At 38.9% G+C, this 144,179-nt stretch overlaps 4 protein-coding genes across 4 annotated transcripts in view; 3 read left to right on the forward strand and 1 right to left on the reverse strand.

Annotated features, from left to right (window-relative positions):
• Positions 1 to 25,932: 25,932 nt before the first annotated feature.
• On the forward strand, positions 25,933 to 26,810 carry LOC128473160 (claudin-22-like). Its single transcript, XM_053455244.1, has one exon. It carries the CDS (start codon positions 25,947 to 25,949, stop codon positions 26,604 to 26,606), a length of 660 nt encoding a protein of 219 aa, XP_053311219.1. The 5' UTR covers positions 25,933 to 25,946; the 3' UTR covers positions 26,607 to 26,810.
• A 6,286-nt stretch (positions 26,811 to 33,096) lies between these two features.
• LOC128480734 (claudin-22-like) lies at positions 33,097 to 33,765 on the forward strand. The gene has a single exon (XM_053458315.1). It carries the CDS (start codon positions 33,097 to 33,099, stop codon positions 33,763 to 33,765), a length of 669 nt encoding a protein of 222 aa, XP_053314290.1.
• Positions 33,766 to 43,134: 9,369 nt separating this feature from the next.
• WWC2 (WW and C2 domain containing 2) lies at positions 43,135 to 113,151 on the reverse strand. The gene is made up of 23 exons (XM_053459503.1): positions 112,822 to 113,151; positions 89,966 to 90,075; positions 78,655 to 78,858; positions 77,762 to 77,838; positions 76,861 to 76,940; positions 73,012 to 73,141; positions 71,600 to 71,746; positions 67,583 to 67,656; positions 65,606 to 65,848; positions 64,338 to 64,427; positions 61,885 to 62,471; positions 58,421 to 58,544; positions 58,219 to 58,290; positions 58,049 to 58,132; positions 56,119 to 56,311; positions 54,063 to 54,221; positions 53,157 to 53,284; positions 52,507 to 52,699; positions 52,009 to 52,173; positions 45,839 to 45,931; positions 44,914 to 45,156; positions 44,491 to 44,618; positions 43,135 to 43,885 (listed from the first exon to the last, which is right to left on the reverse strand). Exons 1-23 carry the CDS (start codon positions 112,947 to 112,949, stop codon positions 43,819 to 43,821), a joined length of 3,519 nt encoding a protein of 1,172 aa, XP_053315478.1. The 5' UTR covers positions 112,950 to 113,151; the 3' UTR covers positions 43,135 to 43,818.
• Positions 113,152 to 140,406: 27,255 nt separating this feature from the next.
• DCTD (dCMP deaminase) overlaps positions 140,407 to 144,179 on the forward strand; it is a 12,266-nt gene continuing 8,493 nt past the window's right edge. Inside the window, exons 1-3 of the mRNA XM_053455255.1 lie at positions 140,407 to 140,542; positions 141,999 to 142,110; positions 142,436 to 142,571. Of these exons, the coding sequence (XP_053311230.1) occupies positions 140,514 to 140,542; positions 141,999 to 142,110; positions 142,436 to 142,571 (277 nt within the window). The 5' untranslated portion in view covers positions 140,407 to 140,513. The remainder of the gene's footprint in view (positions 140,543 to 141,998; positions 142,111 to 142,435; positions 142,572 to 144,179) is intronic.

The following is a 144,179-nucleotide window of genomic DNA, read 5'->3' on the forward strand; positions in this document are numbered from 1 at the left end:
ATCTACGATCCCCCCCCGGTACTTACCTTTAAACAGTCCTGCGGCGAGTCTCCCTGCTCTGCCACGGTGCCGGCTTGTAATGCTGAGCGCCGGAAATTGACGTCACTTCCGGCGCTCTGCATTACAAGCCGGCACCGGGACCGAACAGGGAGACTCGCCGCAGAGGAGAGAGAGAGAGGGGCGCCGAGCGGGTAAGCGAAAACCACTCGGTGCCCCTCTCTCTCTCCTCCGCTTCAAAAAAAAAAACAAAAAAAAGCGCTTGGGGCGGCAAAGTGCCGCCCCTTCTAAAGTGCCGCCTGGGGCAATTGCCCCAGTCTGCCCCATTATAGGGCCGGCCCTGGGTGGAGAGATCCCAGCTCGCAAGCTTACAATCTCAATACATTTTATAAAGAAATAGGTCCAACAAGAAAGTATTCAGAGGTTGGGCAGACTAGATAGGCTGAATGCTCCTTATCTGCCGTCACTTTCTATGTCATAGGGGTAATATATGTTGTGTTAAACAAGAGGCAATTAGTTCCTTAGTTATTGCTGCTATAATAAGAACGCCTTCTTCTTCTGAGGGTCCTATAAAAAGTCTCAGCACAACGGTGATCAATGAAGACTAACCCAACACCATACCCCCAATGTTTCAGGTGTCCAAATCAGGACACGTTATTTGGGATTTTGGTTATAGGTGACATAATCTATCGAGACACCTTGTGCAGCTCACACAAAATACACAGCAAGGTGGACACATGCCAGCTCTCAAAATCTCAATCAGTGTCAAAAGTGGGGCTGTTTGGTAGGACAGTGTCGGCAACTCTCCCAAGAAAAACAGGAAATAATGCTGATCATAATTATGGGGACTTCACACTACAGTAATGCTAATAAATCATTGCAAAAGTGCCACGCTGAATTGGTCTGTTAATCATTTTTTAGTCCCCTCTCTCTAAGCATTGACTACCACAGTGATAAACCATTTTATGGGAGGCTAAATAGCTGGTCCAACGAAGTTAACTTAATTCCCAGGTTTAATGCCTTTCCACGTGGCATAGAAGAGTGAATTAAGGTTGAGAAATATGTACTCAAAGAGACCAGGAGCTCCAACAATCTGTTTTATGCCCTAGTGCTTGCTTATACATGGAGATAAGATAATGTTTAATAAGACATATTATATATATATATATATATACAGTATACTGTACATACAGATGTATGATTTCAAATGGCATTGCAATTCAGAAGGTTCTGCGGTTTTCAGCCTATTGTTTATATTTATATACACCTAAATACCTATTTGCTTTGTTTTAGTCGATCAACAGAAGGTTGTAGTTACAGATTGCAGTGAACTATGTTCCAATTGCTAGAATTAAGCATTGCTCACAAGCTTCTGTACAGCTTGACAGCTGCTGTCAGTTGTAACATCATCCTGAAGCACCTACTTAAAATTTGACAGACATCATTCAGTACGCAGCAATTTAACTCGAGGACAGGGTGTGCTCCTGTTTTCAACGTGCAGTGTAAATGATCCCAGCTGCTAATGCAGACCAGTCCAAGAACATAAGTTCAAAGTAAGATGTAATAAAGGTTTACATATTATGCTAATATTTCAAAGTAAATCAACATTGTAAAAAACACATTGCTACATTAGTGCAACAAAGTGAGAAAAAAATAGGCAGAAATAAGAATGAACAAAGGAAGAAGCTGGTCCAGGGCCGGGCTGGTCCAAAATTCTTGGAGTGCAGCTTGGCCATGTCACGCAATGTTACATGACTCTGCGGTACTAGCATGGCTACTTGCCTAGTGTGTGCGAGCAGCTTTAAAGGAAGGCTCCAAACAAAATCAGAAATGAGAGCGTAGATATGTTTTCGCGTGAGTGTGTTTTGTGTGTGTAATAGTGCGTTGGAGTGAGGGTATGTGTGAGAGTGGTATTCTAGAGTGAGCCTGTGTTCTAGTACACATGCTAGTTCCTGGAGGGAGCTGTCAAGGGGCCAAGTGGCCCACTCAGCCGTTTCTGCCCCCTGGGCTAGAAGTTGCCAGTCCTTTCTTGAGCTGGTCTCTTGTCAGGTGGACATATGCCACAAAACATGCTCCCAAGGCAACTTGCGGTCTTGAAAATGTTAACTTTAATGTTGGCAGATGCTTTAATATTGTTCTTACCATTCACTGCACCCTTATTCAAACACTACATACCCACGTGCACTACTCACATAACACAAACATTATGTGCACTCACTTTACACATCTGAAAAATAATATTTAAACAAGATCTCTATATGTTACATTTCTCCATATGCCCGATCCCACTAATGTGTGGCATTTCCTAATAAATACAGGTTTTACAGCCCTATTGGTCCTCACCGATCCTATTGCAGTTTTTAAAGGTGTTTTTTATCCCCTCCTCCTATAATGACCTAAAAAATTTACGGAACACTGCTTTCAAATAAATATCACATTCAACAGTCAGTTAAAACATTAATTATGTTAACCTTCTCTTCTTGGACATGTAGATGTTGCGTGCTGGCTCATAAATATAGGCTCTTTGTGCAAACAGTTCATGGTTTCATGTGTCAGTTAACCTCCAGATACTATCATTTTTTTACATTTTCAGACTAGTTAACCTTTAAATTTTTGTATTCTCGTGAAAAAGTAATATATACAGTATTCTGGGACAAACAGATATAATTTGGTTTTATGCAGGTGCAAGTGTAAAGAAAGCAGGCTTCCCTACTAAATGCTGCTCAGTGTCATACTGAAGTCCTAGGAATTACTATAACATCTCCTGCCTTCACTAGAATATCTTTGTAAACTGCAGATGACTTGGGAGTTAGGGTTTCATTCCTTTAATCACCATTATACAGAATCAACCTAATGTTTCCTCGTTTGAGAATGACGCAAAAGATGTTAGGGATTGAAATCAGAAACAAAAAATGGGGGTATTACCAGGGCCATAGGAAGGGTGAGGTGAGAGAGGCATCTCGGGCGGAGCTGCGAAGGGCCGCACAGCCACCCGATCAGCACCTGTAGCCTCCAGGACTGGTTGGGGAGATCATGGATTTATTTGAGCAGTGAGAGACAGAATAATGCATTTCAAATACGTTATAAATTGGTTTGCATTTTACTCAATGAAATAAGTATTTGACCCCTTTGTAAAACATGACTTAGTACCTGATAGCAAAACCCTTGTTGGCAATCGCAAAGATCAGACGTTTCTTGTAGAAACCACCTGGTTTGCACACATCTCAGGAGGGATTTTGTTCCACTCCTCATTGCAGATCCTCTCCAATTCATTAAGGTTTTGAGGCTGACGTTTGGCAACTTGAACCTTCAGCTCCGTCCACAGATTTTCTATGGGATTGAGGTCTGGATACTGGCTAGGCCACTCCAGGACCTTCTTGTGCTTCTTCTTGAGCCACTCCTTTGTTGCCTTGGCCGTGTGTTTTGGGTCATTGTCATGCTGGAATACCCATCCATGACCCATTTTCAATTCCCTGGCTGAGGGAATGAGTTTCTCGCCCAAGTTTTGATGGTACATTGCCCCAGCCATCATCCCTTTCATGTGGTGAAGTTGTCCTGTCCCCTTACCAGAAAAACACCCCTAAAGCATAATGTTTCCATCTTCATGTTTGATGATGGGGATGGTGTTCTTGGGGTCAAAGGCAGCATTCCTCCTCCTCCAAACATGGCGAGTTGATCCCAAATAGTTTGAATTTGGTCTCATCTGACCGCAAAACTTTCACCCAGTTTTCCTCTGAATCATTCAGATGTTCATTGGTAAACTTTCTTGAGCAGGGGGACTTTGCGGGTGCTGCAGGATTTCAGTCCTTTGTGGGTAGATGCTTTTGTGGATAGCTGAGATCATGGGCCTGTTAGGGAGATCCCCTTATCACCACTGCTGGCCCAGGTTACTTTACAATCAATGGAAGTCTACGATGTTGCAGCTCAGATGTCTATGGCACCTCTCATGTGGCCACCTTCCAGCGCTCTACAGCTGAGCACTGCAAGGAAGGTACTTGGTTACAATGGGTGGTAGTCCTGGGCTGACCTTACCAACTTCCTAAAAGTGACCAAAGCCGTCCCTGCCTCTAGCAATACCCCAACACAAGTGTCTCTGAAATGACAGTGCCTGGTAGACTGAAACACACCCCATAGAGGAAATGCCCATGGAACAAACCACTCCAGGGAGGGGGAAATATATTATTCTTTTTAGTATCATTCCTAGAAATGTATCTGCCTCTGCTCATGATCTAATATCCAGGGATCAGTTTTTTAGAAAATGATTTTATTGTAGTTCTAATAGCTGTTGATGTAAATCAGTCATTTGCTGTTAGACTAAAGAATATTGCAGTTTTAATGATACTTACAAATAAAAAATGGCCTAACTGTTAATATTCTATTTCCTTGGGGTACAGTTTTCCTTGGCATTTTACAGAATTACCTTTTTTTTCTATACCACTTACAAACCATGTTACCTAGCTTTAAAATGAGCAGCCAATCAGGGAATAGGAGGTGAATGGTATCCTGGTATATTTCAACTGTCAACAGCAAGAACAAGAAATGTAAGTTCATATCTTTGATTATACAATATACTATATCATATGTAGTGTTAACAGCACGTGGGGAGTTCTATGTCTTCCTGATTAATGGCATGTTTGTATTGCTTTTAGATCTATATGATTTTAAATTTACAAAGGGCCCACAAGGACACAAGTTTAGTGGTGGAGGCACAAGTACAGTCTGCTAAGGTATTGTATGTAGCACAGGAAGTGTGTAACAACTTCCTGCTTGGACTCACTGTAGAATTAAACAACAATATTCACCAAGAGATCACAGGAAATGAAAGGAAATTAAATGCCACAACAGTGCTTTTGGTGGACTCAGATGTGATGTTACAGTTGGAAAATATGGTGCTGAATAACTAAGAACTAGAGCTATAAATAATAATATTAAGAGTGGTAGTTTTTTTAGTTTCTGATTCAGTTTTTGTAAACATCAAATGTGACTGATGACTTTACTTGGATGCCGGCAAAGACCATAGCTGTCCATTTTGCACACTGATCAGAGAGTGCTGGAAAATGCAGTCGCCTGGCCACAGTTTGCCCCAACTGTCTCTGAGGAGGGGGATGGGGCTGGGCTGGGCTCGGCTCACCGCTTTTTGGGTTATCGCTTCCCTGTGAGGAAGGGAAAGCTTTTTCCTCTGGCCTTAAGGTTGGGATGAGTCCCATGGTCAAGCTGTCTCACACCATGCTAGCCTTTGGGCTACCCCCTGTCTCAGATGACAGTTTCAGTCGTACTTCCCGTTTCGGAGAGGGACCATGAAGATCCAGCCCTCCTGCAGGCTTTTTGGCTGAGAAAGAGAATAAAGGGGTTGAATATCCCTTTGGGGAGTGTGACCCCAAAGGCTGCCGGATCTGGTGTCTGCCTTTTTCAACTTGTTTTTCTTCACAGCGGAGCACTTTGGGGCTTCAAAGAAGTTATCCCCTGGGCTCCCTTAATTTAAGGAATTTGAGCCACTAACGTCAAAGGCGTTTTAACTTCCTGTAGACAGATTCCTCATGAGTTTTTCATTCCCGTTAATTTACCCCCGCCTTGTTGTTGTTTATTGGTTTAAGCAGCCTTTATAAGGGACAGTGACGAGAAGAGATATTTCAGGATAGGAAATTAATTAGATGACGCTGTAATTTTCAAAACAATTACATTGATGGACAAACCAAAGACACAAGTAGTTTTATTACATTAATTTACTTATAATAGTAGGTGGTGGCGACAGTTCCCCTTTATCAGTTGTGGTTTTTAATGCGTGCCTTGTTATTCTGTGTTTGAGACCTGCATCATCTTTTTTATTAGAGAATACATGATTACACGCTGTGGGATCTTTTTTTAAGAGGGCGTTACTGCCATGTCTTTAGTTTTCTGTTAGATGCATTTGAGATTTGCTCTTTAATCAGTTGCAGACCTTTCTACATTAAGAGAGTTTAACCCTTTCAGTTCCCTATGGACTTACCGTTACGTCCCAAAAACGCAATCCTATGGACGTACCCTGCCGCTACAAGGGAGACCAGGCTCCCCCTGACAGCAGAAGCCGGCTTTCTGCTGTCCGATCTCACGTAACAGCTTCCGACACTACAGCCGGAAAACTGTTACATTTTTAATTGCCGATCACACTGATGTCACCCGGAAGGTCATCGGAGGACAGGATGTCCTTCTTCCGATGAGGCACAGATGCTGTAATCTGGGGACTTGCATAGAGACCACAGTGTGATTGGTGCAGGGGGATCGCAGAGAGGAGAGTGAGAAACCATGTTTCTCACCCTCCTCCCATGCTGAAACACAAAACGAAGAAAAAAAAAAGGATTAGTGATTAAAGAAAAAAAATCACTAAAATAATACAATAAATTATAATAAAAAAAACAATTAAGTGACATCACTGGCATTAATACCATGTTCAAGAGGTCCCCAAAAGGACCTCTAACCATTTCTTTTTTTAAAATATATAAAAAAAGAAAAAATACAAAAAATAAAATTAAAAAATTAAAATATATATAAAAAAAGATAAAAATAATAAAAAAGAACAAAACCCTACATCCCATTGCCCTAACACAATATCTACCCAGTATACCCGTCCTGCCCCCATTCACAACCACCAAACCCGTTAAGCCATAAGCATAAAAAGTCTACCAATAATGTACACCTTATAGTATGTTCCCTATAAGTGCTGGGAAAGTATGGAAAATCTATATAAATTAGGTATTTCTGAAATCAGGAGACCTGAATGGTCTGTCAACCATTCTCCTCTCTCACCTATTTTGTACATTTCTATATTTTAGATGGATGGCAACATGATTCACTTTAAACCTTATGGGCCGGGCTGTTTTTTTCTTTGTACCCTTATTGACCAAGGCTGTTGCTTGTTTTGCTTGTGTTTAGCTGTAATTTTCATCCCTCCCATTTAGTGTACCCACACAAGTTAAATATTAGGTTTTCTTTTCAGAAGAAGGGCTTTTTTTCAGCTAACATTTCTTTATCATATAATATCCTATATGGTGAAAAATTGAAAAAGTAATTCTTTCTCACTTTAAGTTGAAAAATCTTTTACTTATCTACAAAAGCTAATGAAAAAAACTGCTTAATAGATTGTACTATTTGTCCTAAGTTTAGAAATACCCAATTTTTTTTGTTTGTTTTTTTTGCAAGTTATGGGCAATACGTGCAAGTAGCGTTTTGCTATTTGAAACCAAATTTTTCAAAATCAGGTCATTCTGCACCATGTGCTATTTGGGACATCTTTAGAGCCAGCTAATTATATTCACCCCATCAAACCATATATGTTTGAAAACTAGACGCCCCAATGTATTTCAAATGCTGGTATTTTTACCCTTTTGCCAACGTTTGTGCAGGTATTTAAAAAAAAAAAATGTTCACACAAATTGTACTTCAGGTATGAATATATAGCTCCTGGTATACATCACTATCAAACAACAGTGATGGGCTACAAGACCACATTTGGGAGGTGTCCTTCTTTTATTTTGACATCTGGTCAGTCTGCGCATATGCCCTATTTGGGATATCTTTGAACCCGGCCAATTCAATTTACCCCATCAAACCATTCCTTTTTTTCAAAGTAGGCACCCCATGTTAGTATTTTAACTCTTTCCATGCCAGGATTTTGGGAAAAATTACACTGGTAATTTTAGCACTCGCTCATAAAAACAAACTTCATTTTTTTCTTAATTGGCATAGGCCAGAATACATCATTGGCTGCAGAGCCCTCCTTATTCAGCTCCCCCTTAGGAAGCTGCGTGGGCCACTTGGCCATTTGTGTGACAAAAGGTGACTAATATATGCCTTATTTTCCTGCCCTGATTATAACTCACCTTCTGACACTTCAACCCTTACAAGTCTAATGCCATATGGGTACTGTACCTTAGCAAATAGGGAACATAACTGAATTGAGCAGAACTTCATGCAAATTTTAATAACAAGAACTCACAAGGGTTTCTCCCAGAGTATACACTCTAAACGTTACATTTAGGATATAAGTTTGTTTTCTAAAATCTATACTGATAATAGTAAGAGTTGCACTATCTTTATTTTTACATGGATACCAATGCTTACTTCATTTACCTCTATATTTCAATTCACATTTTCATTTAGGTAACTTATACTCTTCAGCGAGATACTCTTTTTAATTATTTTAGCAACCTCTTATTTTAAACGGTAACCTTGCATTTTTCTTGACAACCCTAAATTAAATAAGTAAAAAGTTACATTATAAATCCTTGAATTGAGTAATACTTTGTGCTGTCTTGCAGAGTTTCTCAGACCTATCTTTATTAATGCCAGTAGACCTTTTGTCCTAACCTCTAGAACTGCTTGCAACCATAGAATCCCAAAATCAGCCACTGTATCTGTACAACATGGGCTTGAAGGAGAGACCTAGATAGTTTTGAAATCTTGCAATCCATTATACATCAGTTAGCCAATGAAGGTATTATCTTTACCAAATCTGTTAATCATTCAGTCAGAGGCTTTGAAAAATGAAAGTCAAAGGAGGAACAGATTTCATTAGCATTACCGTAAAGAATCAGCTAAGTGCAGTTTTTGAGCAGGGAAAGTCATGATGATGATGACTAAATATGATATTTTATTTTTTTTTATTTTTTTTTTCATAGGGTTTATTTGAGTTTATGTTTATTGTAGATTACTCTTTTGATACATATAGCCTCATACTACATTATTATATTTAACTGTGTAGACTTTGGCCATATGTATTCGAAAGGCTACTGGTTGTAATTTGGCAACCTTTTTTTCAATTAACTTACATCATTAAAAATAATGCAACAAGATATTATAAAAGGGTATATCAGATGGTGTTCATGCACCTGTGAAGAAAGAATGGGTATTGTTGTTTAAATAAACTCAGTTGTTTGATAAGTCTCATGAAATGTGTTCTTAAATAGGGAGCATTGTTTAATTCATTATGAATGAGCTCACTTTGACATAAAAACTAAGAACTAATTAGTTTCACAATGTCTATTGGGTATGTAGAGTAATACTTTATTTGTCTTTGGTTCTTGTTCACTTTCATTAAAGGCTATTTCTGTACCACTTATTAGCATCACTTGCTTCATAGAATATAATTCACGATTATTTGTGCATAAGGAAGTAATCACACCCCACTGATCTGCCTAGACTGTAATACCTGAATCTACTTAAATATGTGTATGTGCATATACATCGTGGTTAAGGTCTTGAGACACGTATAGTGTACTTCTCAAGGTCAACCTTTAGGATGGTCTTACAACAAACATACTTTTAAGTCATTTACTCCTTTCCCCACAACCCTCTACAAGACCAAGGAGCATTAATGTACCCGATCAGGGGATAGATTCCACACACACACAGGGCAAGAGGTTTTTAGAACAATATTTCTTTCTGACAAATCCATGTGGATTAAGGTTAATTATTTGTATTTTACTTTGGCCATAGAGAGCAATAAAGGTCAGAAAATATTTTTGAGGGACCTGTTATTTTTGGATGTGCTGGTTATCCAGACAGCATTGAGTAGGAAGGGCTCTATCAAAGTGTCTCGTCAGTTACATTTGTGATATAGTCTACGTTTTTGTGAATATAGTAAATTAAGTTTCTTTTTTAATAGGTTTTATTCAAGTTTATGTTAATTGTACATTTTTGTTTTGTCATCTAGGGTTACCACCATTACTTCTCCTTACTGTCTAAGTACATGTATTTAAGGATTTATCTTCGGTATCTGTTTGGATTGTGATTTTAAACACATCCACACATACTTATACAGCCACAGATACTAGAGGACTAGATCACCACACAAGTGGCAATCATGAAAAATGGGAGACACATAGAAACATAGAACACTGGCCCATTGATCATTTGCTCACCGCGCCCAATGGCCGGAAATCCTAGGATTTGCTTAAAAAATGTGTCAACAAGGGATAGGCATATAAATTAGGCAATCCAGATTTGTGGGTGTCACAGGATTGTAGTCATAGAGGAAGCCAAAGAGTCAGTATGCCAGTAATCCAATGGGAACAAGCACTAACTTGTTGGTTCCAGTTATTGGAACTCATAGCTAGCATCTGTCTACGCATAGACCTGATGCTTCAGACAGAATGTACACGTGTATGAGAAATAGCAGGTGCACGGCAGGGTTTTTTTTACTTACTAAAAAGATAACCATTCAGAACAGTGATTATTTTAATGCAGATCTGCAGTATAACATTTTCAAATTTGGCCCTGGATAAGGGTATAGCTTGACAACAAAGGGTATAGGCCAACTGACAATGATCACTTGTAAATAAAACAAATAAATACATTATGACACTTAAATAGATTCTATTCTATAAACAGTATCAAACTACTGTATATTAATATTTAACATTTTTATGTTTTGTCCATGAATGTGATAATGCAACTGTTGTGAATGTATAAATATACTTTCCTTTACATTGGATTTGAAGACTTGATGGAGTGTTCTTCACTAATTCATAGATAACATCACAATAAAATGCACGTCAGTGATAAAGCATTCTGAAATTTGTCTCAGTATGGACCATAGGTCGCTGAATTCCTTGTGCCAGCGCCAGTTCGCTTACATCAATACCATTCTTAAAAATAACAGAGATTCCTGGAAGAAAAAGGAGAATTCGTAAGTACAACTTACTCTACTAACGGTCTAGTGTGTGATGTGAATGTACTGGAAACTATCAGCTGGTCCAGCCAGGGCCAACCGCAGCTAAACTCTTTTATAAATATCAATTTGATTTATAGATTATAGTGATGTATTTAGTTCTGTCTACCTTTGCTTTTTAACAAAAAAGGAAATTCCTGCCGTTTTATATTGCTAGTATCGGATGAAAAAATAGTCTTAAAAATACAGTGCTGTACATTTGTATGTGTTTTAACTCTGTTGTCGCTGTCCAATCTACATGACAAATACCCTGACTCCTTATTATACTGATAAGTATACTAACCTATGTCAACAACACTGTACGTTATACTCAGGGGAAAATAATTAATTAGTTAGATTTCAATTATTCCGTAAGTATGGAAAAATTATAAAATATTAATTTCAAAGGACCTTTTTTTTCAGGACAAAATGTGAAAAATTTAAATCATCTATTCCTTCAGAATTCAGGAAAGGCAGCAAGAAAAAGAGAGTTGACCCCACCACTGTCGAGATGGACAAGGTGGTACACAGCATTCCACAACGATATAGCAAGTATCACAGTGAATTACAATATAGGAGACGTCACAGCAGCTCTATAAAATATGACCATGGGACGCTAAATAATGGAGGCCACTTGAAATTCTGCTGTTGTGCCACAGAACAAAGCACGGGGGAAGCAGTTCATATTTTAATGGAGAAGTTTGCAGCTTTGAAGAGCCACGATCAAGACACAACCAATGGCCTGTAAAAACGAAAATGTCCTGCAAAAATGGCCCAGCTGTATGTGAACGACTGTGTAATATATTAAAATAATTGTATTGTACATAATAAGGATTTGTTTCCCATAAAGATATTTATACACTGTCTTCCAGGGCAGTAAGGCTCAGGAACAACATATTTCCAGAAAACTTTGACTTTTATTTAAAGGTGAAAACAATGACCCTGCGCAGCTTGCACTTAGCTTCAGGTCCTGAGGCCCTCTCCTGCTCAGAGCAGGTATTTCCCTCCTGCTTCTAGCCTTGATGGCTGCGAATGATCACGGAGTAGGCCTCGGCCTCGAGTAGCTAATGCTACTCGAGTGGTGTGACTTTCCTACTGCCAGCAGGGTACTGATGTCCTCCTTCCTGATGTGGCTTCCTAATTGCTGGTTCAACGCTGAGGGTGGATTCGGCTACGGAAAGGAGGTGACTAGCCATGAGGGGTGGAGTTTCCTCCTCTGACCATATATAACCTTCGCTGTCACCTGGCTATACTATGCTGGCCAAGGCTGACCTCTTGGGTTGGAGGAGCTTTAGTACTCCTCCAACCTAAGTACCAGTGTGCTTGCCTTAAGTGTATGTATAAATGGAAAACTTTGTTGGTGAGCCCTAAATGACAATGGCATGCCCCCCAACTGTCCCGTTTTAGGCGGGACAGTCCTGATTTTTGGTCTCTGTCGTGCTGTCCCGCCTATCCGTTCCTCTGTCCTGCTTTGCGTAGTGAAGAGGGAGCAGTAAAGTGAAAGACCTCACGCTCCCACCACAAGATGCAGGATATAGGATGGAGGCTGGAGGAAGAAGGAAGAAGGATGGAGGAAGAGGTAAGAGATAAGAGATGGGGAGAAAGGGGTGTAAGGGCAGTGTATATATGTGTTTGTAAGCTTTTGTATGTGTATGGGCTGGTGTGTGTAAGAGCAGTATAGGTATTTGTTAGCTGGTGTGTAAGGGCAGTGTACATGTATATGTGTGCGTAAGGGCAGTGTACATGTATATGTGTGTGTGTGTAAGGGCAGTGTACGTGTATATGTGTGTGTAAGGGCAGTGTACATGTGTATGTGTGTGTAAGGGCAGTGTACGTGTATATGTGTGTATAAGGGTACTGTACGTGTATATTTGTGTGTAAGGGCAGTGTACATGTGTATGTGTATGTAAGGGCAGTGTACGTGTATATGTGTGTGTAAGGGCACTGTACGTGTATATGTGTGTGTAAGGGCAGTGTATGTGTATATGTGTGTGTGTAAGGGCAGTGTATGTGTATATGTGTGTTTATGGGCAGGTGTGTGTAAGGGCAATGTATATGTGTGTGTAAAGGCAATGTGTGTGTATGTGTGTTTATTGGCAGGTGTGTGTAAGGGCAGTGTATATGTGTGTGTAAAGGCAGTGTATGTGTATATGTGTGTTTATGGGCAGGTGTGTGTAAAGGCAGTGTGTAAGGGTCCTGGGAGGGAGGCTAACATTAGCCTATTTTGGCTTAAAAAAATTTCTGCTGCTGTGGACTACTCTTCCAATGATGCTCAGCAAGCATTATGGTGGATACCTGGCTGGCTGAGAATCAGCTTTACTGTTGCTGCACTTCCCATGATGCTCAGCCAGCATCATGGAAGTATTTATGTCTGGCTGAGCCTCATGGGAATTTAATTCAATGTGTTGGTTACTTTTAATATGCATCACTGTGCTGACAAAAACAAAGCGTGTTTTAAGTGGCGATGCGAGCGCGACATTGTAAAGTGCGATTGCTTGTATCGGAGTTCCGCAAGATTTAAAAAAAAAAAAAAGTGTCCCTCTTTCACATTTTGAAATGTTGGGAGGTATGCAATGGCTACAAATTGCTTTTTGACATATCTTCTCAAATCATTTGTGACTCGGTCAGCAGCACTGAGTGCATTCAATGGTTTAAATTAAGGTATTGTATTTCTATTGTTAATGGAACAGTATGTTCCCTACAGTGATTAATAATGTTTTTCTGTTGTTCTTTTTAAAGTACTTTGCATTCCACCCTAGCACTGTCACACACATCAGCAGAAAATAGCATAAACTGTAAATTAACTATTATGGTTCATACACTGTTTAACCAATTTGTGCTTCTGCACGTCCTATACCAACCTTAAAGAACTTGTCCTTAATGTCAATTAAGACACCCATGGAATGTCCCCAATTACACATTACAAAGTGAACATGCATCACAGAGATTATTCACATTTAGCACACTGTCCGCATACAGTAGCATGTCTTGCATCTACCTGTGATCCATATTTCTTTACCTGAGAATATTTGGGGGTGTTTTAGTGTTAGTATATTGGGTGAAATTAGGAACTGGGTGGTGTAGAAGGATTAACAAAATATAAAATAAAAATTACTCCCAAATAGTTTTATATTTGTAGCGCTGTAGTTTTAGTCAAGGGTTTAGACTTGGTAGATGGTTTACAGCAATTCATGTTAGGTAATAAAAGAAAAAAAAATGTCAGGCTGGCTGACTGTAGCTGTTGGAGGTACTCTTGTAATCTTGTTTAATCATTTTGCCTTCCTATCTTCCCAAGAAAGGAGGCACACTAGGCCTGGGCCTATTGATCCTGAGTAGGTTCCTACAAATTTGTTGGACTCTGATATCCTACCATTTACAGCAAGTCCTATCATCACCATCAGCGTGTCCTCCTCTGGGACCATCTATTGAAAGCAATCTCTGAAAGAGTCTGAAAACTGAAATATTCATGTTCCACCTTTGGCCCCATAGCTTCCCCAAAACACAACCAACCTGTGCGTGTGGAGGATTGCTGTTCTCTGGGGATGTTGCTGAACACATAGGATTGGATTCAGTAGTGAAACAAAAAATGCTGACCTTCCCCAGTTACTGTGGGACCTCCAAGCTCCCCCTACATGCACACACACCAACATACTTACACATATACACATACACCAACTTTCTTAGATACCTGCACAGCGATCAGACACACAATAACATACTAATATACTCACACATATTTACTTACACAAACATACACCAACACATATTAACACATACCTACCTTTGTGGGCTCAGAAGGGAGATGTATCCAGAAATCAGATTCAGTCAACATGCTAGGACTGAGGGGGTGTTGCCCACCGTCTGAGTGTTATGCCTGGCAAGAAGAGAGGGGTTTGGGGCCGCTGGTGATGAGAGCCTCCTAGACATGGTCTCCCTGCAGTTGGGGTCTCCGTTACACCAGTGATTGGATTGGTGGTAAAATGAAGATTGACAAAAAGACTGTACCCTTTTCAAAAGTATACAGTGTGTACAAGGGGTTGTGCATGTTTAATATGTTCTCTGTTATTTCCAAAATAGAATAAAATCCTATGCATATGAGGTGGATTTCAAATCAATAAATCATCAAACAAAATAAATAAAAATATATATTGGGGCATTTTTCAGCTGTTCTAGTTTTTATCTATAAAAAATGTTTTCCCCATTTTATTCAGACTAAATAATGGCTTACATATACTAACATTGCATCACAATATATACAGTATAAATATATAAAATGTGTGAGCATAAAGTACATTACAATTAGGCACATTTTGACTGAACAAACAGGTAGCAAAGTAATGTCTAAAAATCTCTAATGTCTATTTGCACAAAATAGTCCTGATCATGTAATTTGTATACACAATAGAATATCATTACATTTCTTTGCTGACGCACAAGACAGCATTTGTAAAGAGCAATTCTTCTATCCAAATGGATTATAAGTATTTTGAATCCATTGTAGTTCATCCCTAAGGTGGTTGGACAATGCTATGCTTCCAACATGGTGAGAACAGTTTGGGAAACACCCTGTTCAAATTCAATCATTGAATGTGCCCCAAATGCACAAAGCAAGGTCCATAAAGACATGGTTGGATGATTTGATGTGGAAGAACTTGCCAACACAGATCCCTGACCTCAACCCCATTAAACACCTTTGTCATGATTTCAAAAATAAAGCCAAAAGGGAGAAGATTACACCTTATGATTCAATATCCTGTAGAACCACCTTTAGCAGCAATAACTTGAGGTAATCGTTTTCTTTAAACACTTATCAGTCTCTCAAATCATTGTGGAGGAATTTTGGCCCACTCTTCTTTACAAAGTCGCTTCAGTTTCTTGAAGTTTGTGGGCATTTGTTGTACAGCTCTCTTAAGGTTCCGCCACAGCATTTCAATCGGCTTGAGTCTGGACTTGACTGGGGCATTGCAACACCTTGATTCTTTTCTTATTTAGCCATTCTGTTGTAGATTTGCTGGTGTGCTTGGGATCATGATCCTATTTGGCCAAGCTTTAGCTATTGGACAGATGACCTCTCATTTGGTGTACAGAGGAGTTCATGGTTGATCCAATGTCACCGCTCCACCACCATGCTTGACAGTTGCTATGAGGTGTTTGTGCTGATATACTTTGGTTTTCACCAAATATGGCTCAGGTACAGGTAAACATTACTTTTACACATCTGGTAAGCTATTTAAAATGAAACACGTAACCCTTTGGCAACAAAAGAACACCGTTGGTTACTTTAAACCCTTGTGTTCCGCAAAACTCATCACTCCACACTTGTTTTGTACTCAGAATTGGAAGGGATATGCTTCTAATATTCTAAATTAGCTGAAATTCTTTGTGGATTCACGCACACCCTATGTACTGTGATAAATTGAAAGTTGGTGATTATCCATAGGCATTGTGTTGTGTGTGAAGAACACAAAGGCTGTACTGTTTTTCTTTGTTAATATGTTATTTAAGAGTTACTTTTCCATGCAGCTCACAATAGAAGCATCGACTTTCATTGCAATTATACCTGACAACAGTAAGACATGTGAAATCTCAATCATGCATAAAATATCCATTTGATAAATATATTTAAAAAAACTTTTGAATACAGTCAACTAGTAACTGGAACACCTTGTTCTGAGATCATTCCCAGGATCCCTGGGAAATTAAGGAATTAAAAACAGAATATATATATATATCTATAGATATATATCTATATATCTATAGATATATATCTATAGATATATATAGATATATATCTATAGATATATATCTATATCTATATATATATATATATATATATCTATATATATATAGATATATATATATATATCTATCTATATATATATAGATATATATATATATATATATATAGATATATATATATCTATATATATATATATATATATATATATATTGCAAAGGTCAAATAATTTAAGTGGCATAGATTTAATAAATAACTATTTTTAAAAATGGCTTTTTTTTGGTGCAGCTAAGTAATAAAAAAAAAGTATTTGGAATTTTTTCCTAACGCTATATAAATATAGCTCTTTTTTCAAATATTATTGAGCTCCCACAGTATTTTTTAAAAATGTTGATGTCTTCTTGTTTTGCTTAGTTTTAGTTCCTGATCTATTTTAAAACACATTAAACAATGATATTTTATCACATATAAAGTTCTCAACCATTTTCTATAATAACCTTAAACTTATGTTTTCTAACAGTATAATATATTGTTTTTTCTGTGCTTGTGTCAGTTAAATGGGTTTAATACCGGTTCTCATGAAAACGATGACTTGACATTATTTAAAGATACACGTAACAGTCACCCGCATTCAAGCAGGGATTTCAGCTATAACATACTGGTAGCAGAAATCACCAGTTGGAAAGGAGTCAGTTCCAGCCTATGTGACCCTGAGAATCTGCCCTTCACCTTGAGACTCTGATATTAGAACAAAAAAATCCCAGAGACTGAGAGTCAACACACAAAAGTTCCCAGGAACCGGGTGTTCCCCTCCCCCAACACCACCAGTTCAATGCTCTAAGCAAAGCCCTACTGTTTGTGGTGGGGTGACTCTTTTTGCACCTCTCTCGTTTAACAAGAATGAGTTAAGTTGCTGATGGCTGAGCAATATGTTTGAAATGCTATTCAAAATCACTTAAATATTTTTCAAAATCACTGTGCGTTTCATTTCATTTCAATCAACCCATAAAGGCTAGGGAACATCCCTGAAATGATTCACCTGAAATACATTTTCAGCTGGCTGCCTCTTCATAAAATCTTAAGTGTTAAGCTTTTCAACTGACGTAACAGCAAATAGAACCAGATTAATGTTTATCAGACAAATAGAAGTCTCCAACATATTTGTTTCACACAAAAACAATTGACAAACCTTAGACGATTCTTTAAGTCTTGACATTTTAGGTTATGTAACTCTATACAGACATTAAAGAATGGATCATACTTATATCATATGCTGGATACTTATTTCATATATTTTTACGTACCATTACAAAAGTTATCGTGGGTAAAGGTAATAGAAAACCCTTCCACTAAAATTAAGGGGGTAGTAGAAGCATTATTAAACACTCATCTACAGACACCAGACATGCCAGAAGGCTTGTTTTTACCTCAGAAATCTCATGGTGCTGCCACAACCACAAGGGGTTCTGGGTAGGCGCATGCAAATAAGGTTAACAATTATCGCCTTTTACCTCTCTATCCACTTTATACGTGGATCCCTTGAAAGTAATTGCCCGCTGTACAGGACAGCCTTTAGACAAAACTCGGGAAGAGGTACACTAGCCAGATCACCACTCATGGACAGCTGTTTTATCCTTAATGGGACTCGTCAGCATGAGGTTGGGATACCGGCTTAATACTTGAGGCTCGGGGTAACCAAGAAATACCAATTACATAAGTTATGGTGGGTAAAGGTGATGGAAAACCCTTCCACTAAAATTTAGGGGTATGTAGAAGCATTATTAAACACTCATCTACAGACACCAGACAATCCCTTGTGGTTGTGGCAGCACCATGAGATTTCTGAGGGAACAACAAGCCTTCTGGCTTGTCTGGTGTCTGTAGATGAGTGTTTAATAATACTTCTACAAAAACACAATAAAGATCAGTTTGGCCCCCCGCGTGCCACTCATATGTTCTAGAATTATGATATTCTGGTTATGCTGTGTAATTTCCATTTTAGTTTTGGCACAATCCTGGAGTGTTCATCTTTGTGGTAAAGTTAGACCACTTCTAGACAGTATCCTCGCCTCCTTCCCAATCAACCCTGTTTTTGCTTGCTTTTTCCCTGCCTCAGCATCTTGTAAAATTGACAGGTTTTATTTTTTCAAATAAAATCTTTTTTTTTTTTTTTATGGGCTATATACGTAAATGAAAGTAACAATTTTGTTCATATTCAGTATCACTAATACATTATTTAAGCATTCTATAAGGACATTGACTATGCGATTTAGTGTTTGTGGCGTTATTAATTAATTAATGTCTCAAAGTTTTTACCATATTTGTAATACACTTGCTATGACACAATTTCCTTTTGGCTAATTAGTCATTATCCTCATTTTATGTTCTCTGACCATGTTATAAAAACTGCAAAATGCGAGGCCAATCCCAAATGGGGAAGTCATTTGCATGGTGGGGTACATGGCCTACTTAGCAGATGAGACGGGAAATGTAAATGCATTTCTTATATTACAAATATTTTTAGAACTGCCATAGAATATTGCATATTTAGCTTTCAACTATAGTAACATAAAAATGGGAATTTATGTGCCGTTCTGATTTTACAATGACAGAGCCACATGCAAGATTGTAGCTTTTTATTTGATATAGAGCTGGACAAGCCAATGTTAGCTGTAGTTAGCAAAATGAGGAGAAGTATGAGGAGGCTTTGGTCAGGTTTTGTGAAGGCTTCCGTTCTATTTCTGTCACATCTGACTTGGTTTGTACAGACAGCTCACCAATCCAAGCCTTGGGTCTAGCTCAGCTCGTACCATGCATTGGCTGACTTCTATACCTTTAATTTGGTAAGATACATACTCAATGCTGTTAAATTGAATTAGTTAAATCTTTCCATCGCACAAAGGTACTTAATTTCACCTAGCTTATTGCTTCCAGCAGTGACATAAAAAGCGCCAGTTATTTGATCTGAATAAGACTGCAATAAAGATCAACAAAACACTTTGGGACTTTTGTGAACATTGTAGGTTTTCATTTCAAACTGAACAAATATCTAATATCACATTCTTGCTCTCTTTTTGCTTCAATTGTGTCTAGCACTATTTTCTGTGACTACATAGGATTACATACAGCAGAGACACAGTTTACATTCTACAGACACAAGGTAGTTTATTTCAAACATCTGTTGCAGCTAAGGTCAGTACATACTACAGCTGCTGAGACTACATTTCTTATGACTCTCAGCCAGCCTGGTATGCATCACAGAACTACACTATATGACACAACATTAACTTTTCTTGATGTTGAGCAGCAACATTGTTAGTTGATTATTATGGAGATAGTAGTTATAACTTTATATTGAGCTGGAGGTACACTAAGTCTACAATACAAACCTATGTTGACTATCTACAATAATATTCAGCCATATTATTGTCTGAACTTCATGGGAATTGAAGTCATAGACTGGGGTTGTGTTGGCTTTCACTACACACTAACGTTTTTGTTGTTCACGGCAGCTCCCATGATATATAGTCAGACATTGCTGGCTGAACACCATAGAAATTGTAGACCAAGGTAGTTGTGGCTAATCTCTACCACCCCAGCTATGTAAACTAAAGTCCTCATCTTGCACAGGTACATACAGGTCTGTTAGCTACTACTACCATGGTCATATACTTTTTCTTATTATTGGGTAACGAACATTTGCCTCTCATCAGGAAATCCCTCTCCTAAGGCAACAAAGGTAGGCGATGGGGAGGAGGTAAGGCGGTATTAGGGTGGGAAAGGGGTAAAAGTGGGGAGGATATTTTGCCACATTGAAAAAATCATGTGCACACCCATACATTGGACCCAAGTGTGAAAATATAAAAATTCCAGATCGACCTTGGCAGTGTCACAAATTGGACCAAACAGTTTATTTGTGGGAGCTGGCAGGAGAATACAAGCCCATCCAAGCCATTCTTGAAGGAAAAGCTCACTGGGGTTGTCTTTTCATAATGTAAATGAATCTGGAAATCTTCCTACATACTCCCTTAACAATTCCAAGTGGAGGATTAAATCAGCATTAAATTTCTAAGATACAGTTTTCTGACCCACGTTTCTGTTCACGGACTATTTCATTTATGCACATTTCTCACAGTGTGATCCAGAGAGCTTGTAGTTACACCCTTGATACGTGCTCAAACAATCTTACTTAGCGATTTTGCTTAAGCTGTGTCATTCCAGGTAACATTCTACTTAAGACGATTCCAAGAAAAGCAAATATGATGACCCACAAAGCCAATATCTGAATAAATACATTTAAAGTAGGCCAATTACATGGAACGTAACTCTTGGTTAGATGCCTTTTTTGTAAAAAAAAATGAAGTGTTGGTACTCAGGTTTCTTTAAAAGAAAAATGTCTGTGTACACTGGCCAATGCTCTAATAATAAAGATAATAACAATCATCAAAAACCAAATTTCACAGCCACCAAATTTCCTCTCTTTCAATGCTCCCTCATGGTGCGTGAGGATTAAGTTCTGACATCATATCCGGATATGACATCATATCCAGACGCTCAGCATCAACATGAGGGAGCACCGAAATGGAGTTTCGTAGGAATAGACCTCGAGGTCCCTTTATTTTAGGCCAGTAAGAGGGAGATCCATGACCCCCTCAACCAGCTTGCTCGTCCTATCCAGTGGTGAACAGTTCAGTCTGAAAGGTGCTGTCAAGGTGGCAGCACTCCATACCAAGCACTACCGTCACAAAATGAGCCCTTGATTCTAGAAGCCTAAAACAGTACGTTAAATATATAATTTCAGTAAGTTTGCACTCATTATTTTGTTTTTTTCAGTAGGCCTTAGGTTTTGTAAAATTATATTTACCTGTGACTTTTATCTACATAAACATGTTGAAGACAGTTTTGCTAACAATGCCCTTTTTTTCTTCCCCTCCCTTCATCTTCTTTTGGTGCTGTTTGGTATGTATTTGGGGGGGGGGCATTCGTTTTTGCTAATATCACTGAAACCAGCATAATATATGGCTGTACGTATTTCATGTAATGTACTGAACATGCAAAATGACTGGTTTCCTATGTCGATACTCAGCGTCAAGGCAGCATCTAAGGAAACAAGTTGGAACAAATTTATTCCAACTTAAAATAGCTGCAGAACAGAAGTCATATGCTGATCACGGTTGTCAACAGGCTGTCCCTTATCTTGGAGATAATGTTTTGCCGAGCATCAGAGTTTGATATCCAGACATCCGTAGAAGATCTAACCGTGTAATTATATCCAAGGCAAATCATCAGTTTCCCTGATAGTCAGAATATATAATTATTTGGGCCCAACACAGATGTAGTTGTTTGTTAAAAAGATAATTTCTGAAGTATACCTGTTTACTATATTATTTATAGTATAGATTATTTTTTTTTAGGAATGCATTATGTAGTATATACCGCACCATAGGTTTTAGAGTTGCTATACTCCTATTGGCTCAAAATACCAAGAAACTCAGATTAACCTGTGCATTTACATGTCAGTAAGTGATACCTATCTCTCATGATATACAGTTCTCATGACTTGTTGAAATGCATATCATCACCACAGATAAGTTCAAATAGGTCAGTTTTATTTCCTTCTTCATCCAAATGCAGGACACGTTGCAGTGGTTAAAACAAGAATAGATCTTTAGTTTCTCCATCATTGTTCCTTGATGTGCTATTCCAAATGAGTGTTTTGTATGGAACATTCTATTACATGTTGAAATATAACAAATCCAAGCGGTAAAGAGGTCCCTCGTAATGTCTTGGGCCGGGGCCGGAAGCAGGAGGTAGGTGATGATGTGTTAAATATAGAATAAAGCAATTTTCTCTTGAGTTCCATTCCATCATGCCCACCTCATCTCCTCAAACATCCCTGCAACAATGCCTACAAGCTGATGGGACACTGCAGCCTAGGCCAAAATACATTGTTGCATTGTTGAAGTGGACCTTGCAATTCACACATTCCTTTAAAATGTTATTTCCCCCCAAAACCTGCAGATTTTATGCAAGATCATTAAATGTAAAGTTTTGATATAATGTTGAAAATCAGTGCAAGTAACTCGCAGTATGTTAGCATGTTAACAATAGTTACAGATATCTAGGGGTTCATCCCTTCCGCAACAGAAATAAGAGAAATATCTTGTTCTCCAGGGTCCTGTTTTGTGCTAAAATAGCTAATGAATAACTACTTATAAATTAATTTGCAGATTTCCCTGCATGTTCCTATCTTTCATGGATGAGACCTAACAATATCAAAACAGCTCTATATAGATGGAACTCTCTGGATCATGAAGCTCGAACTCTGTGCCACACATAGTCAACACAACATGTAAAACAGTAGGCATGTGCAAAGAGAGAGAGACAACGTTACACTGGGTAAGGAAAAAATAACATTTCTTGCCTCTTTCTCATGTCCATCTGCGTATTATAATTTGTTGATTTAAATAGCATCATCATACTCCATAGCTGTGTACAACATGAAAACAGGACATAACAAGTAATGCATTGAACAACAGTGAAGGCTGACCTTACCAAATGCAAACGGGACAATCTACAGCCAGTGAGAGAAAGAATGGCACCCCCAAAAATTAATTTTAAGGACAATGGGCGGTCCCTAAACCCATTGGAAACATGTACGGGCTTTGTCATTAAGGGGTAAAAATTAATCCATTCAACATACTGGTGTGGGTTGTTTGGATAAGGTGGTAGTCCACAGCCCCTATCAAGCAACCTAGCAAAATAAAAAATCTGGTTAGTTAATGGCGACGTTTATTATTATTTTTTGCCTTCTTCCGTATTAACAAACTAGTATTCTTGGAACAGATGACCTTGATTGATATGTATATATTCTATAACATTATGGAGAAAGACAGGTTACATTGGGTACATTATTGTAGTAGAACAGGAAAAAGTTGTATATGATATAAATTACAGCATTTGTGGCAACATTACTAGTTGCCTCTGTAAACAAATGAAAAGCCTATGCATGTCTACAAGATCCTCATTAAAGACATCTCTCAACACATTTAATCCCTAGCTGATAAGCAGTAAGGTATTGGATAGTTTCACCCCTGATTCGGGGGCTTGATAATTCTCCCTTTGTCAGCCAAGAAATGCTGAGACTAGTACGTCTGACCTGTTCTCTTATATACATTCATATCACATTACTCCTTGAATTTCTTTCAATGAAAGTCTATCTTGTGTCCAACATAACTTTACCAGAACAAATAAACTATTATGTGGCTGAAACTAAGAGCTTTATATAAGATAAAAGTTCAGTGACCATCAAATTAATGAATCCATTCCAAAAGGCCAGGTGCACACAATAGCTATACTTTTAAATTAACCTTATGGATATTTATGTAACAACAACAGCTGTTGTTATATATCCAACATACATATGGTATTTTTTTGGTTTGATATATTTAGTAATTTTGCATTAATTGTGTCATTAATCGAGAATTAATACACACTGGCATAAGGGAAAACTCTTCCATTAAAATTGTTTTGCTTCTGGATCTTTTTAGTATATTCATATAGTACATCTTCATTTTTTCATTGGATTATATTTTCTTGTATTTCTAAAAAGTGGACCAATGAAATGTATCTGCATATCTCTTAAGTGTTTTATGTGGGGCAGTCAACTTTTATTGGCACCAACTATCTCACTGCTCCGCTGTTCTGGAAAGCAGAACTTTTTTCTTAGATGCCCCCAGATCTGTATCTAAACCACCCTTCCTGGCTCTTTACCGACACCCCCAACAAAGGTGTAATACTTCATATGCCTAAAATGTTAGGGGGTATGTATTTCATAGGAAATAATACACTGTGATGTATTTCCCAAATGAAGAAGAGCTCAATAAAAAGAATAACTGTGTGATTAAGACCATCTTACAAAAATGCAATTTTCACAATACTGTGCTGTATATATATGATATATAATGCACTCAAGATGTAAAATTAATATTTCTGCTTTTCCACAGATTTTTGGAAGCAAGGATTTATGTTTAAGAAGCCCTTGAAACTTTTTTCCCTGACCAGCCCCATGAGCCTTGAAATAAAAAAGTAGGTTGGATATCTGATCATCAGGAATTTCACATGGTATGAGTAATTTAGTAAAGGAACCAAATATATTAGTTTGAAAACTCTTTTTAAATGATGCATTTCCTTCCATTCATTCATGGAGAGCAGTATCTGTGTGTTGGGCATGGGTTATTGTGGATCCGTTTACTCTGGATTTCCAGGACTTCAGATTCTGCCGCGCCTTCAGTGGTTCTCTCAAGCATAGTCACGTACACATTTCATAACTCCTTCCAACAAGCACTGGCTGGGGTTTAAAAGCTCAGCTGTGTCAGTAAAAAGAAGAGAATGAGAGCAGGGAGGGTTGAAAAAAGTGAAAAGGATGTCAAGTAGCAAACTTTTGTTGCCCAAGAAGGAGGAAGGCACTGCGTGTACATTGACTGTAAAATGAATGTATGCATTTCTTTCAAAAAGGTTACGTATAGCGTAAAGTGTACATTAGGCTTCTCCAAAGGTTTTCACCGGGGGGGGGGGGGTCACATTGCAAATATGACAATCACACTCTTTTGCTCACAAGACTTTTGAAGAAGAAACCTGTGAATGCCCTGATTCTGAGGTCTCTTTCCATAGGGGTTTCGGAAGGAGACCTACCAAGGAGAGCTAGCTGGTTGGAAGTGTGACTATGCATGAAGCGATATGGCAGGATGGGTGGGAAGTTGGAGGAATTAAACACAACTTCTCGTCCTGAGACCAAAGCCAGTAGGCTAAACATAATCATAGCCTCTGGGGTAAATCAGGTGAGTTCTCTGGTGTGACTGGCAGAAAAAATAATACAGATGCACAATCATGGTATATTTCTTATATAGATTTAAATAAACATGGCGCTTTTTAATAATCACTGTAAGGCTCTCTTTGAATAAATTGTGTTGTCCTTATTTAGATCTAAAACATTTGCATTCCTAAGCAAATAGTATTAAATGTATATGTACCATTTTTATATAAGACAACACAAATATACGGTATTTTCCATAGAAAGCCTGCATTTTTACACATGTCCTAGGAGTACATGCCTGTATCCCAAAAGTATTACAATGAAGTTCTGTTACACACAGAGCTGGCTTTTATCACCATTTAAAATCTAATTAATCCATATTGAAGCACAATGATTACTGTTGTGTTTTAGGGTGAGGGGTCATAGAGCCTCCTTTGTTCACCCACAGACTTGTAATCATCAGCCATTGGGATATAATTTTACCTAGCAAATTGAAAGGTAACAGATCAAATGCTGATCATAAACTTAACTCATAGCTGCCAGAGATTCTTCCCCCTGGCAGATGAAATACAATCTCAAAAGGAAACAAAACCTCATTTCAAGGGTCTTGGAGGGTTAACGTCAAAAGCTTATATACCGTGTACCTTGGAACCAGGATTATTAGTTCCTTATCTTCCAGACACGGGATAGCTGCAGGGGTTTTCCTTGGAAGAATGGCATTGGCCAAAAGAACTAATACTCAGTTTGGAGGAATATTATTGTCCTTGGCAGGATGGATTCTCTCTTGTGTTACTACTTATGTGCCTTTATGGAAGAACCTCAACTTAGATTTAAATGAGCTAGAAAACTGGACTATGGGACTATGGCAGACCTGTGTTGTACAAGAAGAAGGTGGTATGCAGTGCAAGGACTTTGACTCTTTTTTAGCTCTGTCGTCTGAGCTTAGGATTTCAAGGATCCTAATGTGCATATCCAATGGCTCAGGGATGCTTGGTCTTCTCTTATCCAGTCTTGGTCTAGACTGCGTAAATATAGGAGGCGAAAAACAAGCTCTGAAGAATCGATTCTTACTCCTCGGAGGAATAATGCTTTGGACTTCAGGATTAACTGCCCTAGCTCCAGTATCCTGGGTGGCTTACGACACAGTCCAAGAATTTTGGGATGAATCAATTCCTGATATTGTACCCAGATGGGAATTTGGAGAAGCTCTCTTCATGGGCTGGTTTGGAGGATTTTTTTTACTACTTGGGGGCTCATTACTCGCTGCCTCTTACTGCTCGTCACCCCCTGTTCCAAGCACATGTTACAAACAAACACCAGAGCATGAGAAATGTCTACACGCAGACTCCAAATATCCTGATCTAACCATCTGAAAACATATTTATCTGCTTGTGGTAAAACAGGTTACAGAAGCCAACACCCCTGTTAAGTGAAATCTATTATGCTATTTAGACTATTTGCAGATTCATCTTTATTTTAATGCAAGATTTGTTATAAGCTTCGTGTAAAATGATTAATCACTCTGTGTTAATAAACTGGAGGACACTGCAACATGATAACTGCTTGGCCTCAAAACACTCATGAAGACCATATATGCTTCATATCAAACCATAGACAGTTTCTGTAATATTACATGAAATAGGCTTTGTAACATCTAGGAAAGGCGTGGGTGAAATATGCTGTACGTAGAACCATTAACATATATGTTTAACCATTTCTGTAACTGTGTGGTTATAATCGTAGAGAAAAAAACTTCAAATCCATTGCTTCATCATATGTTCTGGCGAATACATATAAGGTGTCCCTTGACCCCTCATGTCTATCTCTTGTAGGAGCTCAGAATGTTTGGCATGGTGCAAATGTCAATAAAACTAGCAATTATGTATATTTAACTGTGGGTAATTAGTGTTTAAATTAGTTTTTTTTTCATTCAAAGACAGTCCTGACCTATAACCCTGACCCAGACACATCTTCAAAACAAGTGTCGCTTTTGAAAAGTTGAGTAGCAGACTCACCAATATCTCTCTCTCTCTGTCTCTGTCTCTCTCTCTTTATATATATATAGCAGTGTTAGCCCTGTAATAGAGTAGTTTTGATTCTAAGGTTCACAAGGTTACAATTTGAATTATTGCTACGTGTACAGCTAAACAACTTGTCTAAACCGATGACCCTGGGGCAGCATTGGAAGTTGATAGAGCTGGTGATCTACAGGTTATCTACAGGGTAGGACGGGCAAACCTTACAGCTGGCACACGTTTAAATGGACATTTCTTATTTCACATCAAATTGAGTAGCATATTAGCATTCCTTCCCATTGAGCTGAGGTGAAACCTTTAATCTTAACAATGCATTTTCAAGGGCCTCTTGGCAAGATGCTCATAGAAGCAGAACTGAGTTGGCTTGGCATGATGTATACTAATTAAAGTGAGGCAATCTCGCAGTTTAAATTTCATCCATTTTAGGGTCAACTCAGCCTTTTCTACTGGAAAAGTTTACAGGGTTTGGACCTACACAGGTTAGAGTTATAGTTAAGTAAGTGACATTCAATATTAACCGCTTCTGTGTGGAGACTGTTCAATTTATACCCTCTCAGTAAAATAAAACCTCCTTAAATTACACTTACGTCATTGGCCCCTTATGTTTTAGATGATGGCCTCTTGTTTTAACATTTCTCCTCAGAAAAACACTTCCCTCCTGAACTTTGTTAAATCACTTTAAGTATTTAAATGTTTCTATCACATCTCTCTCTTCTTTCCCCTAAGTTATATATATACTATATGGACAAAAGTATTGGGACATCTGACCATTACACCAACAGGGACTTTTATGGCATTAAAATACATATAAATACATAGACGTTAATATAAGCTGCCCCCCCTTTCCAGCTATAACAGCTTCCATTCTTCTGGGAAGGCTCTCCACAAGATCTTGGAGTGTTTATGTGTGAATTTTTGCCCATTCATCCAGTAGTGAATGTCTGAGGTCAGGCACTGATGTTGGATGAGAAGGTCTGGCTCATGATCTCCGTTCCAGTTCATCTCAAAGGTGTTCAATAGAGTTGAGGTCAGGGCTCTGTAGGGACAGTCAAGTTATTCCAAACCAAACTCATCCAGCCATGTCTTTATGGACCTTGCTTTCTGCCCTGGGGCACAGTCATGCTGGAAAAGAAATAGGTCTTCCCCAAACTGTTCCAAATGGTTGGAAGCATAGCATTTTCCAAAATGTCTGAATATATGAAGTATTAAGATCTCCCTTCACTGGAAGTAAGGGGTCCAACCCCTGAAAAACAGCCCCATACCATTATCCCTCCCCCACAAAACTTTACAGTTGGCATGTAACATTCTCCTGGCATCCGCTAAACCCAGACTCGCCCATCAGACTGCCAAACAGAGAAGGGTGATTCATCCACACTACACGTTTCCACAGCTCCAGAGTCCAGTGGCGGCGAGCTTTACACCATTTGATTCGACGCTTGGCATTGTACTTGGTGATGTGAGGCATGCAGTTGCCTGGCCATGGAAACCAATTCCATGAAGTTCCCGCCGCAAAGTTTTTGTTCTGATATTATTGCCAGTGAAAGTTTGGAACTCTTCAGCTATGGAATCAGCAGAGTGTTGTCAACTTTTATGCACCTGCACCTCAGCACTCGGTGACCCCGCTTCCGTTTTGTGGTAGATGCTGCTCCTAAAAGCTTCCGCTTTCCAATAATACCTCTTAGAGATGGCTGTGGAATATCCAACAAGAATGAAATTCCATGACCTGACTTATTGCACAGGTGGCATCCTATCACGGTACCACACTTGAAATCACTGCGCTCTTTAGAACAAATGTTTGTAAATGCATGGCTAGGTGCTTGATTTTATACACCTGTGGCAATGGGTCGGATTAAAACACCTGAATCCAATAATTAAGAGATGTGTCCCGATACATTTGTTTATAGAGTGTAGTCTTTCCTGATACTTTTTACACTGAAAACCATTTATAATTTTAGAAGCCCTCCATTGAGCTAATATGTCAATATCCTTCTGAAGATGGCGACTCCGGAACGGTAATACTCTAGATGAGGTCTGACCAAAGATCTGTAAAGTGACAGAACCACCTTCCTTTTTCTGCTACTAATGCCTCTCGCTATATAACATTCTTGCTTTTGCTTTTTCAGATGTTTTATTGCATTGTCTGCCTACCTTTAAGTCATCAGAAATAATTATTCTCAAGTCCCTCTCCTCTGTTGTTACTAACAGAGCAGTACCAGCAGTGCTGTATTCTGCCTTGGGACTTTTACGTCCCAAGTGCATTATTTTACATTTATCAATATTAAACTGCAGCTGCCACACTCTTGACCATTCTTTTTTAAATTTACTTAAATCACTTGCCATAAGGCTTGTTCAACCATGAATGTCTACCCTATTGCAGACCATTGTACTATCTGCAGAAAGACATATCCTTAGAATTAAGACACTTTCTGTACCAGTCCCCGAGGTACCCAATTAGTATTAACTACAACCTTCTTTCACTCAACCATTGCTTCATCCATTTGGCAGTCATGTAAAGCAACAAAAAATGGGGGCACATAACCAGCAAAAACAACCTAATGAGTTGTGATCATTTTTTAAAAACACTGTGTTACTTTAGAACATTTTTATCTTATAGATACACTACTGTTCAAAAGTTTGGGGTCACTAAGCAGTGGAGACTGTTCAATTTATACCCTCTCAGTAAAATAAAACCTCCTTAAATTACACTTACGTCATTGGCCCCTTATGTTTTAGATGATGGCCTCTTGTTTTAACATTTCTCCTCAGAAAAACACTTCCCTCCTGAACTTTGTTAAATCACTTTAAGTATTTAAATGTTTCTATCACATCTCTCTCTTCTTTCCCCTAAGTTATATATATACTATATGGACAAAAGTATTGGGACATCTGACCATTACACCAACAGGGACTTTTATGGCATTAAAATACATATAAATACATAGACGTTAATATAAGCTGCCCCCCCTTTCCAGCTATAACAGCTTCCATTCTTCTGGGAAGGCTCTCCACAAGATCTTGGAGTGTTTATGTGTGAATTTTTGCCCATTCATCCAGTAGTGAATGTCTGAGGTCAGGCACTGATGTTGGATGAGAAGGTCTGGCTCATGATCTCCGTTCCAGTTCATCTCAAAGGTGTTCAATAGAGTTGAGGTCAGGGCTCTGTAGGGACAGTCAAGTTATTCCAAACCAAACTCATCCAGCCATGTCTTTATGGACCTTGCTTTCTGCCCTGGGGCACAGTCATGCTGGAAAAGAAATAGGTCTTCCCCAAACTGTTCCAAATGGTTGGAAGCATAGCATTTTCCAAAATGTCTGAATATATGAAGTATTAAGATCTCCCTTCACTGGAAGTAAGGGGTCCAACCCCTGAAAAACAGCCCCATACCATTATCCCTCCCCCACAAAACTTTACAGTTGGCATGTAACATTCTCCTGGCATCCGCTAAACCCAGACTCGCCCATCAGACTGCCAAACAGAGAAGGGTGATTCATCCACACTACACGTTTCCACAGCTCCAGAGTCCAGTGGCGGCGAGCTTTACACCATTTGATTCGACGCTTGGCATTGTACTTGGTGATGTGAGGCATGCAGTTGCCTGGCCATGGAAACCAATTCCATGAAGTTCCCGCCGCAAAGTTTTTGTTCTGATATTATTGCCAGTGAAAGTTTGGAACTCTTCAGCTATGGAATCAGCAGAGTGTTGTCAACTTTTATGCACCTGCACCTCAGCACTCGGTGACCCCGCTTCCGTTTTGTGGTAGATGCTGCTCCTAAAAGCTTCCGCTTTCCAATAATACCTCTTAGAGATGGCTGTGGAATATCCAACAAGAATGAAATTCCATGACCTGACTTATTGCACAGGTGGCATCCTATCACGGTACCACACTTGAAATCACTGCGCTCTTTAGAACAAATGTTTGTAAATGCATGGCTAGGTGCTTGATTTTATACACCTGTGGCAATGGGTCGGATTAAAACACCTGAATCCAATAATTAAGAGATGTGTCCCGATACATTTGTTTATAGAGTGTAGTCTTTCCTGATACTTTTTACACTGAAAACCATTTATAATTTTAGAAGCCCTCCATTGAGCTAATATGTCAATATCCTTCTGAAGATGGCGACTCCGGAACGGTAATACTCTAGATGAGGTCTGACCAAAGATCTGTAAAGTGACAGAACCACCTTCCTTTTTCTGCTACTAATGCCTCTCGCTATATAACATTCTTGCTTTTGCTTTTTCAGATGTTTTATTGCATTGTCTGCCTACCTTTAAGTCATCAGAAATAATTATTCTCAAGTCCCTCTCCTCTGTTGTTACTAACAGAGCAGTACCAGCAGTGCTGTATTCTGCCTTGGGACTTTTACATCCCAAGTGCATTATTTTACATTTATCAATATTAAACTGGAGCTGCCACACTCTTGACCATTCTTTTTTAAATTTACTTAAATCACTTGCCATAAGGCTTGTTCAACCATGAATGTCTACCCTATTGCAGACCATTGTACTATCTGCAGAAAGACATATCCTTAGAATTAAGACACTTTCTGTACCAGTCCCCGAGGTACCCAATTAGTATTAACTACAACCTTCTTTCACTCAACCATTGCTTCATCCATTTGGCAGTCATGTAAAGCAACAAAAAATGGGGGCACATAACCAGCAAAAACAACCTAATGAGTTGTGATCATTTTTTAAAAACACTGTGTTAATTTAGAACATTTTTATCTTATAGATACACTACTGTTCAAAAGTTTGGGGTCACTAAGCAGTTTTCATGGAGAACAAGGAGCTGCGCGAACATAATTGCAAAAGGGGTTCCTAATTGTCAATTAGTCTTTTAAACTTTCACTTGGATTCTTGGATTAGCAAACACAACGTGCCATTGGAACACAGGTGAGATGGGAGTGATAACGGACCTCTATAAGCCTATAAACATTTTCCACAAAAAATAGTTGGGCAGCAACACTTGCTTCTCTAACATCATTTATGATGTCTTTTCTCCTGGGCATTGTGTTAACACACACCTGAATGCTCCAGACCAGCAAACTGCTAAAATTCTGGCTTTTCTAGATGTGGTCACACTTGCTGATGATCAATTAATCAATTTTCCTTGTAATATCATTTTTAGTGGAATAAAAGTGTTCCCAAATAAATAGGCAGTAATAATTCAGAAAGTAAATCAGATAGAAATTGTAAGCAATGATCAAACTAGTAGCACAAGTGAAAGCCTGACTTTAAATTGCGTTATACTGGCACCTGCTGATATGCTACAGCTGTATGAAACACGGTAATGTTATATATAACTCTTCTCACATGTAAAGTGCACAGAATATAGAAAGAACGACATGTGACTTTAGACCATATGGGCTCACACAGACAAATAAATGTCTTGTAGAAACTTCTCCCAGAAAATAGATTTATTATATTCTTAATGTATATATGTAAATTCCTCTAACCTAACACGTTTCCTTAAGTGTATTTATCATTAATATCCCTGAAATTTCGAAATATTCTCGGATTCAAGATTTGCAAATTTGGATGCCCTGTAATTCGGTTTCAAAATAGCAACCAACATAAGGATGATTAATGTAGCAGCTCCCATGTATCTTATGCTACTTCCTCTGTTTCTTTAATGGTATCTGACATAATAGTCCCTTGGACGGGATCCAGTAACTGAAACTAAATACTTCATTCATTAAATACAAATACAGATCCCAAGGGCTTTAAAGAGTAGACGCTACAGCTTAAAACCAGCACCACTGGCCAGCTAAGTACCGAATTAACAAACCACAAAGAAACACTACATCAGTCACTCAGAAGATATGGCCATGACTAAGAGGCTCAAGCTACAGTACGGGGCAATGTTCTTCTCCGTTTTGGGATGTGTACTAACCTGCGTCAGTACTTTTGTACCTCTTTGGAAGAACCTCAACTTAGATCTCAATGAACTGGAGATCTGGACATCGGGACTATGGCAGACTTGTGTGGTTCAAGAGGAGGGTCCTGTACAGTGTAAGGATTATGACTCCTTCTTGGCACTGCCTTTACCACTCAGGATATCAAGAATTTTGATGTTCCTTTCCAATGGTTTGGGGGTCATTGGACTCCTAATTTCTTGCTTTGGACTTGAATGCCTCAGGATCGGAGAAGATGAGACTAAAAAAAAGTTGAGTATCTTCGGAGGGATATTATTTTTGGTCTCTGGGGTCATTGCAGTGATCCCAGTATCTTGGATAGCATATGAAACTGTCCAGGAATTCTGGGATGAGACTATCCCTGAGATTGTGCCAAGGTGGGAATTCGGTGAAGCTTTGTTTATGGGCTGGTTTGGCGCTTTCTTTCTAATGCTCGGTGGCTCATTACTAATTTGTTCAAGTGTCTCTTCAAATAAAAAGTCACTTAATGAAAAATATCTACCAGCAAATGGAGCAAGCTCTCAATCTTATCTTCCGGCACGTCCACAAAACAGGTGTCCTGATTTAACCATTTGAAAGCTGCATCACTGAACACATTTTTTTTTTTTCTGCATTTAGCCCAGAGGGTGACTTGTACCGATAGATTATGTGACTTGGTATTAGTTCATTTTTTTTTATATGAAATGTGCCAAATTATCAAGAAACCACCATATCGTCCGTCGACCCCTAATGAAATATATGGATTTTGCCTATATGAATTTGCTTCTGGAGAAGATCTTTAGCACATAGTAATAATAATCCGTTATGTTCTTCAGAATATTAGATATAGTAATTCTGAGGCACAAACTCTTGTCCTACCAAGAAAACTTGACTATGATTTTTGAGTCCATTTACTCATTTGTTGTAATATGAATATCATTTACTAGTTAGAAAAAGGATTTTTCTGAGCTTATGTAGATAGCTTACTATGGTGTTAAAAAACATTTTCTTACTCTGATGATCCACGCACAAACTATATAGAAGGACTGTAACAATATATTATGTTTGCAAAAATGTTAACTTTGATAATACATATATTTCCAATTTTAAAAGAATTTAACTTTATTGTAAAAAAATGGAATATATATTTCTCAGGTTGTTTTTCTACTTTTTAAATATATGTTATTTATGAACGAGTGCTTGAATTGTCTTGCTATGCTTCAAATTGTCTGCCTGCCTGCCTGTCTGTCTGTCTATCTATTCTTCATTAATCCAGATACACAGACACCTGTTGCATAGATCACACTGTTTAGACAAAGAATATGACCCCTCCAAAAGAAAAACCCTTATATTGAGACAATGCCATACCTTATCTTGTCCTGTGGTTTTAAAGTCTCCATGCACTGCTGTTGTTTTATGTTTAATGCTTACTTGAGCAATAAAGGAAACAAAATGATCGAAAATAATGATCTTTGTGTGAAATGTAAAAAAAAATGTCGTCTACAGAAACATTATCCTCTTCAGTAAGTAGCTGTCGTTATAAGTCAGACCTCCATGCTTTCACACTGATTTCTGCAAAACACACAAGTCAATCATTCCGGCACCTTCAGCTCCAGCAGGTTCTGTGACATCTCTTGCTGGCACATCACGCTCCGTGCAGATGACAGATAGACATGCTTTCCACAAAACTTTCATCACACTCCATACGCTTCACAGCATCCAACCTGTCTCATAATTGTATTCGGCATCAGTGATCTACTTTTTTTGGCACTAAGGAGAATGGAATGCTACAGCTTTCATATACACTTGTTTTTGTTTTGTTAACCAAGACGTTGCAAAAAAAAAAAAAAAATATATATATATATATATATAACTATAGGCATTCAAGAAGACACATGTTTTTAAGAATTTAGGATAATAGAACTACCGTATTTGCTCGATTATAAGACGACCCTGATTATAAGACGACCCCCCCCAAATCTGAATATTAATTTAGGAAAAAAGAAAAAGCCTAAATATAAGATGACCCTATAGGAAAAAAGTTTTACCAGTAAATGTTAATTCATCTAAACTATTTTTTTTAATAAAAGCTATTATTGAGAAAAATATTTTGGTTTTATTTCCTTCTATTTTCCAACCTGCCCCCCCTCCATTTATGCACATCTGCCCCAGAAATGCCTTATACCCCCTATATGCCACTGTGCCCCATGATATGCCTTTTAACCCTCTCAAATGCCACTGTGCCCCATGATATGCCTTTTGACCCCCTATGTGCCACTCTGCCTCCAGAAATGCCTTATACCCCTATTTGACACTCTGGCATTTAGATGGTTAAAAGGCATAGTATGAGGTAGAGTGGCATATAGGGAGGTTTAAGGCATTTCAGGAGGCAGAGTGGTGTATAGAGGGTTAAAAGGGCATTTCTGGAGGCAGAGCGGCATTAAGGGGGTTAAAAGGCATTTCACAGAGCACTCTGCCTCCAGAAATGCCTTATGCCCCCCATTTAACACTCCCTTCCCCCGCCCCCCAAACTTACCGGAGCTTCTGAGTCCCCCGTCATGTAGCCGGGGCAGCGTGTACAGCTCTACGCGATTCGCGTAGACAACTTACGCTGCAGCCGGAAGGAGGTGCGGCTAGCAGCAGGGGTTGTCTGCGTCCATCGGTAAGTTTGGGGGGCGGGGGAAGGGAGTGTTAAATGGGGGGCATAAGACATTTCTGGAGGCAGAGTGCTCTGTGAAATGCCTTTTAACCCCCTTAAGCTAAGCACCGGGCAGCGTGTAGAGCTCTACGCGAATCGCGTAGACATCTACACGCTACCCCGGCTATACGCTGGGGACTCAGAAGCACCGGTAAGTTGGGCGGGGGGAGGGAGACAGGAGGATCCAGGTTCCCTGCAGCTGCGGGGGATCTGGATCTTAGTCTCATAGTCAGACCTATTGTCAACTTGGCCTTTTGCTTACGGCCATTGTTATCCTGCAAATTCCAAGAGCACCCAATGGGCAGCTTTCGTGTGGAAGAATGCAAATTGTCTGCCAGTGATTTCTGTTAACACGCTGCAATCATCTTGCCATCAATTTGCATAAGATTCCCTGTGCTTTTAGAGCTAACACCCCCCAAAAAACCATCAGTGAGCCACTATCATGCCTCACAGTGGGGATGGTATTCTCTTCGCTATAGGACTTATTGACCCCTCTCCAAACATAGCGCTTTTGGTAGTGACCATAAAACTCTATTTTGGTCACGTCACTCCAAGCTACAGTGTGACAAAAAGCGTGAGGCATGTCAAGGTGTTGTAGGCATATTGTAACCGGGCATTGACGCAGTAAAGGCTTCTTTCTGGCAACCCAACCATGCAGCTCATTTTTGTTCAGGTATCGTTGTATTGTGCTCCTTGAAGCAACCACACCACCTTTTTCCAGAGCAGCCTGCATTTCTCCTGAGGTTACCTGTGGGTTTTTTCTTTGTATGCCGAACAATTCTTCTGACAGTTGTGGCTGAAATCTTTCTTGGTCTACCTGACCTTGGCTTGGCATCAAGAGAGCCCTGGTTTTTCCACTTCTTAATAAGTGAGTGAACAGTACCGACTGGCATTTTCAAGGCTTTGGATATCTTTTCATATCCTTTTCCATCTGTATAAAGTTCCATTACCTTGTTACGCAGGTCTTTTGACAGTTCTTTTCTGCACCCCATCAGTATCCAGTCTGATCAGTGCATCCATGTGAGAGCTGACAAACTCATTGACTATTTATACGCAGACTCTAATTGCTATTTAAAAAGCCACAGGTGTAGAAAATTAACCTTTAATTGTCATTTTAACCTGTGTGTGTCTGAAACAAGGCCAAACATTCAAGGGTATGTCAATTTTTGATCCGGGCCATTCGGGCGAAATCTGTCACCATTATGATTAAAAGGAGCCAAGGAACTATGTGATAAAAATGGCTTCATATGATTACTAAAATACATTTTTTTGCATGAACATTTCACAATTTCTGCCAGAGTATGCAAACTTTTGAGCACAACTGTACTTAGCACTTTAGTTGATAATGTACTTGTTAGTACAGAAACCACACATTCTATACACTTATTGTGTATACTTCATACACTTAATATGAGGTTCTATTACCCGCTGACAGCTAGTGTGCCTTTGACCTTTTAGCATTTTGTAATTTATACAGTTTTTAATTATTAAACTAGTTTGGGTTACAACAACTTCTGATGTGTCTCACTTGAATTATTTAACATATACCATAATTCATTCAAGCTTTTCACTTTCTTGATGCTCAGTAAAATCACTTTCATGTTAATTATTGAATTTTTGGAACCAAGGCTTAATACATTTGACATGATATCTGTTGCATTATGTTCTTGGGGGTTCTGTCCTGGGCCATGCTAAAGCTCACTCTAAATGCACTGCTGGATGGGACTAACCATTCCCAAGGCTCGCCTGAATCGAGGTACAAAATTAAAATTAATTAAGTATTGATGTTTCCTTGAATGTTTTTATGTTTAAGCCTTTTTATTATTTTTTCATTTATTAACAAATCAAGAAAACAAAATATTTCACAACATTCTTGGGTTATGGACCCATTATAATAAAAGACATAAGTACTTATGGAAGTATGAAAACTAATCACCAAAACAAATAAAACTTATACCGCTGACGCCAACACTGTTAAGAGATTTTTGCAATTAACTAGTATTTACAAGTACATTCAAACACTCTACACCCAAAAGAGTATAGACCCAATCCCCTCAGTCCAATGACACCCCTGTCAGTCCACACCACCAAAAACCCCATTCCGGAGAGCAATGAGATTTTAGCTCTGAACTAATTAGTAACAGACTGACAATGTTTGCTGAAATGTCAACTCTTAAACCTTGAGGTCGAAACTTTTGATGCAATGCTGACATATTTTAAAGAATCACTTAAGTGTGCTTTTCTTGTTTTTTGGTGGTTTCAATCCTTTCCATGTGGAAGAGGTAAAAAGTTTGCCCTGAAATAGCGCTACTGAAAGCAAAGCCCAATCTAACCATCCGTGTAGGATTGTTTTCCGAGCCACAAGCAATATCTTTTGTACTAGCTTACTAAGATGCATTCTCCCTCCACAATTCCAAAAAAACATGTGGCAGAAGAAGGAAAGACCCCCAACCCATGTGTTACCAGAAAAAGAAGTCTACATTTACCCCAAAAAGTCTACATTTCTGGGCATGTCTTGAAGCAGTGCCACAGATCTGGCCTCTGCTCTTGACACTTGGAACAGCAGTTCCTCTAATGTTTTAAAATAAAAAAAAAACAAACCAATTGTACTTTGTAAAAAAAAATGTATTTTTTTAAATCACCGAGAAACATGGAAAGTGCAGACACAATGTTAATCTACATGGTGTGGTATTTATAGAAGAGACAAAATGAGAAAACATAAAAGACATTCAGCTTTAAATCTGATCACATATCTAGTTCAGTTCTGAGCATTTCATATTTAACATAGCTTACAAAGAAGAAAAAATACTTTGATTTCAGTAACTTTTGTTCATTTGGCTAAAGAATAATATTTTCTGATGTGCCTGTAATACTTTGATATACAGAATTGTACTAAAATAATAGTAATATCATAGATAACACAAAATAAAGCAACATTAACATCAATTGTTAGATGATATTTTACTAAGAACGTATTTCCAGAGTATTTAGTAAATAGTAACGAGAAAGGTTTATGTATCCACTGTAGCCTTCAGTGAGATGTTGGTTCAGGTTTTGAAGCTTGCAAAGAAAATCAAACAAGAATTAAACCCCATGTCTCACTGGGCTGATCTGATCTTGGGTCCTGCTTTATAAAGTACACATTCCGCTTTATTTGTGTTGAACGGATGATAGGCAACCTCCTCGGTGGAAAGATCAGGTATGCATCATAGGACTTGTAGTATACAGCAGCTACCCTGTTATTACATTAACAAATTAAAGACTTTCTAGTTGCACTACCCTGGGTATTTATCTTTGAGCTTCCAGTCATGTTTTTTGGGACAATCATGGTTTAGAGATTTAAAATACAAATCTTCTCATATCTGATTGCGTACATGCTGCGAACTTCACCCTAATAAACTTACTGTAATCATAACAAAAAACTGCTTATATGATGTGGTAACATTTTTAACACCCCTAATGACATTTCTGAAGGTATTTTGGTAAAAAAGATTTGGATTTACATTTCCAGTTTCTTTTACAGCATATGCCAGCGTGTAACTGACCTCTTTAATCTTTATCAGGTGCTCATTTAACAGCTTCTTACATCTTTGTTTTAAAACAATACCTGGGAACTCTCTGGGTTTGGCCTGGAGGCTGCCGGCGTCATTGATCGTGAACAGGTATACAATCTCTGGATGTTTTGGAGGAAGTTCTACTTTACCGCGCAGGTTGTAGATAAATGTAACAGCCTCCCTTCAGAGGTGGTAGCGGCTGATACAGTGATGGAATTTAAACATGCATAGGATAGGCATAAAGCTATCCTAAATCTAAGACAAGACCAAGGACTCGTTAAGGTCTTTAAACCAGGAAATATGAGCAGACTAGATGGGTCTAATCACTCCGCACTCGGGTTTATCCCAATACTGTCCCAGCACTGAAAAGTTCCCAGGTATGCTTACAACTGATCCAGAAAATAGAAGTAGGAGGCAATTCAGGTAAAGCCTGGAATCTTTGATTAAACAAATCCCCAAAACTTATCATATAACGTTTCAGAAGTGTCAGTGATGTAATAGATGAGTTCATAAGGCATGCTGACCAATAACTGGACAGCACCATGAAATGAAACTGTGTATGACTCCTGAGCTCATAGTGCTCTAAGCTTAGAGTAACTCACTATGCTATACATTGTTTAACCTCTGAGTAACACAGATCCATTCATATAATAAGCTGCATGTTATTCTTCTAGCTTCATATAAAACAGACATTAAAATGACCAGAACTGAACTACAATTTTTTTAAAAAAAACATAAATAAGACCCATAAATAAATAAATGGAGGCAATAAATCATTAAGGAGATACAACAGCTCTACATATCTAACTGCTTTAAATAAAAGCTAGCTGACAGAGGCGACCTTCATTAAACCCTTACATTATACCTTCCCATACCTTGTGAAGAGGGGGGTGGTCCTGCAATATATGCATGGCACTTAACTCCAGATTTATCCCCCTCCCTAATGCTTTAACCCTTAACAAATGTGATACGGGATGTCATATAGTAGTCAATAACACAGGTAGTTTACTATGCAATCTCAGTTATAGTACTTTTTCCCTGTTCTCTATAGCTTTGGTTCCATGTTATGCCAGCAAACTTTACTCTTTTTCATATCATACTAAGGCCCAGTAACCAACATGTATTGTTTGTCTTCATTGTGTTGATCGTCTTGACATGGATGCCCAAATTCACCTTAACAATGGATTTTCATATAACACTTCTGAGTTCTAGATAATGAAAAGCCTCATTGGAACATGGAACAGATGGCATTAACCAGCAATATCTAATTGGAACCATGTCCTGAGATCATTTTGGATTATACATGTAGGGTACATATATATATTTACATACACACATACAGTTCATAATGTAACCAAGCACACACACACACACACGCTTTTCTTTCTCCATCCCTACAAGGAGTAGAAGGTGGAGTGAATTCTACATAAACACGATAGAAGTCACACTGTTATTCTTATTCCGTACACTGCCAGCTTTCTGGCTTTTCTCGTTTGTCATAAATAAACATGCCAAATAATACAGCTTTATCAACCTATTTCTCGTGTGATGAAAATAAAGGGGGCCACAAAGAATCCTATGTTTTGCTTTTTCCTGTATGTTTCAGGAGCAGAGCTGCTCTTTAATTAGTGCTTATGAAACCGCATCAGAAATTGGCAAGGAGATCTCCGAAGGGGCGCAATGCATCTGGATTAACAAACAATTCATGGCAGAATAGTCAGTGACGGAATAAATTAACCCTTACATTCCCGGAGAAGCGCGTGCCACATCCCTCGAGGCCCCGGAACATTCAAACAATAAACTTTGAAAGTATTGCATTCATACAGTATAGTAAATAATGTAGCTTATTATTTTATCCATATTACCATATAAAAAACGATTATTGTGTTTTTCACATATATATATATAACATAATATCCCATTACTTTTTATTTTTTAAATAAAAGAAAGAGGGCCACTGAGAGGCTACTGGGGAAGATATAAATTGAACCAGTCGGATAGTTCACTATTTTTTTTGTTTAATATTTATCTCATATGTTTTGTTCTAATATATTGATTCCTGATGATTCCTTCCTTTGGTTGTGCAATCATGACATAGCACAAATATATGACGATTTATACTATTACTTTTATTTACTTTGCTACTGATTCGGACTTAAAATACATAGGGGATGAACATAAAGGATCCTAACCTAGTATCTGCATAATGGGATCTTAATCCAGCCCATAAAGGGGATCTCTGTTTGATCGCAGGCTACATTCCTAGAAAGGGTATGGGGTTTGCGACCATCAGGCAGTTTAGCCTAGGAAGGAGATGGAAAGCCTGATGCAGCGAAGACTGTAGCTCACAATCCATTACCCTTAATTGTCTTCATATAGAAGAACATCACAGACAAGTGCAGTTAAGATAGCAAACCATTAACAGATTCTGATTCCAGGCTATCAAAACGCTCATTGATGGTTTTTAATGCTGAGGAAAGAAAAATCTGAGTGGTAAGGAAGCATAGCGATGTCCCTTAACTGCCACCCTTGCCAGGTTGTCCCTAAATGGAAGTGGCTTGTACACCACCCTACTGGAAATCAACCCTGCATAACATGTCCTCAGCATGATAGGAGTTACAGGCAGAGGCATTTTTTAACATGTAGTTAACATGATAGTGGCAGGCCCCGCGCAGCCTTGCTGGGGATAGATCGCCCTACTGAGTGATCAGGCTACCCTGATGGTCATAACTTATGTACATGATTACCAGAGGATGTTGAATTCCAAATGTTTAAAAACATAACAAGATAAGGTAAAATTTGAGAAACAGGCACCCAACCTAGCGGCCCTTATCAATCAATTACCTTTTAAATTAAAAGTTTAATTGTATGTTTGTTTATACACAACACTGGTCCTGATCATAAATTATAATATACATGGACACCCATCTTTGGTTACAATTAGAATTCTGATTTTGTAGCTCTGTTGGCCGAGGTATGAAATATATATATATATAAGAAATTCCAACGTAAATCGCATAGATCAATAAATGACTAAAAGGGGCAAGTATGCTTCCCAACAGCATTATTGATATTTTATGTATTATAACCAGATTAACTACCACATCCCTCATGTTACCCATTATGTGGACATATTAAAATACAGAAAGCTGGACACCAGTAAAAGATATCTTCCAGTACTTCAGAAGTCATTACTGACAGTGGGTACAAGCAGCTCACGTCTATTGTGAATCAGTAAAAGGATCATGCACAAGGTAGACTGCAGTATCACGCGAGGGGTAGCCGCATCTTAATTACCATTTAAGTAAAATGTACATAAATCCTTTCTCACTGTGTGTCACGAAGTGTATATGACAATGCACATTGCTGTTCCACTGATACTGTGTCATACCTAAATGGTATAGGAACAATTACTGAAAAGACACAATAATGCTAGGGGTCTCTAAAGGCACAATACACAGCTTGCATCACTTGGTTTTACAAATATATTTTTGGAATCAGGTAGTTTAATAATAATGAAGTCTACATGTTAGGTCCCTTTAATATAAATCAATCAGCTTTCTATGTGTGTGTGTGTGTGTGTGCATTTAGACACACATATATGTGTATATCATTCATACATGCACACTTACACATACATACTCAAATGCACACAGTGAAACAGGTACTACGGCCAGGTCCAACATACTAATGTCACCGAAACCAGCTGGCTCGTTTTCAACATTTCAAGGTAACTTTATACTCCGTTGTCATGAGATCCACCAGGCGGTTCACAGTAGGGTGTAAAATGGTTCTAATTTACAAATCTTCATAATTATATATGTGTTCATGGTTAATGACAAGGATATCTAAAGGCACCAAGGAGGGACTTCCAAGCACCTGGATCATGAGGCAGCCTTGTAGTTTTGGAAAATGACTTTGACATTAAAAAGTCAGTCTCTGGTGCAAAAAAGTCAACAGCGTGGCATGTCAAGCCATATTCACAGCTTACATGAAAAAAACAAACCCAGTCCATAGAGTGTAAGATGTCTGAACACATAACAGTCCTACTAGACATAAGAAAGAAGAATAAACATTTGTGCAGACACAGCTTCTTACTTCTTTGATCCAACTTTACAAAAATATTAAGATGATGCGTATATAACACATACAAACTGTACAAACTCTCCATCATTGTACCAAGTTAGTCTACTTTGGCTTCTTTTTTTTTTTTCTCTTCCTCTTCTTCTCCCGGTTTTCCTAGTTATATTAATTTAGAACAAGACATATTTTTACAAATAACCGGCTACTGTAAAAAAAAATATATTTTTATCTGATAAAAGCAGATGCCTATACTAAAAAAAACTAAAAAGATGAGACGATTGGGGAAAAAAAAATCAGCTATAAAAACAAATACAACTATACATCGTCAGCAGAAAGGGATGGTATGCTGATTTTTGCTCTGGTAAAGTACGCAATCTTCTCCCTGAAAAAGAAAAAAAACAATGTAATGAATGAAAAGAAAATTACAAGTTATGTAATTGTATTAGTTACTTATATAGAAGTCCTCTAATTTCTCCCCTGGTGTGTTGCATATGCTCCCCCATGCCACCAGTATTTTTGTTTTATTTATATACTGAAAAATTAAAATGGATGTATGGATGAATCTGTTGAAATTGTAAGCGTCAATGGTTATTGTGTCCACCCATTTTTCTGCACGAGAGAGAGAATGAGAGAGAATGAGAGTGAATGTGGGTATGGGGCAACAAATGTATTAAATTCCATTAATGCCCATGGTTTCGGAATAGGATGTCCAAAAACCTCATATATTTATATTATATGGCCTCAATCGTATGCACAAAAGGTTGTTATCCAATGCATATATATAACTTATTTTATTTTGCAAACACTGTTACATGTTTTTTTTATTTAGTGTATGAAAGGGACAGGTCTGCTTTTAGAGTATGACATTGGTTTAGTGTAGTCTGACACTAAGTTAATAAAGCTGTTGAAGCACAATTTGATATATAAAGGATTATTTAAACATTGAACTAGATAAATCTTTGGCAATGTGGTCTGAACATTTCTCACCTAAAAGACTGCACTTGAAGGGGAACATTCTGGCTCTGCTCCCGTAGTCTGCATACATCCTTTGAGGCTTTTCTCATTAATTTTTCAGCGTTCAAACCTTGCTTTTGTTCTTCTTTTGATTGCTCAGCCTAGAAACAAACCAGAAATCCATGTTCTGTTGCTAAAGTTTAAAGAACCATTTGACCAAGAAGTGTCATCTAATAAGACACATGGAAGGGAAAAGGATTTAGCTTGTTGTGTGTGATAATAGCAGATAATTACATTTCTAACTTCCATAAGAAAGATTTATCATTTTTCGTCTTTTTTTTCACTGCTAGTTGTCTGATAATTGGTGGGATTAGACAGGAAAGGAGTGTATATTAATAAATATCCAGTATACATGCAGTGCAACTGTTTCCCTTTAAGTGAGAGTGGGATCAATACCTGCTTTTCGGCCTGTTTTAAAAGCTTTTGGAACCGATCATCTTCTAGAATACACAGTGGCAAAGCGGTCTCTCTTCTGACTTTCATCTCTTCTAGTTTCTGCTTTAGGTCTCTCAAGGACTGGAGCTCATCATTGAGGCGCCTTTGCCTTGTGCGTGACGCTTGGAGATCCAGCTCCAAATCAAGAGATGTCCGTTCACGACATTCATGCATAGCTCTTCTTGTCATCGTCTGACAGACGGGCTAATTAGAAGAAGAGAGCTTTTAATAAATAATTGCTGCTAATAGGACACATTTATTTACTCAGTTGGAAAGCACTGCACACTCGAATACGGATGAACATTCATCCAGAAAATAACATCTCAATGATAGTTGTACTTTGCAGCCAGATCTGAACAGCTGTTTCTGAGATGAAGTGATGGAAGTACTAAACAAAGTAAAATGTAATTTATATTGGTAAGTCTGTTATATTCCAGAAGAAGCCTTTTACACAATGCACAAGGAACAGAAGGACAGTTCCTACAACTTTTACTCACTATCTGTTGAGTGGCTGGGTGGTTGGTTAAGAAGTATCTTGGTCTAAAGTCTAAAAACTATGAACTTGAGGAACCAAGAGAGAACTTGCGGTATAACTTATATAGAGATAATTTATATATATATATATATATATTATATAGAGAGATCTGAAGGACATTGGGGCTTTACAGATATAATAATATTAATAATAAAAACAAATAAGGATGAATACAACATTTTCTATTCCAAATTAGCGATCGCAACTGGACGCTGTTCCATCTCATTACAGAGAAGTAATGTTCACAGTTCATTTGCTGGTATTCCTCAATGTCACTGTATGAAATAACTTGGTAGTGAAAGAGAAGAACAAAAGGTCATATATATCTGTGGTAAATTTAGGTACGCGTACCCTCTTCACTCTCAGGCTGCGTCTCTCTGAAGCATTCCTTACGAATGGAGATTTTTTGGCTAGGGTTGAGCTGTCACTGTCACTTCGGCTCAACTGTAAAGAAAAAAGGAAAAAAAAAAGTGATTAGAAGTATTCACAAATCAGTGTTGTGTAACATCCCCAGGTGTGGTATTCCTGGGAGAGCAATCATTCTGCTAATGCATAGGTAAACACATTTCACTCACATGAATACGATATATGAATCCTTTTAGAATTAAGCCACTTAATCCAAAATTCTCTTTTGCCTTGTGGGTCCAAGTTTTAAAATGTTTATCAAAGTTACGCAATTCAGTTTTCACACAATGCAAACACCTCTGGACTGGCAGAACTTTAATGTCAGGGGCCCAGCCACTTAAAGGAAAAGTGGAGATCAAAGTAAAAAGCCTCTTAAAAAGAACTCCCACCATTTATTTAATTACTTATATTAGTTTAAAAAAAGTTTTCAATATAAATAGTTTTCTATAAATAGTGTTTTTATTGTTAAATAGTTCCAGTGATTGCATCATATAATATAACCACATAACAGTGTGGTGACTGTTCAGGGAAAGTCATCCCAAAATATCACATGACTGACAATGGCGGCCTACAGGTCTGCAGATAAAGGAAGTTTCTTTAAGCCTAATTGTCATGCTATATACCAGTGGTTCTCAACTCATGGGTCGCGACCCTGTCTCCGGTGGGTCGCGGAGGGTCAGGGCTGGACTGGAGGCATACCGGGAAAACGGCACTGTCCTGGGGCTGCCTTACACATTCTAGCGGCAATCCGCGAGCCGCAGGCTGTCAGGACCGTGGCCGCAACAACCAGGGCCATCAGACAGCCTCCGGTCTGTCATGTACTTTAGTATTACTCCCCGACCGCAAAGCAAGTTGCTTGATTGGTTTGCAGTCGCTGTCTGCTCCTAGTGGGAGCTGAATAAAGTTTTTCTCTGATTGCTCCTCCCCTCTTCCTGCTGCAGCCCGCGGGCAGCCTTTCCACTCCCTCATCTTTTCTGAGGTAAGTATATATTTTTTTGTGTACTAATTATTTATATATATTCTGGTTCTTGAGAAAGGCTCATTGAGAGCCGAAACGTTGGACCTTCACCAAGTCAATACATTTTATAAAAAGAAGACCCACTGAGTGCATCAACTTTATTTGCTGTATATACTTTTTGTATTGTTAGCACCTGGGCATATTGCAACTGCTTCCAGTCAAGTGAGTGTGTTACATTCTATATCTTTTGATATATATATATATATATATAAAATCTGCTCTGCTGTCCCTATTGCCTCTGTCCCCCACTAGGACACAGCCCCTGTTACCCCACCAAATCCCCTATTACCCCCCACTACAGCCCCAGTTACCCCCACCACAGCCCCTATCCACCATCATAGTCCCTGCCCCCCAACACAGTCCCTGTCCCCTACTCCCCACCACAGCCCCTATGCACCATCTCAGCCCCAGTTACCCAGGCATCACAACCCCCCCCCCTCACCCCCATTTTGCACAGACTGAAAAAAATCAAAGCTTTCAAAAAGAAAATGGCATTGTGGACGAGTCATGTGAAGTCATATGAAGCCATATGAACTCTGGTTCAGCTAAAGACAAAGCATTGAAACAGAATGGACATTGGACATGGCCTCAGAGTTTGTCTACCATCACCCCAGATTTTAAGACACTCCTCAAAAGCATCCCCAGTTTTCCCATTAGTTCTACCTCATATGTTTCAATGACTGTTTGTTTATTTATTTATTGGGTTTTTGCCTCAATGGCACTTTCATTTCACTAGCGCTGTGATTATTGCACAATTAATTTTCACTAGCGCTGTGATTACAATATTCATTGTCCAAAGTATCCATTTGTTTACCGTTTCTTTACTGTTTAAAAAGTGCATATATATAATATATATATATATAATGTTTCAGAAATGAAATTATTTTTGGGTCGCGACTTAATGACCAAAGACAAATGTGGGCCCTGAGGATACACGGGTTGAGAACCACTGCTATATACTACTTCTTATGTCCTGTCTACCCATTGTACAGCGCTATGGAATATGATGGTGCTATATAAAACAATAATAATAATGTTGGAGATCTAGGTTATGTTCATCTTCTTCTTCCTTGTGTGCAACTAGTGTGTAGCTCAACATAAATGTGACTCCCTGTTATCTGAATAATATTGTAGCGGGCATCATTTTTGGACCTGCCTTTTACGCTTCGGCCTTTAAACACAGAAGGTGATTTATTGTCACATCGGGGGGGGGGTATTCTATGCTTCAGACTCTGGTTAAATATCTTATGGAGCCATCATTTCCTCAGGACCAAGTAAACAGGGGTGCGCCAGGGGTCTACGTACGCAACGTCCAAGCGCGCCAGCATGTGATGGGTATTGATATGAGATATCATCAGCCATAAAAGTAAGTGCTGCTTAATGAAGGCAGTTCTGCTCTGTGACAATAGCTCCCAAAGTTTTAAAAAATGATTTCTGTTTCTTTATCATTAGTTACAAAAGCCTGGATGCCACGTATTACATGAAACATTTACAAAATGAGCGTAAAGGGCCTTCAGGCAATAGCTGCAGTTACTGAGAAATGACTACATTTGCATTGTACAGCCATTTCAGAGAGGAAAATGGCTTTAATGTTCATTGTGGGAGAATGTACCGCAAACATGAAATATACAAAACTTCTAATTAACTATACGGAGACACTTAATTGTACGTACGACGATTCAACAATAACACTTACTCCTATTCATTATTATAGAGACCAAAGCAAGCATTGTCCTCCGTATAATGGAATATTAGGCTTTGTGTCGATAAACGTGTCGCCTACGCCTATAAAGAGCTATTGAAAGCAGCTGTAGATGGTACAATGAGCTAATATCCAGAAAAACAGCACCAAATGTTTATTACTGGGTTTTAGCTACAAACAAGTAAATATGTTCGAAAAAAACAACTATTTTGTTAAATGTTTCCACTCTTCGTGCATGCTCCCTGTTAACATGATAAAAGTGACGAGCTCTTTGAAATGAAGCAGATCTATGTCCCTGTTATATTACATCACATCTTTAAAGGTGCTGTTCTACCTACTCTGCTGAATTTAACCCTTTGTAAGTAAGTATGGCATTAGAAACATCATTCCTTGTACTACTGAATAGCAAAACATTTCCAGAGCATTATTTAATCAAGTACAATTTTGCCTTGTAATATTATTTTAGGTGGGAGCTGTCATGATTAACTCATATAATGTAGTGGATGCATGGAAGGGTTACCCAGCAGAGGTGGTTAGTTTCTTTGTTTAAGCATTCAATGAGTTAATCTGAGGTTGATTTAAATGTGTTTCTTTGTGCATGCCCTCTGTATCTGTTCTGGCTAGAGGTGTCATCTTCCTAAAGGACCCCTGTGGTGATTCATGGCCTAACTGATAAGGATCCTTAGTTATAGGAATTCCATTCCTATCTTGAGTGGGGGGGTTTCCATCACCTTTACCCCACCATAACTTATTGGCACATCAAAGATGGGACCCGATTCTTGGGGATGGTGTCATATAATCAGTCATGTGGTCAGAGGGGTGTTTGCTTGCAAAAGTCTGATTTAGGGACAATGCAGCGACCTCAAAGCAGAACTCCAGGATATACTCTGATCGGAACAACATCATAAGAAACCATCTGGACTTAAGGAGTTCCCACAGGCCTACTTATTGGAGAAACTCGTGAGTGAGGGTCCTGTGTTTAAGTCCTATTTTTGCTATTTTATTTTTGCTGTTTTATTTTTCTTTTGTATGTCTTGTTTTTTGTAATTCTGGCACTGTGTAATCTTTGTCTTTTTGTTATTAAAATATTCATAATCCAAGTCTGTCTTTGGGCTCTAGTATTGACATCCACGAACCCTAAGAGAGGATAACACATTACCATATTGTTATTAAGTTCCACAGGATATATATATATATATGTTGGTTGCCCAGGGTGGGTTGATATATATATATATATAGAGATAAAGGTTCTAATTCGGATTTCTCACGAATCCGGTATCAAAATCGTGAGTGGTGGCAGACTACCTGGGGGGATACAGGCAGGATTTGGGGGTTAATTTGGTGTAACTTATGCCTTGTTAAGGGGTGAAGTTAGTAAATCCAGAGGCCTGGTGCTATTAACCCCTTCATGCCCACGCCCTCCACACAGTCACGGCTTGGCAAGTAGTCCTGACCGTGACAGGAGCACTTAATTGTCATGTGACAATAAAAGCAAGCCTGACAGGTTGTTGTCATAGTAACCAACAATGTTTCTGTAGAAAGAATGCAATGACAGATTATAATGATTATAACTGGCAAAAACGAAAAGCAATCCGTGCAGAAGACATCTGAATGTACTGTGATTAGGAAGTCAAAAGGAGTAAAACCATAAAAAAACAACATCTTGAGCTAAAACCTCCACAATTTTCCACTGTGGGAAAATAATCATCTCTAAAATGTTATTTTGTGCTATTTAACTAAAAAGGCACTTTAAGTGGAAAATGGGTGGCTTAATGGTAGTCCAGCCCATTTGTAACCATAATCTGCATATACCCCACCCACTTCCACTTTAAGACACACCCACTTCACTTCACAATAATTATTATTTTTAATGGTAGAGGGATGTCAACTCTAGTACTCGGTGTATTGCTGAATCTAGAATGCAAGTCATTCTCTGCGCACACTCCATGTAGTAAGATCCAGAGCATAGTTCTTAGGGATGGTTTTAACAACAGATCCCACAATCCAAAATGTATCACGTGGGACTGGAATAGGTTTGCACATAATTATTCAATTTTTATAACTTTCATATATATATATATATATATATATATATATATATATATATATATATATATATATATATATATAAAATAATTACTAGAGCTATATATGGGAAAAAAGCAAGAAATATCATAAAAATGGAACACAAAGAAGCGCCCTTATGAGAGAACAGGCTGGCTGGATTCGCAGAAAGAGTTAATTCAGCAGATGTTTGCTAGGGAAGAGGCGTGGCTTTATCCAGGTGGGGATAATGTCATTTTTGGCCAAGATTCAGCTGTTAATGTAGGATTTAAAGACATCTGGGTCGGTTTACAAGAGGAAAACGCAACTGCAAATATTTGATGCCTCTGCAGTGGGTAGATAAAAAAAAATTCCATGACATTGTTCTTTAGATTGAGTGCAGATTATCCATTGATATTTGATATACGTAAAATTAAACGCAGGGATCACATTACTTAATTTCTACCCCCACATTCCCATTTCTAAGCGTTCATTATATAGATGTATAAATGCGCACATTAACCTCCAGTGACACGCGATGGGAAACTGACCGGCTGAGAAGATCAAAAGAGCTTCAGACCCCGGGCCGAGGCAAAATTCCAATGGGATCTGATTTCCAGACACCATTTCCTGGGGCAATTCAAGCTCTTTTTGCATCAGTTTACAGAGAGGGACTGTCTGCCATCCACAGCAGCGTTTCTGCAAATATTTGGTTTAAATGAGAATAGTTTACCTGGGGGAGCCAGATATGGCAGCGTGGCAAAATGTGGCAAAGTGTCATTTTTTTGTCCTGGAGTTTACTCCATTATTTGACAAAGACTGTCTAAACCAATCAACAACAATCAGCAACTTAACAAGTGAAAGATAATGCAACGGGGAGAAATAATTGCGCAGACATGTATACGCGTTAGAAAATCTGATCCGTCATCTTAACGTCCTGTTCTTAGGTTATAAAAGATTATTCTTCCCTATTAAGTATATCTTACACTTTTGTTGTATTAGATTGTTCCAGAGAGGAGTAGAGGAAGGAGTTCTAGGGGAGAAATGTACTAGTTATGCCACCTTCGGCTTTGCTGAAGTAAAATGATACAGAATTATAATAATGCAGATTATAATTGACAAAGCAAAGCGAAAAAAAAAGACCTACAAGCTGGAAAAAAGGCTAATCCTAGTAATCATTAGGAAGAAGAAAAAGTATTGGAGGTTTTACACACAGGCGTCACAACTCTTTGTAACACTCTTTTCGGCATTTGGAAGAAAATCATATTTTACTTCACCCTCCAAATCAATGCTTTTCTCACGCATACCGAACGCACACCAAAAGTAAAGTGGGAAAAAAGGAAAAAAACGTACCCTACATATATATTGGTTCTTCTCTCCTGGAGAGAAGGTCTGTGACCGGACGATCATGCTGTTTCGCACAAATGGACGCTGCCTGGAGCCAAGGTTATTCCTGTCCTTGGGACGGACAGAAATATCTTCATGAAGTGCTTGCTCGGTGTTTGTCTCTTTGTCGACCTGTGAGAAAGGGATGGGTTACGGGTTTTTTCCTCATCATAGTGATGTAGATCTTACGAGCTGACGTCGCATATTATTCTACTCCAAGACTAATCAGAAACTATTTGTATAAAAGGCTGCAGACCTCATTAGCACAGTTACTTAGGGCCGCGTTGTCGTTTCACATGCCAGCTGGTGGAAATTTGTTTTTGCTCTTTAAAAGTATGCGAAAATCAAACGTTAAAGGGTGGACAAACACTCAAAAAGTAAATGGCGGGTCATTGCACGCTCATCTTGGTTAGCGAAGTAGTTAATAAAGGGCAAGGACATCCAGTAAAACCAACATAAATTTACCAGGGTCGGTGACTCCACCGCAGAAATGGGACACGAGGTGGAATCGCAGTTTTCTGCTTCTTCATAGATTTCTTGGGGTGCTTCTGTAATATCACTTGATGCTTGCAGTGGCTCCTGATAACACATGTCCATAAGTTCCTTTGATTGGGGCTCAGCAAGATTTCCAAAAGATCCCTCGGGAAGCACTTCGGACCTAGGAGTAATTAAACACCATATATTAAAGCCCTACAGCTCATTTTCTCAGCAACATCTTACGTAAAGAATGAAATAAATGATCAATTAATTAAAATTTTCCGGATGGACTTCGATAGGTTTGACTGTCCATCGCTGATGCATACCAGTTATTTAAATTCAAACAACAAACGAGTAAAGTGGCTGGAGGCAGTAAAAAAAGAAAGCAGGAAGGAAATACACGTTTAAACCAAAAATAAACACACACAGAGAATGAACCTGCTAGTTCTACTTTCATAGCATATTGAACACTTACTACTATTTCTGTATAAAATCTTTTCTAACCCATCCAGGAACATGAAAGTAGCCTTTTGTATTTTAGCAACGTGATGTGGAAGTCTTAAGGCGCTGCTCAGATTTTCAGAATTAGCAGGGGAAGGAATAGAACTTGAGAGAAAAGATGAACATCAATCAGATACCATTGCTCCTGAGAACAATTCTGCTCCTGGTCATCCTCGTCATCTTCCTCTTCTTCTTCCTGGGCCAGTTCTTGCTCCACCGCTTCCAACTCAGCAGATGTCCTCTCCAGCAAAGCTGAAACAGCGTCCTACCAGAAAAGGCGATAAAGCAGCCAAACTGATGATCATCAAAAGAAAAGCAAAAGCCAAGATCTTGCAATCATAAGTGCAGTTCTGTAATCTTTAACTGAAATTCTGCTTGACTTCTGTCATGTCGTGTCTGTGATTACAGTAGGAATAAAACAGTATCCAGCCATCTACCCTTCTTTTTTTAGACGCCAATGTATTTGTGTAGATTTCTACTACAAAGGTAGAGGTAAAATCAACAGGAGTCAATTGTTCTCACGTGCAACAGGGAATCTGAGGATCGAGCAAGAATTCTATATTCCGGTACTTAATACAAGACTTTTTTTATCTCATGCTAGATTAAAAAAAGACATATGTGAATATTTTTGTATATAAATGTATTTTTAAACTGTTGAAGCACGGTTAATACATTTAGGGAATTTAAACATGCATGGCTATCCTGAATACAAGATGAGACCAAGGGCTGATTAAAAGACTTTACAGCAGGAAGAAAGGACAGAATAGATGGCCAAATGTTTTTTTTTTACATGCCATCAATCTTGGTACAGATTGAAACAATGACGTGATTTAAACATACATAAGGAAGGCGTGAAGTTATAGAGAAGGAACAAAATAGACCGACTAGAAGGGCCAAATGCGAACACATTTTGGGATTCTGTGTTTTTAGAAAGGAAAGCTAAAAGTATCTTTAGTGGCAGTACCTTTGGTCTCGTCTTAGATTCAGGAATAGCTTTATGCCTGTCCCGTGCATTTTAATATTTGCAATTTCCAGCTGCTTACCAAGTCCAAAGCTGTGCTCCGGACCACGCTTGCATCCAACGCTGGCTTGTCTGTGGGTTCCTTGTGAAAAAGTATTGGTCTGCAAGGTAGCAAGGTATACCACTGCGCGTGCATCTCGTTAGCAAACGGCAAGTCCGCCAAACTGATCTGAGTCCCAGCCTACAAAAGGAAAAGAAGACACATTTTGTCTCACTTTGTAATTTTTCTTCTTAAGCACTCAGTTGCGGAAGAGATCTTTCAACAGCTTAGAATGTTATTTTTTTACGTTTCAAACAATTTTAGCAAAAAAAGTGCATTTATAATAGAGTCCGTTGGGTCTCTGCACATTTCAAAAAGAATGATTTGTGTTTTCTATCTTTTGGCCTAGAGACACGCTACGATCAATACGGACCTGTGTCTGTTGGAAAGAAGCAATTCTTGTAGCGCAAATAAACCATACAGGGAAATCATGATTCAGCCCCGTGAAACAATGAGAAAGAGTTAAATAAGCAGCGCCATTGTATAGAAAAATCTCATGAGAGAGTCAGATGTGACACAAGGGGCTTTCAAAATGAAACAAATGTCATATAGTGTCATGATGCTAATGAAGCTCTGGAGGCATATATTTTCTATAACTGTCCCCAGGGCCTAGTTTAATGTGCCTTTTGTCACGGTCGTGCAGCAAAAAATCAAAAAGTGAAAATTTTATTTAACTCTTATCTTATCTCCAATACCCTTAAACTTGTGACAAGAAGTTCATTAGGACGTACAGGTACGTCCTGACTTTGTTGCAGTGGCAGGGACATCTCTTGAACGTGTGTAATGGCGCTGGCACACTATCATTCAAGAAATGCCCGATCACGGGACACCCAAAGGAAGTTCCCTTGAGAAGAGCCTCAGCTAGTTCCGCTATCTGGACCCTGCTGGGCTCTCATTACTCCCTCTGCTGGCTGATTGCAGTTATTGCAATCTGCAAAACAGATATGGAGGAGGAGAGGAAGAAAAATGCTTTCCCCTTCCAAAAATAAAAATAAGGGAAAAAGGCAATATAAATGAAATAAATAAGAAAAAAATAAAATTGAAAATAATGAAATTAACAAAATAAATAAAAAAATTTCCCTAAAACAAAAATGCCCCTTAGCCCATCAATAGTATTTAAAATATATAATATGGAGTAGTATGTAAAGCACGGATGTAGCCGTCTGGAACATAAAAAATATGTATGATTGTAATCAGGAGAACATAAATTGGGTAATTGTTCAGCTGTGGCACCTACAGTATAGATGAAAATTTAAGCAACATTGCAAAAATTTGATTTTTTTTTTTAGTATATATATATATATATATATATATATTTTTTTTTTTTTTATCTATTACCACTTACAATTATTATATGTTTTATGTGTTTTTATGATTTTAAAAGAAGGCCATACTTCTTCTGAACAAAATGAAGTATAATTTGTGTGGTTAGGCCAAAGATGGAGGGAATCATGGTAAAAATGCCAAAAACTATTTTGGTCCTTTGGTTATGAAGCCCCCAGGGCTGAAGGGGGTTAATAAATACTTTAACAACTAAGTATATATAATATATAATAATAGGCAGATCTCACTCCATACCTTTGCGCAGCAATGAACTTTTTGATGTGCAGTGAGATTTTTTCTTTAAAATAGGCCCTGACTATCCCTGTTTAAAAGAGCCATGGAGTCCATCCCTAATACTTGAACAAAACACGGGTACATATGTAACGTATAAATGCATCTCATATAATTCATTATGTAATTCATTAAGGTGACCTTTAAATACATTTATCTCCAAACAAATAAATGCTAAAAGATTTTACTCCCTTTATTAAGATGACTTGTGAGATTCTATAAGGGCTTTTTAAGACCTGAAGCAGCCAAACAGTGGCAATATCCTCCGGGCCACGGACGTGGATGGCAGCTGAAGGGCTGCAGCTACAGCACCATGTGTTATGTTTTTCTATTAAATAATGCATATTAAAGTTTTTACTGGGGTTCTCAGTGCCATTAAACTATCCCTTTAACAAATATTAGAGAGGCAACATAAGTCTCATACCAGGCATTCTTCCTTGTGCGTCTTTCCCACAGTGCACATATCCACTCTCAAAGTCTTCTGCTGTAAAATGGCCTGCGAAATGGACACTCGGAACAGCTCATTGAGTAACACTATTTCAGTAGCTGGGTACATTTTGGTCCGGAAGAGGCAGCTGGTGTCACTCGAAGATGGAAGGACAGCAACTCTAATATATCTGGAACATATGGAAGTATCATAAGATGACAATCACATAGCACAACGGTACGCTTGCAAGTTTTTCACTACTATATAAGGCACAATTGACTTTAATATTGAATTTTCTGCTAGCATCACCCGGTACACCACTCTTCTTGTCATTTGGAACATTGCAAAGGTCCTAAAAGATGGTTCTTTAGACCAACAAAGTCCAAAAGTACACCTTTGCTCATCAAAGCTCATGGATGGAGATCCTGTACTGCTGTCCGTAGACCGACAATAAGAACCGCACTAATATTTTCCTGATTATTTGCTGCATTTATCCATTTGTTTTAGACTCTCTTGGTTTTAAGCTATTAAGGGCTAAATCTTTAGCAATCTAAATTTTCTGTTTAACAAAGTAAAATATATAAAGACAGCCAACAAATAGTAATCACAGACTACCAACGGTACATAATTAACAGTCAACAGACAAGTAGTAAGGGAGAAAGGACTAAACTTAGGTCCATGGAGTCAATTAAACAACATTGAGTGTTTTGAATTTTGGTAAATTAGGTTTTTCACTCTAAAATTAATTTGGTAAAGCTAATTTTGATATAAGATTGCAAGCTTTTGAGGCTTTTGAGGCTCTCTCTTTTTCAGGCATAACTCTATAAATTAAAGGTTTACATTTTTTTCCCCCAACATCTTTTAAAGGTTATCCTGTAAACCTGTCACAGTGTAACAAAGGTCTTCTTGGGTGTCAAATGCTTTAATAAACCACTGATCTCCCCTCAACACGACTCCAAGCGTGCTAATTAGTGTATTCCCGTGCCAGCGGTGTTATACTTCTTAAGGATTCAAGGAAGAAAAAAATATTATTAAGTGCTGCGACTTCTACTCATTACCTAAAGTAATTTATCTACAAAATAAAAGATCAGGCCATACAACGTGTCTCTACGCACACAATCTATCTGCACGGCCGTCTCCGGGAAGCCTGGAGTTAAAATGCACCTGCCGCTCTACTAGCATATTGCTTTTGTATTTTTGAAAGCTCTAAGGAAACTTTTAATCCTCAAGAAAAAGAAAGAAAAAGCTTATGTAGTTGCAATTAGGAAAGGCAATACGAAGATGAAAAAGATAAATCAGACATCAACCAAAACAGCAGTCTCCATTGTATCTGCTTTATACCCTTTGAACTTGTATATCTAGCGCAACACAAAGCACTTAGTACTTGAGAGGATTTTTTTCCCTTTAACTCCGCTCATAAAGGGAACGCTCCCATTTGTTTCCTGAAGGTTGTCTTGAAGTAGAAGTCAATGTGAAATAAAGCTCTCGCTAGTCACTTTCTCCGTGTTCCGCTTTTTAACCCTATCATTGAAACAACTAGCAGAGATATTGACTGCTATTAGAGAGGATGAACTCTCCTCTTACCGGCACCGCTGGCAGAGACATGGTTAACTTAACCAAGATTGAACTGCAGAATTAAGCATGCGATTGCCTCTATTGGCACCACTGGCATTAATTAACATTAGTTGAGTTTTTGACCCACTAGCAACGAAAAGATAACCTGGACTACTGTCAGCAATAATACGAACTTCCACATTACTGGCATCACTGGCAAAAAGGTTGCACTGGAAAGGGGGTTAACTTTTGTTTACCAATTAACCCCTCTAGTAGTCAATTAGTCCATTAATGGGAACTCAATGACAGGTTCTTAACGGTCAAAACAGTCTAAGTGCTGGATGATGGTAGCCACAAAGCAGCGTGTACTCACATTCTCGATCCATACGGGATACAGGGGTGATTGTTTTGCGCCCGGACAATTATTATCACAAAGCTTGATTTTCCTGGATCATATCTAAAAAGAGAAAAAAAATATAACTGGTTTTTGCCGCAATTACGATATTAGAACTAGCAAAGGATTTCGAAGAGTGTGTTTCTCACCTCAGTATTAACTGGACTTGAACAGTCCCTAAATCCGTATAACCTTCTGTAAAGGCAGCATCTTCACACGGCCTGTAAGAAGAAGGAAAACGTAAGATGCACCTGGGCTCGCAGCATGCCCGTCGGTTCACAGGGGAATGGAGGAGAGAATTAAAACTATAACAGGAACTAAAGATACAACATACATAGGAGGACTACTTACGCTTGCATACACGGTTCATATACTCCACTGTCTCCTGCCACGGACTCATCAGACACGGCTGCGGACACATTGCACGTCGTCACCTTCTCCTCTCCGCTTTCAACTTTTCTCAGAAAATCAAGATCTGTGACACATTTAAAAAAAAAACGTTTAATTAGTTGCATAAAGAATGGGGGGTTTACAGGTTGTTGTGTATTACCTATTTATTTTTTTAAAAAAAATTCAAAGCAAACTCGTTAAAATATGTTATGTTCTGCCGTGTAAGGACTCATCTAACTTCAGGTTTGATTATTTATACAGTTACCATTGAAGCTTAATTGAAACATCGAGAGAGAACCCATTATGGATTTTTACCCATTAAAGCAGAACACTTAGATGACAAAGGTGTTTGATCCAGGGGGTGCTGCCATAAGCCTGACCCACAGCAGTGACGCCAACCAGGGCCACCCTAAGGAAGTCGGCAAGCGGGCTGCTCTCACACTCACTGTGCCTAAATCACTGAGTGATGTGGACTACTAACATATGACATCATGTCCCAGAGCTACAATTCTATCAGCAAAGCAGAGACTACAAGCGTTGGGGAGAGCAGAAGCCCCATTTGGCACTGCTTAAGGACCAAGAGGCCATGCAAACTCTCCTCAATCTGCCCATTGGCCCCTATGGCACACCAGGCAGACTGACAGCAACCAAATGAACGGTAAAAAAACCACAAAAGGGGTAAAAAATGAAATACTTGACCAAAAGGCTAACTGGATATCCGGTACTAGTAGAGTTTGTGTCAGTACTAGTTTCCAGTAACAAACACTTGCCTCATCAGCTCTGTCATTTTATAACTGTTTTAATTACTTCACAGCACGCGCATCTCTTTTTCTTTTTTGAAATTAAAAAAGGGATTATCCCATTTGAAATCTGAGCTTTAAAAGAAAACTAAAAAACCCTCCTCCCCATGGGTACCATCTGCAGTTTTCAAAAATCCTTTATTGTGCCAGGGAACGTATTCCACCATGTACTGCACTCTCTAACTTTTCATCTGTAACCCCTATTCATCAGCAGGTTCCCCGCGGCGCACCAAAACTCTTCATTTAAAGGTATATTCCGACGTTCCACGTGGGCTTTCTTTCACCAGTGAGGTATGTCGAGATGCACTGCTCGACCTTCTGAGTAGAGCCTTTACATCTTGTTAAACTGTTTAAAGTTTCAAGGCTTTAGATTTCGGATCTGATTGCCGAGTGTCTTTCTTTAAGGTGTTACAAATGCTGTTTTTTCTCCCCTTTATCGTCCTTATGATAAAGAAGCTTTTTTATATCCGATTGTGTGATGGCGGTGACATGATTTATTGATTACCCCCAGGAATACCAGGATCTGTCCCGGCATTGACAATGACAGAGACTGACTCAAGAAGGACTTCACAGATATTGAGTCTACCAGCGGGAGTCCGCACTGATCACCGAATAATGGAAAACAGTGACAATTCTCATGTACCTTGTAAGGGCTCCGAGACTGGGACGTGTGTATCAAAGGTGCGGCATGGACTTAAAACGAGAAACCCAATCTATATTTCGAGATGAAGAAAGAGTGTGCAGGGACGGCGGCTAAAAATCCACAACTTCAAAATCAAAAAACTGAAATCATGTAAAAGGCTATAAGTGAAAGTGTGGTAGAAAAGAAGGAAAATTACAATTCCAATAAATACTTGCCGACAAGCTTGCAATATATGTTCATAATAGGTTTACTAATTCTGTGACTTGAAACTCTATGTTTGTGATACACGTAGATTCTACTATATGTTTAATATCGTATAAAGTATTTAATGAGAGTTAACTTTCCTTGCATTTCACTAGCAAGCGCCATCGATGGTTGTTACGATGCCTGTCTTAGGGCTGAAGCCTGAATGGTAATTTTTGTTGTTTGTCTTGCCCTCCCGATGCACCTTTTTTGCTATTTCTTGCACGATTGTTAAAGGGGACGTTCCCAGGTCCTCAACACCCCCCTGCTGCAGCTGCCCTCCTCTACGGTCTGATATTTGTTGCCACTGATTGGCAGGAAAGCGTTCCTACTGAAATCAATGAGAATGTTTGCTGTGTATGCATTAGGGGGTATAAAAGGAGAAAAAAATATGGGGGATTCTACACTTGAAAAATGGCTACTACAAAAATTTAAAGGGCTTACAGAGTTATCTTATGCATTAAAGTGCATATGATGACTGGCAGGTTCCTATTATAATAGAAAAAAAAATTCTATTGAGATATATTTGATACTGTATACTGAAGATTTGTTTTTTGGCGGGGGAGGTGGTTGGCCCTTTGGGCTACTGGCTCTTTCTGTAGGCTCCCTAGTTCGGAAAGGATCAAGAACCAGGCTGTGGATGAAAAAAAGAGCAGCACATAACTCCTTATTCAAATAGAGTGAATGTGCTCAGTGAGGTAGGTTCAAAAGTAAAGGTAGCTGGATCCCCTTCATATACCCTACAGACCCTGAAATAAGATGACGGTACTCCGGAATGATTAATTCAGTAAGCTGTGGTTGGAACACATTTCTCAGAAGCTGGGGAAAGCCACCGAGCTACACAGAACAGCACGAGAAACCCATCTTAGTAAAATAGTTTCTTTTTGTTTCTAATAAAAGTGTATGCGTATGGAAAAAATGCCTGTGCTAAATTATCCAGCTCAAAAGATTTAACAGGGTAAATAACAGGCATCAGAAAGACTTCAAACGTAGTCACAATATTTTGACGATACGCGGTAAGGTCACCTGAGGAAACCTACTGCAATCATGTCGAAATTAGAAGAAGAAAATAATGACTCTGATCGTGTTCTCTCGTTAAGGCGCCAATTATATTTCGACCACTAGATGTCACTAGAGCACTACCACAAAACACAGCTGAACAGATGAGGCTCTCTCTGTCCTTTTTTTCTCTTCTCGGTGAAAACACAAATTACCCCAAATAAGCTGAAGTATTAAATTCACACTGTTTTCATGCAGTAGGGGGTCTATTCAATGAGAAATCAAGCTACATTTTTGTCACAAAGCAATACAGGTTCTGAAAACTGCTGCTTAGCAGGTGGAAAAAACAGTAAAAGCCCCACAGTCACTTAGTCTGCTTCTTTGTTTGTATTTGCATAAACACGGGCCCTTTGCTATTTCTACACTAATTAGATCATTAGTTGGGCAAATGTGAACGACGGACCAGTGCGATATTAAAGTAGCATCTGCAGCTATGCGACTCCCTTCATCCTCAATGTCTGGCAGAATACAACTCCAAAACTCACACAAAAAACTTAACTCAAATGTTAAATGCCGTCATTCTACTGGAAAAAACTAACAGCGCCGGGTCAGCACTCCCATACAACACTACTATTTCACTTCTGCATGGTACCCAGAGACATTTCAACCTCTACTTGAGGTTAGTTTGTGGACATCCTTAAAAAGAGATAAGCTGGGTAACTGGTTGCTCATTTTTTTACCTGTTCTTCCTTCATGCAGTGCAGTTGATGCTTGGTTTCTTATACATTCCACCATACTTTTGCTATCAGACAATGCAGGAGTTCCTCCAGCGACTGGGTCCGACACAGTTTCACAGAGGATCAGGTCTGCAAATGCCCCTGAAACCTCGCCGCTCTCAAAATCTGTGCCGAGTGAGTCCTGAGTAGACAATGAGAAAGCTCCTGGAGGCGAACCTGGCGGGGACAACGATGAAAGAGAGGATAAGGAGGAAAGCGAGGTCACGGATTTAGGTTGTTTGGCCTCTTCTAAGTCTTGCTGTGCATTACGGGAATTGTTATAATCTGTCCCGCTGTGGCAATGGACCACTTCATTTTCATGGATGGTAGTAATAGGTCCAGAAGGAATGTAACCACTCTTCTCTTGCAATAGGAAGTCCAGTTTATACTGATAGTCCAGGTCTCCTCCATGATCGCCTTGGCTGTAGTAGAGGTCGGTGGAGCTGAGAGAATTGAGAGATCCACGGCTAGAGGTGTTTAATGACCCACGACTCGAGGCTAAGGAGCCCAGGCTGCTTCCTGAAGACACCGACAGAGTGCTGGCAGAGAGACTGTAGTATGAATAAAAGAATACAGGGGCTTCATTATTGTAATTATTATGTATTAGCAGTAAGCAGTAAATAAAAGAATAATCATCGTGTAAAAGAGACATTGTATTTCATAAGCTTGCGCTTCCATCACTGATCCGTCTTTCGGTAAATAAAAAAAACATTTCCTTTGGATTGGTGCCCGTTTACTATACCGGAAGCTGCTTCTTATGTCAGACACGGGCAGGGTGAGCATTGTTTAAGGCTAACATGACAGTGTTTAAATATATTATATATATATATATATATATATATATATATATATAAATAAATAAATAAAATATATATAATGACACAACTGTTATTTTAACAAAAGGAGAGTCTACTATTCATGTTATTTTAAGAGGATACAGGTGGCAGCAGACAAGGTAAGATACAATGGCATGCGGAATGTAAATCTCGACTGCCCTTATGGCTTCAAATTATTAGAGTTCAATGACAGCGGAAACGAACATTCCTCACATTGCCAAAGCCTTGGTGATTATTTAAGCTGTAATGCAGAGGCTTGTCAAACCTAATTAGCTCTCTAAACATAATCCGCTTGTTTATTTTGCTATAAAATGTGTGTATGCCTACAAAACATATCATTATTATTCTATTACCAGATTTCATTATCCCTTAACCCTTGCAGCGACAGGGGATACCAAATATGTTCCTCTTCTGTTTGGTTTCGAAAGGGATAAATGAAAAAGGTTGTGCAAAATTGTGATTGCATTATCTATGTGGTCATGCAAGTTAGACGTTCATATGTGTTATGTTAAAACAAGCCTCTCTATCCCGCCAGCGACTATAATTACAAGAACTAAAAGCATATTTTAAACATCATGATGCCAGGCTGGAAGCAGTGCCACTAGATACTGTATAATGCACTACCTTTTGTTCCTTTATGTAAAGTACAAGCATTCTGTACATTGTGCTTGCAGGAGAAGTGCTCATGGAGTCTAATGAGACATATGGTTTGCAATAAATAGCAGATCCCATGAGATAAGTCACCGGCGCAGCGCTGCCAAGCTATACATTTGGCAGAAATGATTCTACTGTACCCTTGATTGGCTTATTTTGTTCATTTTCAGATTTTCCATATGTTTAACTTAGATTAAATCATCAACACCTTGTGGGTGAGTGGCTTTCAGTGACGTTCTTGACAAATGCTAAAAAATTACATGGATCACCTGAAATAAAATAAAATAGAGCTTCACTCATTAAAGCCCTTTCTGTGCAATAAACCCAGTAATAAACTGACAGCAGTGTAGCATATACAAAGAGGACTTGCTTGCATATTAGTCCATCTATGTGATGATGCCATACAGGGGATGAAATTATTTTGGGGGAAAAATCTTTTGTTCTATAGTTTTCTTTCGGATCACTGCTTAGTTAGCACATCTCCTTGGAAGGGCAATAACAAAACTTGAGTTCAATTTAGCGTAAGATTTTCGGTTTGGATAAAGCGCATAGGGATATTGGGGAAAGCTCGGCTCATGATTCATCCCTATGCTTAACATTTTCCGTTCTGATGGAGCACAATACACGAGCCTCAAACATGACATGCAATTCTCTTTACATTTGTTCCGATGCTCTGTATTCCGGAAGCAGTGAATTTGCAAGATAACAGAACAGTCACAGTACAGACTGAAAACATTTCTAGCTTCCAAGTAAGGTGTGCCGACCCCCACTATCTACACCTTCTTTGCCTGCATGCATGCTTGTTTTTCCGTAAGCACGTAAAATGCCCCAAAACGTGCCCTAGACATTAATGAGGGATTCCCTTATTCTCTGCAAAGTAAAATTGTTGTGGTCCCGGTTCTCCCGTTTGGGATGTTGACAGCCTACCTTTTAAGCTGGGAATGCAAATAGGTGGCTAATTTTGTTGCTTCTTCTAGTTTCTTTACCAGCTCTTTCTTCTTTTCTTGAACCTTCAACCTGAAACAGACACATGCTTAACAATTACAAAAGCACCAACAAATTATTTATCAACAGTTATTATTATTATGGATGCCTGAAAAAAGGCCCTGCCATACACATGGAGAATTCCTATCAATAATTATGATTTTTTTTTTTTTATATTTTGTTCCTTTGTAATAATAGCAGGAAATCGCATAATGGTAATGCACCAGCGGAGAATGTGTAATTTGAATATTGGGATTCTTGATGATGTCATACATAAGCAAGATGTCATTAAAGGACCTACCTATCCTTACATCCCTATAAGAAATATTTCTGTAAATGACACTTTCAGCCAGATTTTCTATAAACACATAAATAATATGTTCAAGCAGATTTTTAATGCCGTCATTCAATTGCTTAACTGAAAAAAAAAAACAATTTCTAGCTTTGGGAGGATATTAAGTTGACAGAATTTAGAAAACATAAAGGAAATGACTAAGTAACAAATTGATTGTAATATGTTTTGCCCGCTTACTCAGTGGGTGACAAACACCCGCTGATACGTTATTACAAACACACAGCGCTTCCCGATGAGTCCCAATACTTTAAAACCACAATTACTTATACAACATGTAGAAGAGGGGCTTGCAACCTAAACTTAATATCAAGAACATTCAAATTCTGCCATTAGGGGTCCCATATTATTACATATAAAAGAAATGTGGCCGTGTTAAGACCATGAACTGGATACGCATTATTTATTTTTTCAGGAACTTATAGGGGGTGTCTAGAAAGAAAAGAAGAAGCCCCTTTGATGTCCTTGTTTTTGATATAGAAAGGTTTTGTTTTATTACTGCCGATACTCTAATATTTCATCCTTCTCTGTTAAGATACAGATTCGGGAGAGCTGAAATTTGTGATAGATTATACAGAGCCATTGAAATATAAAAAAGTATCAATTCTTTACTATTCTAGAAGATTAAAGTGAAATCCATACTATATCCGTGCAGTGTAGCTAAATTGTTGGCTTGGATTATTATTATACTGGGCTAAAGAGGCCACATTAACTTCAAAAACGCGAACCAGAAACTATGGGAACTACAGAAGAATTGCCCTTCTCTCCATGCACGGTATAGGTACCCCAGTTCTATGATGACTTTTTTCCCAAAAGGAAAGGAGGCTCATCATGTTTCCAGACTGAACGGGCCAGGTACCTTTCAGCAAGTGCTTGGCTGGGAGTACTTTTCACAGACAGGAGATCTTCCTCCAGACGTCTTCTCTCTGCTTCCAGTCTCTCCATATCATCTCTAGTGCGTTTCCGTGTAGTCACGAACTGAAGTTCCTTCAGGAGTTCCTCCTTCTCATTGATCAACATCAGCTTTTCTTTTTCGATATCCAACGCCCCTGGCCAAGCCTCGCTATCTAGCTTCGCCAGTTCGATCTTAAGATTGGCCATGCTGCAAAGACAGGTAGACAACACGTCCAAGTCAAGTCAACAGTGTCTACAGAACGGAAGTCTCATTCAAGCTAAGCCAACGTCGCCATTGCGTAATCATGTTATTTACCAACTTGGAAAACATTATAGATAAAAGTTCTTGCGCAATCGGAATATTTACCACTTACTGCTGCGATGAAACGGCGAGTGGGAAGTGTTATAAAGAGTAAATGAAAATCACTATGTGCTACGCATAGAATTACTGGCAGAAAACAAAAACTCCGTCAGTCATTGCGACGGACTGTTGTTAAGGGATAAGGCTTGCAGGGTAAAAACAATTAAGCAAAGTACATGCGTAGAGAGCTCACACAATGGAAACAAACTTTTAGAACGATTTTGGTTGTTTGGGCATTTTAAAACCATGCTGAAAGTGAATGCTTGAAGCAGCAAAGTGACAGAGACGTTCCAATTACACGCCTCAATTGTGCGATCGCCCTTAAAATACACAATGAAGAAAAATGTTGTTTAGAGAAGCGGGGATTGAAGGTATCAAGGAGCAAAAAAAGTGTACTTTAAGTCATTTAAAATGACACATTATTGTGTTTTTATAAAGAAGCAATTTTAGACCATCCAATAAAAGTGGGCAGGAAAGTCATCACTCGGTTTTAAAGAAACAGTAGGCTTTGAAATACTAAATATCGCTAATAAAAGTAAAAAGAAATTACATTTTAGGCATTATGGCATTGCAAAAAATACTCCAAAGCTTTCCTAATACCGAATAACTAAGTAATTATAATTACAACAATATCTCCATTATAATTAAACGGAAGGGGGTCTAGTCCCAACTTTATAAACTCTCTGAATTACTGTCTTTGATTAAATTCAAGTGCAGCTCAACAACAAATCGGCGCTCTGATTAGTAACCACTTATAAGTAACAAATTTGTTTAAAAATGTGCCGAGCAGAAGACTGACTTTGCCTGAAACGCCATCTGCTTCTCGGAGGAGCCTTGTTCATCTACCAAATTTCAATGATCTCTTCAGTAGTTAATGAATTGTACTGAATGCAGTCCTCAAAGGGAATTATTTGACGTCTCATTGATATTCCGAGACTGGTATGGCTGCCAATCTTGCCAAGGCAATAAACGAAAATACCAAAATAATATTTGATAGAAAGATACCATACCACCTTAAATATCACAGCTTTACATACATCAATGAAAGCATTAAACAACTGTTTTCCCTTAATATTGAGAAAATATATGCTTTTCTTCTCATTCATAGACTTGGGAGAAATAACCGATTATCTTTTATAACCAGTTATTTCTCTCAAATCTATGAATGAGAAGAAAAGCATATATTTTCTCATTATTAGAGAAAAACAGATGTTTAATGCTCACTGGTTTAAGGAAATGTTACGGTAAGAGGAATGTATACAGGAGTCCATTATATGCGAATAAATGAGAACTTGATCCATCTGTAGGATGTGGAAATTAAGATGTAATTCAGTCGCTACTGCAATGTTCAGATATCATTAATTAATTTCCATACCATGTGAATCAGCCCCTTCCACCTCAGATTCTGAGATCGCTGTAAAAACCTTAAAATAGGGGCAAATCCTAAGGTTCCAATGTTCTAAAATACACATTGTGTCATTATAAAGGATGGCCAGTAGATGTCACTGTTGATCAGGGTATTTTTCCAAAAAAGTTACCCTACAAGGTTGCAGTTTCCACATCTCAAGTAAAATACTGTACCTTCTTTTAGCCTCTTCATATTGCAGGCTGAGTCTGACCTTTTCTGCAAGATTCGATCTATTCCTCATTCCGATCTGATAACAGAAAATACAAATAAAATTCTAATTTAACAAACACATTTTAACATTTCTGGATATATATATCAAAAGTTAATTTAAAGGACACATAACCCATGATTTGGCAAGCAATACATTGCTTACAAACTGAAAAGTCATTTTTAATATTTTTCAAATTAAAGAATCTCCATACCTTGGAACATTTTAACTGGTCTGGTCCTACATTTCTTTAAATATATACCTTTACATATCCATCATAAGGATTTCAGTCCAAATAACAGCCCTTTATAAAACCATGACTTGTCAAGTAGTAAAGAGATTCTTAATAGGAATACAATACCATATACTATATACTATATATACACCCATGGGCAAAAATCGGCAGTACCATATGGGCAAACTATAGGGTACTTTATCAGTAAAGTGCCAACGCGCTAAAATCCTTTGTTCAAGCCTTGATGGCAGTTAGTGGGTATCTAGATCGCCATAAAGAAACCTATTCCAAGAAATTACCATGTTTAACAATTCCAAGAATATAATAATTTCAGTGCTATGAAAAAGGGTTAATGGTCCAAGAGTCACAAAGCAAAATCCATGTAAAATGTTGGTGGAGGACGGAACATTTGGGTGCCCACCACTAAACTTTAAATTCTAACACATGGCCCAAACCCAAAGGCACCCGATGTAAAACGTGCATCTTCCCAGGAGCCTGTTTGTGAATTACGCGGTATAATAGAGCACAGTATGTGAGCAGAAAGGAAGAAAGCCACTAATGAATACAAATGAAGTCACCTTGCACACTGTGTTGTATTTGGCTTTAGTGATGCAAATGTTAATATTTTCAGTAATGTTGAAATCATTAACACATAATAGACCTCAGACGTGCGAAAAGAATAAAGGAAGCAACTGTAAACTACATTAACAGACATTCTTTTTACACTGAATAATCCATTTTGGTAGCAGCTCTTCTAATAGAGATGGTGTTAATTACGTATCAGTCCATTAAACGCTACGCGCAGACAGCTCGGCAGTCGGGTTGCCAAGCTGGAAAAACAGGGGAAAAAACTGGCCTTAACACAGTATTTTAGTAACATTGGCCGCAATGCAGGTTCTGGGCCAGAGTATCACACATTTACTCATTCATTTGGCTCATTCTTTACATTATGCTATTACATTCATTATTATCACTACAAATGTATCAACATGATATAAAGACTCTGGAAGGGGAGTTTTCTGCTGACGTGGCCCCCAACAGCAGGGTCATCCTCAGGCTGGAAAATGGGGCCCCACAAACCCTGCTTCTCTAGGGTCCAGCAGGCCTGCCAAAACTGGGTTTTTAGTTCTTGGTTTAGATAAATGTGTAATATATATATATATATATATATATATATATATATATATAATTTACGATCTCTGAAGATTCAATTGCTCTAAAATATCCTAAAAACTCTTCCATCAACGTCATGAATTCTACAGGGAGAACACCAATATTTAATAATATATATATATATATATATATATATATACATACACATATACACACACATACATACACACCCACACAGACATATACTGTATATGTATGTGTTTTACTCAATATATACTAGTATTTGATACTAGTTACACTGGCAAAATAAGAAAACATTATGTGGGTTTTCTTGGCATCATAAAAGTATAATAAAATAGAGGTAAAAGACTACAACAAAGAACATGGAAAAAAAACCTTCTTCCTTTCTATACCGAAAACACAGCTGCTGCCTCATCTTTTAAAGTGATAAAAACAAAATTGAGAGAAAAATGTCTTTATCCAACTCCAGACCATCTCGGTCGAACAGCAATCTGTACAAGAATAAAACCTGGATATACGGCAGGTGCTTCTTGTCTTACAGACTCATAACTTGGGGGATATGATTTTATCAGCTGCTAAGATGCTGCAGAAGAGAATATAGTTTTAGAAAATGGATAGCGCGTCAAAAACTGATCTTACTAGGCTTTGTAAAAGCTGGGATTTTCATATTTAGATTATATATATATATATATATATATATATATATATATATATATATATATATATATATAGTGATCCAACAAACGAGTCCACTCCCGGGTTTTATGTTGCAAAACCAAAACTTATATATATTAAATTGATGTTTCGGGTCCCAGCCAGACCCCTTGGCATCACAGAAGGGGCGCTACCTTTAAGGTCTTCTAGTTTATTTAAGTTGATGTTTACCAGAGAAAGTTGGGAAAACACATCTATGTGGAACAGCATCTTTAAGGTGCGTGTGCAGCTTGCCAGATAATACGTTTGCTTGGTCATATCTGATGTGTTTTGCTAGAGTTTAGTTGTGTGGGATCACCATTTAAAATTCTTCCCTTTGATCTGTTCTAATCTACATGCTGGGTATCAGATTCCATCTGATGAAGAGACCTCAAAGGTTCCGAACGCCTATGTAACACTACCACTTTTTCATCGTTTAGGTATCACCTAAAACGAAAAAGCCCATGTTTAAGATGTTGGGTTCAATATGTTCAATACAGATCCATTTCTCCACCAACAGGGGGCAGATAACCCGGTGTGGCTTAGCTGCCCCCTGCATCGCTGGCTGGGTATTTAGTACCTTGGATGTGTGGGTCAAAAAATAAAAAAGTTGTTATTTTATATGATAGGAGAGTGCAACCCTCTTGCTTGGATAGGAATGATGGGAAGTGTAGTCCCACCGGAATCATGGGGCTGTTGGTCGCTTCACTCGGCTGTAAATGCATTGAATATACTACTGGCATGAAGTGTGAAAAAGAAATCAGGTGATTTAACTAAAATCCATTCCACAATCAGATTAGCTGCATGCCTGACCTGCATTTGACTTGCATTTTTAACAAATATTTTAAGACTTGGAATAGAATCAACTTGCTCCTGCCAGGCAAACTACAATCAAAGGATTTACACAAAAAAGCAGTTCTGGAAGTAAGCGGGAATATTGAGAAATATCCACTGTTATGGTTTGGGCACTATATTTGATCGCAGCCAAGAGCCTATACAAAGCCCCCTCGATAACATTTGTAGGTAAGGCTACAACAAATGAATTCCCCTTAATAGACAAAAGCAGACTAGGCTGTATTTGCCGATTTAGTCCCTGTCCGCTGGATCTACCCGACATGGCGATGAGACCCAGGGGTAACGGCCCGCACATTAGAAGTTACTTCTATCCATCCGGGAAGAGACATGGACGTTAGCAAGTCTAAAACATCAATAACTATTGGCGCATGCGTCACTTAAACATTTACTGACATTGACTTTACGAAATAAGATGTTTGGTAACTATAGAAACAAGATACTTGAATAAAGAAAAAAGTGCAAAAATAAAAAATTAAGCTGTTTGAATAGCCTTTTTGTTACATTTATCAAGAAAAGTGAATATGTTGGCAGCTTTTCTAGCGTAAAAAAATGCCACTTCTATATGTTGAGGGCATGGATGGTAAGGCTACAGATTACTCTGTATAACAATTATAATAATAATATAGTATGTTATAATATAGTATGTTTTCAAAAATGCTCTGAATCCTTACTTTCAATAATCCTCTTAAATATGAATATAGACATAAAGATGGTTTGCGGAAACAGTCATAAAATAAAATGCATGTTTTGGAGCCTGAATTAGGATGCGTGCTACAAACTAAAATAAGAGACCAGCAGTGATTACTAAGGACGGCATGATACGTAAGAACTTCCACCAGAATCAATATATAAGCTTGCGAGCAGAGCTCTCTCCACCTAATGTATCGGATTGTCTTAGTCTGTCTAATTCTAGTCTTCTCAGACCCCTTTAATATATGTATTGTATGAAGCGCTGGGTAAATTGTTGGCGCTTTATAAATAAAAGAAAATAATAATCAACCCAGTATGATATAAGAACAAATATTTTGATTCCATTGCCAAAAGAAAAAAACAAAGCAAACTTACATCACCGGAGATATCAGTTTGGGATCCAGCATCAAGAGTCTGCCTGGATAGAGACAGATGGGAATTTGTGAGGTCGGACCTCAGGTCGGGTTCAGATCTTCCTCTGTCTTCATCCGGATGAAATCGCTCTTTAAGTTTGGCAAGGCTCTGAAAAAAGGTAACAGAGAAAAGAAAACTGTAATAATACGTATTTCTCTGATCTCCTTCAACAACAGATCATCTCACCAGTCCTTATTGTGGTCTACTCAATCATGTAGTTACAAGGAAACAAGTGTGGGGAAAAATGACAGATCCACAGACTTCTCAGGTGTTGGGTCTATACCAGATAAACACTGGTAGATCATACTCCACTGATGCTTAAGATTTGTTCCAAGCTCTGAAGGTCTCATGCCCAATAAAAATTTTCAGCCTCTTCTGGGGTGCTTAACTTTATACAAAGGGGAGCGCTGGTCATGCATACGACTGGGGCTAGCACCAGTTAGACTTTAGCGGGTGGGAAGTGGTCCGATCATGGGAAGAGAACGATCAAACACTGACAGTGGCCATGGAGGGACTGCTGCCCAAGGTCTGGCCAAGACCAGTGCCTAAGGTTAATGTATATCTGAACACTATGTTATGATCATGGGCTTCATTTTGTTATTTGAACTAAAACTAGAGCTTCAATTCACAACCACTTGAGCTGGACTTGGAGGTGAAAGTAAATTGGACAGATATTTTGGCTTTTAACTAGGTAGGTACATAAATCCAAACCAGGGAGCGACAACATTTCCAATGCGTTCAAACAATTTCCATAAAAGTGCTGTTCCACCTACTTAACGGAGCTGAACGCTTCTGTAAATGCAGAATTAGAAACACTATTCCTAACACCGTTGAATGACACTTTCCCAAAAAAGGTTGTCTTATCCATATTTTTTACTGGGACCACTTGTCATGTGATAGAAAAGGCAGAGTGTTGTCATGGTAACCAAAAAGGTATCAAACGTTTCTGTGGTACTTTTTGTTATTAAATTATATGGAAAAAAACACTAGTGCGTATTTGATAAGCATAATACAGAGTCCAATTACTACTAAGCGGAAGAGCGCAGGGAGTATAACAAACTTCACCAGCGGATTCCAGAGGAGCCTTCGGGTTCTGGTAGGTGGTCATACTGGTGTTAATCAAATGAAAGAGTTGCACAAACAAATCCCTAATTCTGCTTTAGTAAGTACCTAATGTTTGAATGTGGAAACAATATTTTTCATTTAGGAACTGTGTAACCAGCAAACTTTTTTTTTTTACACTTGCGTTTTTTGTTCTAAAATGATATACGATTTTTCTTTGAATATAACCTCAGCGCCGTATTCTGCCTTTAAATCCAGCTATGTACTTGTTGTGCTCCCAAATGATGTGAAAATAAATGAGGTTATAATACCTGCATTAGGTCCTGCTTCTCCTTCTCACCGCTACTGATGGCCTTTCTGATGCTTTTCAGCTCGGAAAGAATGTCCTTTGCTTCTTTGAGCTCATAACCACTCTGTCCCCCTGACATTTTTTGGTCAATACTGGAAAACAAACACATACATTTAATAAAAAATGAAGTTTATGAGGATAAAGAAACGACAACTGGCTTATTGATAAAATCCTGGAAGAAATGTTCGTGTCTAGGACTCTGGGACATTTATAAAAAATAAAATGCTAAAACAAATACATGTACTTTTTAGTATTACTCGTTTGTTCGGAAACACTTTATGCGTGGAATGTCAGTGTTCATGGAGATAATTAATGTTCTAGTGTACTGAGCATTTTATGAAGAGCATATGGGTCAGTCATAGAGGCAAAATGCAGTAAATCACAAAGAACAAGGCCTGATCTGGAATGGAAGACCAAAGAATAAAAGGAGACATGGACAGCTCCTAACGAGAAGCATTATACATCAACGACATTCATGCACTGGGGAACCCAATCTTATAATTTAAGGGAAAGCATTATTTAAGGAAGGCTTAGTCATGTGACCCAGAATAGATAAAAGGTACACTCCATCAATCATATGCACTTGAATGCATATAATAGCTGCGTGTCCCTCTTTCCCCAACATCGGGATAAATTCCACGCAGGAGAAGCATTCAGACAAATACATCTCCCTGCACGTGATATACTCGCCTTCATTCACATCCAGCGCTGGTGAATGCTGCGTGCGGGGGTCTCTTTAGACCCCAGTGCACATGGGTAAAGTATTCCCATTGACTGAGATGGGGGCGCTTTCCTGACACTGATTGGCTGCTTGAAGCTGTCAATAAGTGTCAAGAAAATGTCAAATCGCGGAGGAAGAAGGAAGATTTATTTTTCTTTTTTATTTGGTTTTGGAAGAATGGATATTAAAGCACACAAATGCATTAACCATTCATCAGCAAGCACACTGTAAACAGCGTTTAGGTAACACAATCCCTTTAAGAGTTTAGAATCCCGGCACCGTAGTCTTAAGAACCACAACGCATTAATGGCTGGCTGAGCATGATGAGATAAACACAGTAATGGAGGGGGGTTACTGATCCCTGTTCCGAGGCCCCTCTCTACCTTGTCCATTGTTTCCCTATGGTAAGTTGTTGACAGTTTTCTTAACGTGCTTTGGATTCCTATTAAAATTGACTGCAACCAAAGCTGATTTAAAACAATCCTTGGTTGTATTAATATAGTAATAACAGGATGCCCGACTACCCTTTCATCCTGGCACAGTGGCTTGAGCTGTGATTACTTCACAAGAAGAAGAATGGAAGCTTCTTTTACCACACTCTGGATCATACGCAAGCCAAATGCGATATTGATTTTTCTTGTGCGCATCAAAGAACTATTACTAGCTAACACAAAACATCCTCCTGGCTTCCGGATAACATGCATATCTTGTCTGGGTGCGGGATAAAAAGGTCTCCAATGGTTTAATGGTATGCTGGAGATATGAGCTACATCGGCTTCCAGTTCCAAGAAAGAACTCATTTTTGTTTTACAGAATAAAGCATTCCGTTGAGTGAAATCTCATCAGTTTGCTCTACTATAAACTGGTTTAAATATTTGATCATAGAGCTGCATTCCAAAAGTATTATTATATTCTAAAACATTTGATCGATTCGTTTCCTAACATAAAGCATGCTATTTTATTTTAGTGACCCTGTTTATTAGGGACAGTGTGTCCTTTGATTTTTTCTTTTCCCAACACCCCCCTTTTCTAGAAGCTGCGAGAACGTATGATGTGCATAGAAACAATAGTGATTAACTGAATAACATTAGATTGCTAGCTTTTGGGACTATGGAACTTGCAATCGAATGTAATTCAGTTTAAATGCTTATCTTTACCATGGTTGTTTATTTTCCCTCCATAGCCAACACATTGCAACTCTAATAAAATACTTAAAATACACAAATTATAAGAAAATGGCTGACTTCTAATTTAATTTTAGGGTAGTTTAGCAGAGTTGAATATGCCTTCAGCCAGATGCCAGTAGCTCTTCTACATTCTTCTATGAGAGTAGGTATACCATGTACAAAAGAGAAACGTTACATCATGAAGACTAATAAGACTTAAATGTTTTTTTTTTAAAAAAATCCATTTAAAAAGTATTAATGTTGATTAATACGGTATTGTTGAGACAATTTGAAACCGGGTCAGCGTTTTTTCTACATTGCCTCTGTAGCTTTTATTCTTGTAATGCACAGTCTGCCCTCTGACAGCAAACCTCAAACCTCAGCCGGCTGGCACAAAAGCCAGGTTATGGTGGATACATTCTTTCAATGGCGATATTTTTAGCACCTCTGCACTGTGAAACAACAAAAAAAAACGAGTGTTCTAATGAGCCCAAATCAAACACCCAAAATCTAGGCCATTTAAGCAGCCCCATGGGTTTCTCTGTCCTGTAAGGATTTCATGGTCGTAAAACTAAAATAGGACAATTGTCCTCCTTGGCGAAAGCAAGCCATTATCTCAGATAAACTAAATGCTATATGATGAATAAAGGTGGTGGAGAAGTCCAATGGAGTAGCTATCTAATCTTAAGGTGATGTTCCATTTATTCTGATGAATTTAACACTTTTGCAACCAAGTTGATTCCCAGTGCTGCATTTAAAATTCTTCCTCATTTATAATTTTTGGTCAGGGATATTTAATCGTCATGTGGCTCAAAAGAAGGCATGGGTTTAAGTTGTTATCACTGGTGGAGTATCTATTAATAAATGTGAGTATTGCCCATATATTAACGGAATGACAGTCTATACATGTGGCTATAATGTGTTAGGTGCCAGTTGTGTTTGGTTAAAGGGACAATCCAACCATCAGATGCACTTTAATACCCTTACTGAGGGAGAAATGCATTGGCTTTGGTCCATCCTACTGGGCAATGAGGTCAGCCACTTGAAACCAGTTCCCCTGCAAACTCCCACTTTAGTGAATACTGGGTGCCACCTTGTGTTTCTACAAATTACATGTAATTTATTTTAATCAGAACTTGTCTTCTTGGCTTTGTTGGTTACTTAAGTGATTGAAACAAGAGTTTAGCGAATAAAGGAAATGAACAACTAGTTAAAAGACTAACTCTATCATACTGGTATTACTGGTGGATACTGGTATTAAATGTATATTATGATTATTTATTTTATGTATTTATATTATAACTATGGATCTATTTAAACTATGGGACCTTCCCAACAATTATTTACGCAGGGATCTTAGATGAACATCAGGACACAATATATTATTCTGGAATTTAGAAATTAATTTGTTAATCTTCTACAGACTTCCTAAAGAAGTTTGTTTATAATGTTAGTATAAAAATGCTTAGACGATAAAAACATGGAAGCGTTCTCAGACACATATTTCTGGAGTAGTTACTAAAAATCAGAACAAGACAGAAGACTCAAATCATTAAAAAAAATCAAGCATCTTCTCCTTCACTTTCTGTACGAACTCATAATGTCAGTAGATATGTAGAGAATTAGTATTTGGGACTAGAACTAATCTCTTGTTTTATTATCTGCGCATATCATGTCCTGACCTTCTTCCAGTTCACCGCGCCACAATTTGTTGCAGTATTAAAAAAAATAGTGTAGTGTCACAAGCAGAGGATTATTTTTTTTCAAGGAAAGAATAATGCCAGAATCTCATGACTTTTTGATGGCAAACACTCTTGTTTTCCTCTGTGTCCTTAAATATAAAGGTTACGCTGAATGAGGTGGAGTTTTGTGCCAAGACGCTCAACGAGGTGTTGTAAGAACTAGAGATCTGGTTCACACTCACCGCTGCAACGTCTCAAACCCTTGCTCCTTGTAAAGTAGCTCTTGCTTCATCTGTGACAGCTCCCTCTTCAGTTTTTTAACCTGGTACGAAGACACGATTATAGGAGTAATATAAAAGAACAGTTGCATATAAAAACAAACTGGTTCACGGTGCAATTATTATCCTTTTTTTTTTTTTTTTTTTTTGCAGTTCCTGCTTCATTCTGGAACGTGACCCAAAACAGCCAGTATGGTCTGCACTTTTCTAGAAAAATTTGTGGCCAATTTACTGTTTGCATATGATTCTAACCAACCGACCACTAAATCACTAGTGGTAAACCGTATATATATGTGCATCAACTGAGAGGCATGCGCTTCTCTATTAAATCCAACGAATACCCAATGGGCCGCTTGTACAAAAAGAAAAACACAAAACAATATTGTTTTGTACAAGCGGCTCATTGTGTATTTGAGAGTGCCATTTTTGGGCTGCAGCTTTACATTAGGAAAGTATTAGATATTATATCTCACACTTTTTTGGGTTTCCACTGATACTGGAATCAATTTGTAATTTTTTTGTGGCTTCTCTATTAAACCATGGCTTACAGTCGCAGGTGGTCCATTTGGGCAATAGGGATCCCCAGTACAACACTACTCAATGGGCCAAAGGAGATTTTTGACCTCCCCAACTGGACCATTTACATCATGGAAGACTTCTTATCACAGAGTCTTAATGAACTCTGTCACAGCTGTTTCCGTAGGCTATATAGGGGTATTCACTGTTGAGGTCCATTAAAATGCACTCTATTGACATGTTTCAGTCGTTATGGAAGGAGATGCTAATTTCATGCATTTTGTATGCTGGTTAGGGTCGTGCCATTTTTGGTCACTTCAACTTGCAGAAATGAAATAAAAAACCTTACCCTTACTTTCGTGGTCGATATCTCTGCTTTAAGGATATCAGGATCATATTTAGTGCTAGAGGATGAACCTGAAAATACTAAATGGAAAAAAAGAACACATATATAATTTGCTCGGTTATTGTCCAAATATACATTTGTATCAACCAGACATCTGTGGATGCTGTTTAAAAATATTATACATTTAAAAGGAATAATTATGGTTTTGCACAGCTTTAGGGCTATAAGTCATTTAATGTTAAAGATATTTTTAAATAAGCCAGGCACCCAAAGAGGAATAACAGAATATTGTTATTATGAGGAACAGGCTCATATGTAATTCAATAAGTTTAATAATAAGTACACGTAGCGGCTCACTCACCATACGCATATTAACATGCAACACTCTTATCTCATGATTTGGTAGATAAATAATAAGTTATATCTAGATTCTAGGTTTGTTTGAGCAGGGCCATCTTTTCTGTAAGTCAAATTATTATACTATTTCTTATGTCCTTTTTACCCATTTAACAGCGCTGCTGAATATGATGGTGCTATATAAAACAATAAGTCATAATAATAATACCTATAATTCGTAAGTATGTAACAATGAAAAAGTATGGCCCAAGTAATTACCAGTCTCTCCTTTCCCTTAACTATAGCTGATTATCAGAATATCCAAATAAGAAATAACATGCAATATTTTGCGCAAAAAGGCAGTGAATAGTGATATGGAATTTGTAGGAAAGTCAAGAAGCCCCACAAAGCCGTACAGGACATGTGCTTTAGATGTCTACAAGCCATGGCTCTGTTTTGAAGTCATAACATACAGCATTCCAAGCAAGTACATTGTCAGCTGCTAGCCTTAATTAATCATTAGATAAGCCCACGGCGGAAAAGCGAGTGCTCATACTTACAACTTGTGCGGGAAGTGGATTTTTCTTTGTAGGCATCGTTGAGGCGCACATATTCATCTAAGGCCAGCGCCAACCTCTGTTCTTTCACATGGTAAAGCTCTTTCTGTGTGCTTAGCGCATCTTGTGCCACTGTGAGATAATCCTTCAGCATTCGCTCCTGTTCGTTCCGCCATAGTTTCCGTGGATCCTCTATCTGTGTGGTTTCTAAAATAAAAAAGCGGACAACAGGAAAACTAAGTAAATCAGCTTGTAACATATAAAGCATAATGTCGACTGAAGTGTGTGTGTGTGTGTGTAAGTCAAACAGGCTTGAAGAGGCGTGCAGAGCATTTTTAAAGCACCATTAAAGTTTTAAAATAACTTTGTCTTCTCGAATAGAGGCCCAATGTGTTCTTCAGCCGACATTAGATTTTCTTCACCTGTAGTGAAGCCGATTTATTCTTAGCATTCTATATAATATATTCAGGAGATAGCTTAATGTGCCCGCTACATTTCTGAGCCTTATATCACCTAGTGTTGATAGATTAGCATGGTCACTATCCCATTAACATCATTTTGCCGTTGTACATTTTCAAAAGACAAGATAAATAAACACAATCTGATAGCAAAAAAAGTGCCAGTTTTCTGTGTTCCCAGTAATACATGGCTTGCATAATAATATTTGAAGCCATTTGCGGCATAAACATTTACACAATTTGCATCATGTGTGACACAATCAGTACCGGGCTTCAATCACCAAGAGGCTTCATAGAAGAGAATCGTGGGTAGGTGAGTACTCATTTGAAACATTTGAAACATATAAATAAATGGTATAAATTGCATTTAGATTACTTAAAACCATAGAATCTTAACTGAAGTGTATGACCTTGAAGAAACACACCTTACTGACACCTTTTAAACAGTATAAATAAGAAAAGAACTCTTAAAAGAACATGATGAATTGTTTCTAAGAATACAGAGTATTTATATAAAGATTGGATTTTATGTATACCTCTAGCACTGTGGTCAAATAAGGGAATCACATGAAGTTTGGCTTGTAAGTAAAAGAAAATTGGTCTGCCCGTCTGTACATTGCTATTCATTTCCCTACAGGACAAATCATTCCAAGGGATTTACGGAGCCATTTGCTATATTATGGGGTTCAAACATGAGATTTAACGATTAACGTTGGAGTACTAGGGTCATCCGATGAGCTATTTCCAATACAGCTAGTAATCATACAGCATAGTGGGGGTAAGGGAAACCTGCTGGGTAGAACTCCAAAACACACACTTCAGAACATAGCTGTGTAACTAAGCCGTTGTAATACTGGTAATTTGCCAGGACAAATTCAAAGAACTATAGGTTGAATTGCTTCATTTAACAGAATGTATTGAGGTTAAATGACCTCTATAGAACTCAAACTACGGTGATAAAAAAGCAAAAAAAAAAAACTAAATATGTTCTCATTTAAAGAGCTAATGTGTTGGCTTATTGTATTAATTAGGCACCATCTGCACCAAACTTCAAAGTATATCTAAGGTATGGAATAAATTTGGCTGCCATGTCTGCGCGAAACATACCAACACTAAACTACATACAAAATGCTCCCGAACACTTCTAGAATTCCATCTATATCATTCTGTATTTGGGATATGGAGGTGAGATCTGTCCAGAGATCTGTACACTGGCATGAACATCTTCCTCATTCTGCTACTAATACTTCTAGCTATACAACCAAGCAGCCTACTTGCTTTTTTCCTTTGCTTTGTTGCATTGCCTTCTTACCTTCAGGACTTCAGAAATAATTTCTCCAGAGTCCTTCTCCTCTTATGTCACTGACAGAAAAGCAGCCCTAATGCTATATTTTGCCTTTGGATTTCTAAGACCCAAGTGTATTATTATTCCAACTATGATTTGATCAGCTGAAGTTCAATGTTGATAAAAGCAAAATAACGCATTTGTCATCCATGAATGCACCCACAATATATGCACTGTGACACTGTAGTGCTGCCCATGTAATTTCACGGGGCATTCCACACACCCAATGTTTCACGGCTGCCTCCTTTTTGTATGACCGCCTCCAGTCTCAATAGACAGGACTTTTGCGGGAACAGTCTACAACAGCAAATGTTTGGTGAATGCTTATAGCAGCGACGTCTTCCTTTACCTCCCTAACCAACCTGAAAAAAATGGCACGTGCCACATGGAAAGAGTCGGATAATTTGGCAGTTAGGGTAAATAATGGTGTTCTTTGCACACAAAGCATTGCACAGTCTAGTAGACTTAGTGACCTTTTACTTATACTTTTCACAGACCACACATGTATGTATCTATGGGTGTACTTGTGCGTAGTCACTCTACTTGCCCCTTGCTAAGGTTCTTTGTTATCACTGTTTACGGTAACAACCGAGCCAGCATCACCAAACATCCCAGCCAGTTTCTCCCTATCAGTTTGGTGTCAGTCAGAGTAGGTTCCATTAAGCCCATCCCTAATCTCTACTTTGAAAATATTCAAGAAATGTAGAGCCTGCAATGAGGACCAACAGGATTCCAACATTGCTATGTTGCCCTGGTGAAGGAGCAGTAAAGAGCATTGTACGTTGCCTCTTCTTTGTTAATAGTTGTTACATTCTTATACCCATCTTTGCATTCCGTAATAAGGCCCCATATATGAAAAGAAGTGTTAAGTGCATTGAGGTGCAAATTTATTTTTATAGAAGTGTGAAAGTATTATAACGCAATTGTTGTAAAGATGCTGGAAATACAAGATCACAACAATGTGCTAATTAACATTACCACTTATCCAACTAATAGTGTATTTATTCAAATGTAATCTGTTTATTTGCATGCTACTTGTAGGAAAACATTCACTTTTTCATTACCCACTATTAGAAAATCTAATGACATTACAATTATAGACCGCATAGATAATGTGAATAGTAATAATCCAACCGGAAACGTTCATCCAACTGGAAGCGTTCATCACAAGTGTATGTTATGGATGTTGTTATATTAAATTGATTATGAACCAGTTTGTGCCCAAACTGGGTGTATGGAGAAAGTTTTCAATGCAGAAGGCAATACGTACCAACGTAATTGTAGTAATGATCATGACTTATTAAATAAAAACACTTTAATTAACAGACTACCTAAATATATTAATGTACTTTGAACTACTATGAGATTTTGTTGGTAACTATGTCTAAAGAAATGGCTCGCCATGTTATTTATTGCTGTCTTCCTATACCAACATATACTGTATATCTCTGAAGATAATAAAGGTTTAGCATAGTCTGTGGGGTTTGGTTTACTCATTATGCTTTATAAAACATTAATATTGTTTTAATGAGTAAGTAGAGGACCCCCAAAACCATGTTTCCTTATTTGGCCATTTCAATATGGTGGGAATATTGGTGGATAGAGACGTGAAAAAAATAGAATATTGTAATATTTAAGCATGAACACTCCATATAAAGCAGTGAAACTGGGGATATAATATGCTGGATATAGGGCTGCTGAAATATTGTAATACAGATATTTAACTTGCTTCTATACAACATGTTTAGGGAATAAAATGCAGAGGCAGCATCACACACAATGCATTCCATACTGTTGACAGCACATGTAGAGGGGGCATATACACAAAGAAGGGGAGCAATTAAAACATGCTGAGGACATGTCTACAAGTATCTCACCCACTCATGTGGTTCAGGGTGATGATCCAAGAGGCCACAGGCAATGAGATGCTGGTTCTGCTCCCCATGGAACCATTTGCATGCCTACTGGCAGGGAGTTTGACTTTAGACAGCTTTACATCATGTAGTTTTGGGCCAGTTACCATGTATTTATTTAAAAAAACAGGCTTATTATGATTTCATTCCAACATATTTCTACTCGGTGGAAGGTATCCTGCATGATTTGATGATAGGGCACCTTAGAGTTGCGGGAAGGTCTGTCATCATCTCTTATCAAGAGAATGGCAGTAGGGGTAGGGTACGGGTATCCGACAGGCTATGAAAAAAAGATTAAACTGGACAGAAAATACTTATATCACCAAATAGTTCAATTCACTGAACCCATCCATAGGCTAAAGCAAAACTAGTAACACACTCATTTATCTAAACTTTGACAGCAAAATCATTTTATATTTATGTTCCAGGCAAAAAAAATATGTTTTTTTCCCTTTCTATATAATGAATCATACGCATATTTCAGATAACATTTCATCAGATTCCCTTTCAGTTGTTAAAAAAGAAACCATGTGATTATTTTGTGACTAGCACAGCAAGTGAAACTGCATTTTATTAGACTAAGCTCATCAAATTTTCAACAATACATAAAAAGATATGAAAAATAGAACAAGAATTTCAAAAAAACATGTTTTTGCTTTAAGGAAAAAAAAAGACATTTATTACTATTTTATCAGCGGCGTTTTACATAATATTATACTTTTAAAAAAGGATCTCTCATTGAGTTGTTCAAAGCCCTGCTTTTCTGGTTTCCCTCTGATGGGGGCTTAGGTTGAGCTTTGCAAAGTTTACTGTTCACTGAGCTCAATGCTTTGCTTCCCGTGCTGCCCTTTGATGGCTAGACAGACCAAGTTGCTTCCATGTAGAACGCAAGGTATTGAGTTAAATTACGGAATCCAAGGGGATAATCAAAAGTTGTCCGTTAAGTCAACCTTGGGATTGATCGCTGGGTTATTTCTATTTTACAATTAACGACCTGGAGGTGATCCCAGGGTTTAGTAGATAAATACCTTCAAAAATGCGGGCCTACAAAGAACTAGAAAGTCAAGCGTTATCAGACACCTCCACAACTAAAGTTTCTAATGCAACTAATGTAAAATAATTTTGATGCCAAGAACAAGTAGCATGAAGATAATATATATATATATTTATTTGGCAAACAGAGTTGCTTGGCACCTGCATTTGCCATTAGCAAAAGTAAGTATTTTTGGGGGGGGTTTAAGGTAAAAAACAGATTTACAAGGTAAACAGCAGTTCAAAGAAAGAATTTTGATAAGGCTCTGGGAGTTTGAGCACATACCTACAGCACATCATAAGTCATGTTATCTACAATATGCAGAACACACTCAATCATCAAGTGATAAATTTGTCATGTCCATCACAGGAGTCCACATTCCTGTGGTTCCAAAGATATGAAGGGAGCAGAAAAATTCCACAACTAGCCTTGCATGTGTTTAGTTTTCCTGAATAAAATATTATTTAACAAGATTACCAAGAAAACAGCATTTTGGACCAGAACCCGTGATTTATGCCACTAGGGTATCATCTTGCTTTTTCACAAGTCAATGTTTAGACCTCACCTCGAATATGTGGTGCAATTCTGGACACCAGTCTTTAAAAAGGACATCATAGAACTAGAAAACATACAAAGAAGAGCTACAAAAATAAGGGGATTGGAGTACCTTAGTAATGAAAAGAGACCAAAAAATGGGGATATTATAACAGTGACCTGTTCATTAACAGAAATCACAGGTCATCCTCTGAGACCGGAAGAGCAACGATTTCATAGACAACAAAGGAAGGGGTTCTTTACAGTAAGGGCAATAAAGGCATGAAATTCACTGCCAAGAGAGGTGGTTCTATCAAATACAACACATGCCTTCAAAAAGGTCTGGATATTTTTTTAGAAAAGTATCAAGATACAGGGCTATAAATAATAGAATAAACATTAATAATTTTAGAGCTTCTCGATCCATGGAGAAATCTGCCTTTTGTTGTTAAGATGAGGAAATTTGAAAAATAGCTTCATTAGGGGACTGTTTTGGCTTCGTTTGGATCAAAATCAGGAAGGATAGGTAGAAGGGTTGAGCTTGATGGACCTAAATTGCTATGTCTCTATGAGTGTGTGTATAAAAGCAAGTCCATGGCCTAGAGCCCTGAAAAGTTTTGCCTTTAGAGAAGAATTGCTTCTAGACATGACTATATTGATATACATGTATATTATTTTGCTTGTGTATAAATATATACACACATTATATGGGCAACCGAACCATGTCTATGATTTGGGGTGTTTTAATTAGGAAGCATAAATGTACTTTTTGCCATGGTTATTACGTTTGAGGCATCACTGGCAGGAGGAAGGTATCATCCGAACAGGTTGCCCAAGTGAAGAATCACCAAATTACCTCTGATTTCAGGTACCTCCTGGTAAAATCTGAAGTGTTCTCAGACCACCTTAGTCCTTCTTGCAGGAGAAGCCCAAGGGTAAAGGTCCTTTATAATGCACAGTAATATATGGAGATGGATGTAATATTCATTCCCAGTGTAATCCCTGGCAATGATTTGTCAATGGTTTTGTGCTTAATATACTGAAAGAGAAAGAGGCTGCAGTACAGATGTTTGTCACAATTTAATTTTTGCAATTTGTGTGACAAACACTTCTCTCCCAATGTGATGAATTATTACCTCCCTACAACAATACTATAGTATGATGCAATTTCAGGCTCACAGTTGACAGATTAGCTCTTTGAGTTGATCACTAGTTAAGTAAATACAATCAAGTATGCCCACTCGCTGCACATTATAAAGCTTGGCCGGGATCTCCACTGTGTATGCCAAGTCTCTGGTTAGAATGTTAAGTGTTTGCATTTTTGCAACACCAATCAATTTCACGGAGAGCCATTAAAATATTTTCATATAAAAGTTTCTACAGCTTCACTGGTCCTTCTAGCTTCAAATAAGCAGCACTACAGTTTTAGCAGAAAGAATACATAAATATAGTCTACCTTTCTCAAATAGGGTGCTATAGTTCTCGTTTTTGATCTATACATCTCATTTTGCCCAGGCAGATCCCAAGAGCATAAATCCAAAGAGAATTTTGAATAGCATCCTGGAAATTCACACTATACAAATATTGTAATTGTGTCAAGAAATAGCAATATTTCCCCTTTTGTTACAAAGTGTTTTTACACTTAGATTAGCTTTTGTTTCTTTGAGTTTCAGCGCTGTAGAGTCCTTCCATCCAATGGTGTAAGTAGAGTCCCTGAATCTCTCCTCTATGGCACCATATGGGCATCCATGCTGAATGCACAGACATGTTCATGCTGGGTCTTCTGCTGAATGTATTGGGAAAACGTGCACACAGACAGATATACAGCAAATAAACTATGACACAACCTAACAGTATTTTATACAGATATGCTTCTCGAATATCATGAGCTTCACTAATCCTGGTTTTAGAAAATAAAAAAAAAGAGAGCACAGATGACTCTAATGTCCCATTGATTTATCACAGTTTACTAAACATAATAAGCTGTGTCAGGGGTAGTCAAATGCAGGTCTTTACTTGCTAGTGTACCAAAACCATGGTAAAACCCTAAAGAAAATGCAAATTATGCTCCTAAATCACTGCCGATGAAAAGGAAGTGGGGAAGACTAATTATCTTCCAGCTCCTAGAATTCTCAGCGCCATCTTCACCCCATCTTGCGATGCTCTACCCACCAAAGAGAAAGGGCAACAAAATGGGGAGGACAAGTATTTTTAATGGATACTCGTATTGGTATTCATATTTCTAATACATTCCATTGGTAACCGAAACCTGTAAGCAACATTATATTTGTTATATAAGGCTACGCGGTAGCAAAACTTATTCATTTTCTCTTCCAAGCACGCTTTCCATCTCCTTGTACCAGCGTATCCACGGGATATTTTCACCTAAAGACACTATTACACTGGTGTAGTAAGACACAACTACAAATGGAAGATTCAGTAACGGAAATATATATTTTATAGACACGTGAAAAAGAACATAAGAAGTAGATGAAAACTCTGAAGATCCAATCGCCTTTCCATCCCCGGGAGATAGAAAAAAAATAAACCCTGTTGCGTTTGGCGCCCAACTGCCAGCGATTTAGCAGAATACACAGACACACCGACACACGCTACTGCAGTAAGAATAGGCTATTACCCTCTTGCCAATGAGGCAGATTAGGCGGAACAGCTGTTGTATGGTCTTTTGTTGGAAATCTGATCTAATCAGATGTGTTTTGTGCACACAATAAAGTTCTCCATTTAATTAGCTGCCTAAATTATGCCTCCTGCATATTCAATTCATAATAAACCATTGAGGTGGCAAAAGGGAATTTGTCTAAAGTTGGTACGGTGCGAAGGTTTATATTCAACCAGGCTCTCTGTGCTATTAGCACAAAAGAATGATTAAGTATTGCTGTGAATTAGACCTGAAACAACGCATCGATAAAATCGATAATAATCGATAACGGGAATCGTTGTCGACGATTTCCGTTATCGATTAATCGAGTGATGGATTCGTCGTTGGAGCGCTCGGCTCTTTTCACTTACCTCCGCCAGCGTTCCCCCGTTTCTGCTGCAGAGCTCTGTAGTGTCCGTCTGCTTGAAGTTACGTAATGACGGATGTGACGCGCGTGAACGATGAAGATTTGAATAAAGTTTTGCGGTTGAAGGTTGTAAGTGAAACGATGCGGTAGCGGAGAGAGAGAGAGAGAGAGAGAGAGAGAGAGAGAGAGAGAGAGAGAGAGAGAGAGAGAGAGAGAGAGAGAGAGAGAGAGAGAGAGAGAGAGAGAGAGAGAGAGAGAGAGAGAGAGAGAGAGAGAGAGAGAGAGAGAGAGAGAGAGAGAGAGAGAGAGATTGATTGCCGGGTGGGAAACTGATGGGGCAGAGTGTGGGTGGGTGCAGGGCATTTCATTAAATTATTAAATTTTTTTTATTTTATCCGATTAATCGAACAAATAATCGGCCGATTAATCGATTATTAAAATAATCGTTAGTTGCAGCCCTACTGTGAATTAAAACTGTTAATATTCCAAGGTGCCTGTCACCATGTGTTGCTACAGGAACAGCTCATGCAATCCAATCTGCTTCTATAAACCACAACATCTGGCACCCCATACCTAAGGACATACTCCAGTCTAACCAATTAAACTGGGAAAAAACCTGTCTACTCAACAACTCAAATTGATATAGGGCCAGAAATCAATGTCAGGTGCAATAGTACTTGCTAATCCACCTTAAACTTTAATTCAATTGGTAATTAACTATACTATGCACTCCACTAGCGTAATATTTTGACCCTTCTGGGTCCAACTGGGTAAAAGGGAGGGTGGATCGGACCTGAAGTCTGCAGTCCTGATTTTGCACAGTACTGTATCTACACACACACTAATATAAATAGTATTAAAATACATTCATGACAATAATATAGCATTAATAAACACTGTTTTCAGAAATATTACCATTATTATTTATTTATTGAACAGTAAATTACGCCTCAATGTTAAATAAAGTGCCCTGGGCATGCAGTATATGGTGTGATATAACTATAATTTGGAAAACATATTTTTCAACAGTTGCATTTACTTTTGTATGTGAAGATTTTTCACATCACAAATCTGCTAAGTGTATTCGCCTAACCGGGAGTTCTGATGACAATTAACCACTGTGCGCTTTGCCTGTCAAGAAGCTGGCCCTGTATAATGCATAATTAAGTCAGTGAGACGACCCAAGAACTCTTCCTACATTTTGTAGGCCAGCTCAGCCTTTCCTGCATGAAAACCTCACAGGGACTGGTCCTTCATAATGCACATAAGTCAGATACTCAACTTGCCTTCCAGTTCCATGGTTTATTGAATAAATCAAACCACACTATGGGTAATAAAAGTCTTAGCGAGAACAGTGAAATCTGTCTAACACCAATTAAACACATTTAACTAATCTGCTAGGAGTAAAAGTTGAAGTGCGTTATCTATATTGTGCCCCTCTAAAGATTCACTGATAAAGAGTTATTTAATTGCTGAAGGGGGTTGACATTGTTAAAAATTAAACCACGTGTTTTCTGCTGCATGAGCTTTTTTGCCACCTATGGAAGAAGAAGTGTTAGAAACATCCAAGGCTTTGTATTGGGGTTCTGTTGGTAGCCACCAATGGTTTCTTCACTTGTCCTGGCAGCATATGAAAGCAGCTGGTTTCTGCACTTAATAACGGGTGAATGAATGATACTGTCCCATCAGGAGCGGCAGCTGCCTATGTGGATGGATGCTTTTTCCCCCATTTAAAGTTGGGGTGTTGCCCCATCTGTGCTACAGACACATGCTTCATACACAAACTGGAAGTGTTTGGATATCAAAGTATTTGTAGTGGTTTTTATTGGTATATGCTTGTGGCACTGGACCTATGACCTCAAGCAACCTTCACACAAGCTCTGTTCACTTTAAACTCTAAAGTGACATCAGTGACCGGCATAAACAGTTCCAGTCAAAGACGTATCCTGGTCTAGGCCAACTAAGCCTAGGCAGGCAGCAATCCCCTGCTCTAATTGGGCGATCAGCCCCAGATGTCCTGCTCAATGGGCCAAGATCTTTGATCTCCCCAACCGACCTACAATATAGAGCAAGGGTGTCCAACCTGCGGCCCTCCAGCAGCTGCAGCACTACATCTCTCATAATGCTCTCTCAGCTAAGGGGCTGGCTGGGGAGTATGGGAGATGTAGTCCTGCAGCAGCTGGAGGGCCGCAGGTTGGACACCCCTGATATAGATTAGACTGTCTTAAATAGCATGCAGCATCTTTTAATCCATTCAGGATGCCAATTGCATCAGGGGCAGTTCGAGGTGCTGCCCTGGGTTGGGCCTAGGCCGGCACCCAAGGTAAATACACTACTGCCCCTGGTTGTCTTAGAAGTGCACAAATCCAAAACACAATACTTCTCCATATTTTGAGTGCTAATTCCTACAGACAAAAGCAAAGCAATAATGGTCCATGAAGGAACATTCAATACTATGTATGGTTAAATAGGATCGCTGAATAAACGTGTTAAACGTAAGAAAAAAAAATATCCCTTGTATAAAAATTTAACTTCTCTAACACTGTTATGATATGTTTTACAATAATTTTAGAAGCTGACATTTGGACAGCCGCGTCACAGTAATTTTTGGAACTGTGGAAACATTTACAGCCCCCAGCAGAACGCACAGTACCCTACAAAAAATAAAACCGCTGCTCGGGATAAAGCTTTTTGAACTAACACAGCACGTTTGAGAAGCAAAGAGGCATTTTTACAGCTAGTAATAGATGCACTTCATTTGCATCCCTGAAATAAACCCCTTATGCCTAAGAGAGTATTAAAGGAGTGTTAATGTTACAGAAAAATCGTAAAAAATATATATTTTTACTATGCTTATAATAATATCTGTCGTTATTGTCCAACAAAAACCATTTACCTGAAATACTATATATAAAATATTTACAAGTAAAAGTGCATTTTTGTTACGAAATAAAATCAGATGTATTGCTGCATTATAAAGCAAAAAAATAAAAAGTTTTACTTACGATTGATATGGTTAATAAAGTAAACTCCGATCTGAGGATCATAGCCAGTCTCCCATCCCCATGGCAGCTCATTCCCAACACAATCCGCAAACGACAGGGGTTTTGTTAGCCTGCCGCAATAAAACACGAGAAGACATGGAGGTTAAAACAGGCACATTTTTTGATGGTGTTCAGTAGATATATGTGACGTTCCAATTCATTATTATGCTACAAAGCACTTCCCACAAATCGTAGAGTTATAGTTGAGGAAAAAAGTCATGCAACAGCACAAGCTATTAAGGCATAGTCTAGGCGGCAACACATTCTCGCCTAGGGCAGCAGGTCCATGGGGCCACAAAACCGGACATGGTCCTTAAACAGAACAGTTTGTGCTATTGGACTGTGCTAGAATCAGGGCCAGAGTGCGGATGATTAAGCAGCCCCAGCACTTTAAGTCCAGCAGTAAAATGATGTACGTGCTGCCACATGTTACGTTTTTATGCCAATTCGGCTAAGGGTGAGTATAAGGCCTTATCGGAACAGCTGAGTGGTCCCTTTAAATAAATGTTTTTGCCCTTGGGATTGTATACGACTCCAAGAAGCCAAGCAGAGGGGTTAAACTGGAACATGGACAGGGAGTTGCGTGGCATCACTGGAGCTGTATCTTCTCCTAAAGGGCAGTTATTTATTTTTAACAGACTGAAGCAGGGGAGGGCTGGCACATTCTGGCACCCGGTAACCAACGTACGCACTGGCACACATATTTAGAGACACACAAACTTGTTAACACACACACTCGTGCGAACACACACATACTTACACATACACACTCATGCTAATACATACACACCCCCCTTCATCTCTCTCTTACTCCCTCCAACATGCTATATGAGCAGCCTCGTTTTATCCAGCAGGGTCACGTAACATTTCAGCTTCCATGAGTTTTAAAGTATTTTGGACCAACTTGTGGGGAAAAGCACTTACAAAGTACTTTTATATGCACTCTCTGATGGTGAGGCTACATATTAGCATCCCTTAAAACATTATGTTTAAACTAGTCATTGACAGGAAAAAAACAGGAAATTTGTAACACTACTGATAATATACACTATATAACTTGGTGGAAAATAAAAACATTTATATATATTTTAAAACTTGATGTTTAAAGAAAGTCTCATTTTTATAATCCTACGTTTGTGGCATGACAAAATTAAATGTCATATACTGTAAAACTGTGCTACTTTAAGCCAACTCTTAAAATTAGGTTTTTTTTTTATACAGATCCTAAATTAAAACACTCACTTCAGCCACCACATTATTATATATATTTTTAATTGCATCTTAACAACTCCCAAGTTTAAAAAAAAAAAAAAAAAGTAATAATTATACATCTATTATTTACGAAGCAGCAACATGGACGTAAAATATAGATTAACAAATTGAAGTGCCTGGTTCTTTTTTGGCTTCTCCTGCAAATATTTTGAAGAAATGTCTATGAGTTAAACAACGGATTTACATATATATTAATTTTGTCCCCAGAAATTCTATATGCTGCCCATGGAATTCTCTAGAATGTTGGAGATCATACAGCGCCTGAAACATACACTAGTGCACAGAAATATGTAATATGCAGAAAGTCTTTGGTAGGCAAGCGGACTCAGCTGTGAAGGAATGTAGACAGACAGGTATGACGGCAAGCCATTGATGGAATGCACTGCTAGCTTTTGTAAGCTTTGGAGTGTATACAACTGAAGCATTGTTTTAAAGACACTAAAAGACAGTGGTGGCACTGGTTGTCTTGCACATAAATGTTGTGTGAATATAAAAACAACAGAGGTCAATAATGCGTCTGTCAGTCACTTCATTGCACGGATACAAAGGAAATACATTTTTGCAGCTTAATACACAGTACATGGCTTGTGACAAACTGATACCAAAGAGAAGTGGGCCCGCCTTGGTAGCTTCCATTCTACAGAGACAGACGTTATATATACATATACACATACACACACATTTTCATATATACACACACACATCCCTATCTCTTACACACGTATGTGAGTACAATACACATAGTGTGGCACAATATAGGATCCTTTGCAAGCTGTTGATACATCTCCTTCCATGTGTGCATCCTGTTCATATCTAAATGGACATTACATGTATAAAAGTGACACTTGCTTATATGCATATGTGGGAGCTTCCCAGGGTAGGCTATTCAGAGCTCTCCCTCTTCTGGAGGACTTGCTTCGTGAAGGGGCGGGGCTAGCTATGCAGAGGTGGGACTACCCACACTTATGGGCAAGGCTTAGGTGGGTGGGGAGTAGGAGGCAAAATGGGCAGAGTGGGTGTGGCTAAAACATCTTTCCTGCCAAGAGAAAGAAGAAAGTGACCCGGAGACCCAGGGGAGCAGCACTGCACCTGGAGACTCCGAGTCAAAACCAGCAGGCTTCCAGGTATGATTATGTGCAGAATTAATAAAATCAATGTACACATTTTATACAAAAATAAGACAAATATAAAACAAACACATTGTTTAAGGTAATAAAAAGGAGACTATTAGACACACTGATCACTAGGTTCTATCTATGCTTCACTGATACATAAGTATGTGTACAGGTGTGATTGTATGTGATATAATATATATATATATATATATATATATATATATATATATATATATATATATATATATATATATATATATATGCTCACATACTAAACTTTATATATTGTTGGCTAAATACAATGACTTTTCAGCCCACTCTTGACATTAGTTTTTTTTATACAGATTACAAATTAACAACACCCACTATAGTCGCCACATTATTATATATATTTTTTAATTGCATTTTAACGACTCCTAAGTTAAAAAAGGAATAAATTATACATCCATTATTTATGGAACAGCAACATGTACATAAAATCAAGCAGATGTAATTTGCACAATAAATCTTGGTGAGGGATTAGTGCTGTCAAGTCTAGAAAACAAGCTCATTCCTTTTGTAATGCTTTTTTGCTGCAAAGTGCTTAGAATGCAGAGAACAGGGTGATAGAACGCTTGTCACTGATGTCTTAAATCAGAGAAATAATGAGTTCATAAGGAATGCTAAAATATTCAGAACATATTGAAGAATGGTCTTTAGTGGTTACTTGACAAGTTTAACATACATCCTTACATGCACCCATTTTGGTTCTCAACTGGAAAGTTTAGATCAGCACGATATTTAATATATAAAATGATATAATTCAAATATATATATATATATATATATATATATATATATATATATATATATATATATATATACACGGTATATACATGCACACACACACATATATATATGTGTGTATAAAAGGTGTTTAAAGCATTTGGGGATCATAGTCAAAACGGAGGGGTAACTAAAGCCCTACAGGAGAGTTTTTGGTTTTAGTTGGGCAGCTTGTCAATTATATATAATTTTCTGACAATAATACAAATAAATTTTAAATACCCAACTAAACTGAAAAACAAATTAATATGCTGTGAACAGGATGAACATCCCCAAAATGTCACCAAGCAGAACTCCATAGGCTATTAATGAAGAACAATATTTTAACACTTAATATTTTTATATAGCATTTTGAATAATGAGAGCAGCGCAAAGTAACAAAATAAACACTGCTGTCCCATAATTGTTAAATCCATGAGCAACCATAACCACAAAAGTTTATTCGCATGCCCCTATCCTCATCTCAATAACGGTAAAGATAAGTAATGGTAAATGTATACATCATTCAAATTTAATAAATTTACCTATTATAATTATGTGCATTTGACGAGGTACTACATACTCCCAGCAGTCATGGAGTCTTTTGAAATAGAATGGAGCACATGTAGAGGTTGCTATAAGAGGGCTCAGCTCTTTACCGGTATATATACTTTTCTTAATATAAGGAAAATCTTTAACCCTACGTGCCAGACAAACGGACAAAAAGGGTTTGGGGAGAGCATAGGCAGTACGTGTAGCGAGAGAATGGTTGGAATAGTAACAGAAATGGTCGTTATGGTTTAATAAAAATGAAGATGTGGGAGTAAACGTTTACCAAATACAAAGCCAGTGCTTGTGGTGTTAAGATTGTAATTTTAAGGAGGAAAGAGAGATATAGGTCCAGGACGCTAGTCACTGCTGTCACGGTCAGGACTACTTGCCAAGCTGTGACTGTGTGGAGGGCGTGGGCATGAAGGGGTTAATAGCACCAGGCCTCTGGATTTACAAACTTCACCCCTTAACAAGGCATAAGTTACACCAAATGAACCTCCAAATCCTGCCTGTATCCCCCCCAGGTAGTCTGCCACCACTCACGATTTTGATCCCGGCTTCGTGAGAAATCCGGATTAGAACAGCAAACAGTTCTTAAAAACAAAGGGACTTAAACACAGGACCCTCACTCACGAGTTTCTCCAATAAGTAGGCCTGTGGGAACTCCTTAAGTCCAGACTCTAGATATTGTTCCGATCAGAGTATATCATGGAGTTCTGCTTTGAGGTCGCTGCATTGTGCCTAAATCAGGCTCTTTTGCAAGAAAACACCCCTCTGACCACATGACCAATTATATGACACCTTTCCCCAGAACTGGTTCCCATCTTTGATGTGTCAATAAGTGGTGGGGTAAAGGTGGAAACCCCTCCACTTAAGAAAGGAATGGAATTCCTATAACTCAGGGTCCTTATCTGTTAGGCCATGAATCACCACAGGGGTCCTTTGGGAAGATGACACCTCTAGCCAGAACAGATACAGAGGGCATGCACAAAGAAACACATTTAAAATCAACCTCAGATTAACTCATTGAATGCTTAAACAAAGAAACTAACCACCTCTGCTGGGTTACCCTTCCATGCATCCACTACATTATATGAGTTAATCATGACAACTGGCAATTACTGTATTCATGTAACTAGAAGTAAAGATAGAATAATAGAACAAACTGGACCAATCTTCCAGTTGCGATAATAACGCACTAGGACCTTTAACTAATTACAGGAAACACCTTTGCTATAGAGATGGAATGGCAGGAATTTCTGGCAGCGTTTCAAGGTACAAGGGTCACCACACAACTCCACTGAAAAAATCAGGTGACCTACGAACCTTAAGTAAGTAAGAGAGAGCCTGGCCTGTCATATTCTGATATCTCTGAGTCCACTCTGTAAAACAATATTATAGGTTATAGGAAAAATAAAAATACTTTCTAGCGACTTAGCACGTTACGGCATTGCCCTTTTACCCTTACTTGATAACTGCTCAAATTAGAAATATGTTCTCTGTAAAATGTTATTTTTACTTCTAACACTTCTCATTTGATGAGAATCGATCTTCTAGCTCAGCAAGTGTATAATCTGGTAGAAAACCTGATCTTTCCAGGAGTCTGCAGACAGCTGTGCCCAACAACTTGACTGATTTCAGCGTAAAAGCACGATAAACTGTCCCACTGATACTCCTGTGGTCTACAGTTTTTACCCAAAATTGTTGAATTTGAATTGACACAACTATTCTTCCACTTTAGGAAAAGTATGTTTTAAGAGCCTTAAGAAGACAGCGTTCACAGGCAGACTGGCATGGGTGGTGGTGGTGGTGGAGGGGTTGGGACATTTGCCCCTTTGGTTGTTCTGTTGTAATTATTATTAGGTATGGATTTCTATTGCACCATCACACTCCACAGTCCTCTACAATGGGTAAACGGGAAAAAAGTAGTGGATCACAGCAATCTGGACATTCAGAAACCAAAAGTGACAAGGGCTTTGCTTACAATCTAGATGAAATCATTTGGGTCAATACCTGAAGCTTTTTGCAATTCTACTTACAACCACCAGGGTGGACTTTGGGCATCATTTATCCCCGGTCTGGATCATTGCAGTGCTCCTTTTCATGTGCTTTCTATCCATTGCCTTTCAGTGAATACGTGTTTGGCAGGAATGGACAATGAATGTTGGGCACAGTCTACAGATGTGTTTCAAGCTATTTATTACCAGGCCACTTGGATAAATGTTGCAATCCCTTCCCTATAAATAGCATTCAGAAATGCTCAATATTTTTCTTTGGGACTAATTGAGATTTGAAGTTGAGACGAATGCAGGATGAGAGGCAAAAAAAAAAAATCAGTCCTTTATGAATACACCTCTAAAAGTAATATTGCAGGATTGGAAAAAGTCCTAGTAGTGGACCCGTCTCAGAGGTTTCCAGGGTGGTAGGTTCCAACACATACTGGCTTTAATATCACATTTCTAATTTATAAGTCTACTGCCTATCTAAGGTGATTGAAAATGTCACAAATGCAAAATTAAAATACCAAAAGCCCAACAAACGAGTACAGAGCAGCTAACCGGAGAATAGAATGGTGCTTTGTAGTTTCTAGGTATCTACCGTGACAACTTCTAAATCCACTTGGAAGGAGAAAAGTTTTCATATTGGCCGAAGGAATTAAAAAACACCTTGTTATGTAACAATTCCAAGAAAATAAACTATGGCAGAGGTTGAGTGCTTTACTAAGGTCTAAGTGGAAAAAAAAGTACAAGGAGGGAGCATCTGGGGTGAAGTCGAACTCACAGTCCCATAAAAACAAGGGGTCAGTTGTCATCAAAAAGGGCAAGCTTACTCCTCAGAAATACACATATTTGTAGAATCAGGAAATGGTAAAACTCTGTAATAATAATGTTGCTAGGTATGTATACTATGTTTTCATTTATATTTTTATTGAACATGTGTATAGTTGATGCTAGAAATTCCTATTTTGGAAATTCCCGACGCTGCCTTTTACTAGAAAGGTATGTACAGCTCAACAGAACTAGGTACAAAATCTATTCCTATTTATCGTCTCCCATTCATAAGGTCAGTGACCTCAAGTTTTCTCATAAATTGTAAAGTAGCTCTGTTGGCGCTAAATACACAAACATATACTTTATCCTAGTTTGTAACTATTCCTGTGTTTACTAAGTGTTTATGAAAAAACATTTTACCAAAATTTAATGGAGCCTTTTTCTATTACTTTGAGAATACGCACATGCTACAAACACCAATACACCAACGCTTGCCTTGATTATTTCACTTTACAATGATATATGTATACTTTTAAAGGATGGCATAAAATGTTAAGTGGATCCTGTTAAAGTAATTAATGGAGGTCATTATTATTAGTTAGCATAATTAGAACTGAGCAGTGGTGCTGTAAGTTAATTAGAGTTATAATTAGCCTGACAGACAACACATCAGTGTAACTTCTGTTCTACAGCTAGCTGGTGACCCTTTGCTGATAAATACTGCCTTACACCTCCCGTGGCCTTATCAGAAGATTTATTATCTATCACATTCCACACATACCAATTATTAGTTCAGAGGCCTCGTTACCCATTCCAAGTAAATCCAACTGTCCACTTTGGTCTGAGCCCAGTACAAATAAATAATAAAAAAAAGCTAGAGCTTTTTTCCCTCCAAACCAAAAACCCATACTTATGGGATGGATACCCCTTTACCAAATGAGAAGGTACACAAGTAACTTACCGCTACAGATACCAGCAAGTTCTATTTTAGTTAAAATACCTAAGGAGGCTTCGGTAACCCCCTGAACTATTCAAACTATGTAAAAAAAAACATAATTTAGCCAAAAATGTGTATTGTCTAAATTAGAAAATTCAGAATTACACAGTACCAATTTATATTTCATCTGTGCAAAAATGGTCACCTGGGCACAATGCTTATACAACAAAAGCAATGTTACAAAAAAGACATGCACAAAAAAATGCTCCTTTGTTCTGTCAAAAATTTACATAAAACAAAAATAAAATAATCCCAAGAAATCGCCAGATGTTATAGCCCCTTATAGTCAAAATGGTGTGACATGAAATTCAAAGTTCTACTTAGATTACCATACTTTTGGGAATGTTCTTCTTTTTGTCTCTGGTAGACACACATTTGGTGTCACGTGGGAGGGGAGTGTGAAGCCCAGGCACTTTACGGCACTCCTCATGAGATGGGTCGTACAGCCCGACAGCAAACTCCTACCTAATACTTTCCAAAAATTATTGTACATCATGTTATTACAAATGTACAGATGTATAGCATGTACACATGCCCTGGATAACCCCCTAATGCCATGCTTCCTGTCATGCTGGAGTGCACAATGTCAGCATTCAGAACATCTTCATGTTATGATTCTACTGTGACATAAGTTATGGTGGGTAAAGGTGATGGAAACCATTTCATTTAAGTTTAAGGGGGTAGTAGAATTATTATTAAACTACTATAAGTGGATATAGAGGCAAAAGTGATCATTGTTAACCTTATTTGCATCCGCCTACACAGAAACCCTCGTGGTTGTGGCAGCACCATGAGATTTCTGAGGGGAAAACAAGACTTCTGGCTTGTCTGGTGTCTGTAGATGGGGGTTTAATAATGCTTCTACTACCCCTTAGATTTTCTACTGTGGAAACATAACCCTTTTTCCTATCATAACTGTGAAGATGCTAGGTGCTGATGCTAGGTGTGGCCCCACTGCCAGGTCCCTGTAAGATTTTATGGCACCCATGACAGGGTATCGGGCCTCCTTTGAAGATGACCTGCTTGTGTGTTCTTCATGCTCCACTGGTTTTACGGTGGTGTCTGGCCAAGTTTCCAGGTAACATTTATGGCATGATCTGGCCTAAGAAAAGGTAAATTTTTTCTTAAGTATGCAAGATGTCTTATTAATGCTGAAACATACGCATTTTGCATGACGCTTACTGCAGTAATGTATTTATGGGAGTCGCTACCCTAGGTCTGACTGCAGGTCTGTTCAGAGCGCTTTGATACGGCATCATATCCCAATGCTGTAGTCGCTTGGAAAAGATGCTACAGAGGTCTCCATAAACGGCTGGATTCAATGGAGACACACTAGTGTAGCCCACTTCGAAGCGCTATTGGCCCCTGAGTATAGCTGCCCAGGGACTCCCGGTCTCCTTCGTTCTTATTAAGCTAGACCAAGGCAGGTGTTGGTTTTTACGCTGACTCAAGCCAACACCGGCTTGCCCAGCTACATAGGAACGGCACTACTGCTTCTTCACTTTTTCCATGTGAAAAAAATGGTCAAGAACATAGTTTACCTTTGTTTCTTAGGCTTTGGTAACATTTTCTGATTGCTAATTGATTAATCTACATACCCAGGAAATCACAGAGTAGGCTACCCAGAGCTCTTTCTCTCTTCCGAGGGAGTTGAGTAGGACTAACCCCAAACAACTTGGGAGATTTACTATGTGTACTAATCTATAGTCTTCATCAGAATAAAGGTTGCTGCACCTAACAATATACTGTATATTATAATATATAAGCAATCATATACATCCACATTATACATAAACACCACCAGTAAAAAATGAAGAGGGTCATCCACTAGACTAGAACATAACCTGGGCAAAAGTCCGACTTATGCAATATCAACTTTATTGGGCTATAAGCTCTTGGAACCTCTGAGGTCTTTTCTTTAGATGGGATTGTTATATAGAAACAGCACACCTCATACTTTAGAATTTTAATTTAATTAAACGTGAGTAATTATAGGGCAACAGTTTAATCAATTCCAAAGAAAAAATACATCACTTAATTTTCCATCCTTGACACTACATCACCTTTAGTTTTAAGTACCCTGTTAAGAATAACCATCCACAGAGAATGATGATTAAGGTGCCTGAGGCATCAGGCAATCAGAGTCACTATTAATTACATTTATTATTTATTTCAGCGAGACGGCTACCTAATTGCTACCTTTGAATGAAACGAGTTATCAGTTCTACTTACGTATTGCCTTAATTACTGCCATTTCCCTGAACTACAAGTCAGATGGTAAGTGTTTATACATGCTATATACTTGGACTACCTGGAGACCCCAATACTGCGTTACTGAATTAATTATATAAACAATATTATCTGACTACTATTACTCTGGCCATCATATTCACATTTATATTTTGTTTTTATACACGTAGTACAAGGCAATATAGTTACAGTCTGTTTATAAGTAATGAAGATTCATTCACTCATTGAATTCCAGTGTCATCCAACACTGAAACAGAGCCGTAAACTTTTACTCCAAAACGCCATTTTGGTAAAATAGCATACAATGAACTTTGCATTTGACCTGACATTGTGTGTTTGATATATTTTCCATTCACAGAACAGCAGCCCAGTCATGCAATAGATCTGGTTACTAATTGACTGCATACATTAGGTAGGCTAGAACAGAAACAGCACTGTGAATGGCCCCAGAGCTCATGGATCAATGAATGCATTGGCTTAATCATTTGTTTTACGATGCAGTAAAAGTAAACCAGTGCAAGATTATTTATGTTTCTGTAAGATGCCCAAAGCATCGGATAGAAAGTAACCTGCTAGTTTATCTTCGAGGTAAAGTGCTGCAGTCATTAAAGGCGCTTCACACAAAAAGTTGTTCAACCTTAAAAAATTAAATTAGAATATATATATATATATATATATATATATATATATATACACATATATACACATATATACACATATATACACACACACACACATACATACACGGCAGGATTGACGATGATAAGGCGCTGGCATTTTAAGGCCACCGGCCACCTAATGGCTCGGCTGTTAGCTATGACGGCTGGACATTAAGTTTCTATGCTCCTGTAGCGTGCGGCCAGGCATATCCAGCCATTGGCCACAAATTACAGCACCTGATCTGCCATTCGAGCCACAAATAGCGTGCGGATGAAGCGATGTTGGGCAGCGGCACACCTATCATTTCCCTGGTGCGCCAGATGGCCAGTTTAATTAGTCATTCCTTAAGTCTAAAGATGAGTCAAAAATAGAATATATCAATAGAAGCATGGGTACAGAATGGAAGGAACATACCTTGTAATCTTATATATGTGTTTCTGAGATATTTTTTTTGGTATATATGTGTAATTTATTGGGCTTGCTATAGATAGTAGTACATATTTGCGTGTGTGTATTATTAAAGCATGATAGTTTTGCAAGACTAGAATTGCCCCAAACGTTAGGCTGGGCTCTTTCTTCTTTAGCTAGAGCTGCTACTGCACACCCCAATTCTGATGATGCAATTTTTGAGCTGCACACCGACTGTCGCTGCCTGCAAGCATTTGTCTCTCCATCTTCCTCTGTGTCCCGTGTCTACCAATATCTCCTCCTATTTCACAAAAATTCAGTACACAGCTTCAGTCACCCATGGACAAATATAAGCATGAGTGCCCCTTTAAATGGAACACATCATGAGAAATAGATTTGTGTTTTCCACATTATAATGATCTGATAAGTTTATGTTGCCCATCTGGGATTGACATCAACAATAAGTCACGCCAGGATCAGGAGGTAGTAAGAAACAGTGATTCTTTATGATGGCTCTTTTGATGTAGGTTAATCTAAGGACATAGCTGCAGCTGATGACTGGAGAACCACTGTTCTTAATTCATTCCATTACTTTGGGGCCACTAACAAAACATTACATACAATCTTTACAAGGCAAACACAAGGCCAAGTGGCTAAGATGCCAAGCCTACTATACCCTAGGGACACAAAAGATGCTGAAATGGAACTTTGAATACTTATAACATCCACATCTCGATACAAGAACAAATCGGCTGTAAGAAAATAAAGCATGTATACAATTTCCATCCATTTTAATATTTTTATTTTGCAGGCGCTGAGCATCATCTTTATCATATGCATGGAGTGCCTAACCAATAAATATCTGCAATATGGCAGTGATCCAATAGCGATCACTTAGTGGTTTTTAATGTTAGTCAATTGAGCACCCCAAATATAGATAAAAAATATTTCATAGTTAAAAGAAAGAAAAGGCAAAAAAGCATGCATACTTGGTAATTATTAGTGCAATAGTGCAATAGCTCAGCAAAGCATTTTCACTAATAGTAGATGCATGGCTACTCATTACTACTAAACGCCGGGACATAGAATCATATCCTGGTCCTCTGGATCAGAAGGGCATGTGCCGCTGGGTACAGCATACACAATAAAGGCTTCTTCATGTCTTCCATAGTGTGATCTCGCTTGTAATAGTCCCACTGAGCAGCTTCAGACGCCCCCATCCCCCAGACCTGTCACCCTTGTCTTAGGTTGTAATCTGCCTAAAACAGCTAGATTTGGCGACAAAATTATATGTACACCCCTTAAGCCATAACATGTTAAGTTGGAGTGATTGAGAACCTTATTTTTAACATAATGTAACACAGTATAAGTACAATTTACTTATTCTTTTGAGATTGAAGATCTATTTCCTTCCACATGTACTTCAATAAAACCTAGGGTCAGATATTACACACAAAAATAATCAATCTAACGGGACTAGTAGGTGGTGCTCACTGACCCTGGTCTTCTGAATTCTGGAAATAAAGAAGATGTGTTCCCCTTTGACCATGCTGGGAGGTATGGGACACTTGTTCTAGGGAGTGTGGAGAGTGTAGACATTTTTGTGACCTACTGCAACAAAGTAAAACATTAAGAAGTATGGAGAATTGAAGCTGAAGCTCAGACTTCACACGTCTTTATTTCAAAGGAGGAGAAATGTTAGAACGAGGTCATCTAAAACTAGAGGGTCAGATGGTTAGATGTAATGTAAGGAAACCTTACAGAGAGGGGGGTCGATAAGTTGAACAATCTTACAGCAGAATTGGTAAAGCTTGACACCGTGAGGGAATATAAACATGAATGGAATAGACACCACTGGCTTATTAAGGTTTGAGTCTTTACAGCAGGAAAATGGTCTTCATCCGACGTCAAATTCTATGTTCATAAGTCACGTAAAATTCAGCTTACAAGATGTTAAGGCAGACCTGAAACGTCATCTAACATGTTCATGGTTTGCTTCTTAATCCAAGTTTTTCAACAATGGAATAGTTATAATAGTTTCCAAAGCCAAATAATGACTTACTTATGAGCTATAAGAGGATTCAATGACTTTTCTTGTCTGGTTATACTGGACAGCCATTTATAGCAAACAAAGGGCTTTTGTAAAAGCGAAGCATTGCACAGCCTTACTCCATAACAGGAATCAATTTCACCTTCCAGATACCCAACGCCGCTTACTGAAGGAAATAAACACGCACACGTATGTTCAGGTACATGATAAAACGCAGGACTCGGCACTGTTACATTTCCAAGGACAGACTTTTTTTTAATCCATGTAATGATTCAGCCGGCTTTTCAAACAACAAAATACGGTAGTAAAGAGAATAAAAGTTTTAAATCAGGATTCAATATTTCTGGGATGGCGTATTCAAACTTTATTGCCTGACCTGCTTAAAATCCGGTATATCCAGAGCAATAACTAACGAAATACAGTTAGGGGAAATCAACGTTCTTTTTCCGACATATATAGGTAACAACATTGCCTTTGGCAGTGAAACATAAAAAATATATGTTAATAATTACATTGTTATCAGGTTTAACATTTTTTTTTACCAGGACATTTTTAAAAATAGACTCTGGAAAACAGGGACATCTGTGGAGGAAGCAGGGTCAGGAGAAATATTTATATATTTTAAAGAGCAAAAATAGATTTTTTTGAGAAATATATTAGTTTGGTTTGGTATTCAGTGCTCTGGTTTGTCAGAATTTAAATATACACACAAAAAAACAACACCAAGCACATATTATTCATTTAAATACATTATTTTTAGAAAAACATTAACCCTTATATAGGGAAAAGGGGAAGAAACCACAACTGAACAATGTTATGAGCTCCTTGAATGTTAAATGTACAACCAACCAGCACGGCAAACATTACAAAGTTCAGGTCAGGGTCATGTGTGTAATAGCAAATAAATAATTCCTACTTCACGGTTCTTTGCATCAGGCTTTCTATTCATTGCCCCCACTGTAGAATCTAAAATATGGACCTTTTAGGAAAAGCATGCATAAATAATGTAGAGCGTGGAAGCACTAACAGAATTCTTCGTGAAGGCATTTAATGTTAATAAAGGACCAACCTCAAAAAAAAAGGGGAGGACTCTCAAGCAATCTTATGTACGTTAATAACTTAAGGAGACCTGAAGACGCACTGCTTCACCTGGAGACTCCTGGTCAAACCTTGAATTCCTTGGTATGCCAGTCTGCCGTGCCAATGGCATAGACATGGTAGCTTCGCTCCAAAAGGGGAAATCTACGTGTTAACCATTTGGTGATAAAATTAGATTTCCAAAAGAGAGAGAAGATACTCTATTGGAGTCAAAGAGTAAACCTATAAAAACGTTCATTCTATCCTAACCTGTATGGATCAAGGACGCCAAAGAAAATCTAGTTGACAATTAGTTGGTGAAATTCTCGTGGCTTTAAAATTATTTTAAATATTATTAAATAAAGTTACATTTCATTGGAACTGTAACTTTATTTCGCAATTTTTAATTCTTTTTTTTTCAAAACTGTTTAACATGTTTACAAAGTATGAACATGAAAAGGAGCCCATGGTTAAGGGATCAGTAAGTGACATCTGTTGTGTTTCTGTGTATGCGTGTCCTATTCTTAAACATGTACGTTTTGACATGGATGTAGTTTATTTATAATGGGCTTTAGTCAGTTTAACCAAACATAAGCATTAAGACATCGTTTGATATACGATCATGAAAGAAAGAAATCTCACATCCGTACATGATATTTATAAGGGCACTTCTTTCATTCCCAAAATGAATATAAATAAAAGTAGTGGGTTAAATCGAGATGTGATCTTTGAGCAGAGGCAGAACACAGGAAGATAAAGTAATATGCCACTAGGGCTTAGCGATTGCAGAGTGTGGTTTCAATTTTTTCCACTAAGACAAGCAAAGTTTAGAAAGCCAATCAGAGGTTTATTTCTGAAAGGCAATTAGCTTGTTACTGTTGCAAGCATTCCTACAACGTAAAGCCACAAAATCGCATATTTGCTTTCTCCAACACGATTTGGTTTACATTAGGTCGAAAGTTTTAGGTTTCCGTGGTTGGCTGAACTTCTTTGAGGGGTTGTTAGTAAAGTTTCTTTGCAAATTACGCACAAGGCAGCCGGGTATTAATCACACATTCCTGGTTTGCATTTCCAGACTGTAACTGAACAATCTTAAGGTAATCAGATTTACCAAATAGTTTTCAAAGAAGCAAAATGTGACTTCAAGAATTTTGTTTTCCTCTCCGCTCCAACGAACACCAGCAATTAGAACAGTTTGAAAAGTAAGTGCTGTGGTATGGAAAGGCCAACACATATTAAGTCCTGATGCTACCTCAAGGGTAAAGACACCATTTCTCGTCTGACAGCGTCCCGCTAATGAGACCAGGGACTACACGAGCACTGGCATTCAAGCTCATAACAAGTTCACGGGGTTACAAAGGAAGACAAAACATGCCATTTATTTCTCATCAAGTGGACAACATGGCAGCATTCGCAAGGGAACATTTACACGCCGTACTCTCCAGTACTTTGTAACATATACTGTGAAGCCATTTTCCAACACATGATAAAAAGTCTACGGAATCACAATACACTGATCACAGTAAATTCAACCTTCAATATTAAATTTAGACTACTCAAATTCATGTATTGCAAAAAAAGGTTTGAACTTTTTTTTCAGCTGGCTCTGGAAGTGAATGTGGCCGGTCTAGAAGTGGGCAGGGTGGGAGTTGTGGCAAGGTATACCCACCTTGCAAATCTCAAATATAATCTGAGACTAGAGAGCTAAAATTTCTAATTAACAGTAACATTTATAACCATGTGTATAAAGAAAGAAGAAAGGGGTATAAAATGCAAAATCAGGGGGGAAACTTAAAACCTTTTTTAAAGAAACAATTTCAATATTTAAAATGAAATCAAGACACCAAGCATACCATATCCCACTGCAAGAATACTACAATAAAAAAAGGTCAAATCAACAATCTCATACATATAGTTTATGCTAGCCTATTGATGTATACATAAAACATTCTTCTGACTGGATAGGTCCATTACCACTATATCTCCGGTTTGGCCTGGAGTCTCCATGTAAAGTCCTGCTTCCCCGGGTCTCTGAGTTTTTATTCTCTGGGCAGGGGGAGTGGAATTTGGCCACACCCAATCCCCACCCACATCCCTTCTTCTTCTCCTCCCACTAAAGGCCATCTGGGGCTAGGCCTGCTTCACATACAGTGGAAGAGGGAGAAGAGGAAGAGGGAGAGTGTATATGAATACCACTTCTACCACCTCTATCGTTTCCAACCTTTTTTCTTTTAGGTTACTTAGGAAAAAATGTAAATGTTTTACTGAGTGTATTCGCAATCAGAAAAGAGTACATGAGTGAAAGCATTTTTTTATGGTTTTACTGATCTATTTACAAAAGCCTTAAGAAGGAGCTGTCAGTAATACTAATTCATGGAATACCAATTCATGGAAATTCTGTTTAAGTGGAATAATAAAACACTTGTTTGTATACCTTGAAGAGAAGTATTTACAACTCTGCTATCCCTAAAGGTCATAAAGTGATGGTAGGTAAGAGCTGATAAGGAGACACGTGCCATCACCGCTCTCTTACAAAAGCAGAAGGGAACATTCCATCTGTGTCCAATCTACCCGAGCTCGGTTACACACATGGAGAGAAATGGTGTGTCTGCTAAACAAGGCATCAATTAAGACATTATACACTTAAGTATCCATCGGACTGGAATTAGCATGGTTCCTGCACAATTTCAGGAGTATGGAAGGAGAGATACTTTTTCCATTTTAGTTGATAATCCCCTTACATCTGGTAATTCCAGAACTGTGGTTGTATTTATGTTTAAATACCAACATGCAGACAAGCGTGGTGTTTCCCTTCATAGATTGTACGCTCTTATTGCACAGTAACTTCCTATCCCAATATATGCACGTTTACTGCACCTAGTATCATAGGGTCTACACATCAACTGCTTTTATTACACCCCTAGATTATTGTACTATTGTACATATGCTGCCTCTACAAATTGTTTTCCTTAAGAGAGCACGAGTTCTGTTCCTACAAGGAGTGCAAGGGTGAATGTGTGTGTGTGTGTCTCTTGACACTATCACTACTTCTGTTTTGGACCTAATGATTCATTTGAACACATTATAAGCTTGAGAGAGTTATATGGAGGGGGAGTTAAAAAATGATTAGCCCTGGGTGCTAAATGTGCTAGGTATGCCACTGAATGGAGAGACCCATACCAGCCAGTACTACTAAGGTGTATTGCTTTGACGAGAAGGAACCGTATGAATTAGAGGAGTATATGTTATAACGTTATTCCACATCAAAAGACCAAACACTTCTAACAGTGGAACTACAGTTCATTAGTGGAAGGTTAAAAACACAAAAACCACTAGTGTACAACGGTATATCCCACAAGCTCACATATACCAAAAAGAAAAAAACCTTGCAAATTCCAACATAATCTTTCAACAACTAGTTTAACATGATATATACGTGCAGTCTATATCATTAATTTAAACAATGTTTGCACTGGGATATAGTGGTGCGGCTGGCCCAACTCAAATGTTTGCGCTTTCAGCTCTTGTGTAATATTCCCTTTTCTTTAGATTGCAAGCTTGTTTGATCAGAGCCCTCTACACCTTTTCTTTCTGCAAGCCTTAACTGTTATATGATGTAGTTCTTGTGATATCCTGTTTGCCAACGATACAGAATGTGATGGCACTACATAAATCAATAATAGTGATTTAATGTATTATATTTTACAAGGTAAACAGACAGCACAGTAACGGACAATTGTATCCTTATGTGGCCAATAAACAGTTATGTTAATCTCAATATACAAGCTTGCGAGCCGGGCTCTCTCCACCTAATGTATCGGTTTGTCTTAGTCTGTCAAATTAGCTTCTTGTCATACCCCTTGAATATATCATATTGGCCCGAATATAGGCTGCACTTTTCCCCCCACTTTAAGTCTTTAAAGTGGGGGTGCGGCCTATATTCGGGGTCTATCAGTTCCGGGCGCCGGGCAGGCAGCAGGGTTAGGATACAGATTCCCCGCAGCGGTGCAGGGGACCCGTATCCTACTCTCTGATACGCTCAGACAGCCTCCCCTGCCGGCACTTTCCACGGAGGGAGTGCTGGCACGGGAAATTGTCTAAGCACATCGTGCAGAGGTTCAGCGGCTGCAGCGATGCATGCGTAAACAACCTCCGCTGCCGCCGCGTCCGCTGAGGGCCGGCACCGGGAGTTGTATACGCGTATTGCGTAGATGTCCCCCTCCGGCCCCGCAAGACACCCGGGAGTCTGCTCTGGTAAGTCGGGGGGGGGGGGCAGAGTGGCAGCATATCTCGAGGGGGGGAGGACAGAGTGGCAGCATATCTCGGGGGGACAGAGTGGCAGCATATCTCGGGGGGGCAGAGTGGCAGCATATCAGGGGGGACAGAGTGGCAGCATATCTCGGGGGGGCAGAGTGGCAGCATATCTCGGGGGGGACAGAGTGGCAGCATATCTCGGGGGGACAGAGTGGCAGCATATCTCGGGGGTGGGGGGGACAGAATGGCAGCATATCTTGGGGGTGGGGGGGGACAGAATGGCAGCATATCTATTACAAAACTTTTTCTTTAAAAAAGCACCAAACTTTTAGGGTGCGGCCTATATTCGGGTGCGGCCTATATCCGAGCCAAGTATTGTATTAACCACTGCGTAAACTGTTGGCGCTATATAAATAAAATATTATTAATAATAATAATATCCTAGATATCCATGCTTCATTTTTTGGTTTGGAAAATACGTTGTTTTCAATGTCTTTATATAAATAAAATCACCCAAACTATTTACAGTAGTATTCTACTACTAGAAATATACTATATTTTAAGCCTTTTCAGCCACTTTGATGGTGAGGATACTTCTGTGCTGATGTATTAGATGAGACATTTTAAGGTTCACAGCAGAAACCTGGTGCTCTTACAGCAAGAAGACGAGGACTATGAAGCAAACTATGCCTGGAACAGCAAATTAGATGTGATTCATCCCTAAATGTTGAGAATCGCCATATTGGGCTACTCAAAATCTGCAGGAGAACCACCAACAGGAGTTTCTATAACTAATGCCACACTGCAACTCTCACAATTCGTATGTACCACGTACAACCAAGTGCTCAGTAGGAACCATAAATAAGGCATTTACAATGAACTGTAATCATTGAGACATAGAAGTTGGCGGCAGATTTTGCCCATTTTTCCTGAGTTAAAGACTCAGACTTTAATCAGCCCTTGGTCTTATCTTAGGATAGCTTTATACTCATCCCATTCATGCTAAAACTCTGTCACTGTACGAGGCAGGTTTACTTGTTCTGATGTACAGTGAGCATATTCATAAGATGTCAGTATGTTTTTGGCATTGCTCTGGCAAACACCGAACATTCTGCCGGGATGGGGCAGAGGCAGGACAGACAGAATTATCAGAATCCCAAAAATGTACAATAGTAATGAAGATTTCATTTGGAGCGGTGTCTTTGCACATTAAATGCCCAAAAATGTAATTTTCAACAAGCAGTAGGTTTGAAAAGAGAATAGAAAATTAATCTGTAACACAACAGCAAGCTCTGGACTCCTCAATCTATTCATGTATAACCCATGGGCAAAGACGCCCCTGTTACATAGATAAAAAAACGCATCATCTCAGTATGAAATGACCCTGTAATCAAAAATTATTATTGTGAAACCCCGTGACATATACTGTAAATATTTGTGCATATTTTTGTATTCACCATTTTCCTTGTGATTTCACGATTAACCACTGTATTGTGCCAAAGGGAATTTAAAGACAAACTTCAGCTATCACGGGCATATCATAGCTGCATGGCTCCCTTGAAAAAAACTCTGTTGTCCCTTTTGCAACTGCATGGGCGAAATCCTGCAGAATCCCCCCCCCGTATATATTTGCCCCTTTTGCACCTCCAGCTAGATGCCAAACATCTTATTTCACGTGATATACTCACCTATTTGTCATTTAAAAGAATGTATGTTAAAGAACACGCAGTATATTAATATGCATTCTTCTTTAGAGCGAGTGTCAAGGACATTAAATTATCCCTGTAAAACTAACCAAGGTGTATAAGGTGAATTCAAAATAAAAAACATTTGGTTATTTAGAAGCCAGTCTGCAGTCGGCATTGCAATGATCAATTCGAGTCAAAGACTGCAAGGCAAATACCCCGGTGCTTTGGATAAGGAGCATTCCTGCACCAGGTATGTCATGGTGTGACTGACACAAAGATCTGAGCCTGCTCTGCGTAACCACAACATTAAAGACAAGAGCGTATTCATCACATTCTGTGCTGTCACATACCTGAGTAAGTATTAGACAAGAACTTTTTTTTTTAAAAAAGGTTATTTATACACATGATATTTCAACAAGAAAACACCAACCCTCAGCAGCTATGTGAACCACCAGCTAATACTTAACTTCAGTATGCAGAATAGAATGTCTATACATCCCAGCATTTGTGCGTGGCATTAAAATTGAGGCACACTTTATTCTCTCTTTCTTCTTGCTTGTCTATTTTTCTGACCCCCCCCCACACACACACCATGATTTTCACCATACAAAACATTATCCAACAGCACCATTCCCCCCCCTGCACCCTTGCCATGCTGGGCAGGGCATGCAGTGAGGGGCCAATCAAAATACCCCAACACAGCATGACCAACAATGGCTTTTATATGTATAGATAGAAGGGAGCAGTGAGTGTTTGGCATATGGGTGAGCTCCCAGTACCTTACCCTGGGAAGTTCCCATATATGCATGTGATAACAGTATCTGAATAGATATTATTCAATGACGCTTATTTTAAATATCCTATCCTGGTAAACATTCAGAAAAAAAAGTTGCAAAAGGAACAAGAATTCGGTCCCACTGTTGCGCCTTCATGGCCACACAACACGGATGTGTTTTTAAATGTCTGACTTTTCGTGAAAAACAGACCCAACAGTACACATTATTGTATTAGAAATGAGTTAATGGAAAACAGTCTAACTCTTGAAAAGTCATTAATCTAACACGCTCCACATGTAAATAATGAGATGGAGGAGGCTGGAGATACAGTAACAGTTGCTAAAACAGGAAAAGTCCATCTCATTACTTTTAGATTGTTTATTGACAATAAAATGTTAGCTAAGGATTATGAGAGTTGTAGTTCAGCGGCGGCTGGAGTGGTACTTGTGGACATTAATATTTCCAGACACACACAGTCCGGTGGACTGTCAGCTCTTTGGACTGTAAATCCATTCCGCTTGTTTGAGTATTGGTTTGATTAGTACAATGTAGCAAAAAAACAAATACCCCTTCGTCTTTTTGTGCCTCATTGGATGCAATAGCCATGTAATGTATAAGTTTATTTTTTCTTTGAGGTCTGATTTATGTTCACTGGTTATGTGGAAAAAAAAACAAAAAACACCAGACTGTCCGAGTAAGACCCTCATGATACTTTGTGGCCCAACAACATTCTTGAAGCCACATCTGAAAATATTGCATTATTGATAATGTTTAAAAAAAAACTCCTACGTCCGTCAAAAATAGCACTTCTCATTTACTGCCGAGAAACACATTATACCCGAAATCAGGCCTACATGCCAAGGAAGCCATTCTCCAACCCATGTGATGCCCGCGTCTTAAAAGAATGCAACGAGATATGAACAAGTCTGGACCTTGTTAACCTGTTCTATGCCGGCTCAAAAATGTAAAAACTTCATAAATTACTTTGTTTTCAGACATAACAGTGTCATCTAACTGAACATTTTTTATTTTTTTACAAAATTATAAACTGGATTTATACACCAAACATTTTGTACATGTTTAACTCACACACATTTTATTAAGTTACTGAACACGAGACAAATTCCTTCATTCACCCGAGATCCCCATTAACGCATTAGCAATAATTTAGACAAAGCCACCGAGAAGCCTGCCTTGGCTTGTGGCCACCGCTTGCCTCGCGAGAAAATGCCATCTTTTGGATTTTGGAAGGAAAGATGGAAAATAAAAAGTTTGTCTTCCATAGTTTGATTATCTTTAGAGACATCGTATGAATGACACCTCTCGTGAGGAATCAGGCCTAGGGTCTCGAAGTATCAGACACACATGTAGTATGTGGCATTATCAGCACATGTGAAACGCGTATCGATCTGTTCTAAATGAAAACCACCTGGAGACAAAAGGAGTCTAAACAGACCCTCCATAACCGTGACGCTGATACCAATAGAGTGTTAGAGGGACTGAATGCATTCTAATGTACCACATATTTAATGGCAGCCACTGTGGACACTGGGTATAAAGCTCTGGGAAAGAAAAGGACAGAATCACATCACGCTATGATCCCTCACACTGTGTATGGGTTATGGGGGATCCTATACTCTGCTGCTGTGATAAAGGAAGGAAGCCATCTGAAGCTGGGGAGTGTGGGAAAAACCTAGCTGACTCCCAGTAGTGGAAAGTTGTCTGCTGTCCCCACCCCCCTGTTGCCTCACCACATTTTTTTGCCCTTTTTTCTATTTGCAGAGCCCAACATTCCTGAGATAACTCCTTCCCCCTCCCCCTCCTCTTACTACCCAAAGTGACTGCTACATCCACCTCCCCTCCACCCTTTCACTCCCCCCCTCCTCCTGACCTGCCTTTCTTCCAAGACTCCCTCCCCCTCCAAGCACTAATACAACATAACCGTACAACCCAAGCAGCTGCCGCAAATCCAAAGAAAAGCATATAAAATCCTCACCAAGCCCATCAGACACATCATTATTATTATTAATTATTTATTATTACTACTATTAATGATGATCTGCCAGTGAGTGGGTGATAGGGCAAACACACAGTATGGGGTATCCCTCATCACTGGGGTAAAGCGGGGCACACGTGATCCTACCTGTCCCTTGGATCGATCCAGCTGGTCTGCCTGGTGTTGTGATCGATATAAAAAACCTTCCCGTCGTAATCTCTCGCTTCTTCCCAGCCATCCGGTAAAGGCAGCTGCCCATTTCCTTTCCTAGGCATGATCGCACTCGGCAAACTCCTCCATAAGTCCGGAAAGATGTTGGGGGGCAGGGGGAGCGGAGGGGGTCAGCGGTGAGAGAAGGGATCGCGAACACCTAACGAGGAAGCCTGCCCTCCAAGCACAAAAAAAAATGGAAGCCCACTTAGTAGAACGTGGAGCCTGGCACGGAAGGCAAGGGGCTGGAATGCAGCATGTCGGACCGGGGGGCTGCTGGGGAAGGGGCAGCTGGTGGCTCCCGGGCAGCAGAAGCAGCAGCAAGAGCCGTGTGGATTGGGATCGGGGAAGCCAATAACCCCGGCCTGTTCCCAGCCACAGACTGATTAGCATGAGATTAGCATCCGTCTCATCTGCATGAACATTCCACACTCCTGCATTCCACAACCTTAACCCTGTGCCTGCCGCTGCCTGCCAGCAGCACTTCGCGTGTTCCTCATCAGGAGCAGGGTGGGTGCTCCGGAAGACCCCCCTGGCCCCAGTCTCTTACTTTTACACACAAAAAAAAGTTGATTTCGGAAACCCCCTTCAGGCTTTTTCTTCCATTGGATCTGCTTACTGCCTGCCTTGTGTTCTCACAATATTTTCCCCTTTTGTTATCACTAATGTGTATGTTTGGCAACACAATTATTCAATTTTATAATATTTAGCATTTTAAGCCATATTTCACATGTCACTAGTGGAAAAAATATTATTTATCAAAGCCTGGAGCTTCTTACTTCGGCAAATGTGAGTTAAAATATATTTACCCGGGTATTAGATACATGAAACAGCCTCCCAGAAGAAGTGGGGATATAAACGTGTGGTATAGGCATAGCAGCCATCCTCAATTTTATTAAGACACGGAGGCTTCATATTATGCTTTCTTTATTCCCTTCAGCAGCAAAGAGATGAGGAAATATTCAACAAAAAACAAACAATAACCAATGAGAAGGTAGCATATGTAATAACATCACGCCCCTTTCAATAATCTTCCTCTAACCCTTTCAGTCTCTTTCTTTTCCTGTTTCTTCTCGTGGTTATCTTTTCGCTGACGCACTTTCCCGCCGCTGCTGCCGTGCTCTCGGTCCGCTCCAGCGGCCGCGCATTCGCGGTAGTGTTGCGGCGGACATTCTGCTTGCAGACATTGTGTGTTGTCGTTTTGGTGGCCACACTTCTGCCCGTGGTTGCCTTCTTCATTTTCTCTGCTGTCTCGTTCTCTAACGCGGTGCCTTTTGGCGGCCACGCATGCGCGGTAGCGTTGTGGCGGACATTTTGATTTCGGGCTTTTAGGTCTGCCTGTGATGTGGCGAGCATCTTTGTTATAGTTTGGCACGTTTTTCTTGTTCCTGTGGCTCCTCCCTCTCTGTGCAGTGGCCATTTCTTGCAATAACCTTTGTGGGTTTTTTTCTCTCCTCGTTTTTGTGTGCCTGTCCTCTATATCACTGGATTATTTCACCCTTGATATATTTGATAATATTTTCCTTTAGGGAGTGTTTATTCCAGGTATTCTTATATTTTTCCTGCATTTTAGTCATGCCCAATACTAATGATTCTCTCCCTACTGGGCCTTATGTTCCCAATGCTGATCCTACTGGTCCTCTGGTTCGGGATGAACACTTGGTCTCCTCAGAGGAGTTCCAAATTATGATGGACACTACCATGTCCAGGTCTATTAACAGAGCTTTAGTACAGGCTATGGGGAATATGTCATCTTCCATTTCCCAATCTATAGCTCAAGCCTTGGCCCAAGCTCATGGTTCCGGTATGCCTCAGCCTACAGTCCATAACATGGGTGCCTCTGAGTCTAGGTTGGCAGGACGTAAAGCAACTGCCAAAACCAAACATATCTCCTCACTGCACAATGCCAGGGTCTCCCCTGTTATGCTGGACAGCTCTCACGCTGTCTCAGATGGCGTGTACGTACCACGCACTAGTGCCCCTGGTCGGGCTAAATCGATCAGAACATGGAAAAGGTGCCCTATGTGAGTCCTCTGAGTCAGAAGCCAGTGATGGAGAAGAGGCAAGATCAATGGATTCCTACAGGGATCCCATTGAGGACGCTGGCTCGGACGAGTCGGATATTCTCCTTGAACCCCAGGGTCCCCTCCCCATACCCAATACAGATTTACCGGCTTCAAGTGCCAATAAGGCTGATTCTTGTGGCCCTTTCCTGGATCCTCATGGGCTACCGCTCTTCGATCCAGATGATCTCCGCCACCCTCGATCTGCGGAGTGGGAACCCCCTACGCACATTGCCAGATACCTGGCATTGCGTATTCGTACCCCTTTATCCAAAGAGACCAGGAACAGATTGAGGGCCGAATGTCCACGGCCAATTGTCCCCGATGGGGTTTGCAAGACTCCAGAGGTGGATCCTCAAATTATTCAATTTTTAGGGAAGTCAGGCTGGAAACTGAGAAAGGGTCTAGAGTTTTTCCTTAAAAACTGTCAAGACAGGGTATTAGACTCCCTGGGCCCAGTGACTAAATTATACGAAATGCTGGAAGCCGCAAAGGCGGGGGCACAAACTTTTGATTTTGATACCGCCTTAGGGTGGATTCAACGTGTGGTGTGCCTACTGGGGAATGCTAATTCCTCCCTGGCTATTTAAAGGAGGAAGGCCATTCTCCTGAAAATCAAACCAAAATTGGTCAATATAGCCGACACCAAACCCGGTCCCTCGGCTAAAGGCCTACTATTTGGCGAGTCTTTCATTAAGAATGTGGGATCCTTTGTGAAGACGTTCACCGCTTTAGATAAGGCACAGAGTTCTATGAAGCGCGTCTTCGCGCCTAAGGTTTTTGGAGGGGCCAACAGAGCTAGGGGCCATCTGTCCGGCCGTGGATATCGCGGTTCTTTCCACCAAAGTCGAGGCTCCTTCCCCAATAGAGCTACATATAGTGAATCCAAGCCTACTCCATTATTCCCCTCCAGAGGGAGACCTTGGCAGTCCGGCAGTTCCAAAGGAGCTTATCCTGGGAAAAGACCCTACGGTAAGTACTTGGTTTCAAGCTGTTTCCCATGTAAATGTGGGAGGCAGATTAGCTCTATTTGCTCATGTATTGTAGATTGTGACCACAGATGTATGGTTTCTCGAAACTGTGCAGGCTTATCGTTTGGAATGGACGACCATTCCTTTTCAGGTGGCTCCTACAAGAGCGTTCATTTTTCCAACAAAGGATCAAGAGATGATATCCGCGGAGGTAGCAGAGATGCTGGACAAAGGGGCCATTCAGGAGGTACCTTGGGATACTCCAGGATTTGTCAGCAACCTCTTTCTTGTTCCAAAGAAAGGAGGTGGCGTATGGCCGGTAATCAGTTTGTGGCCTCTGAATGCGTTCCTAGTGTATGATCGTTTCAAAATGGAAGGTATCCATTGTCTATGGGATCTGTTGCTCCCATCGGATTGGATGGTCAAATTAGACCTGAAGGACGCTTATTTTTCTATTCCCATAGCTCTCGAAGACAGGAACTATCTACAGTTCACATGGAATGGAAAGAAATGGAGGTTCACTTGCCTACCGTTTGGCCTGTCATCAGCCCCGTGATGTTTTACCAAGGTTCTGAAACCAGTGGTCTCATTCTTAAGAAGTTGGGGAGTAAGACTTATTATCTCGATGATACCCTGATAATGTCTCATTCAGAAGCGCTTCTGAGGACTCATCTCACGTGGACTGTCTCCTTACTTCAAAACCTGGGATTTCTGATCAACTGGGAGAAGTCGATTCTGAAGCCTTCCCAATCCATCGAGTTCCTAGGATTCCTCATAGATGCTGTATTTTACATCTTCAGCTCCTGTCCCTACATGATAGCATGATAGGACTCCTCTCCTCATCTATTCAAGCCATCTTCCCGGGTCCTCTACATTACAGAGCGTTACAACGTTTAAAAGCCGCACATCTGAGACTAGGTCTTTCTTACAAGACCAAAATAGCTCTGGATGCAGAAGCCAAGGAAGAATTAACTTGGTGGCTTTTCCACATGGAAGCATGGAATGGGAGGACGATTTGTGGATCGGCACCGGATCTGGTAGTGCGACGCAAGCTTACATGGTCGGGGCGCGCGCTGCGGGAACGTTTCTACAGGTGGAAGATGGTCTTCAGACGAAACTTTCCTCCATATCAATTGCCTGGAACTGTTGGCGGGATCATTTGCAGTACGCAGCCTCTCTCCCCATCAAGCTTCTTGTTCCATTCTCCTCAAGATGGACAATATCTCGGCTGTTCGTTAGATCAATCATCTGGGAGGCACAAAATCGAGGGCATTAGCGGTCCTCGCGAGAGACTTCTGGCACTATTGCCTTCACAACAATATCTCAATAGTGGCAGAATATATTCCCGGCCTATCCAATATTACGGCGGATTGGAATTCCAGGTATCTCAGGGATGCGAGCGATTGGCGTCTTCGTTCAGATTTGTTCTTTCAGATAAACGAACTGTGGGGTCCCCTTCACATCGATCTTTTTGCCTCCTGACTCAACACTCCCTCGATTCTTCAGTTGGAGACCAGATCCGGAGGCTTTAGCAACCGATGCCTTTCTCCAAGATTGGTCTCAGGGCAGGCATCATGCCTTTCCGCCATTCAACATGATCGCCATGACCCTTCTCCAACTCCGGACCAGAGATATGCTACCTTCTTTTCTTTTCATTACTTATTGTTATTTGTTTTTTTGTTGAATATTTCCTCATCTCTTTGCTGCTGAAGGGAATAAAGAAAGAGAAAGCATTATATTCGCCTCCGTGTCACTAATAAAATCATGACTTTACGTCATGAAATTGTAAAATCTGGTAATTTAAAACCAGATGTTACAAAATATTTAGCAAAGAAAATTAGAAATTTGCAGTAATTTTAAGAGAACTGATACAGATGGAGAAGGACCCTGTTCTTGCAAGTTCACAAATTGTAGAGGAGTGCTTGAGTGAGGATGAATTGTAGAGGAGAGCTTGAGTGAGGATGTATTGACTATTTTTATTGACTATTTTAAATATTAAACATTACAAATTCTATTGCAGAATGCCATAAATGAATAAAATTTCTCCAACACACCGTGAAATCTGTTGGTGGGTCCCAATAATATAAATAACATTTAATTATTGCATAGTAATCATAAAAATATTAAAATAACTACGTTATGTAAGCATGAGAAGATACAAGCTGCTGAATGTTTGTAGCGTAGAGAGACAATTAACCAGTAGAGCTTTTAAACCACTTTATACTTCAGGAGACATGAAATACGTAATTACATAACATGGAAATAGGGTAGGAACTAATCAGTTAGGACTCCTATCTAGGTGTAGGGCAAGTATTATGCAAAGTATACTTGGCAACATATCCAAATATTTCCATGATCAGTCACACTACATTGCCCAGAAGACAATTAAAGAGACGGTAAAGCCTTGTAACAAATGTATTAGTGCATATATTAAACATTTACACTAAATATCAGAGAACAGGGCATAGACACTCCTGACTTCCCTGAAGCCCTAATCATTTCTGGCTAGTTATACATATTTTATTTTTTATTTATTTTATTGTCTTAAATGCAATAACATAACTTGTATGTATGAACTGTTAATAAGGTATATACATTTTATCATGTAATTCACAGATTTGCTTTTTGGAGTGAAAGTGATTTCAACTTATTGTATGCAAAACCGAGCCGGCTGTATGGTCATTGTGGTCTGTGCAGGGGGAGCAGGCCATCTGTGTGGGACGTGGCTGATTGTGTATGTATATATAAGTTTGTGTATTTGTTTGTTTAATGGTCAGTGTGGCAATGTACGTACATATATCACAGAGTTAGTTTATGAATGTATCAGTGTGCATGTCTGTGAATGTCTATCCATGTGGTGGGTTTCTGTATGTCTTTTTGGGGAATCCTTCCTTTAGATTTCACGTAAGGTGCCTAAAGTCAGCCCTGCACTCACTTTGGCATATGAAAAGGCTCATTATCAAACCATACAATAAAATAAGGCACACCTGGTCACCAGGTCCATATGGTGCAACATTCATATCCTTCCGCAAACATGCCCTCGTTTTTCCCTTGAAGATACTATGTCTACATCCTACAAACTTATCTACCTTCTGTCCAATTAGCCTTCTCCCTTGGCCTACAAGCTAGGAAATCATTAGTTGCTGCTTACCTGCTTTTTTTTTACTCTATTTGTACCTTTTTGAACCTTTGCAATCTGATATCCGTCTTTAACACTATAGTGACATAGCAGTTACCAAAGTCACTAATGATCTTCTTACTGATAGGTCACCTCTCCTTACCCTACTGGGCCTCTCTTTAGCCCCTTGATACTGTTGACCACCATCTCCTTCAGGGTTGCCACCTGTCCCGGTTGGCCAGGTGAATCACGGAAAAAAGAGTAAAAGTCCATGGTCCTGGACGTACCTCTTTATGTGTCAGAATTTCTGGAAAACCTACTGACTGGTGGCAGTTCCCAAATAGAAGCAGAGGCAAGGTTTAGCAGAGTCACCTGATGTTATGTGATCTTGTGTTAGTATCTTGGCAGCTCGTGCAATGTGTGAGCTGCTTAAAAGAGGGTCTGAGACTTTGTGGAGGGTAATTGAGGTATGTCTGGGTGTGTGTGAGTACGTGTGAGTGTCTGAATTTGTTACCCTCTCCCTTTTACCTTCTTTTCTATTCTTTCATTTGCTTTTTTTGTGTCTGTTCTATCTCCCTTCCTTCTCATATCTTCCTCTTTTCTCTTGTTCCTCTCCTTTCTCTTTTTATCCCCTTTCTATTGTCTCCCTCTCTCCACTCAGTCCCTTTTCAATTTGTTTATTTTTACTTCTTTCCCCTGACCACACTCAGGACCTCCTCCTGCAAATCCTTTATCCCTGTGGTATTTTTTTTTAAATAGCTTTTTCCTAGATAAAATCCTATGTATCTAACTATACCTTTAACATCTCCTTGTACTGCTCTCCTCTATCCACACCTCCGTTCCCTGTATACTAGTAACTTGGATCACAATATTACCTCTGTGATCAATGACACACAGATAAGTCTTCTTATCCCAGTACTATTCTACGGCTTCCCCATTGTGCCAGTTCCTCCACTACTTCCCTGCATCCTGAGTCTAAAATTTAAACTCCTGACCCTTATTTACAGAGCTTTTAATAACACTACAGCACCCATATCGCTTCTCTTATTTACAAAATCTGGAAATAAACCATCTGTTCCTCCCACCAGGAGATCACCAGGCCCCTGACTTCTCCAAGTGTCCTTCACTACAATGAACTCATCATCATTGTCCAAGCATTGCCTTACCTTCTGTCTCATACAAGCTTGCAAGAGCAAAGCCTCCTTCTTCTTCTCTTTGTTTGTTAGCCCTATCACTGATATTCTATATTGTTAATTTAATGTTAATTTTGTATTCTGCCTTTCGAATTTTGTATTTCTATGGAATCTTCTGACACTTTATTATTATTATTATTATTACTATTATCTTTTATTTATATAGCGCCAACAATTTACGCTGCGCTTAATACAATACATATATTCAAGGGGTATGACAAGACGAGAATTGAAAGACTCAGGCTTTCTATATAATAGTAAATGTGCATTAAGTTATCAGGTCACCAATTCGTTAAATTTGGGACAGTTCTGTAATGTAAAACTTTTTGTAAACACATTACATTTATTTATAAAGCGCCGGCAGATTCCGCAGCGCTGTTACAGTCAGAAGAACAATTTAGAAACACATACAACAACAAACTGGTGCAAAGGAGAAGAGGGCCCTGCTCTTGTGAGCTTACAATCTAGTCGGTGGTTGAGGGGGAAGTGAGACAATAGGAGAGGACTGCTTGGATGGGGGTGAGTTGATCCGGTTCCGATGATGTGTTGAAGCTGTTGATTGATCAGATGGCTTGATTACGATGATGGTTGGGAGTAATGGGAAGTAATGTTGTACGCTTCCCTGAACAGGTGGGTGTTCAGAGAGGTTTTGAAAGTTGTGTACGAGGCAGAAAGTCTGAGGGAACGAGGAAGGGAATTCATCCAGAGTATGGTCCAAAAGATTTTGGAATATAAGTGAGGGGTCCGATAATGTTACTAAGGAGGACGTCCAAACAAGGAGACACACTGTATATATTTTAAAGAAATGTGAGAAGCCCCTAAGTATTCAATTTTAGAACATGTTACAATAATGACTTTAATTAGTTATTCCCAATTTTATATTGTTCTACAAAGGGAGCTATAGGGCTTTCAGAAATGTCAGGACAAGTGTTCACGGATTGGTTGGGAAGACACAGATGACCAAATTCCCAAGAGATGAAATCGACCCACAGCAAGCTCCTGCAAATCCAATGTAACTATTACAAACATACAATTTTAAGAACAATCACAAAATAGCAGGAAAAAAATAAAGATGGAAACTACCAATATAACTATATACAATGAAGTTGCATTGCATTAGCTGGAGTAGCTCATCGGAGTTGAATGTGGTGTACTTAGGTGGGAAGCTGCCCAAAGCTGGACATAGGGATACATCGAAAGATCTATGTGAAGTAGGGTCTCTAGTGCTCTACTTCTTAGTATTGTGTGTCTAAGATATGATGTTGTATCCTGGATTTCAACTTAAGATGTTGCAAGATAAAGTTATCCTGTACCATACAACCTCTTTAGTCGAAAGCCAAGAGACTATTGAGACTATGGATCTTCCAAATGGCTCATTGAGCAGTGGCACACTGTTCTCATTGACAAAAGTATACATATATATATATATATATATATATATATATATATATATATATATATATATATCAATGTTTGCTTAAAACAAATGTAACCCACTGGGCATAGAAATAGCCAATTGTATAATTTGTACTGTTTCTACATGTCTGTATGCAGAAATTCCAGCAAGCTGACATTCAGAAGTTGACCTACTCAGCGACGTACCCTTAGATACATTTAGATCCTTAGGGACATTTAGTATACTAAAAAAAGTTCACACTACAACATGAAAACAAGACTGCTTTGTAATAGTGTAACAAAAGCACATAAAAAGTGTGATGTGAAACCTTGCGCCACCTGCTGGCCATATAGAGGGCTTCACCGTGGGTGTAAGATTTTATGTGTCCAGTTTAATGATTTTTGAAATATTTTATTCTTAACTAATAGGAGGTCTCCCCTCTTGACAGTTAAAATGTATAGTAAAATTAAGAGAAAAGTATCAAATGGTTTTATGGCCCCTCTAACCAGGGAGTAAACTGACCAAGGATGCTTTGATTGAACCACATCTGTCCATTGGATCTCTGCTAGTCCAACTAATTTACAGCTGAACAAACTCCCCAATACCTCTGTGTTTATCTAAAGTCTTTGTTAATGTGTGAATTGTGTTTTTGTATTTAGAAAAGTCTGTGTTAGCTTCATTAATGCCTGAGGAAGGGACCTAACAACTTGGTCTCGAAACCTCGCAATTAAACTCTCAGTTAGCCAATAAATGGTATTATTTTAACTATACTTTTCTCCTGTTTTCTCAACGGCTAACACGGTACAAAATCTTTTTATCATAGTAAAATTAGAGAAGAGTGAACTGGTGTGGACTCCAGCTGGGCTCAGCATGAACACCTGTCTCAGTCATCATATGCAAGTGAGTCCTGCTCAGTTGATCGCAGTCTGACAGGACTTTCTTCCTCCGGTATCATACATAGCCGAATCTACCAGTTTGAATGACGAAACCCTTCCTCAAAAATAATTCTTTATTATTTATAATTCGGAATTTTTAAAGAGACCACTTGATTGATGACACAATAACAGGCACTGATACATCAATGCCACAGAAAAGCTACTTAAAAGTTTCCATTTGTTTTTACCTTCAGGGAAAGGAATAAAATCAACATTTAAGTAGAGTTTATTTTCTTAGAATGCTAGAGACTGCAATTAAAGTTTTTATGTGAAAAAGCACCTATAACCGTAACTGCACTGCATAATAAGTTCTAATAAGCAGCAATCACAAACATTCTTGTTGGCCATATTTATGCCACTTTTAATTGTGTATTAGCAGGAACCGTACATGGGACTTGCATACATTCAGTTATGTCTTTATATATAGAATGTCATTTGTACACGTTTCCCACCATGAGTATCAAGGGTATCTGTTTCCACCTTTGTCGTTTCTAGAAGATGTTGTTTTATGTTGTTGCCCTAAAACAGTACCCAGTACCAAGGAAGGCTCCAAAAGTTAAGGTTCCTAATGTATGAAATCCACAAACTGATTTAAAATACTATAAATCAGGTGGACATTGAGCTGCTGATAGGTTGCGTGTCTCCACAAATGACTACAATAGACAGGGACATAACTAGAAATCCCCATTCAGCTTATCAGCCCCCAATCAGCCCCCAATCAGTTCCTGTGCCATATTTTCTTCAGCTTGTCAGTGCCCCAAACAGCTTATCTGTGCCTTCATTGCCCCCAAACAGCCCCTTGCCCCCCCTCCAACATACACTATGGCACACATATTTAAACACACTTACACAAATGTTACACATTTACTCATACTCACTAACACACACGTACGCTCATTCTAAAACACACTCCCTCTCTCACTACTTACACATACATCTTCACAAACACTTAAACATACACATCTATGCTTACACACGTATACATTGACACCCATGCTCACATACACGTATACATCCACATATATGGTCACATATCCATGCTCCTATGGCAGCATACTCCGAATAACCCTCCCCCGCCATCCCCGCTCACTACAGTAAGATGGCCATGTCTGCACATCCTGAACGGAGTGACATCATTCCTTTTGACATGGTTGGATGAGTTTGGTGTGGTAGAATGCTTGGTCTGGCCGCACAGAGCCCTGACCTCAGCCCCATTGAACATCTTTGTGATGAACTAGAATAGGGATTGCGAGCCAGGCCTTTTTGTCCAACATCAGTGTCTGACCTCACAAATGCTCTACTGGTTGAATGGGCAAAAATCCCCACAGTAACACTCCAAAATCTAGTGAAAAGGCTTCCCAGAAGAGTGGAAGCTGTTTTATTAATCTGAGTTATTTTTCAGAAGATATCTAACCTTTATTTATAATTTATTTAAAAAAAATGAGAATGACTATGTGAGAAGATATGCTACTTATATTGTACTTTTATTAATAACAATGGGGAATAAGTGGTGAAAACAGATCTGTTATAAAGTAAAGGGCAGCTAACTGTTGTTATTGTACTCACAAAATGATCATTCTTTCTTTTAAAAATATTAGATAGCTGTGCAACTATCAAAAGCATGCTATGTGAAATGTGTAAAAAACATATTAGACCACAGGATACAGATGGATTATCAAAGATTAATATTTTTTCATAGTGGGAATCAATAAGGTAAAAAATTAATGTTGACAATAACTATTTTCTCACAATATGAATCACAGCCAAAGCATTATTCACTATAGTTGAACAAGTTGGTTTGTCTTATTGTGTGCTTTATGAGCTAGGATCTCGTGGCCATTGTATCTTAAGATGACTCAGTTGCTCAATAGGAGTTGTACAGGATTGTAAATACATACTGCATTCCTTACCAGTGAAGTAAGAATTTATTTTCCTTCTGGAAAAAAATATCGTGAACACATCTATTTAAAATAAAGCACTTCAGACATGTCTTCTAAGGGGCATTCAACAAGCAACCATTTCATTTTATGCGTGTCCTTTTAAAGATTTGGGTTTGTTGGCTGACATGGTGTGCTTGGCCTAATGGTATCCTATATCTAGCTTGGCCTAATGCCTATCCCATGCTTGCTTAAATGCCTTTACTGTATTAACATCTACCACTTCTGCTTGAAGGCTATTCCATGCGTCCACTACCCTTTCCGTAACGCTTTATTTTCTGATGTTACCATTAAACCTTTGCCCCTCTAGCTTATGACTATGTCCTCTTGTTGTGGTAGTATTTCTCCTTTTAAATAAACTCTCTTCCTTTACCTTGTTGATTCCCTTTAAGTATTTAAATGTTTCTATCATATCCCCCCTGTCACGTCTTTCTTCCAGGCTATATAGGTTAAGATCCTTTAACCTGTCCTGGTAAGGTTTATCTTGTAATCCATAAACCATTTTAGTAGCCCTTCTCTGAACTTTATCAAACATTTCTATATCCTTCTGGGGATACAGTATCCAGTACTGTACTCTTTCTACTGCTAATACCTCTCGCTATACAACCAAGCATTCTGCTCGCATTACCTGCTGTTCTACTACATTGTCTGCCTACCTTTAAATCCTCAGAAATAATTACCCCTAAATCCCTTTCCTCACACGTTGAGGTTAGGACAGTATCAAATATTCTATACTCTGCCCTTGGGTTTTTATGCCCTAGATGCATTACTTTGCATTTATCCACATTAAATGCCAGTTGCCACAGCTCTGACCATTTCTCCAGTTTAAATCATTTGCCATTTGGCTTCTTCCTCCAGGAACATCAACCCTGTTCCTGTCAGCAAATAGACATACCTTTCCATCAAGACCATGTGCAATATGCACTATATTTTGCATTCTATGTTGCAGGGGCTTCTCTGTATCCCTGTTCCAGATAGCCTTGTGTGGAAACTGGGAGATGCCCAAGGTGCTGCCCAAGTGGGCCTTGTGAAGCTGGCAGTAATGGTCTGCAAATTGCTTACAAAATTACTTACTACCAGGCATGTGCAGTGTGCCTCGTATGATATCACTGGTTTATTTGCAGAATTACTTCTTGGTTTTATTTACCCCGTTTTGAATCTGCGATTAGGGAATAGACCCCCAGTCTGACCCAAATGTCAGACATGATGCTATGAAGGTATCTCAAAAATTGATTTTTTTCTTAGGTCTTCAGTTTGCAAAGGAAATTTGATTTATACATTATTACTTCACTGTGCTAAAATAAATAACAATTTTAATTATGTTGTACTGATGCAGTTTTAGTACTGTATCAATGATTGATGCTATGTTTCTTTTATTTGCTTTAATAGTTTCATATAGATTGTAAACTCACAAACAAAGCCCATTTTACATTACATATTGATTTAACTCCATCTGTTGCTGCATAAATTGCTGGGACTATATAAATTATTATTATGTATATGATGGGAAATATCTTCAAATTAGTTCCTCTTTATAGAACACAGTCAATTCACAAATGCTGTGACTATTCAAACAATGTTCTTGGTGATTTAGTTGTATATCTCTCCATCTACCTATATAACTAATTAAAGTAATTTCAAAGTCTTCTCTGCCTTATAATATTCAAGGGGTTTATGTAGATTAAGAGTAGGAAACAAATACTTCCCCACGAAGTAGGGGCCATTGGAGTGTTAATCTGGCTCTGGACGCACGTCCTAACATTGGAATCCCAGTGGCTGTTAGACTATGGAGCTTGGGTACCAATATCTCTCCAGAATACTGTAAATATAAATTAGAAAGGCTTTACACACCATAGGACACTGAGCACACAGTATACTTCATTATTCATATAATGTCTAATCTGCCAAGTTTTAAAGGAGACAAGTGGAGTTTGAATGATACCTTTATTGGCTAACTGAGTAAGTATAGATAGCAAGCTTTCAAGACCTCTCAGGTCCCTTCATCAGGCATGTTATACAATAATGTGAAAAACCTCTCTTTAAGTATCAGTCAAATAGCATGGTTACAATTGGGAAGCAGATAACATCAAAATGTCCAAGACAAGGTTCTTTGATCAGTCAATAGTGTTAAAATCAGAGGTGGATTGGAGTCATAAAAGGAGGTGTCAGGAGGTATTCAGAACTCTAATGGGGTCAGGTTGTGTGCATGTCTGGTTTGTTATCTACAAAGTGATAATGGGATACAAATTCCCTATCCCGGTTGAGGCCAGCATTTAAAGAGTTAAATTTAAGTATTAATTTAACCTCCCATATTTTTCTCTCCCTCTGAGTTTTGAACAGTCCCATTAATACAGCCAGTCTGATGTCACTGATGCTATGTCCATTTTGGCAAAAATGTTCTCCCATTGGTGTCTCTGCTCTCTTGTTGTTGATGTGGAATCTGTGTGAATTAAACCTTTTATGCAATGGCTGGCCTGTTTCACCCACATAGAGGGCTGTTGGACACTTTGCACACATAATAAGGTAAACCACATTAGAAGATTTGCTGGAGAAGGCACCATTGATCTTATGGCGTGTATTTGAATTGGGTATAGGCACCATGTCCACAGTGTGGATGTGTGCGCATGTTTTACACCTTCCTTGTAGGCAGGGGAAAGTGCCATTTTTTGTGGACTTGTTCAGGGCACTCCTGGTTAATAGTTGTTTAAGATTCACACCAAAATTCTTTATTGTACGTATCACATTAAATATGATTATTGCATGGTCTTCTTTAAATACAATTGTAGTTTTTAGATAATACAATATTTTTAGACAGATGTGTATGTGTTTGTCATAAACCTTGCGCCATGGGCCTACTAATCAATCACCAGTAAGATCACAGCGAGTATCCATGAGAGGTCGTAGACGCACTCCCATTGTTGCGCAATTGTCCCACACACTATGTGTATGTATGAAAGAGAATATGGTGGCTGTGTTCTGACCTGGCTTGCTTTGGACTTCTCTCTTACGTATCCCTATTTCTGAGTTCAAGTAACCCAATGACTGTTAGAATTGAGTGTTCTAGCTGTGCTATCCTGGCCCAATCTACTAGATAACACTCCTAATCATACTGCATGCAATAAACAGTACGGCTCAGTCTTAATCACCCAGCTGAACACTCAGGAGTGATTAAAGTCTATGGGGGAATGGACTTCATTAGCATTGCCATAAAGAATCAGCTCGGTGTGGTGTATGAGCAGGGAAAGTTATCCCATGTATCACATGACTGATAGCAATAGCAGCCTCCAGGCCTGCAAATGAAGGACATATATTGAAACAAAATGAAATAAAGCCAAGTTATTCAGTACTAAACTACATTACACAGTACTGTATTTAAGGCCCAGATAAAAATATGTGACTCGTTTTAATACGTTTTGATGCCAATGAAATTCAAAATTTCACTCAAAAATAATATCATAATGAATGAAATGCCTTTTTCACTGTTTATATATGGTTACGTAATGAATAAATGCTAAGTGGAAGCGAAAAACCTAATTCAGAGATCGTGCTCTTTCAGTTTATCCTATTGCTTAAGAAAAGCTTAAAAATTCATTGTCGCGTACATAACAATGATTAGTTTGATAGAAGGGATATTATATAGCTGCGTATTTGCACTGATGATTCAAACCACTATAAAAATGATTTAGTAATAGTAGAGTTCATAGCAACTCAAATGCATTGAAGCAAATGTAACGGAGTAATGAAACATTGTATATGTGCTAAATTCATACTTAACACTTGTCAAAGAAACTGTCACATGGAAGTAATCTCATAACTATATAATGGAACATCTGATAAAGGTCAGACACAGAACAGTCAATGTGTTGAATTAGATACCCTTGTCATGCATCTATACTGTAATAACCACATTTCACAGCGTCGTGAAGATATGACAAAGGACCTGCCAACCTATTAGACTAACATTCCCTTCAATGGAGTATTTCTTCATGCCTTCATATATTATTCCGATTTATGAATGCAATTTGATTATGGACTGCAATGGATAAGTGGAGATTTGGAAAGCCCACGCTGTAGCTATTTAAGAGATAAAGTATTATAATTCAGGATGTGTGTGTTCTTAAATGTTAAGATGTGCATTAGATAGATAATCTCGCAGTTCTCCTTTCTTTACCTTGGTGTCTAACCTTTCAATGGGCTCACAATTGTAAATGTGTATCACAGGGATATGGAACACAAAAAGGCAGGTGTCAGGCTCCTCATGTCGCAGCCCTTAACTGGATGTTGGAGTCCAGAGCGCAGGAGTGTAAGAACGCAGTGATTGAAACAAACTTCACAAATGACACAAGCGGAATGTTTGGTTATAGGTTATATTACGCAAAGCAAAGCAAACATCTAACCGTAAGCAGCAGAGTAGGAGGCATATCATACATACAGACTGCTGGGGCGTATGAGGGTAGAAAAGTCCAGGTAAGTATTCAAAAGGGTCTCAGACAGGTACAAGCAAAAAGGGGAAATCCAGTAGGCAGTCCGGGTCAAACAGGAATCAAAAAAGAGCAAATTTGGTAAAAATTATACCTATAATGGTTAGCTGGGCATAACAAGCCTTTGAGATTATCAACGCCTCCTCTACAGGCGTATTATAGATAATCTCAAAATCGTTTAGACTTCAGTTACCCAATAAAGGTATCATCTTTACTAAATTTACTAAATGTGCACGTTAACTAAGCCTTTTTTTTTCTACAGTGGAACACCAACACTTTTTGGGTTTTCACCCAGGGTTGCATAACATTCAGGCCCTTTCTTGGTTTAATTTATTCAAATTAAAAGTTTGTTTGATATGCTTTTATGTTTAGGGTTGCATCATATTCAAGCAAATATGGCATGTGGTTGAAAGCTCCATTGGGCTCCATGGAACAGATAACTCTGGGCTGCATTAATAAAAAAGGCTACATGAGGAGTTCTTTGTTGTTATTTTAATTCAAATCCAGGTGGCCCGGTAGTGAAACTGAGATGATTTAGTAACAGTTCAGTGATTAGCAGCATAATACAGAATACAAAGAATGAATACCCTATTCTTATTATTTATGTATGTAGTAGAGTAGTTTCAGAACTGTACAGTGACTTTAGCTTCAGGGAAAACAGCAATCACACAATAAAATATTTCCCACATGCTTCCACCTAGTGACCATTTGTGTAAATGATCAAAAAGGACAGAAGTCCAGCACTGCCGTGTGTGGAAGACTCTGCACTTGGGTAGTTAATAGAAGACTTTTATTGTTGCACTAAAACACACACAAGTAACCTAGTATTTGCCCATTTGCTGAGAATTCTTAACCCATGAGAACCGTTCTTATATCTTCTGATTACATTGAAATATAAATGTTCGAGTTTCCTGAAAATTCAGTCTCTATCAGATAGCCCAAATAGATGTACCATGTTCTGCTAGATGGCGTCTATACAGGTTAATGCTGGGTGCCAAGAATCCCACATCTATGCTGTAACCTTAAATCGATGCCGATTGGACCACGTTAGTCTATAGAATTGTAAAGGCAGCTCGGGTCTAAGGGAAAGGAAGTTAAATACTAACTGGCATTGAAGATGATCAGTTATGATGGATCTAGCTTTTAAAAATGTTGGTAAATGGTCAAGTTATTTAAATGGATTAAGTCGTAACATCATTTTTTGATTTGAATAGTTTGTGGAACCTAAAAGATTGAACCCCAGACAGAAATAACAAACCAAATAAATACTTATATCAGAGGACCCCAATGGACCATCAAAAGCTCTAAGCAGCTGTTTATGTTGTCTTTGTTTACAGCCACCAATGCCTCTATGCTATCAATGAGACTTTTTTTCTTTAGTTTAAGACAATGAGCTCCAAAAGTGTTTTTCTGCTATGACTTGGCGTGTACACTGTGAATACCAGGGTGACATATTTCCTTTCCCTACCATCTGGGCCCTGTTTATCAAACTCTACATTGATGTAAAGCCACACAGCTTGACTTTTATTTGTCCATTGGAACATGGAAGAACAATTTCCATCTCCAAACTCCTCCAGTAACGAACAGAGGATCAAGCCAAGAAACTGTGCATGAAGTACATAAAACAGAAACTTTGCTTATTCCATAATGGTATGATTGTGAAGTGAATGCTTTGTGCTCTTTCTCCTTGTTAAATTGCAGCAGCGTAATTAATTAAATCTCACACATGCTGGTGTGAAATGACCTACAAGCCACAGGAGTGACACATGATCAGGTTATGAGGTCATTATATTCAGGAGGTGTATTTAAAATCTAATCAATAGACATTCACATGCTATTCCCGTTTACTTCTCTTTCAATTAATTATTGATGATTAGATTCTATATATAAGCATTTTAAAATCAAAAGAGGCTGAAACATCATTTTATATGGAAAAGGGGTGATTAAATAGATTTTTTTTAATTAATTGTGCAATGGTTACCTTTACGGTAAAATTTATTTTTTCCATATTGCAAAAGCACCTTTTTAATTGTGGCCTCTTATTCTGTTGGGATTCAAAAAGCAGGCATTTGTTTAAAATAAATTAATAAATAATAAAGCTTATTACTATTATATTTATATTGCAAATTTATATACTGCTATGGTGTTAGTTAATTGCAAAAGGCAGATGAAGTGAGTGTCTTACATATGAGCTGTGTGGTTTAAAGATATATACGAGGGAGGGCTAGCATGGTAGGAAGAGGGCTACTTGAGGTTGCCATGATTAGGCTATTGTACAAGAAATACATCCTCTCTCTATAAATTCTGTCTCAAGCCATCTCCTTCATCCAATTTCTTTTGAACATGTTCTTCCTCACCAATGTATTTACTCCTCCCCGCGACTAATCAGCTATCTCTCACCTCGCCTCACACCCAATTAATTTTATCCTCAATGTTACCTATCCTATTTCTCTCATGGAACTCCATTGCTAAGCACATACCCATCACTAGGGCACACTCATATATCATGGCAATTCATGTTTGACGGCGCTCATGTGTTTTGACTTCAGTACATAGCGCTACCATCTTTTCAGTGAATTATAAAATACCTTTTTTACTAGCCTTCCTTTAACTGTATTTGCAACCAGCTAGGGCTATGGCCATAACAAAATATAATTAAATGGACTCTGGATATGCGTACATTATTTATATACATATAAAAGTGAGTACACCCTTCACACTGAAGAAATGATACTCTGTTACAATGTAAAGTAGTGAGTGTACAGCCTGTATAACAGTGTAAATTTGCTTTCCCCTCAAAATAACTCAACACACAGCCATTAATCTCTAAGCCTTTGCAATAAAAGTGAGTACACCCCTAAGTGGAAATGCCCAAATTGGGCCCAAATGGCCACCATTATTTTTCAGCACTGCCTTACCCTCTTGGGCATGGAGTTCACCAGAGCTTCACAGGTTGCCACTGGAGTCCTCTTCCACTCCTCCATGATGACATCATGGAGCTGGTGGATGTTAGAGACCTTGCGCTCCCCCACCTTCCGTTTGAGGATGCCCCACAGATGCTCAATAGGGTTTAGGTCTGGAGACACGCTTGGCCAGTCCATCACCTTTGCCCTCAGCTTCTTTAGCAAGGCAGTGGTTGTCTTGGAGTTGTGTTTGGGGGGCGTTATCATGTAGGAATACTGCCCTGCGGCCCAGTCTCCGAAGGGAGGGGATCATGCTCTGCTTCAGTATGTCACAGTACATGTTGGCATTCATGGTTCCCTCAATGAACTGTAGCTCCACAGTGCCGGCAGCACTCATGCAGGCTCAGATCATGACACTCCCACCACCATGCTTGACTGTAGGCAAGACACACTTGTCTTTGTACTCCTCACCTGGTTGCCGCCACACACGCTTGACACCATCTGAACCAAATAAGTTCATCTTGGTCTCATTGGACCACAGGACATGGTTCCAGTAATCCACGTCCTTAGTCTGCTTGTCTTCAACAAACTTGCGGGCTTTCTTGTGTATCATCTTTGAAAGAGGCTTCCTTCTGGGACAACAATTTGATGCATTGTTCGGCGTATGGTCTGAGCACTCCCAAAGATTGGTGTAGAAACTCTGGGAGTCAAATCCTGTGTATGTGATCAAATTACTTCATTTAAAGTAAGCAATGGAAGTTTGGAGAAATCAGTTTCAATGGATTATAACTTCATGTATATGGGGTCATTGTTATGTGTTGCTGTAACATACAGAGGACAAGTGCGCCTGACTTTTTGGTGTTATTGGCCTAAGAGCTCTAGGTTAGTCTACGTTCAGTGGAAATGCTTTTCAATGCATTTAACCTAGTTGTAAGTGCACTTGCGCAGGTGCTTTGAAAACGCGTCAAGAGAGGTTAAGGAAGCAAGTGCTTCACAAATGTTGAAAGGACAAGTGCATTCCAGACATGGCAATCAGTTGTAGCCAAGGATATGCCCGCCGTTTGCGTTCACATGTGTATTTCTTGTGTAAGCAGCACTGTAGACATATTAGTTATGTGTGGTTTAGGATTATAGTACAGCTGCATCCCCATAACACAGAGGGTGATCTATAATTGTATTTGTTTAGCACAAATTTTCAGTTTTGAGTAAGTATGATGCCAAGAAACATCCATTGTTTGAATTTTCATGGGGCATTTCTCTACATGCTCAAAAATATATGTTATGGGATACACGTTTAGTACTGTGCATATAATTATCTGTCCGTTAAAAAATGTTGCTTAGTTTCAGTAATGATGCGCTACATGTTTCTTCATTATGGTGAATACATATGACCCCTGGTGCTCAGCGGTAAACAGTGATAGTTACTAGCCTCATTAGAACTACAGCAGATGGCCTATTAAGTTATCGCTGACGATTTCATCCATTTTTTGCTTGCAGAATAAAATAGTCACCTTTACACACCACGAAAATATATCAAAGGAACAAAGAGTAATCTACATTTTATTGAAATCTATGATCAGAATATTTACTTTGTTGTTTGGAACACATCACAACAGCACTGTCCTACTTTTGATTTTGTCCCCAATTTATTTTTCTTATGAATACTGAAGATACAAAGGAAGTTTGTTGGGATGTCCAATTACATGCGTGAGTCAATATGTTCCCTTGTCTTTTTTTTTTATTCTGCATTTTGTACTTTTTTTAAAACTCCACTTTTGATACTCCAAAGCATTTCTGGGATTGGTCAATTAGAAATCAATGTGTCTTACTTACACTAAAAACTATTTACCTTCAGAAAAGTTGCTCTTAATATAATGATGCATAAGGAATGTATCAATACGGCATCATACTTTATAAAATAGCTATGCAAAGTTTTGAAAATGTAAGTATACACATCACATGACTCACCGTATGCATCAAATATTATTAAAGATATATCGTTTTAAAGTAATGAGATGATGTCATCAGGTAAGTAGCTTTAGAAAGCGTACGGACCCAGACACCAGGCTCCATCAATGCTGAATATAGGACGCAAATGAGAATGAGACCTGCTGTTACATCAACATACCTGGGACCCTGATATTAACCCTTTAATGGCCCACCCTGAAGATTTTATATAGCAAATTGCCAGATGTGCTAACCAAGTGGCTCTAATAACGTTGGCCACGCTGAGTAACAGATGGGTTAATCATTAAGCCAATGGAATCGTTAGCTTCAAACTATAAATGCACAACGCAAATTGAAAAAATGGAGTTTGAAGGAACCTCAAAGGACAAAGAGGGTATTAATTGTCTTGGCTGCACCCTTTATAGTGGCATGAGGGTTTTAACATTAGGGCTCACTCCCAGCTTGCCTCATAAATAGATATTAGTGACTTTTAATGTGTGGTGTGTACAGTTTTAGGTATGCACAGCTGAATGGTGACACATGGAAAATGCACCAGCATTATATCTAGAAATACCATCTGCATCAACATCTTGCAGAACTTACCGGTATATACACCTATTTCTATACATTATTAAACTTCAGCCCTGCTCTGGGAGAACCTAGTAGACAAAGACCTTTAAGTCATAACTAACAATTTCTCTCTGTGCCTTCATGGCTGCTTACTGTCTTGTGGTAAATGAAGTTAAACCTGGGAATCACATTTAAATCAAGTGTCTCCTTTAAGATATACCTAAACCTCACCAATATCCTTAATTTTTTATGGCCTACGTTCAAATATAAATATTTTAATACATTCCCAATATTGTAAGAGTTTAACAGAGAAGGCTGAAAACACATAATAAATGGGGCCTGCCTTTTTTTTTTTTAAAGGCACATTGAAGTGGTGAACAATTGCCAAGATCCATGAAAAAGGGTATAATTCACTATATTAAAAAAAGCTGTCTTTAGTAAATGAGAACTCAAAGAAAGGAATTGCATTTATAAAATAAAATAAAAGTCCAAATCTTGGTTAACAAGATGTCACGCATGCTGGGATTAGTTCAACGTTCCCTTTTGTGTTTATTATAGAGATTCTTAACTGTTTTTTTATTATTCTATTGTATCTAATAATTATATTCTTCAGTCAAGCACTAAATTAATGGTTTAAAATGCAAACACTTTATATTTTACATGGAGACGTGTCAAATGTAATCAAACCATGGACGTACATACAATGTATTACCGTTACCCACTGAGATAAATAAAACCTTGCAGCACTAGATGTCTGTAGACCCCAAACAAATGAAACACAGATACAGAACATAACTCGACAGAAGGAGTCACCATCTCTTACGTCTGTCTTTATTTCCCAACTGCCGTGGGAATATATGCTTATTGCAGGTTCCTTATATGCTTATTGCAGGTTTTAGTGCAAACTTGTGCATATTTTTGGCTTATCCAGACACACGCTGACTTTGACACTTAAGCAGACCGCAGCCACCTATGAACCTTACTGGAGATAGAAAACAGCATGTATCAGAATCATATGTATAAATAAGCATACATTTCGCTCACTAGTATTCTTTGATTTTTTCTTGTGTTTAAAAATCTGGTGGCTTTTAATCTCATTGTGTTGTGCATTTCCATGGCTAGACATAGTTCATTGTAAATAACATGTGGCTCAGTGGCACATGAAGTCACGTACTGACAGTTGCTCTTGGACATGGCTTTGGAGGGGTGATGGTAGACTTTATACTTGATGTCCACATCACTCCAGTTTAGTGTTGAGGTGTGTCCACCGTTCCATAGATGCTATACCCTGTATCTGGCCTGCACGCCTCTTATACGTGTCTCTCCATTGCGTATTTTGTGATTTTCTTGCTCATTAGTCCTTACAATGCTACAACGCTGTTCTACAATCCTCATTACTATACCACTCACTCTTGACCTTTACTGCTCTCCCTGTCTTGTCCTTTGATGCCATATGCCTTTAAATCCTACAGCTATCCGCCGTACAAACTTTGGAGCTTGACTGTTGCTGGAGAATACCTGGCACTTAAGATAAGAGGGTCCACTCTTGACAGACGTTTCAGACCAAAAGGGAAAGGGTGACATAAATTAATTTTGCTATGACCTTCTTTCAGGACGACCCATTTGTTTCAACAAACCAAGTAGGATTTGAAAAAGCTTACGCAGGACAGAAACATTTGTGACGGTCTGCACTGACCATCACCTTCAGTCCTCTACCACTTCCATAAATTATAAAAATTGGTCTCTCCATCATCTTCAAAGCATTGTTCTCCAATGAAAAAAAATCATACGTAAAAGCGTCTTAGTGAAGGAAGGTTTTTCTTCAGTACAAATATGTAGCTAATGACTTGAAGGAACACTGGATGCAAGGTTTTCATGCCCTCCAGTTTCAGATATTCCACATTATATAATCCAATATAGCTTATTTTTTTTCCTGAAGGGCATTCCTTTTTTATTGAATAAAAAAAAGCAAAATGCAAAAAAAAATATGTTGTCCTTGGCTGGAATTTAATCCGAAAATCTATATAGCTGCAAATTAGATTAACAGAGTTGCATTAGCACATCTAGGTGCATTTTATTAATTATCTGCTGTCTTTGTTATAAATGTCTATAAGGTCATTCAATGAGTGAACCTTTCATATTAAATCAGCCGCTACAAAACATATATTTATTTGTTTAAGAGAGAAAAGATGGGAAATTGATGACTCTGTGTTCAAATTTCATTAACGTAAGGGTGAACGCACAAATAAATTATACTGCATTTAATGTATTTAAACCTTCTTTACCAATATGGAACTCCAAGGTCAGCACTCCTGAAACCCTATAAAAGCTATATAAAAACACTTATGAGCAGGTAGGGGGCTCTGCTCACCCCAATCCTTCTTCTAACAAAGATTTAAGGACAGATACTGTATAATGGTCTATTCAACATGTGCCCATGTAGAGTAAATAAATCTCAAATATTTTAATCTGAAATTGGAGTTTTTAAAAAGCAATTACACAATTTGCTCTAGTTATGGCACGATCACATGGCAAAATTTTAATATGCTTGTTAAATTGTGTTTCTATACTTGTGTTGTCTCTATCTGAACTTAACTTAGGGGTATAACCCACACTTGAGTTAAATCGTGGTGACATCTGACTCTTCTTTCCGTTCAGGAGCCCAAACAATTTATGATTTATGAGTCCTTGGAACTCAAACTGTTTCAAATCAGCAAACATGGACCTATAATTGAGTAGCTAAAAATCATGAATTCATTAAGTAACAAGTTCTTCACTATGACCTGAACAACATTACTACCATATGGGACTAAACGGTCCTTTTTGGTTGCGTGGAAATAATAACTATACAGTATCCTATAAAATGTTGAAATGCTACAGATAGTAACTTCAGACATCATTAAGTTGTCCACACTATACACTAATAGAGAACAAAGAGTTGTTGTTTGCATCATTTAGAAAACCGAGGGAAGTTTAATTAAGTGCCTAAGTTATAAGAAGTTATTTATGTAGAGTAATGCTAATACAATAAGCAGGAGTATAACACTGTTACTATGGTGATAGCACCATCATTATTCTCCAGAAAAACTCTTCATACCTTGACAATAAGCTAACCAACTAATGTAATCTTTGGGCATCAACCGCATTGGTTGCTCCAAGATGTACAAGGATTTCTGCTTTAAACTCGCTTTAGTCTTTAGCCTGTGCTACTGCCAATTCAAATTCCGTGGGCTTCCCATTTTAGGAATGACAAAACTACGTGATCAGACGTAGGCCATCCTTCTCTCCCGGTGGTATGCTGTAACCTCATCAGTGGTCCTCTCTTGTGAAGGTAGTGGCTGGCTGGAATGCTGTTTGGTCACCAACCTCATTGGTTGCCCCAAGATGTACAAGAATTTCTGCTTTAAACTTGTTTTAGTCTTTAGCTTGTGCTACTTCCAAATCAAATTCTGTGGGCTTCCCATTTTAGGAAGCATCAGTGGTCCTCTCCTCTCTTCTGAAGGTAGTGGCTGGCTGGAACGCTCTTCACGCAAAGACCCAGAACCACCAACATAATTAGGTCGCTGGTCTTGTTAGTATCGGAATCAACGTATATTTGCAAGAAGTAAAGCTGTCAATAGAGTACTATTTCAGAAAATGTCTAGTTTATGTCTCTGTTTCTGAGTCTTTACAGCTGATTGTATACAAACATTGATATTGCCATTTTCAAACAGCTGCTGCGACTCACAAAGCAGGATCTGGAACTGCACTTTATTTCTTTGTATAAAGTTTTCTCCGAGCATACGGTTAACTTTCAATGCAGCATTTTTTTTTAATAGTATTCCAGTTTAGTAGAAACACAGACAGCATATTTTCTTCTACTTCCAAGGCCTTTAACACACCTGCTGGATTGGGCATTTGGAAAGTAGAGATCTCATTATTTTGCTTCAAACTTCTTGTCAGCTGGAGGGGACAATCATAATGTCAAAACAATAAAAACGCGGCCAAGCACTCTCCTAGAATTTGGTCAAACTGTGGTTTAGCAAAATGGTGGCACGCGGGGCTCCTTTCACCACGCAGACAAAAGTACGGCATATTTTTGAAACAATTCGACTTTGACCCTGATGTCATTGGACTCCCTCTTCTGTCTTACGAGAAACTTGCGTGCGTTTTGCAAAATGACAGAAGATTCACCTCCACTCCTTACTGAGATGAAATAGCCCATCTTACATAGTACTGTCAGATCACAAATGTATCTCGCGTCCTGTGCTTTTCCGCCGCTTGCTTAAGTCAGTTCTTTAAGGATGAAGAGCGATCACTATGGGTATGCTCATGTAACTGTGACACGGTGCTGAGAGTCGAATATAGATCACCAAGGGAATGGACCTAATGGACGTTCAAGGGCAAGAGAGTAGACTCACAGAACCGCCAGGTAACTCCATTTAAAAACATGCCTTTGTGAGCCAAAAAAAACCCAGCACTTTTGTTTTCAGTATTTACACATCGTCTGAAATGGAATCCCGGGGTTTCTCTAATCTTTGGAGATTAACCATGTGGCTATAATGGCTAATAAAGTGAGAGCTGAAGGCTATAAAACAATAAGACATGGAGGGCATTTACTTCTAAGATAATGACTACAGCAAAGTTCTGTGCCAAAGGCCTGTGAAAAAGAAAGCAGCATTTCCAAGGTCACTTTTCATCTGCCAGCCTACATGAGAAGGGTGCTGCGTGAGATCGAAATTGCACCGTGCTGAAGAAATGATGTCGAGAAAATAGGCTCTGATATTTTTCACCACTGTGGGGCAAAGATAAAACGGTTGTTCATTTTTTTATATATATAGATCTCTATTTTATCAAAAACTTGCATTTCTAATATTTTTGCTTATTTCTCACATATAAATGTTTCTGATCATCCCTATTTTTTTGAGATTTCGGTAATCATGCCTGGGGGTGACATTGATCCTAATTATCAATTTCATTTGGTTAATTGGTTGATTAGGTAACCTAAAGGGCAATTATTTTTTCACACACAGGGATGGATAGCTTTTTCCTTGTAAACATCATTTAAAAAACTGCATTTTGTGTTTACTCGGGTAATCTTTGTCTAATATAAAAACTAGTTTGCTGATCTTAAAGAACATTTAAGTGTGGTGACAAATATACCTCTAGATTGTGAGCTTGTTTGAGCAGGGCCCTCCTGTCTCTGTAAGTCAAACTGCTGTTATATACTACTTGTTCTGTCCTGTCCACCCATTGTACAGCGCTACGGAATTTGATGGCGCCATATAAAACAATAAATAATAATAATAATATGCAAAAATAGAAGAAATCGGGAAGGGGCAAATACTTTTTCACGGCACCTGCATATTCCCTGGGGAAAAAGAAGTCCATGTGCACAAAGTTGGGGAACGTGACACATTGTAGACATGTCAACTAGCCGTATAAGAATAAAGGCAGGTTCAAAAACTCTTGGGTCTGCAGAAAAACTCAAACTTTGTCTATTTGTATATGTGAACACTAGTATTTCTAGTAGACGTGCACACAGACTAAAGACTTTTTTTTGGTTTTTGGTTCATTTGTTTTTGTTTGGATGAAATTCGGAGGGCATTTTTGATTCCGAAACAAATTGTTTTTCGTGTTATTTATAGTGTTGGGATATATATATATATCCATAGGTAAGCTATATAGGACACTAAACCATAGAGGAATAATAAATATTAAATACACTCCTACATGCAGCCAAACATGTGTGCTATTGTCGGGACAGTTGGCAATTATTGCTACACAGCAAACTGGGCACACATTAGAGAGAAGGAGGCGGACAGCCGTCACGTGACTCTCACGTGTGTCGGGAAACACTTATCTTTGTATGAATTAATAAAGTTGTAAAATAGGATTTGCGGAACAGACTAGCTCGCGATTACCTGCACCGGCCCGCGGCAGCTCGGTGGTTAAGTGCACGGGGAAGGCGGGGCGCAGGGAAGGGGGAGGGTCTGAAACCAGCCAATAGCAGAGGCTGAATAGACCGGAATTCAGTAAGAGTTGAGGCAGCTTTATGGAGCTGTCGTGGCCGGTAATCGCAGCGTAACTATCGGCAGAGAAATAAAAGACCCTTCGAAGTTCGGGTATCGGCGCGATGAGCGACGGACAGGCGCCGCCCAACGGGTAACCGCGCCAGTGTTAATACATTAGCATGTACCCCTCGCCTGCCCATCCCTGCTGGGAGTCGAGTGAGCAACTCCTGGGCTGCGATCTACCTTTATGGAGCTGTTGCAGAAGTTAGGCTGGGATGGGATACGATGCAGACGTGTGCGTGTCGTGTCCCGTGTCGCCTTAACGTCATAACTTTGTGTTTATTTTAACATTGGTTTCTGACGATCACAGATTTCTTTATAACTTTCATTTACTTTTTATTCTCTTTTTTTTTTTTTTTTTTTTTAGCGCCATATTTCTCAAGGATGTTTCACAAGTAGGTTCTGCTACATGGGAAGCTAAAAGTTTTGCCAAAATATTTTACTTCCGGTCAGATCCTTCCTGTTCAACGTCACAGACTGGTTTCACAAGCAAACTATGGGCTGTGCTTGGAAGGGACATTAAATGTCCTATTATTTCACTTTACAGTGAAGTAATCCCGATTCTTATGCATCACTGTACTTTATCATAAAGGGTATGGAGGATGATCATAGGCTGCCCATTTATTCTAATGTAAAGAGTCAGACCCTAATCAGTCCTTAGTCTCCCATGCCTGTATTACCTTTTACCGCTTCTGATGGGAGGCTGTTCCATTTCTGTACCACCATCACGGTAAAGTAAAGCTCCTTTACACTCCATCTAAGCCTCTGTTCCTCTAGGTTTAAATTATGACCTCTCGTTCTGACATTTCTCCTCCCGTGAAATAAACTTCCCTCCTGTACTTTGTTAAATCCCTTTGAGTATTTAAATGTTTCTATGCTGCCTCCTCCCCTCTCTCCACCAGGCTGTGTTCATATAACGTCCCTCAGGAATCCATGGCGATGAAATGATTTATTTTATGACCGTGTAGGATGTAACGTGACTTGCGAATGTCTTATTTAATATCACCTATAGTTATTAAACACGTTTGGGGGGTTAAAACACCTGTTCTTTCGGAGCAGTTAAACTCCTCGGGCTTCGCCTATAAAATCCACATAGTTTAATAAACCTGTTCTGGGATTTCTTTTGTGCTGTATGTTCTAAAATAGATAGTCGGGGAAATGTTGTGGATAGTTAATGACAGGGCTCATTAGCTTCCTGGGTTTTATGGGACAAGGGGGTAAAAACTAGCCAGGGCTACCATTGTGAATCCCGCACCCTACGCTTTCCTGCAAAGGCATGGTGAAGAGGGTGCCCAGCAGGGTCACATAGGGTGCCGGATTCACAATGGCAGAACATATGGAGCGGCGTGGCAGGTCTCTACGAGTTGAGGGGGGAGTAGTGTATGTATGTCTATACTGTGTAGTGTCAGTGTGTATATGTATAGTGTGGAGTCCGTCCATCACTCAGTGTGTGTGTGTGTATGTATGTATGTATATACCTTATCACCTGTAAAGGCCTTGTGCTCTTTATGTCGATTGTTTAATTCGGTTCCTGTGTCTGTTTATAGGCATGCGTCTGAAGCATTGTGCAAGAAGCGCGAAGATTACTTAGAATGGTGCGAATATTTCATGGCTGTGGCGTTTTTAGCAGCTCAGAGAAGCAAGGATCCGAGTTCCCAGGTCAGTCGTTTTACTGCGGTTATAGGGCAGAGAAAAGTAACGTCTGAGTTGCTGGGTGGGAATAATTCTCCACTTCTTGTTGACGTAAGGGATCATTTGGATTTGTACCAATTTTAAATTTCTTTGCAAATTTCGGTAATTCTTATGAATGTCCAAAAATGAGGAGGGGGACCCCAAAGGAAGAAGAAGCAGAGATCGCCGAAGTTTCGTTTGCATTTCGTTGCTCTCTCGTGTGGTTATTTCACTGACGTACCCCCTGTTATTACTTTAACCAACATCAACTGCGTGCAACACTTCATTATGTGTCTTTTTATTTAACCTTCAGGTGGGTGCGTGCATAGTTAATTCTGAGAACAAGATTGTTGGCATTGGATACAATGGGATGCCCAATGGTTGCCATGATGATGTGCTTCCGTGGGCCCGCACTGCCCAGAATAAACTGGACACTAAATACCCATATGGTACGTATGAGTTGTGTGAAGCAGAAATCTCACTGGATCAAGTGACTAGCCTGCAGAATGAATAAAATTGTTGTATATTTTCTGAATTTCCATGGATTTTGTCATTGGCCGAGTAAGTGCCTTTTATTTCAGTAGTAGCATAGGTACGTCCTGACCTTCTTGCAGAGGCACGGATACATCCCTTCAGTACATGGGAGATCAGCCTGGACTTCCCCCTGTCAGCGCGAGCACCGAAAAACTGTTACTATTTCAAATGCCCGATTGGGCATTCCCTTGCGTCGCTGCTGACGTCACCTGGAAGGTCATTGGAGGGTAGGATACCCCCGTGGGGTCTGTCCAGACCCTGCTGGGATATCTGATCGCTGCGATGAGGCACAGACACAGTGTGATCGGTGCAGGGAGGAGAGTGAAAAAACAATGCTGAAACACAAATTGGCAAAAAGTTTTAAGTATAATACAATAAAGTGAGCTAAGCTATGTCATTGTGACATCAATGGCATTAATTATATGTTTAAGAGGACCTCTAACCATTAAAAAAATACATAAAAAAAAAGGAAAAACCCTTACGTCCCATTGCCCTAACACAAAATCTAAAAGGTATAATCCTCCTGCCCCCATTCACACCCCCCAACCCCATTAAGCCATAGGTATAAAAAATACTACCCTATAGGGTACTATATGCAGCTAAACAATTTTGGCCAGGTTTCTCTGCCGTAACACATACCCTGTGCAAACAAAGCAACACGGATGTGTTGGCGAAAAAAAAAAAAAAAAAAGTGCAGGAAATCATTTCTGCGGCCACCTTAGACAATGATTGGTGGCCAAGTATCTGCGTGAAGAATTCCCACATACCCCGAATTGTCTGCTTTACAGAAATATATACTTTTGAGGGGATTTTTGGTTTATTTGTTTAAAATTAAAGTTGCGATCCCATCATACCTAATGTAAAAAATTCTACGGCGTTGTAAAGAATATGTAGACCTTATAGTATGTTCCCTATAAGTGCTGGGAAAGTATGAAAATTCTATATAAACTAGGTATGCCTGAATTGATAAACTTGGAGGGGATTTTCCGTCACTTTACCTAATTTTGTCAGGATTCAGAGGGGAAAATATATAAAATAATTTTCTCTACTTTTTACTAAATTTCTCATCCTAAATTTTCAGCTAATCGTCTAACTACGGTATCAAAAGAAAACACTCTCTCTCCTTGAAAAAACAATATCTAGTTTACATGGGCACACTATTCACAGGAACAGAGAATAATCGCTGAACCGACATGGCGAAAGTGCTCCGGGACTTGAGGTACCAAAAACCCCTGGGACTGAAGGGGTTAAAGGCACTTTTCAGCTATGGTTCCCCCAATGTAAATGCATGGAGTGATCCAGCAGACCACCAATCTTCCCATTCCATTTGCCTCTTCCCCCACCACTCAGCCGCTTAGCTCACAGGAGATGCCTGATGCCGGTGACCCCGTGGTGTATCGATCGGTAGTAGGCTCCAGCGCTGGCTTAGTTAGATTTCCAGGGAGTATAACTTGACTCCCTGTGTTCATGCGCAGGAAGTGTTCCCATTGATTTCAGTGCAAGTGCCTTCCTGTCACTGGCTG

The sequence above is a fragment of the Spea bombifrons genome, chromosome 1 (genome assembly GCF_027358695.1).
Source record: "Spea bombifrons isolate aSpeBom1 chromosome 1, aSpeBom1.2.pri, whole genome shotgun sequence".
Classification (NCBI taxonomy): domain Eukaryota; kingdom Metazoa; phylum Chordata; class Amphibia; order Anura; family Pelobatidae; genus Spea; species Spea bombifrons.

Coding starts and splice junctions, on each gene's coding strand:
- LOC128473160 (XM_053455244.1), top strand. CDS start 25,947: ATGGCATTGGCCAAAAGAACTAATACTCAGTTTGGAGGAATATTATTG.
- LOC128480734 (XM_053458315.1), top strand. CDS start 33,097: ATGGCCATGACTAAGAGGCTCAAGCTACAGTACGGGGCAATGTTCTTC.
- WWC2 (XM_053459503.1), bottom strand. CDS start 112,949: ATGCCTAGGAAAGGAAATGGGCAGCTGCCTTTACCGGATGGCTGGGAA. Junction 90,076..112,821: donor TGGATCGATCCAAGGGACAG/GTAGGATCACGT, acceptor TTATTGCGGCAG/GCTAACAAAACCCCTGTCGT. Junction 43,886..44,490: donor CTTCAAGTGCAGTCTTTTAG/GTGAGAAATGTT, acceptor TTTCTTTTTCAG/GGAGAAGATTGCGTACTTTA.